At 35.3% G+C, this 144,179-nt stretch overlaps 3 protein-coding genes, 2 long non-coding RNA genes and 1 pseudogene across 7 annotated transcripts; 4 read left to right on the forward strand and 2 right to left on the reverse strand.

Moving 5' to 3' along the window:
• Positions 1-16,656: 16,656 nt before the first annotated feature.
• LOC120118263 (transcription repressor MYB6-like) lies at positions 16,657-17,792 on the reverse strand. The gene is made up of 3 exons (XM_039138352.1): positions 17,534-17,792; positions 17,329-17,458; positions 16,657-17,245 (listed from the first exon to the last, which is right to left on the reverse strand). The coding sequence occupies exons 1-3, from the start codon at positions 17,664-17,666 to the stop codon at positions 16,666-16,668; spliced, it is 843 nt and encodes a 280-aa protein (XP_038994283.1). The 5' UTR covers positions 17,667-17,792; the 3' UTR covers positions 16,657-16,665.
• A 3,141-nt stretch (positions 17,793-20,933) lies between these two features.
• On the reverse strand, positions 20,934-60,938 carry LOC120118548 (protein PSK SIMULATOR 1-like). 2 transcript variants are annotated; one of them, XM_039138577.1, is made up of 13 exons: positions 60,758-60,938; positions 59,661-60,276; positions 58,619-58,944; positions 58,402-58,494; positions 58,215-58,305; positions 40,487-40,580; positions 39,735-39,832; positions 39,469-39,538; positions 34,997-35,100; positions 22,248-22,364; positions 22,019-22,095; positions 21,813-21,857; positions 20,934-21,735 (listed from the first exon to the last, which is right to left on the reverse strand). In XM_039138577.1, the coding sequence occupies exons 2-13, from the start codon at positions 59,982-59,984 to the stop codon at positions 21,234-21,236; spliced, it is 1,941 nt and encodes a 646-aa protein (XP_038994508.1). In that variant the 5' UTR covers positions 59,985-60,276; positions 60,758-60,938; the 3' UTR covers positions 20,934-21,233. The 2 variants fall into 2 exon arrangements, with proteins under 2 accessions (XP_038994508.1, XP_038994507.1); XM_039138576.1 differs by having other exon boundaries at positions 39,729-39,832.
• An 11,392-nt stretch (positions 60,939-72,330) lies between these two features.
• LOC120118550 lies at positions 72,331-89,726 on the forward strand. Its single transcript, XR_005515761.1, has 5 exons — positions 72,331-72,408; positions 76,279-76,383; positions 76,616-76,726; positions 77,497-77,679; positions 89,665-89,726. It is a non-coding gene; the product is annotated as an uncharacterized LOC120118550 (long non-coding RNA).
• Positions 89,727-90,507: 781 nt separating this feature from the next.
• LOC120118551 lies at positions 90,508-92,201 on the forward strand. The gene is made up of 3 exons (XR_005515762.1): positions 90,508-90,574; positions 90,962-91,026; positions 92,155-92,201. It is a non-coding gene; the product is annotated as an uncharacterized LOC120118551 (long non-coding RNA).
• An 18,386-nt stretch (positions 92,202-110,587) lies between these two features.
• On the forward strand, positions 110,588-113,881 carry LOC120118549 (SCY1-like protein 2). Of its 2 annotated transcripts, XM_039138579.1 has the most exons (6): positions 110,588-110,727; positions 111,526-111,588; positions 112,372-112,533; positions 112,643-112,761; positions 112,922-113,087; positions 113,124-113,881. In XM_039138579.1, the coding sequence occupies exons 1-6, from the start codon at positions 110,635-110,637 to the stop codon at positions 113,832-113,834; spliced, it is 1,314 nt and encodes a 437-aa protein (XP_038994510.1). In that variant the 5' UTR covers positions 110,588-110,634; the 3' UTR covers positions 113,835-113,881. The 2 variants fall into 2 exon arrangements, with proteins under 2 accessions (XP_038994510.1, XP_038994509.1); XM_039138578.1 differs by having other exon boundaries at positions 112,922-113,881.
• A 2,210-nt stretch (positions 113,882-116,091) lies between these two features.
• LOC120118324 lies at positions 116,092-118,057 on the forward strand (annotated as a pseudogene).
• Positions 118,058-144,179: the final 26,122 nt, after the last annotated feature.

The following is a 144,179-nucleotide window of genomic DNA, read 5'->3' on the forward strand; positions in this document are numbered from 1 at the left end:
TTGAATGATATGGGATTAATACAAGGTAGTATCGATTCAAAGATAACTTGACAGAAGATTAATAGAGAACTATCTATGGCAAACTAGAAGGAAATAGAATCAACAGAAGGAAGAAGATATTGTTTACTAAAGTCAACTGAAGAAACGAAGTACATACAACATTCTGTAAAATGCAAAATATTCTCATGGGTCGTGAATAGTGGACAGGCCCACTATATATAACACCTTAAGCTAACAACCAGCCCAACTGCACAGACTTCAGTTATAACAAATTAACCAAAAACAGTTACAACTAATCAGATATAGACATCTGTATTTTAATACTCTAATATTCTTTGGGTTTTCTAATGATCTGAATTGCCACTTCAACATTTTCCTGGCAACTCAAATATGTTTCTCATGACTGCAACCACTGATTTTTGTCCAGGAATTTACTCCAGATGAGAGCGCATATCACTGAATATTACAGGTGACAACAACTTGGTGAGTATATCAGCCATCTGTTCTGCAGAGGGCACAAAATTGAATATCAATCTCTACATGCTTTATACGGGCATGGTGTATTGGATTTGCTGCCATAGAAATTGTAGAGGTGTTATCTAACCACACAACTCGCTTTCCAGCTAGACTAACCCCAATTTCATCAAGTAGTTGTTCAATCCAAATCAATTCTGAGACAGAATTAGCAAGGCTTCTATATTCCGCTTATTATGTAGACCTAGACACAACACTTTCTTCTTGGAGCACCATGCAATTGGATTTCCCCCAAGATATACACAGTAACCTGTTGTGGATCGCCTATCTTCCACTGAGGCTGCCTAGTCTGCATCAGTGTAGCAGACTAGACTAAAGTTTCCAGCTTGAATGAAAAACAAACCATGCTCAAGTTTGCCACTGAGATACCTCAATATGCGCTTTACTGCTCTCCAATGTGTATCACATGGGCTATTCATGTACCGACTAACCTTGTTAATAGCATAGGCTATGTCAGGTCTTGTTAAACACACATATTGCAAGCCTCCCTTAATGCTACGATAGAGATGAACATCTCCAAACAACTGTCCATCATTTGCCTTAAGCTTGGGAGTAAGGACCATAGGAGTAGGTGTAGGTGTTGACTCATCTAGGTTTGATCTTCTCAACAAATCAAAAATATACTTCTTCTGATTTAAAATCAAGCCTTCCGAAGTATGCTCAACTTGCATTCCAAGAAAAAGCTCTAGCTGACCCAAATCTTTGAGTAAGAACTCCTTATTGATTGCTTGCACTATGGCGTCCACTTCTATTTCTTGACTTCATGTAATGACTATATCATCAACATACACCATTAAGAGCACTTGAGAACATGCTGAGTTTCTAATAAATAAAGAAGAGTCAACTTTTGAAACAGTGAAACCAAGGCTTTCAACCAGGAATTTCCTCAAGGTCTCAAACCAAGACCTAGGAGCTTGCCTAAGCCCATAAAGTGTCTTCCTTAAACAGCACACCAACTCATTTCCATCTTCACTTTTCTGCTCAAATCCTGGAGACTGTCTCACGTAAATTTCCTCAGTTAATTTTCCATTGAGGAATGCATTGTTAATGTCAATCTGCCTAAGTGACCAATTTTTCATAACAACAACAACCATAACAGTCCTTTTTGTATTTGCTCGAACAACTGGACTGAATGTCTCAGAAAATTCTCATCCTAACATTTTTAAATAACCCTTGGTAACCAAACGAGCCTTTAACCTCTCAATTGACCCATCATGCTTCTTCTTCACTTTAAAAAGCCACTTGCAACCCACTGCTTTGTGTGTTGGTGGCAAAGGCTTCAGCTCCCATGTACCATTCTTCATCAGAGAAGTATACTCATCGTGAACCGCTTTACACCAGTCAGGGTGCTGCAATGCTTCATAGATACTAGCTGGCTCTTGAGGGCTTGTCTCAGCAAGCAACACTTTAGGCTTAAAGATGCCAGCCTTCCCACGGGTGACTATGGAATGAACATTCTGAACTATTCGTGATGGTGGTGGTAGTGGTAGTGATGATGATGGAGATAATGGAAGTGATGGAGTTACATCATGTGATGATGAAGTGAATGGATGAGATGTAGCAGTCGTGAAAGGGTGAGACGAAGATGAGATGGATGGTTGCAATGGAGAGGCGTCATGTGGTGATGAAGTGAATGGTTGTGGTGATGAAGTGAATAAATGTGATGATGTTGATAGTGAAAGGGATAGTAGATTTGAAGGATGAGATGATGATATTGGAGATGGTAATTCTAACCCTTGTTGTGGTAATGTGGAAGATGTTAGAATTGTATTGTGATTGTGTGTGCTAGTGGAAGAAATAAATGAATGAAAGAACAAACTGTTTTAAGAACTAATGGTTTTAACACTAGACTGTTTAGAGGGGTGGACAAGCCTTTTGTGCCATATATCCATAGACACACTAGTATTTACAATATGACAGCTTATTGAAGACAAAAAATTATGAGCAGAATCATTAATATGAAGCCCATCACCAGTAGGCAGACAAACTTATTCATTGCAACATTGAATTTGTTCAGTCCTCCATCTTCACTCCCTTTTAACAGAATTTTCTGAGTATGCAGGTCTCGAACTTGACAAAAATTAGGATAAAATTCAAGTAGAACCTGATTGTCCTGAGTGAATTTGGAAACAAATAACAGATTTTTAGTGATATTAGGAACATACAATAATTTATTTAAATGAAACCTATTGGAATTAACATAAAAGGAAAAGTGACTAGTGCTCTGTATTGGTAGAGAATTACCATTACCAACAATCACACTACCTATTCCAGGATGAGTGTCTTTAATTTGTAAGTTGTTAAGGTCTTTAGTTATATGAAGTGTTGCTCCAGAATCTGGATACCAAGCATTATCATCTACAGTTTCAGGTGTAGCTATATAAGTTTGAAATGGGACATGAGGTTGAGTAGAAGTTGTGGGCTGTGATGGATGCCCAGAACAAAATGAGGGCATACTGTAAGTAGAGGTGGGAAGACCTGATGGTGAACATTCAAAGGAAAGGCATGTGGACGAAAAACAGAACCTTGAGGGGTTGTTATCAAAGGTGAAGAACCATAATACATCGAGTTATAAGGGAAATTATAAGGAGTGAAGTTGTCATTGATTGAATTATAAGAGTTGACATTGACTTGAACATTAGAATATCCTCTATTATTGCTATTTTGTGTAGGTCGAGATGAATGATTCTTGTAACTCATGTCAAACCTATAGTAGCATCTTTCAACAAGGTGTCCCATTCTTCCACACAGTTGACACTGTGGTCTAGAGGATGAAAAATGCCCTCGACCTCTACCCCTATTACTATTGTTATTATTACTGAAATTTTGACCAACATTTTCAAGAAAATCACTCTTGTTTTGATATTCTGGCTGTGACATACTACTAGAGACCACTTGATCATTTATAGATTGAGTAGCAACATATGCACAAGATGTGACATGGTTGAAAGAATGTGATTGTATAGTGTCAGCATCCAGAAGTATAGTACTCATAGATCTTAAATCTGGAGGAGTGGGAATAGTAGTTATAACAATGATAACTGATTCAAACTCAGGTGGTAACCCATTTAAAATAGCAGTGATGTGTTCATGTTCTGATATTATCTCTCCACAGTTAGCTAGATTGTCACAAACAGACTTGATTTTCATCAAGTAATCTCTCATACTTAGCTTTCTCTTCCATGAGAATGAAGCATTCTCCTATAAGATATTAACCTAGAAGTGGTTTTAGCACTATATAACCTATGAAGTGTATTCCAGATTTCAACTGTAGTGTTAAGGCCTATGAGATGAGGCAAAACTTCCTCACTAACAATAGAAAGCAAACATGAGGCAAGAGCTCTATCTTGCTTCTCATAAAGCTCATATTCATGGTTTAAACTAACTATACCCTCTGAAGTAATATATTGTGTAGGCCAAGAAACGTTTGAATCTATATACTTCTGGAGTCTATGTGTTTTAATAGTAAGAAAAACCTACTGATGCCAAATCAAGTAATTGTGATCATCTAGAGTGACATTAATCTTCTTAGTAGAAAACAACCTATTAGAGGCAGGAGTGACAGAATTACCAGTAGCATTTAGGATACTTTCATCCATAATATTTGCCATACAGACGCAACACAAATAGAGAACTAATCGCAAGCTACCAACCAGAGACCAGTAAGGAACTGAATGCAGAAAGCTAAACCAGCAAGAAATAAAAAGAAATGATCTCACCAGAGTCAAAGATCCAACGCAGTGCACCAGAAAAACAAGAATTCAAGCAGAGATCAGAGATAACACACTAATCAACCTGAGAACACAGCACAAGCAGAAACCAAATTCATCAAGGAGTTGAAAGAAAGCAATAGGCAGATCTGCCTCAATTTGAACAATTAGGGCAAGCGAAGGCGCAAAAACAAAAAATTGATGCAGAACATAATTGAAAAATGCCGAAAGAACTTAGGCAAATCAAAATGCAGTACGCGAGTTCAATTGAGAAGAGTAAAAGAACAATCTCACCAGAATCGGAGAAATAGAACAATCGCAGTAGGGAAGAGGATGTGACGAATCACGAATCCAAATCGACGAGAAACCAGAGAGAAATCGACGAGGAACCAAGAAAAACACGTAAAATAGAAGATAAAAGGCCGCAGGAATTTAGACGAATGATACCATGACAAAAGATTAATAGAAAACTATCTATGGCAAACTAGAAGGGAAAGCGAGAATCAACAGAATGAAGATGATATTGTTTACTAAAGTCAACTGAAGAAACAGATTCTGTAAAATGCAAAATATTCTCATGGGTCGTGAATAGTGGATAGACCCACTATATATAACACCTTAAGCTAACCACTAGTCCAACTAACTAGCCCAACTGCACAAACTTCAATTATAACAAATTAACCAAAAACAGTTACAACTAATCAGCTATAGATAGCTGTATTATAATACTCTAATATAACTCTCAACTTTTCGACTTTGATTGCTCACACCCCTAACATCAATGGTGTTCGAACCCGGGTCTTCAAGGAATAAAAAAAATTCATTTACCACAGAGGCCACTTTGATTTGTGCAATTACTATATAATTTTAAATAGTGATTCAATTAAGTATTTCAAATTTTAGAAATAATTGGTTGCAGATTTTCAAACAAGAATTTGGAAAATATTTCACTTAAAAGTTTAAGTGATTATCACCTAATTTGATAGAGACCAAATTATTATATTAACATATTAATATTGATGAAATAATACTATTACTTGATTTTTTTTATCAGGGTTTTAGATTTCTTTAACAAATTCTAAATCTAATCCTACGAAAGAGGGATGGAGCTTCTAAGGAAAGGAATGAAAGTGTTTTAAATGAGTTTAGAACTTATAACTTTAAAGAATGCGAAGGGACAAAGATGAGTAACTCACCAACCACCAAACGTTATTACTCAGGATTTTAGAATTATTAAAATTTAAGAGAACACTCTTTAAAATAATTTTAAAATTTGTTTAAAAATCTTAAATAAGATCTGGAAATTAAAAAACAAACAAACATAAAAATTTATTTGTTTAACTTTGAATCATTTATAGTTTTACGTTACACAAATATATATAGTAGTGATACAAATGCGAGTTTATCCTTTTAATTATTTGAAGAAGATGGGCAGGGCGAGAGTGAGAAAAGCGCCTATCGGGGAAACAAAGTTTGGCCCTAAAGATGGAGAATAGACGCTTTCATGGATAATCTCAGAAAACGAGTCTCTGGAGGGGCGTGGTGAGAGGTCTTCAACTTTCATGGGAGGGTTACGAGAGTTTTCATTCCCTTAGTGAATAGTAAACCTAGACACAAAACATCCACCTTTGCGTTTGTTCGGTTCGTATCTTTAGAGGATTTGGAGCGAGACATCAATAAGATGAATAACTCCAAAATTGATGGGAGGGTTTGTTTCAGTTTTGAAAGCAAGATTTCCACTCAGGCAAATAAGGGATAAAGATATAAGAAAACATAGACGAGAGGAGGTACTGAAAACTCAATCCAAAGCGAAGTAGGTAAACACAGATAGATACTTAAATATACGAGATGCTAAGTCTTACAAAGAATCTCTAGTTGTCAAGAAGAACCTTATGGACAAAAGGGAGACTGAGGAAAACAATAGAGGTCTGGAAGTCTAAAAGTCAGGAATGTTTGACAAGAAGTTTGAGATACTTATATCGACTAAAGACAAGGTCTGGATTGGGTGTTCAATGGCAGGGATGGTTAAGGAGATATATATACAAAATGGAATTTGTTCAGAAAGCGTGAGGAAGCAATTAAATCTCGGTAAGAGTTGTAAAATGGGTAACACAACATACTCCTACGTTATTATCACCTTTGAAAGTATAGTCGAGAAGGAAGAAACAATAAGGAAGAAGAATGAGTTCTTGGAATTTTGGTTTGATTATATAGCTCCTCTTACAAATGGAGAATGAACTCCTCCATCGTACTTTACTTGTTCCCTCATAGGTGTTCCATTACAACTATGGCATGAGCAATTCTTCTCAGCCTTAGAAAATCGTTGGGGTCAATTCATTGGGGTTGAATCTTCAACGAGTAAAATGGAAAACTTCTCGGTGGAAAAAGTGATAGTTAGGGCAACGAATCCTTTCTATATCCTGAGTTCGTTAAAAGTCCACTCCAACGGTCGACAGTTCCTTATTAAGGTTGGGATAGAGGAGCGCACAAGGGAGAGTTACAGCACTGATTTGGAAATGGAAGATGGTGTACATGCAGACGTTTGGCCATCGAACGGGGAGAAAGAGAGGATAATTCTAAAGAAACCACGTCGCTCAAAAAGATAGTAACTTCGGAGGAGACAGTCTTGCCACTGGGAGTACCGCATAGGAATGATAGTGATTGTCATGGGAAATCTTCGGTTCCAGAGTGTACGGAGATTCTCAAGGGAATGCACTTTAGTTATGTGCATGGAAGTAGCAATATTATCATACGCCAAGATAACATTCATGGGAGTTGGAGACACATAGGGAATCAGACTAATTCTTTGGATGTGCTGGCACACACCTTTCCACCCCTCCACCCTCGACCTTTCGAAGTGTGCCCATAACAGAAGTAAATCATGCCCAATCGTAAATAGTGGGCTGAGAAGCCAGGGTGCTTTGAGTGAAGCCTTGGAAGTGACCTAAAAAGATCGAAACTCTGATCCAAGATACAGTTAAGAGGATATGATAGTAAAGGACACTTGGAAGTTGCGGACACGTCAACTGTCCTGCTAGTCAAAATAAGGGAGATAATATTCCTAAAAAAGGTGTAACACCGCCGAATGAGCTTTTGCTTCATCGAACCACTTTCTCCTGACTGGGGCAGTTGATGCCTTCAATCCGTCTCATAGATGTATTTTGAGAAGAAAACAATAGAGATTGTCTTGAAGACCCGAGTGAATGGTGCATGCAGTTTTTATGTCTCAATCCTCAAAAAATCAGTACAGAGAGGATGAAGCAGAGGCACTGTGGGAAACGAATAAATCCCAGGAAATCTCATTCAAGGGAAGGAAGAAGGCAGTCAAGGAGAGAGTGTTGAAAATCGAAAATGAGTCTCGTTGCTCCAGGTAAGAAGACACTCCCCTTAAGGTATCCGTAGTTGCTAAATATGAGAAATTTATCTGTTGTATCGTAGAACATCAAGATATTAGGAAAGAAGGAAAAGTTTAGGGCAATTAAAAGGGTAATACAACATTAAAATCTGATGATGGTTTTTATCCGGGAAACTAAGGTGATAGATATTCGTCCTTTTTTGCTTAAAAACTGAGGAGTAAGAACAAGATTCGTAGGGTCTTCTCTCCATCATGTGGATCAGCAGGTGGTTTAATTTGTACGTGGGATGAGGATGCATTCGAGTATTCGTACCAGCATATGTCACAAAGGTTTATGGTTGTTATTAGACATCTAAAACCTAGAAACTTAAAGAGCAGATTCATAAATGTATATGGACCTTCAGTGGAATCTGAAAAGAAGTTTTTTTCCGAGGAATTACAGCGTACCTTGGGTATTGGGAGGTGATTTCAACTCAGTGCTAAATAGAGAGGAAAAAAGAGGATTCTCCCTTAATGTGGCGTCGATGGACATCTTTAAGAGTTTCATTCGGGATGCACATTTGGTGGATCTTCCATTAAGGGGGGTTCCTTCACTTGGAGCCCTCTTTAAGAGGGGTTTTTAACGATGCTTCCTTTCTATCATTTTTTTTATATTGTGTATGTGAATATCATCCCATACTAAAATATATTGACATGTTAATTTTTAAATACAATTTAAAATTAAATTATAATTAATTTTTATAATTAAATAATATTCGATTTAAAAAAGTCTTATCCAATATCTTAGTTAAGCTAACTGCATTGATCATTATAGATTAACTAATTACATAATCTTTCATTTGAAAGAAACTAATTACGTTCAATTCAAAACCAATTACGTAATCCGTTGATTATAAAACTTTTGCATTGAATGTAGACCGTATATAGGCCTGTGCCTCACATGTATATAGTATTTTGTCTATATGAAAATTAATTTAAAATTATTTGCAGCTATTTTTTATTTATAATATATATATTTGATGATAAATACTTTATATATAATTATTTGTATATATTTTAAAATTTTAGAATTTCGACATAACATTTAATTTGAAATAATAATATTATAATAAGGTAATAAATCACCTTATTACTATTTATCAGATTCAACAAAAAAAAAATACAAGAACAAAAATACAAGCAAAGACATGAACATCCATAAACTATAGGAACAATAACAAAATTAACCCTAAAATAAAAAAAAAGCACAAAAATAAATTAAAGACCAAAATATTTACGAGATAAAATAATTTTTTACTATTTTCATATAATAAAAGAAAGATTTATAAAAAATAAAAATATAAAATCTATAAAATAAATATACATAATAAAGACATTCATGATCAAATATATAATAAAGCATATATCATTCTTATGACATCCCACATAATTATATATACTTTATTTTACACAAAGCGTCACCGTCATACAATTAATAGTTGGTTGTTGCCTTGTTGACAAAAAATATCATTATACTGAAATCTATATTTTAAAAATAAAATTGAAGTACATGCATTTTACATGGAAAGTACATTTTTTAAGTCATTTGTATATAAATATATAATTAAATTAAATATAAGACCAGTTAACCTTTTAGATATTAAATAATCTAAGGTTTCTAGAAATAACTTATAGCTAATAACTCAAGTACTTAACTAAACAATGGTTTTCAATTAACCCTAATTTTTGTAATGCCGGTATAACATTGCGGCTGTTAAAGCTTATAATAATACGTTCCATCTAAATATATGGTTTAATACACTTTTAAATGCTTAACCCATATTCAGAATTGATAATAGTTGTCTAAAGAAGGTGCTTGTATTATAACGGTTGTTAAATTCAAATGTTAACTGACATGTGTCGTCTTCATATTTTTTTAAATTTTTTTTAAAAAAACTAAAACAAATTTATTATTTAAAAAACCCAAATGTTTAAAAAATATATCAAAATAACCCCTATGATTTTGAAACCCAAATCATTCAACTCTTTTCTCGGTCATTGTTACAGTCGTCAACTGCAAACCCACTGGTCTTCGGACTCCACTGTTGTCAAATCCTTTGTCATCGCCCCTAAATCGATCGTCAGTCAAAAATCGATCGCAAATCACGCAAAAATTGGTAACAATCACCTCAAATCGTATGCAAATCAATCGAAGGCGGTGGGTGGGTTTCATTGGACTTTGGGTTAGGAATGGTCAGTAGTGGGTTCTGCCACCGATGAGTGGGGTTTGCAAAATTTTGGGTTAAGTATTTAGGGTTTTTTGTGATTTTTGGGGTGTTTTGTGAAAATAAGAAAAATATAGAGGTTTTTTTTATAATAATAATAATAATTTGAATTTTTTAATAAAAAATTCAAAAAAAATATGAGGGCGATAGTGTCCGTTAGCGACAAAATTTAATGGTCGTTATGTCATAGACACCTAAAATTATAACGGAAAAAACGTTAGGCACCTATTTTTAATAAAAAATTCTTTAGGCACCTGTTGTAAATTTTATGTCATAGGCACTTATTTTTGTATTAAACATGAATATATTTAAGGTAAAGTACATAAATGGTCCCCTACTATAGGGTGATTTTTTATTAAGTCCCTTAACTATTAAAAGTTACAAAATGATCCCAACTATAGGACATTATTTTGTTGAGTTACAAAATGATCACTCGACTATTCATAAGTTCCAAACTCGTCTTTATCTATCAGAAAAAATGACAGTAATTTGAGCTAGACGTTAACATGCTGACTGTGATATGATAAAATATAATATCAGAATCTCAATATTTTAGTCAATATGTTAACATCAAACTTAGATGACTATCAATTTTTTAACATAAAGGAAAAATGTTGAACATATGAATAGTCATGTGATTGTTTTGTAATTTTTAATAGTTAAGAGACTCAACAAAACAATACACTATAGTTGGAGGATATTCTATAACTTTAATAGTCGAATGACTCAACAAAATAGTGTCTTATAGTTGATGAACCATTTGTGTCTTTACCCATATTTATTGCGCAACAAATTGAAAAGGGTAATTATTATTATTATTAAAAAGTTAGCATCGAATAATTTTAATATAATACGATAATTGAATTTGATTTTTAATATAATAAAACTACTAGTAATATTCTAATCCTTTCATTTTAGTTCATATATTCTCCATATTTTTATACATTAATCAATCAATTAATTTAAAATAATATATTTGTTGGATTGTTAATTGAGTGTTTAAACCTCACAGATCATAAATTAAAATTGAAAATCATAATATTTAAGATTAGATTAATTTAAATTTAAAATATTTAATATTAATATGTTTTAAATTTGTTCGTTCAATACTTAATTATTTATTTTATGATTTTTTTTGATATAATTAATTTTAACCAACAAAAGTTTGGTTGCGTTAGGTGAGTTCCAGTAGGTAAAGATTACACATGCCAGTTTCCATATCTAAGGGCATAGAATATGGGCCTGCCCGCTGCCCTTTTAAAGCTCATAGTTATAGCTTCTAGTGTTTTTTGCTCATTAATATTCTTTAGCCAATTAATTTTTTTAGTATAAAATTATGAGTAAATTGTATCACATGTTCCTAAACTATGATCTTCATTTTAAATTGATCCTTAAATGTTTGAATATTTCAGTTTAATCCTTAAACTATGACTCTCATTTTAAACTAAACCTTAAACTTATGAATATTTCAATTTTATTCCCAAACTATGACACTCATTCTAAACTAATCCCTAACATTTTGAATATCCAAGTTTCATCCAAATATATAATATTTTAAACCATAGTTTATTCTATTTTTTTCAAACACATAATAATATAACTTGACCTAATAATTTTATTAACAATAGATGTGATTAACATATACCTATAATTTGTGATGAAATTAAAATGTTCAAAAGTTTAGAAATTAATTTAAAATGGTCATATTTTAAGAAAATATTCAAAAATTTAAGAAAAAAAAATTAAATTTAAATTTATAATTTAAGAACATGTTTGTTTCCATCACAGTCGTGTTTTCATGATGCTTGACCAAACTCCCAAATGTATTAATTTAAGGGTAAACTACTTGAATGACCACTCATGGTTTGGTGTCAATGCAACCATCTTTTTAAAAATTTTGTCAATATGACCACTTAACTAATTAATTGGGTTCAATATAGCCACATGACGTTATCATGTAACAAAAATATTTAAGTGGCAGTTAATAAAATTAATATAATTACATATTTGATCCTCGATATTTGTAAATTCTATCAATTTAGTCATAATTTTCATTTTATTCTTTTGGCTACCAACCAAATGGTGACACGTGTTATTAAATTATAAAATACGACAAAATAAGGGAGTTAAGAGGATTTGAAATCAGGATCAGGGAATACAATCATGTACATAACCACTAAGCCAATATCCACGTTTAGGTTGTGTTTTACAGCATAATGCATATATTTTATAAACTAATTAATGCTAGAAAATAAAAGAAATGAAATTGCATATGGAGGGATTGAACCTAGGCCACATGACAAACTAGAAAGCTCCAAATCACTAAACCAAACCTTACGCTCGAATAATATTTTGATAGATTTTATATATACATTTAACACTTATTTATACAATATTTACAGAAAATTAAATTTAAAATTTATATGTTTTTAAAATAAATTTAAGATTTTCTTTTTCACATTTGTAATTTAATGATTATATATAATCTTAAATTGAGTTTTTTAGTTTGATTAATAATTTTATTTTTATTAAAAAATAAAATATGTAATTTAAGTTATAAAAATTGATGACTTTAAATTACACATTTCAAACTACACAATATAATAAAAAATTAGCTAAAATATAAATGATTCATACATTTTATTTTTTTAATAAAATAAAGTCATTAATTAAATTAAAAAACTCAATTTAATATTATATATAATCATTGAATTATTAGTGTGAAAAATAAAATATTAAAATTATTTTAAAAATATATAAATTTTATATTTAATTTTCTTTTAATATTGTATAAACCAATATTAAATGAATATATAAAATATATGTCCTAGGTTCAAATCCCTCCATAGACATTTTCATTTCTTTTATTTTATAGCATTAACTAGTTTATATATATATATATATATATATACGGTAAAACACAACCCAAATGTGGAGGTTGGATCAGTGGTTATGTGCTCGAGCTTTCCTTGTTCTACCTTTCCTTGTAATTTAAATATATATATTATAGTGACAATATCTAATTGGAAGATAAATAATTAAATTAAATAAATTTAAATTATAAAAATATTATTTAATCTAATAGTAACACATGTCATCATCTGATTAGATGATTAAATATGTTGAATTAAATTAAAATTATGATCAAATTTATAGAATTTACAAGTATTAAGGATCAAATATGTAATTATATCAATTTTGTTAACTGACATGTAAGTTATTGAACTATATTTTGATATAACAATTAAGGCAAAATGTTTTTGGACTTGAATTGAATTTATTCAAAAGTTTTTCAAAGTTTTCAAAAATAATTCAAAGTCCTTAAAACTTAGAATTGAGCACAAATGATTTTTCTGGACAAGTAGTACCGATATTGTTCTTACAGTATCGATACCTAATGTACAGTACTGATACCAAAGGTAAGGAAAATATCGATACTCAATAGGTAGTATCGATACTACCAGCAATGTTCAAATTCAAAAATGCAAAAATGGTACCGATACCCAAAGGGGTATCGATACTACTCTGATAGTAGTACTGATACCATTGACATAGTATCAATACCATCAGGTCTCAACGGCTAGTTGATTTAAATATAAAAAGGTAATACCAATACTTCCTTTAGGAGTACTGATACCTCTTATTCTGGACAACTTTATTTTTCACAAAAATTGATCCCCAACAGCTCCAAACCACCTCCAACGGCTAAAAACGACCACAACAACATTCCAACATATAAATACAAGTTGAGAACACTTGAAGAAGGGTGAGAACACCTGTCCAAGCAATCAAACACAAGACAAGAGTTTTCCAATCTTATTTTCTATATCTCTTGTAAATATTTGTTCTTGTGAGCTAAATTTTGTAAACACCTTCCTTTTTAGAGGTTTTATTTGTTTACATTCTTTTTCCTTGTAAAGGGTTTTTTATTCTAGCTGAGCCTATTAAAAGCTAGGGAGTTGTGTAAAGGTTATCTCTTGATCCCTTAAAAAGAAAGAACAAATTAATGAATTTGTTAGAAAATACTTGGTGAGGAGCTAAGGTAGTGGATGTAGACTTGGTTGATAAGTCAAAACACTATAAATACTTGTGCTAAATTTTTTCTATCTTTTGTTCTCCTTACTCCCTAATCAAATTATTAGCCAATTCAACCCCTTACAATTTTTTCGGTTGTCAATTTGAGCCTCTTCAATTCCCAACATGTAAGCACTTCCGCTAAATGTTAACGACATGTACTAATATTGAGCCCAATTAACTAGTTAAGTGATCATATTGATGAAATTTTAAAAAATTATGGTCATTCCGACACCAACCCTATAATTAGGTGGTGATTCAAGTAGTTTACCCTTAATTTAGTTTACCCTTAATTTAATTAAACATATTACTGATCAAGCCAAACTCGGTTACCAACAACCAATTGGTCTAGTGGGATGAGACATTAGATCCCTTAAGCAAAGCCAGGAGTTTGAATCCTTACGATTGCGAATGGAGTAAACTGGGGTGAGATGGTTGCCCTTGCTTCTGAAGCATTGGATTTGGATTAATCAATCAATAGAACGAAGGTATGTTGTTATATAAAAAAAAGCAGGCAAACTTGGCTTAAAATTAAACCATGCCCACTTGGTGGCGGCTTAGCAAATCACTTACTTCACAATTGAATAATTACTATAATAAAACTATGATTATCATTAAAAGATATCAACCTTCACATGAACATCTCTCAAATGTCACATATCGTTACAAAGTTGTTAGAATCAAATAAAATATTATTTATTCGATTGTAATGTTGAAAATATCTCTTGATATTTGATTGAATGATATTTTGATTTTAATTTTTTAAAATATTTTAAATATTAATGTTTTATTTTAATTAACCATATCATATCAATAATAATCACTAATTAGTAATTAATTAAGTCTTTTTATAAAAAAATAACTATTAAAAGTTGAAGTACTTAATAAGAAAGTTGGTAGAATTTCAATGAAAAGGATTCGATAGTTTAACTAGAAATGTATATTTAAAGTGGATAAATTAAATAAGTAAAGAAATATTTTTTTATAAATACTTTAATTGATATAATTATTTTTTCATTCATAGACTAAATGAGTTTGACATTTTCATGTTTTTATCAACTGTGTTATTTGATTTGTAGCACTAATTAAATCAATGATTTATATATATTATAAATATAGATGAGTAAAGAATATAAGTACAAAATATATAAATCTTATAAAAAATCAGTATTTGACATAAAAACAACTTTATTAATGTTCAATTGTTTCTTAATTTCATAAGGGTAAACTACACGGGTGATCACCCAACTATTGTCAAAAATCAATTTGACCACCGAAGTTTCGATTGAATTAATTAGACCACCCAATTATTTAAATTGTTCAATCAAGTCACCCGCCGTTAGTTTTTAACAAAGATGGTGACGTGTTCGTTAATAAGAATGACATAATTATACATTTGGTCTTTAATATTTATAAGTCCTATCAATTTGGATATAAATTATTTTAATTAAAATAAATTTAATCTCCAATTAAATGGTGACACATGTCATTACCTAGTTGGAGCATATTTTCTTAATTTTTTATTTATGTAAAATATTTGTATTTCTACCAATAAGGTGGTGACACGTGTCATCATCTTATTAAAGTGAGAAAATAATGAGTGAAAGTGCGCTTGGATGGAATCAAACTTAGGTCACCCGTTTAGCCAAGGTCACGCCTAAACCACCTCACCAAGTCTCCCTTTTAGTTCCGAATCACAACATGTTTTATATATTTATTTCATTTACTGACAGAAAAAAAGAAGAAATAAAAATGCAAATTGGGATAGAGGATTAAATTTAATATACAAAATTATAATTTAATATTTTATATAGATATTAAATTATAATTAATAAATAAAATAAATAATTATTTATTCAATTAAAAAAATTTTAAATATAAAAAATTCTAAATTATAATTAATAAATAAGTCAATAATTATTTATTTGATTAAAAATTTTAAATATAAAAAACTGTAAATTATAATTATTTATTCGACTAAAAAATTCTTAATTTTATTAATTTACAATTTTTATATTTTAAATTTTTAATCGATTAAATAATTATTGATTTTATTTATTAATTATAATTTAATAGCAATATACATTATTAAATTATAATTAATAAATAAAAATTAAAGATTATTTTTTATTAATAGAAGTTATGAATTATTTCTTTCATTAATAAAAATTAAAAACAATAAAAAAATTTGTAAAATATATTCAAATATGTGATTGAACTTTAATTTAATCATTTATCCCAATTTGCATAAGTAAATTATATTCAAACACGTGTCACCACCTTATTAGTAGAAAAATAAATATATTACATAAGAATTAAGAAAATATGCTCCAACTAGGTAATGACATGTGTCACAATTTCATTGGAGATTAAATTTATTTTAATTAAAATAATTTATATCCAAATTGATATGAATTATAAATATTAAGGATCAAATGTATAATTATGTCATTTTTATTAACGAACACGTCACCATATGTGTTAAAAACTAACGACAGGTAGCTTAATTGAACTATTTAAATAGTTGGGTGATCTGATTGATTCAATCGAAACTTCGATGATCAAAATGATTTTTGACCATAGTTGAGTGGTCACCGATGTAGTTTACCCATTTCGTAAATGTTAAAGAATTTAAAGTTTTTTTTTATTATATATGGTTTTGAATTACAAAAGGTTAAGGATACGATACTAAAAGTAGAAAATAATAATAATTTAACAAAATTGACCCCTATGAACTCAAAGCTCTATAACTATAATATCTAGACAGTCCATTTGAATTCTCACAGTTCCCACAATTTTCACTTCTTTGAAAACCTAATTGCCAACACAAACAGACCGGCTCAGGCTTTGCCACCACCATAGCTTCTCCGGCGAACCGGAACTCGTTGTCGAAATCTACCTTCCGTTTTGACTCGGCCGAGCAGGCCGAGTTCTTTCCAACTGACCTAGTCCCAATCGAAAGCTCCAAATTTAACTCGTGCCGTTGTTCTTCAGCTGTACTCGCGCCACTGCGAGTACAGTTGGACTCGGACTTGACCTTCACTCGGAACTCGCCGTATTTGAAATCCAGAGGTATGGGTGTGACGGAAATGGTTTTGGCAACCGTGGGCGCGTTTCTAAAATCCAATTCGGTGGGTGCGGTGGGGTTGGCTTTGGCGGCGCCGCTTTTATTGGAGGTTTCGTTGAGAGGACGATGCGTTTGGGGATCGATTCCTTCACTCACAAGCTTTCTTTTGATGTGTGTGTTCCAGTAGTTCTTGATCTCGTTATCTGTTCTTCCCGGTAATCTCCCGGCAATCAAAGACCATCTGCGAATAGAATAATAGATTCATTAACTCCAAAAAAAAAGATGCAAATATATTTTACTAAAACAAGAAGAAAAAAAACAGACTTGTTTCCAAGTAAACTGTGAAGCTTGATGATAAGTTGATCTTCATCTTCACTGAAATTCCCTCTCTTAAGATCAGGTCTCAGGTAGTTCATCCATCTTAACCTGCAACTTTTACCACACCTAAGCAGCCCTGGAAGCATTCGACAAACCGAACTAAGGAAAAAGGGAAAAAAGATGTTAAAAAAAGGGGAAAAGGTTAACATACCGGCAGCTTTGGGTAGGGAACGCCAAGAACCTTCGCCATGGACACGGATATAATGAATGAGGCGGTCGTCTTCTTCCTTGGTCCACGCGCCTTTGTTGGTATGTGATTTCTCGCAACAGGGTAATCGTCCCATGAAAACCAGATCCTTTTGTGATCCTGCAACAACAAGTGGTAGGGTCGAATGGGAGGAGCTTGGTTAAGGGAAATGGATAAGTTTGAGTTTAAATAAACATGGATGAGGGACGGGTGTTTTGGTGAGACGATGGTTTATCTGAGACTAATGTGGAAGATATTATATTTGGGGGGTTTTGTTGATGGAACAAGGATGGCCATGGGATTTGACCGAAGTTGGTAAGAAACCCGAACTGATTTGTTAAAGATAGAGTGGGGTTTCGTAGGTAGCTCCGCTTTTACGTCAGAATTCATGTTACTTTACCCTCTTTTTTTTCTTCCTTTTTTTCTTTTTTGGATTTTATTTTACACAACTATATTAAGGGAGTAAATCTCTATTCGGTTTAAAAAATTAAAATTTTTAATTTGATTTGAAAAAACTTACTCATTTTAATTCGAATCTTAATTTTATAAATACAACTTGATTTGATTTGAAAAAAATTTAATTTTAAATCAAATTATAAAATAAAACTCAAATAAGTTAATTTTTTTTAATAATAAATAGATTGATTTTTAAATTTGAGTCTAATTTTTAACTCTACATTATATGTATATTATACATGAAAAAATATAAATATATATATATTGCTATTGAAAACGTTTAAATTAGAAATATTATCATAATATTATAAATATTTATAATTAAATTTTTAAAAAATTTAAATAATTCAACTGATAATTTTTTAAAAAAATAAAATTAATCAACTCAAATAATTTAAATTTTTTTAACCCTGCTCGATTGATCGAAAAACCATTCCTAACCCAAACCAGTCATTATCGGCAGCGTGTTACAGTTTCTGTTGGCTCTTTGTTTATTTTCTGATGCCTAATTCTTACCTGCAATCTTCTGTTGCCTTTTTAACTCCTCGTCACTGTATATCTAAAACATTTTAATATTTCAAGTTTAGAAGTCATAAATTTTCATCATCAAATTTATGATTAATTATACGATTGATCACTTATATTTTCGTTTATTCATTTTTTCTTAGTGATTTTTAAAGAACATAATATATAGTCATTTTCGTTTTTATTTAATTAAGATGTATTTATCATAAATTAATCGCCGTTAACAATTAAATATTTTGATATAATCACACAATTGATCTCTGTTATTTATATATTCTCTCAATTTAGTCATACTTTTAATAAGTTAAAATAAATTTAATCATAATTTTAAATGAAGTTAATAATAAAATTTATTTAATAAGTTAATATAATATAATACTTCTTAAAGTTGATACATATAAAATATTATGAATTTAAGCTAAGTATTTATACACTAATATACAAAATATATACATCATGTTGTCTATTGTAGACCAAGCATTGATCTTGACTTAATGAGTACATGCTTAGTTTTTCAAGAGACTTAGGTTTGAATTCCCTATGCCCCAATTTGCTTTGCTTTGTTTTCTTTTAATAAGAGGGTGACACATGATATCATTCGATTGAATGATTAAATTTATTAAAAATATGACTAAATTGAGAGAATATGTAAATAACAAGGACCAAACATGTGATTATACTAAAATATCACGTCACCTAATATGTTAATTGTTAACTACAGTTAAACTGTAGTGACCACATCATAATTAAATAAAAACGAAAGTGACCACATCTTAATTAAATAAAAACAAAAATAACCATATATTATGTTTTTTTGAAACCAATGAAGAAAAGTGAACAAAACACAAAATAAGTGATCAATCATGTATTTAACCTTAAATTTTATTATAAATTCAAAATTTTAGTAACCATTTTTTTACTAAAAAATATTAATATTTAAATATATTCAAGAGTTAATTACATCACGCATCCTCGAAATGTAACCCTCATTCTAAATTAATTTCTAAACTTTTAAGTGTTCTAATTTCATTTCCCAAACTATGACTCTTATTCTAAATTAGTCTTCAAACATTTAAATATTCAAAATTTCCCCCAAATTATGATACTCATTTGGAATTGTCCCGAACTTATAAATATTTCAATCTCATCTCAACCTATTGATATTTGCTAATCATATCTCCTATTAATAAAATCTTTAGGCTAAACTCTATTATTATATGTTTGAAAAAAAATAGATTACACTATGGTTGGAAACAATTACTCATTTGGATCAATTTGGGGACGTAATTGGAATATTCAAAAGTTTGATGACCAATTTAGAATGAAGATCATAGTTTGAGAATGAAATTAGAATATTCAAAAATTTGAATATTAATTTAAAATAAGTCATAATTTGTGGAGAAATTAAAAAAATAAAAGTTTAAAAACCAATTAAAAATCAACCTTATAGTTTGAGAACATATAATGCAATTAGCTCTATATTTCTATATTGTCAACAAAATCGATCAGATAAATTATTTTAATGTTAACTAAATGCGTCTTTGTACTTTCTTTTTAGGCAAGTTACTCAAATGGTCATAGAACTTTTAGAATACTTTTATTTTAGTCATCGAAATATTCTTGCAATTTCATTGTTAATAAAATTATTATTTTAATCACTTAAAAATTAATTCCCCTAACGATTCTAGCATAATTTTGAGCAAATACTTTGATGTGTTATCTTCAACCTCTATTCACCTTGAAATTTTGTCCTCACTTGAAACACAACCCTCTTTAAATAATTTTGAAGTATTGGTATAAATTTTGAATGAACTAAATTTAAATGTATGATTGATTTAACAAATAACGGGAGAAATATACTTTGTAGTCATCATATAGGATCTAAGTGGTAACAAAGGAGCTAAGTTAACGATCTCTCGATGTAAGCAGGTCTCTTTCTTTTAACGCAAGTGTTAATTAAATGAAATTATAATCATTCAAAGAAAAGGAAGTAAATGTAGGATAGGTATTATATATACAAATATTTGTACACTAATAATTTATAATTAAATTTAAAGATACTGATTTGAGTTAAATTATAAAGATGCTGATTTGAATTTGATTTAAAACAAACCAGATGTAATCTCAAACTCTACACAGGCCTTTTTATATCATTCAAGGAGTAAATAACATTTTTTAAAAAAATATTTTAAAACTTTGAAATTTTTGTTTTTGAATCTATAATAGAGTTTTTTATTTTTCCTCTACAATTTTTAAATATATAATATAATATGTTTTAAGGGTTCTTTTTAGTTTCAAAGAACCCTTAAAACACCAAATATAAATTACTCATAACTATTGAAAGGAAATAAATACCATCTATAAATGGGGAGACAGAGTAGCAGAAATTGTTAATTGTCATGATATAACGTTCTGTACACAGAACAAAGGAGAAAACTGGATTCAGTTTAATTCCCCCTTGATCTCGAGGCTTGAACAAGTAATGCAGCTATCATTCTTTAGCTTTTCACGTACCAAAAAAGAAGTTAACAGCTTGTGTCACTCGGCATCTGCATCAGACCATTTTAGCGTTTAGCACCCTAAAACGAAAAAAAAAAATTGCAGCAGCAGATTGACTCACTGCACAAGCAAAAAGACCTCTTAATTTGCCAAGGAATCTCAATTCAACATGTAATTACGAACTTCAGAGCGTGTCAACTCGATCGATGACATCCAATGCCTTCATCCAGTCAATATCGAAGTTAATAAAAGGAACTGAAGATAGCCTCCGAATAGGGAAGGAATCTTTCTTAGTTTCAATTGTTGGAGTATGGCTACTGCTTTTACTTAACCTATGGTTCTTGCTTAACCTAGTTTTTGCAGTGTCGAATTCCTGGCTCTTACTTATTCCAGGTGTATTTTTTCTCTTACTGACATCTCGAAGCATCTCTTGATCTTCTACAGTCAACATTGGCGATGCAGGCTTCTGCGTAGATAGTTGAACCATCTTCTGATTAGGGGACCGAATTGGAGACTTGACGGGTGACCTGATTCCACCATTGCAAGCCCTCACTTGGATAACAAGATGATGAAGCCACACTACCAGATCAAGAATATAAACTTCGGTTTTCTCCTTGTCTGCATGGTGCAGTGTTTCAATCCTGAGCAAGCCCTTTTGGCCAGCAGGTTTATGATTCACTTCAGACCTGAAAATTTTGATCATAAAAAGTGAGCAACAAAAAGCATTGGAACCAAGGAAAGAAAAAGTATACACAGAACTTACCCAGTATTTGCCCATTCTCCAACCCAGCCAAACCCATGATGAGCTCTAGTTGAAACAAATTGGTACAATAGACACAAGGATGAGTAATTGGTACATAAACTTAGAAGAAGAGTCAAATGGCTTTAATTCTGAAAACTGGAGAAAAGGAATTCCACCCATTCCTTTTGAACAGAAACCACAAAAATAAGGTACAGTAAGATGCTTACTTGGTTGTGTTAGTGGCAACGGGAACTAGCCACTGCAATGTTTTTTCCATTTCCGCTTTGATTTGTGGGACAGTTAGCTGAAAAGAAATTCGAGAATTTGCAATTCGGTGCATATTAGGAGTAAATATTTCCAACAGGCAACAGGGTAATAGCATCTTCAATATTACGAAGAGTAGATGAGCAAGTAGGTAAGCTATATTGCCAGCATCAAGATTATGCAAATTTGTACCTCTTCTTTTATCTGAAATGTCTGCAGTCTAAACCGCAAAGCAGACTTTACAGTAGGCGGTAGTCCTTGGTATAATGAATCCCTTGTATTAGGGGGCACCGAACTTGATCGAGAAACCTGTGTACATTAAACAACTAACTTATCAAACACCCCTGTTTTTACTGAATAAAAACATAAACACGCCTCAAAAGTTTCCCCAGCCTACAACATTTTATCATAAACTTTTAGACCTGTGATTATTGGCATGTCCATGAGCATAAACTACATGCTTATATAGCATATAATTTCTTTAAGTACCACAGGAAAATCGTATGAAACTGTTTTTTTATATAAAATAGGAGGCCTCGTTAAAAACCACTTCGTAACCTTCAAATTACCGGAGTAGCTTAATGGACATTGGAAGGAGGAAAAGAGTGCCTCAAAATTTTATTTATATAATACTAACTACTAAGTACAAACAAACAATAACAGTCATAATACACCTCAAACCAAAACTGAACAAAACATACAAACCCACACTTAAACAACCAGCATAACACCCAGAACCTAACATGATCACCCAGACCCGAAAACACAGGAATCACCCAATTCCTACTTTAGCCAACCCATCCGCCTCCCAATTGGCGGATCTCAAAATATGCCTATCGGTAACATCTGTTCTACCACTAAAGAAGCAATATCCTTCACCAATGGCTCGAACAACAGAGTGCAGCAACCCGGATTTTTGATCCACTCCAAAGCAGTTGAACAGTCCGATTCTAGAATAAGCCTTCCCCTTGAATCAAAACCGGACTCCACAAATAAAAGCAGACCCCTTTTAATAGCCAATAATTCAGCAAGAATAGGAGGCCCAGGATCAACATTCTCTGAGAATGAACACAGTAGCATACAGTCACTGTCCTTGAGCAAACCACCAATACTTCCTCTTGACCACCCCTTAACCATAGCACCATCCATGTTGACTTTGAAGAAGCCGAAGGAGGAGGAACCCAGCGCGCCAAGGAAAAACTGACCTTCTTAGAACTCAGCAGAATCTGCTACTTTTGGATCGCCCACTAAAGTGTCAAAAGGAATTACCAAGTCCAAAAATCTAACAACAAACCATGCTGCAATCCTATATCTTACAAGAAAAAATAACAACATTGAGTCCAACTTTCCTTTCTAAAAAATAATCTCATTCCTACACTTCCAAACCAACCACATTACCACCCCTTGAATGAAAGTCCAAATAGTCGAGCGCGGAACTAGATCTAACCAAATAGAGATCAAAGCAGTCGGACTCTCCGGAACAACAAAGGAAACGTTCCAAAAGTGCAAAAATCTAGACCATAAGCCCAAACCACATCACAATGCACAAATAAGTGAGAAACAGACTCCGAAAACCTGCCACACAACAGACAAAGTGGATCCAAGATCCCTACGACTCCACGCTTCAACTCCTCATTAACCGCTAATCTTTGATGAACGACCTGCCATACGAAAGTTTCTACTCAAGGCGGGGCTACCCCTAACCAAACGTGTCTGACCCAAATAGGATTAACAACCGACGTCTCAAAAATTTCCTAATACACGACTTCGCTGAAAAACAGCCCTCTTCATTCCTTGTCCAAACCCAGCAGTCCTCCGCCAAAGGCGACAAAAGTTACTCAGCATCGAATTAAGCACGAACCATTGGTCCAACTCCCAATCGACAAGGTTCCTTCTCATTTGTAAGTCCCAAAACTATCTCGACGAAGTATTTTTCTTGAAATCAGCAACTCTGCCCCCTTTGTTAACCGAGTGAGCGAATAACATCGGAAACCGATCTTTTAATGGAATCGAATCCAACCAAATGTCATGCCAAAACAAAACAAACTCTCCATTACCGACTCTTAATTGCATTTTTTTTATATAAAAGTAGTAGGTCTCATTAAAAACCCCCTTCATAATTTACCCATTCCAATAGGAAAAGGTCAATCAACGGAAGGAGGAAAAGAGTACCTCATTTTATTGATAATTCATGGATACAATAGAAAACCTTTACAAAACAACAGAAAAGGTTGTCCTCAAAAGAAGCAGGAACAACCTGTTAAAACAACCTACAATCAACCAATCCCTTCCTTAGCTAACTTATCAGCCTCCCAATTACAACCCCTGGGAATCAACTTCAGTAACAAACCCCTATACAATACATAAGACTCAATTTCCTTAATAAAATTACTAAAGAACACAGGGGTGAGACTAGGAGACTGGACCCATTCCACAACATTTTTGCAATCACTTTCCAGAATTAATCTGCCTTTTGTAGCCAATATAGAGGAATAAAAAATATCAGCAGCTTTTCTAATAGCCTTCAACTCTGCTAATGGGGAAAGACCAGGTCCGACTCTCTCTGAAAACGACGTTAGGACGAAGCCATTAGAATTTTTAAGGATACCCCCAATGCCACCAGCCAACCCATTGCTTCTCACAGCACCATCGACATTAAACTTATAGAAATCAATAGGGGGAGGGAGCCATTTATGAACAATCCTATTCAGAGCCTTTAAACACTTGAGACGACCTGCTAACGAAGGATCAGCAATTAGCGAATCCACTGAAATCGACACTTGATGAAACTTGGCTAATCTAAATCTGACAATAAAGAAAAGGGAAGTCCTATCCAGAACCTTATTCTCGAAAACAATAGAATTCCTATATTTCCATATCGACCAAAGTACCATACCTGGAATAAAATTCCAGATCACTGAATTCGCCACCAAATCGAACCACGAACTAATTAGGGAAGGAATATCCCGAGGCAAAGCTGCAAATACATCCCAAAGTCAGAAAAACTTGGTCCAAACCTCACCAGCCACTGGGCAAAAAATAAACAAATGCTAGACAGTTTCTTCGTTTAACATACACATCGGACAAAGTTCCCCATCTAATAAGGGGACCCCCTGTTCTTCAGCTGTGACTTAACTGCCAACTTTTGGTGAGTAGCTTGCCAAAAAAAGTTTCAATTCTAGGAGCCACCAACCCCAACCATACACAATTCTTCCAATAGGATTCACCACTTGATCTTTAACAACAGTCCTACATGATTTGACAGAAAACAACCCATCGCCTTTCCCTGTCCATGATAAAAAATCATCCACTGCCTCTGTCATCTGAATGTTGTTCAAATTTGATCATTAATTCCAGCCATTGTTCCAACTCCCAATCACATAAATTTCTTCTTGTACGAATATCCCAATTCTAGGCATTAGAATCATAACTTCCAAAATCTATTACCTTTCCCAATTTATTTTGGGACAATGTAAAGATTCTCGGAAACTGAATTTTCAAAGGTATATTATCAACCCATACGTCATTCCAAAAATGAAATTGATTTGCCATTTCCCACTTGGAATCTAGAATGTGATCTTAACCTCTCGCCAATCGAATTATTCTTCAAAAAGCTTTTAACAATTCCTTTCCAAATCCAAGAATCTTGGGTAGAGTACACCCTACTAACCGTCATAGACGTACTATCAATGTTATGTTTGCAGCAAATCAAATCCTTCCACAATGTGTCCTTCTCGTTAGCAAACTTCCAAATCCATTTCCCTAGCAAAGCCCGATTAGTAAGATTTAAATCTAATACCCCCAAACCTCCTTTTTCAATCGGACGACACACTGTTTGCCAATTCACCCAATGGATACGCTTCTTCTCTTTTTACATTTAGCCGGGTCTTACGTTTCTGTCTATATGCAGAAATTTTTACGCACAGATTTATTAGCAAAGACTACTTCTCATTACAAACGCGCATATGAAGATTGTTCAACTATATATTTATTTATTTATGCATGCATTGCATTTTATCTTTATTTTTAATTTTTCTGACTGCCGAAGGTCTTCCACGGAAGCTGCTCTCAACCTGGCGTTGGGGGCAACCTACTACCCTACCTCCCCCTTACCCCATTTCATATGGGAATAGGGTTTTGTTGTTGTTGTTGTTGTTGATACACTTCTTCTCTGAACCATCCCCCCACAAAACCAACCATCAACGAATTCAATTTCTGACTAACTTTATTCGACAATTTGAAGACGGATAGAAAAAATATCGGAAGAGATGACATAACTGATTTCAATAGCACCAATCTACCAACCAAGGATAATGTAGAAGCTTTCCAACCTGCCAATTTTTTGTTAAACCTCTGTATAACCGGTTCCCACAAAACTTCTGAATTCTTCTTCGTTCCTAACGGTAATCCTAGATATACCGTCAGGAATGAACCCACAGAGCAACCTATGGAAGAGGCCCAATCTTTTAGGATAACTTCTTCACTATTGATCCCATATAAATAACTTTTCAAAAGATTTAGATTGAGCCCAACCATAAAGCTGAAAATTCTCAAGACTCTTCACATTTCTGATTTGCCCGAGGGAAGCGCGACAAAAGATTATTAAATCGTTTGCGAATTGAAGATGCGATAACTGGAAAGAATTAACTGGCCCTCCAACAGTGAAACCATAGAAAAGGCCCATATTCACCGCTTTAGTCAACATCAAATGAAGTAACTCTCCAACCAGATTAAACAGGATTGGAGAGAGGCTGCATCCTTGTCATAAACCTTTTGACATTGGAATCTCCTCTTTGGGAGTACCATTCAGCAGAACAGAAACCGATGCAGAAAATAAACAATATGAGATCCACGAACACCATCTCTCACCAAATCCCATCTCCTTCATGATTCTAAGAAGGATTGGCCATTCAACTGTCGTAAGCTCTGCGGAAATCTGCTTTAAAAACAACACCTTTCAGCCCTTTTTTCCTCCAAAAATCTATAGCCTCATTAGCAATAAATGCGCAATCCAACAACTGTCTTCCTAGAATGAAGGCGAACTGAGACGAGCTGACAATGTCTTCAACGAACGATATGTCTCTTGGATAATACTTTAGATAAAATTTTATACATACTTTCAACAAGACTGATGGGCCTGTAGTCTTTGAAACACACTGGAATACTGGATTTATTTTCTTCGGAATTAAGGTAACGAATACGTGATTGACACCGTGCTCCCATTTCTTTTTCTGGTAAATCACTAAAGAACTTCATCACCGAATCCTTCAAACTAGGCCAGCACTTCTTAAAAAAACCCAAAGTGAGCCCATCCAGGCCAGGCGCCTTGTTACTATCCGAACACGAGATCGCTTCCCAAACTTCCTGTTCTATAAATTGCACCTCAAGTTGCTCCCTTTGTTCATTTGTTAATTTGGAAAAACCAAGATTCATATCATCCACTTCCAGCGTTGCTACACTGTTAAAAGACTTCGTAAAAAAATCTGCTACATGCTCTTTTATTTTATCAGGATCCGAAGTCTCCTTGCCTTCAATATTCAATGAGGAAATGGAATTAATTTTTTTCCTGCTCGAGGCACAAAGATGGAAGAACCTCGTATTCTTATCTCCCTCCTTAATCCATTTTGCTCTTGACTTCTGAAACCAAATCCTCTCATCTATCATGTGCATCCTCCATTGCTCATTCTTGTATTGCGACAACTGGCTCCAATCTTGGGGCGAGAGACTGCCATTTTGGAATTTTAATTCCATATCAAGAATTTTGGTTTCCAACATCGAAATAGACTCGGAAATCCCTGTATGCCTGCTGCCCGACCAGCTTTTAATCGCTTTTTTTGTACCTTGTAAAATACTTAATATGCCCCTACGTTTATTTTCCCTCTTGAGGTTAAAAATTGCAGAACTGACCACCTCTTCAAAACCTTCTTCGTTTAATAAATAATTGAATAAATTGAATAGTTTAGGACCCCAATTCAATCGATTCTCTTCTAACAAAACAGGATTGTGATTCGAGAGAGACTTGGGAAGAAGACTTTGAACTATGTTCGGGAAACAATTCAGAAAATCGCCATTAATTAGAAAGCGATCCAATCTGACCCACGTTGGTAGGTCCCTGTTATTACACCAAGTAAATCTGCCACCCGCTAATGGAAGGTCCATTAAATAAGTATGTTGAACAAAATTCCTGAACAGCTCAATTGAATGCCAATTATGAGTAGCCCCCATCTTCTCATCCGGCTCTAAGTAGGCGTTAAAATCTCCCCCAATACACACTAGAACGTTAAGGTTTACTACAAACTCCATTAGCTCCTTGAAAAAAGCCTCCTTTTCTGCCTCAATAGAAGGACCATACACATTAATTGTTGCACACTCCACACTTGACATTTTGAATGTACCAACAATTGCTATGAATCTGCTGTAAATAAATTCTTGTTTAACTTCAAACAAATCTATGTTCCACATACAAAGTAAACCTCCAGCAGCACCCACAGCTGGAGAAAAATTAAAGCCCTTTAACCGCGACCCCTCAGTCTTCTTCTTAACTCTTGCTGACACAATTCACGCTTGGTCTCCTGTAACAACAAAAAATGGGGCTGCTCTTCTTCACAAGTCTGGATACTGCTCTGACTTTTTCATATCTACATAAACCTTTAATATTCCACGATATCAAACTGACTTTTGACATTTAATTATCTGAAACAATTTCCAAAACCCAGCAGTAAAAAAAGGAAGCTTAAGACTTCTTCGAAACCCTCTTCTTCTCCGGCTTCTCGATCTCCTCCTCTAGCATTTTTTGGCCCCCTCTGAAAGAAATCCCCAGCATGTCGCTAATCTCTCTAGTTGCAATAGCTTCCTCTCTAGCATTTATTGAGACAAGGGACGAACTTGCTGACCCACTCCCTAACTCCAACGAATCACGAACCAACCTTCTCTGAACCCTTCTGTACACCTTATCATAAAAACTGATGCTCATCTCTGAAGATACACTATCGATACGACTAGGAGAGGACTTATTCTTAACGGAATGACTAACACTTTTTGACGGATTTATCATTGGCCCGGGATTCACTAGGGGAACATTGATCTTTCTGTTATTATCGATTTTTCCTTTAGCTTGAAATTTGCCACTGTGTAATTCTCCACAAGAAGGCACACAGGCCCTTGATCCAACTCTCTGGTTACTTCCTGTTACCGGCCCATTATGATTATGGGCTGGTGTAATCTGTTTTTTCTGAATGGCCTCCTTTAAACTGTGAGAAACCCTTTCCCCATCAGCATTTAAATCATCTCTTGAGGAAATCACCCTAACGTTTATTTTGTCTGCTGCATTAATCGCCTCCCCTGAAATCCTTCTCGAATCAGCAACCTCATTAATGCCCGAAGTAACTGCATCCCCTAACTGATTTACAACTGGATTTAGATCATCAGCATCACCTGACATGCTTCTCCCGAGCCACGTATTCACCTTCGTATGGACATCCTCCAGGGACGACTTTCCTTCCAAATTTCCTTCTAGACTCCGATCAACTTTCTCCCCACTCCCCGACGTGTCTTCCCAAATATCCTCCAATGAACTTGCATCATTCAGGCAACCACTTACTTCTGATTCCGAGTTGATAAACCCAACTTTAACCCTAACCAGGAACGATCTTTTATTTGCTAAGAGTGTAATCGTATTAGGCACATCATACGGACTTACAACCCTCAATAATAGTTTAGCCACCGAGAGATCAGCTTTTGATGATGTATCATTATGAATGCTTACCAGACGACCCCATCTATTCGCTAAACTTGTGAAGATAGAATTGTTCCAGCAAATGAGAGGTATTCCATAAAAATGAACCGAACAAAACGCCATGGGTATGCCATCCTCCATGATCAACTTCTCGATCCAATCAAACCAATATGACAGATCTACTTTCTTATTAAGCCAAGTTTCTTCCATCTCTACTTTTGAATTGAAGCTAAGGATGCACGCGTTCCTATCAAAGTCCCATCTCACCACACATCAACGCCATCGTTGTAGAGAGCTCTCTGCACAAACTCAAAATCAAACCCTTCTTTAACTATATCCGTCAATGAGCATTTTATCCACTCCCTTTCCTCCTCTGGAATGAAAAAGTTCACCAGGTTTTTTGGTTCATTCTTCGAAACCATTTTCTCAACCCTCACCGAAGGATTTTTGTCATTAACAAGAGCTTCCCTGTAGGATCTACCATCGTTAAACTTATCGAAGAGAGCCTCCTTCTCTACTGCTTTTCCGTGATGACTCTTCGCTTTGTTTTCCATATGAACACCGTTAACTCCTCCCTGATGACGGCGGTTTATCACCTTCGGGTACTTAGCTATACCTACCGACACCTTTCTGCTGTCTAATACAATGTTGTTCAACTTGCTAACTGCATTCAACTGCTCTCTCTGACTTGCAAAGTGAACAAAATCGAAGGTTGAATCTCTATATTTTTCTCTGTTGTTAACACGAGGAATAAAGACTCTAATCACCTTACCATGGTGATTAAACAATTCCCTTAACGTACCCCTAGCAATTCTTCTGTTGAGATTGTCGATGAACATATACCAATGATCGCCCATATTTAACAAATCTGCTCAAAGTTGAGAGTAATAAACCTGTTCGAATTCCACCTTTTAGTAATTACCGAAAAACGCAGAACACTAACTTCCTGAAATTCTAACAGTGGGCGCAGTGAAACTTCAGGCAGGGTATGGTCGGAAACACCCAGAGAAATCATCGCTTGAATAGAAATTTTTTACCACCCCTTTCCAAATCCACGAAGCAAATGAGGAAATCGAACTATCTACCACTCTTGCATTCAGATCCAATTTATTAACACAACATACAACCCTTTTCCACCACGATTCTTTTTCACATGCAAATTTCTAGTCATTTCTCTAAAAGAGCTCTATTTAATAGGTCCAGGTTAGGAATTCCTAAACCCCACAAATTCTTAGGCCTACACACCGAAACCCAATTTACCCAAATGAATATTTCTCGTCTATCAAACCCCCCCCAACCCAAAGAAAAGTTGTCATTTTGGAATTTAACTTGGTCAAAACACATACTGGTAATCGGAAGATAGAAAGGAAGTACATAGGGAGAGCACACAACACTGATTTCACCAATACACCCTTCCGGCTAAGGACAAAGACGATGCCTTCCAACCAACCAGCTTTTTATAAAATCTTTGAACAATCGACTCCCGCATAACCACCGAATTCCTCTTAGCCCCAAGAGGTAAACCAAGATACTCGGACGGAAATGAACCCACTGAGCAACTAATAACATTTGCCCAATCCTTTATAACCTCTGGATCAACGTGTATGTCCAAAATTCTGCTCTTTGTTAAATTTAACTGCAACCCAATCATCATTTCAAAGATTGATAACACCCTTCTTACATTCTTCAGTTCCCCTAATGAGGCATTGCAGAAAATTATGAGATTGTCCGCATATTGCAAATGCGACAACATAAAGGAACGCTCTTGATTACCTAACTCAAATCCTATGAACAACCCAACGTTCACTGCTTTAGCAAGCAACAAATTTAACAACTCGCCAACCAAATTAAAAAGAAAAGGAGATAAGGAACAACCCTGACGCAACCCTTTAGCGATTTGAAATTCATCCGTAGGTGACCCATTCACTAACACCGATATGGAAGTTGTAGACACATTTGAAATCCAACACCATTTCTCATCAAATCCTATACACTCCATGATTCTCAACAAAATCGACCAATCCACAGAATCGTAATCTTTTTTAAAGTCCACCTTAAAAACAACCCCCTTCAACTCTTTTTTCCTCCAAAATTCAATACCCTCATTCGTAATAAACGAACAATCCATAATTTGTCTCCCCGGAATAAAAACAAATGCGAAGGGCTAATAATATAATTAATACACAACCTCAATCTTCTTGATAACACCTTCGAAAGAATTTTATAAAGCCCTCCTAATCCTTCCCCTTGTAAAACTCTTCGAAGAAAGCCACAATCTCTTTTTTCAAGTTCGCCCAAAATTTTTTGAAGCCTAAATTCAAGCCATTGGGTCCGGGAGCTTTATTACTATCTGAGGATGCAATTGCATCCAAAATATCATCCTCCGAAAATGGCCTTTCTAAAACTGAACTTTGAACCTCCGAGAGTTTTGGAAAAACCAAGTCCATATCTTCAACTTCAGAAGTAGTCTTCTGGTTATACACTTCTTTAAAAAGATCCACCACACAAGCTTTAATCAACCTTGGATCAGAAATAAGCTTCTTATTCACTTTGAGAGATTTAATGTCATTCTACCTGCCTCTAATTCCAGCACATTGATGAAAAAATCTTGAATTACTGTCACCTTCCAATCCCCACTTCAATCTCTACTTCTGTAACCAAATCAGTTCTTTTTTATAAATATCCCATAATTCTTTTTTCGCTTCAACCACCGACTTCATAAACACTTAAGGAGAACACTGCTGAATAGCCGATTCCATTTCCTAAATTGATTTCTCAAGACTAGAAATTCTGCCTAGTAGCTCAAAATGCCTCTTTCCTGACCATCTCTTCACCACAGATTTCACCCCTTTAAGCAAAATAAAAATTGACTTCTTCGAAACTTCCCTGTTATTGCACCATGCGAGACGACCTCCAGAGAGGAAAATCTACCAGATTCGCCTTGCAAACAAAATCGCTAAATAAACCAATGGAAAATGAATTTGCAGGTCCGCCTAATTTCTCCTCCTGCAATATGACCGCATTAAAGTCTCCACCCAAGCACATAGGACAATCAAGTTGCTCGATAAAAGACAAGAGGTCCCTGAAGAGCATACACATTAATGAGACAACAAATATTTGAAAAGCCTTCCAATTTACCCGTGATTGCAACAAATCTTCTATGGATGTATTCCAACTGAACAACAAACGCATTCTTATCCCACATAGAGATTAAACCACCAGCTGAGCCTACTGCAGGAGACACCACCGAACCATGCAGAAGCTTCCCCCTAATTTTCCTTAACAAGGATGGACGCACTACTTCAACTTTAGATTCTTGAATAATAATAAAAAGTGGGCCTCTCATCTATTAACCGCCTCATCGCTCTAACTTTAACCCTCCTACCCAAATCCTTGACATTGCACGACACCAAAGACAACTCACCCATAATGAAAACTCCATTACCCAAAAATACCTAGGCCAATTATCTCTCTCCCTGCTTCTCCCTCTCCTTTGCCAAAGTTACAGCTCTGCTCATAAAAGCTTTCTTCCCTCCTCTAAAAGTTACATCCAACAACTTGCTAACATTCCAAGATTCCATCACCTCCACATCTTTCTCCAACCTCTTCGGAGATGAAATTGAAACTCCTTGACCATTACAACTCTTATCTCCCCTCTTCCTTGATCTCGAATATACTAGATCGAAGAAGCCACTCTCAACTCTACCTACAAACGCACTTCTTCCGGACAGTCGACGCCTAACCAATGAAGGAGAACCGTTTGGAGAAGTTGACCGAGGCTGAGAGACACTCGTCTCATCTAATAAGTTAACATAAACTCCTAATGGGCTATTTAATTTATCTTTATCAAGCCCACTTTCACTTCGTGCACTCCTCCTAACCTTTGATCCCCTGGTAGGCCTAGAAGTTGGCTTCTCTCCTTTAATAAAATTATTAGGGCTCCTGTTGGGCCCAATAACCTGCAAAGGAGATTCAAACCCATTAGATATTTCATCCAAAAGCCTACCACTTTCACAACCCACATTAACTTCTCCCGACATAACCTGCTGAGTGGGGTTCACTCCTTCAATTAACTCTTTCCTCAAAAAGCCTCTAGGAGAAATCTATCTTGAGCCACCTGTAGCTTTAATTCCAACAGAATTCCCTAGACTGCCACCTGTCCGATTTCCCCGTATCCAAGCATCCATCCTTTCTTGAGAAGTCGGTTCTTGTTGTTAAACTACCCAACCCACCCTTCCACCCTGATCATCACTCCGACTACAATCCAATGAGTCCTCCTCCCAGGCATCTTTAGACACATCCTCATCGTCTAAAGTAGATAATTCAGGAAACAAATCTTCAATCAACTCAACCTTAGTTTTTATCAAATACGACCTCCCGTTCACATTAATGGTTAAATGGGTTGGGACATCAAAAGGGCTCTCGACCCTCAGAAGCATTTGAGCTACTCTGCAATCCACCCTCTGAAGAGTTTCCTCTTTAATCTTCACTAACATCCCCCATCTAGACACCAAACTGGACAAAAAACGTTTCATTACAACAATTTAAAGGAACTCCAATCATGGAAACCGCGCAAAATGCTAAAGGAACACTCCCATCCACCAAAACATGCTCCAACCTATCGAACCAAAAGCTCAAATCACCTATCTTCTCTTTCTCCGATGGGAAGGTGATGATACAAGCATTCCTTACGTATCCCCACCTATCCACCTTTGTGTTGAAGCCCTCGTTACAAATAGCCTTCTGAAATATAAGGCTCACAAGTCCACAACAAGCTCTAAACAAATTTAGGATACCGCTACTAAAATAACAAGAATACTTATAAAGCTTTTATCAAGTTTGAAGAATAAATTCATCACGTCTGTTGCTGATTCTCCTCCAGTCTATCAAAGCATTTTCTCTGTTCGGGTTATTTTCTTGATGTTATCTATCCCCTGAATAATAACACATGCTCTCTCTTTTTCTTTTTGTTTGGAGCTTTCTTGTAATCTCAATCATGATAAGTAGAAAAGGATATAGCAAAAGGAAGCATGAATGCTCCTGTGGTGTATAACCAAAATTAAACTATTTAGATCCACTATCCTTAATCTCTAATAAGATATGTCCACTCAAAAGGACCTAAGACATCAATTCATTGATCTATTCTAAATCTTCAAGAAATAAAGAATAGGTAAAAAAGCCATTTGGCAGAAAATCTTGAACTTACAAGAGTATCAATTTGAGTAATGATATTTGCATAGTGCAAAGCAAGACCAACAGATCCCAACTTTTTATGACTGTTAACAGAACCTTTAACAGGTTTCTCACCACCTGCAAGGTCAGAGACAAAAACCGACACCATTCATAAATAGAACATATAGCAAATACTTTGTTTTTAAGCATAATAGAAAATGTGCATGAAAAGTAAAGTTATGTATGTCATATTAACAGATGTAATCAATAAGAGAAGATAGATATCCTTGAAAAACAAAAAGGGCATAACCTAATGTAAGGATCTAGCTTTGAATAGGAATTAAGTTCCGACATTTTATCTGTAGGAATTATAGAAATATATGATTATGTAAATATCCTTTAATTAAGGGATTCTGTAAATAGTCTACAATCCCTTATTTTAAGGGATCATATCTCCTAGGATTAGTATTTTTCCTTTCTTAGAGTTTCCTACTTTAGAGAGATGATTTGTATATAAATATGTAATATGTCCTATTGAAAAGAATAAGAAATTACAGAGAATTACTCTTATTTCTACATGGTATCAGCTTAGGTTACGGTTTCTTTCCAACCTAGACGATGTCCACAACTTCTTCTCCTACTCCGGAGATCACTTCAAATCCAGAAAATTTTTCTGGTTCTGCTACTCAATCAGAAGGTAATCTGGTCATGAAAGAACCAAAAGGTAAACCTCATGCTACAGTTTTTTTCTCCTCCTAGTCGTCCCCTAATTGAATCCTTGATTCTGGTGCTACGGATCATATGACTGGTAATAAGGATTTGTTTTGCAATTTTTTTCCAAACTTTGGTAAAGCTGTCAAAACAGCTGATGGTTCTTTGTGCAAAATAGGACATGGCACTGTTATTCTCAATGACCAGATTGTACTTAAAAATGTCCTATTCGTACCAAATCTGGCTTGCAATCTCGTTTTCGTTAGTAAACTTTCCACCGACTTGCACTGCTCTATAATTTTTAATGATATTGATTGTACTTTGCAGGCACTGAACTCGAAGAAGATGATTGGTAAGGCCAGCTTGCAGAATGGTCTCTACATTCTTCCTGCCTCTACTAAAACCAAAATCTCGAAATCTTTCACCGCTTTAGAAAAAGTTGATAATATTATGTTATGGCACAATCGTTTAGGTCATCCTAGTTTTCACTATCTTGCAAAAGTTTTTCCTGCTCTATTCATTCATAAAAGGTCAAATTCTTTTTCTTGCAAAGTTTGTTCTCTTGCCAAACATACTAAATCAACTTATTCTTCTTCTACATATAAGCCTTCTCACCTTTTTGCTTTGATCCATAGTGATATTTGGGGTCTTTCTCGGGTGAAGAATGCTGATAAATGTAAGTGGTTTATCACTTTCATTGACGATCACAGTAGGATAACTTGGACTTATTTGCTAAAAGATAAATCTAAAACTGCTGGTATTTTTATCTAATTTTATAACATGATTCTCACTCAATTTGGGTCTAAAATTCAGCTCTTTAAATCTGATAATGGCAGTGAATTTTTTGCTAAGTCTTTGGGTGCGTTTTTCAGGTAAAAAGGCATAGTTCAGATTAATTATTGTGTTGACACCCTACAACAAAACGGTATTGCCGAAAGAAAAAATAGACACCTCCTTGAAGTTACTCGTTCTTTTCTATTTACCACTAATGTTCCAAAATATTTGTGGGGGGATGCCTTATTAACTGCCACATATTTAATCAATCGAATGCCTAGTAAGGTTTTACAATTTCAAACACCTCAATCTATATTTTTGCAATACTTTCCCCATTTTAAACCTATATCCTCCATTCTTCCACTTAAAATATTTGATTGTACTGTTTTTATCCAAAACATTGCTCCTAATAAGTCCAAGTTAGATCCTAAATCATTAAAGTGTGTATTGGTTGGGTATTCTTCAATTAAGAAGGGTTATAAATGCTATCATCCTCCTTCAAAACGATTTTTTACCACTATGGATATAACATTTTATGAGCAGGATCCCTATTTCACTCGGGCTGAAATTTAGAGGGAGACATGGAAGGATTTTCAGCCACATCAGGTATCTCCTCCTACTCTTCATTCTCAACCTTCAGAATTGCCACCAATTTTGTCCTTACCTACAGATTTGTCACCTGTAACTACTCCCATTGATCCACCGGTAGTACCTATCACTACTTCACCCATACCCACTTTAAATACCCTTCCTGAAAATACACCTACTCCCATTCAAAATATTCCACAAACACCACCAATCAAACAGCTCCGTTTCTATACAAGGAAAAGAAAACATATTCTTGAGGCTGTTTTGCAATCTGATGCTTGCCGAGAATTGGATTTGGGTCCAGCTGCCGAAATAGAAGAAGAAATCAGTAAGTCCACTTCCCCTACTCTAGATGACTTCCCTATTGCTATTAGAAAAGGGGTTAGACAGTGCACCAAGCATCCTATTGAAAAATTTGCTGGTTATAATTCATTGATGCCGTCTTTTCAAGCATTTACAGCAAACTTGGATAAAGAACAGGTTCCCACAAGCATAGTTGAAGCTCTAAAGGATTCAAAATGGAGAAGGGTTGTTGAAGAGGAAATTTGTGCACTGGAGAAAAATGCTACTTGGACTGTTACGGACCTTCCTCAAGGAAAAAAGGTTGTTGGCTGTAAATGGATCTTTACTGTAAAGTATAACTCAAATGGTAGCATCGAACGATACAAAGCGAGACTAGTGGCCAGAGGCTTTACACAAACATATGGGATAGATTTCACAGAAACTTTTGCACTTGTGACGAAGCTGAATACTGTTCGAGTACTCCTAAGTTTGGCTGTAAATTGCGATTGGAAATTACACCAACTTGATGTAAAAAACGTTTTTCTTAATGGCAAGCTAGAAGAAGAAGTCTATATGAAATTGCTACCTGACTTAAAGTCTGTTGAAGGAAATAACAAGGTGTGCAAGCTCAATAAGTCTCTATACGGGTTAAAACAATCACTCAGAGCTTGGTTCGAGAGGTTCACTAAAGTCATCCTAAAAACCGGCTACAAGCCTAGCCGATCACACTCTTTTCATCAAGGTAACTTCTACAAATAAGAAAGCTATCCTTATTGTGTACGTGGACGACATAATTCTTACCGGGGATGATGAAGAAGAGATTTGCAATTTGAAGAAGTTGTTAAATAAGGAATTCGAAACCAATGACTTGGGAAAGCTAAGGTATTTTCTAGGAATGGAGGTGGCAAGGTCAAAAGGACTTGTGATCAACCAAAGAAAATATGTACTTGATTTACTCAAAGAAACTGGTTTTCTTGGTTGTAAGCCGAATGATACACCAATGGAGGCAAGCTTGAAATTTAACAAAGATGGGTACTTAGTAGACAAAGAGAAATTTCAAAGATTAGTTGGGAAACTAATTTATTTATCCTTGACAAGGCCAGATATAGTATTTCCTGTAAATGTGATAAGTCAATACATGACTAATCCTACTGAAGAGCATATGGCAGCAGCAAATAGAATTATCAAGTACTTGAAGAAAACTCCAGGACACGGTCTAATGTTTAAGAAGACACAAGACAAAACTGTTAAGATCTTTACAGATTCTAGTTGGGCCGGAGACCTTACTGAAAGGAGATCCACTAGTGGCTACTGCACCTTTGTTTGGGGAAACCTTACAACTTGGAGAAGTAAGAAACAATCTGTCGTTTCAAGTAGTGCTGAAGCTGAATTCAGAGCACTAGCATTGGGAATATGCGAAGGAATTTGGCTACTTAAACTACTGAAAGAACTTGTCACTAATCAAGAGGATCACTTTGAAGTTTTGTGTGATAATCAATCTGCTATTCAAATTGCCAAGAACCCAGTTCAACATGATCGGACAAAGCATGTTGAGATTGATAGGCATTTTATTGTTGATCAAGTTAACAAAAAGACAACCACACTTTCATACATTCCTTCAGAAGAACAAGTTGCAGACATTTTTACTAAGGCTTTGCCAAAGCCTGTTTTCAATAAATTCCTATTCAAGCTGGGATTATACAATGTATATTCTCCAGCTTGAGGGGGAGTATAGGAATTATAGAAATATATGATTATGTAAATATCTTTTAATTAAGGGATTCTGTAAATATTCTACAATCCCTTATTTTAAGGGATCATATCTCCTAGGATTAGTATTTTTCCTTTCTTAGAGTTTCCTACTTTAGAGAGATTATTTGTATATAAATATATAATATGTCCTATTGAAAAGAATAAGAAATTACAGAGAATTACTCTGATTTCTACATTATCCATTCTCAAACTCTGGGAAATTAAGAATATCGATTTACATGAGAAATCATACTTAGTTAAAGCTTTGATAATTGCTCAAGTCACAATCCTTGCTCAAGTTTTATAAGCAAGTGCAACTAAATATTTTGGCCATCACAAATTCTACAATAAAGTAATACAATTTCCAAATGTCTTCAGTTTAATGTTTTAAATGCTTACCAGTACTGACAAAGGCCTCATGAATCTCCAAGTGCAAGAAATGAACAACATCAACGAGCTTCTCCATGACCTATGAACATAAGATATAAAACTTTGTTCCTGAACAAATATATATGTATTAACTTCAAAAATAATAACATTATGTGCAAAAACTTGCATTAGTTAAGGCTCAAAGTCCATGGAAAGAAAAAAAGGATGAACAATATTAAAATTCATTTAGGAGCTCATACTGAAAAGAAAAGAGATAGAGCTTTACTAACTTGCACCTCTTCCAAAATCTTTGACCAAAGGGATTTTTTCTTCAAACTTCTTACATGCTTCTTTTGACTCTTTAGTTCTGCTCTCAATATTGACAGGTTGTCTCCTGTAGTTCAAAGTTAAAATTATAATATTAAAGGGCCATTCATAAAATTAACTATATCCCATAAAAATTACCAAGGGGGAACTTAACCGTAGAACACCTTCAGTCTTAAAAGAACCGAGACAGCAAATAATTGTGGAGTGTAACAAACCTAGAAATATCAGTTTAACTCAAACTAGGCCACAGAAAACTAAGGTATAAATGCCCAGGTTGGGCAGCCTAAAAATGGAATGTAGCATCTACCAATCTAAATATGAGAGGTGCAACAAATTCAAAGGGAAAAATTATGGGATGCACGTAGAAATTCACAGAAATTGTGCAAAATAAATGTCATAAGAAAGCATTAACATGCCCCAAAAGGCGCATGAAAAAGCTTAACAGTCAACCAAGAACTTCACAGAAATTGCACAATCTAAATGTCATTAGAAAGCACTACCATGCACAAGGCCAATGAAAAGGCTTAAAACTCTTAAAAAAAAACTTAATTTAGCATAGAGGGTTTTGAATGGAATACATAAAAAGAAATTGTCACTCTACATATCTGCACTTTTGTTGGGTTTAACACATTTTTTAATCAAGAAAACAAATTAGAAACATCTTGTTAATCCAAAAGTAAACAATGCGAAAAAAAAAATAGAGATCCAAGAAAGAGGTTACCTCTTTGAGCAGCAGTTGAATTATCCTCTTCCTGCAGCTTCCGTCGATAATCTTGCTCAAATCTGTCCAAGGCATGCAACTCATGATATAATTCCTGCAAAGAAAATAGATATCTCCATAAATGATTAGAGATAGCATCGGTTATAAATACGTAACAAATGAATAACTTCTTTCATAAGAATGCACCGGAACAGTAAATTTGGAAGTCTGAAAAATCTCAGCAATCTTAGCTAATCTAAAAAAATCTGTGCTCTCGGCCATTATAAATAGCACATGTACGGGTATACCCTCTTTTTTGTTCCTTGAACCAAAAATTCCCTAAGATATCTTTGGAAGGTAACTATTCTCTTAAAAAAAAAATACCCACATTTTGGCATGCACAATGCAGCAAATTACTCCCCATTAGCAGATTATCAATTGAACAAGATAATTGATTTTTCAAACATTCGTTCGCACAATTTAAAGAGCAACTAAGTGCAATGGAGAGAGTGAGAGAGCGAGAGTGCAAGTTTTCTGATGGAAAAGTGAGTGAGGTCTATGGAGGGGGTACTTGGTCTGCGTTTGTTGATAATCTTAGTCGGAGAGTGAGCAAAAGAACATTAGGGGAACATTTTAGTTATCATGGCAAAGTCATTAGGGTGTTTATTCCATTTATCAATAACAGACCAAAATACAAGGATTGCACGTTTGCGTTCGTTCACTTTGCAAGCAAGGAGGATCTATGCAATGCGGTGGAGAAGATGAATAATGTCAGGGTTGATGGGAAGATAATTTCTGTGTCAGTAGCTAAATATGACAAGCTATCTGAGATGAAGAGTTGTGAAGGGTTTAGAGCGGGGGGTTCCAAAAGGGTAGAAACAGGTGAGTTGAAAGGCAGAAGAATGACTTCTCTAGCACAAGTGGCAGAGAAAATGGAGAGGATGAATAGGTTCCTTGATGGAAGAACGTATAGAGACACGGTAGTTGGGGTGAAAAAAGTTTCAGAGGGTCTTCAAGTAAGCAGTCAAGGAAATAAAAAAGAGGAGAAGAAATCTTTGGAAGTCTTTATCCCGGTGGAAGAGAGATTATGGTTGAAATCTTCACTTACTGGCATTTGTAAAGATATCTTCGAAGTTGACTTTGTGCAGAAAGCCTTACGGAACGAGGGCTTCAATGCGAAAGTGATAAGGTGGGGTTTTGAGAAGAATGCGTGTTTTGTAGTTTTCCAGTCGGTCGAGCAGAGAAGAATTGCAATGGAAGAAAGATGGGAAGCTCTGTCGTTCTGGTTTCAATTATTGGAGCCGATTGTGGAAGAGGGGCATCCCATTAGCTTATTGTGCGATTTCAATGGTTGGTGTTCCATTAAATTGTTGGTCGGTCCTGTTCTTTTCTAGTTTAGCATTCAGATGGGGCAAGTTAGTTAGAATTCAAGATCAAACTGCACATAGAGTGGATTGCAGAGTGGCACAGTTGTTACTAAGGGTTGAGAGTCCATTTGATATTCCCGAACATGTCATCATCAATACATATGGGAGGAAGTTCATGATTAAAATTAAGGTTGAATGTGTGGAGGATTTTTTTCCTGAGTTAACAAACATGGAGGAAGAAGAAGTTGCAAAGGACCCATGGCAGAAAAGTTTTTCCGAATAGAGCAATGAAGAAGTGCAAAATGGACAGGAAGAGCAGGTGGGAGAGCTGTCAGAATCCCAAAATAGGGTTGATGTATGGGTTAGAAGTTCCCAACCAGAGATAAACACAAATAGCGAGGGGGGTTTGAATTTAAACATAGGTATGGAAAATACGTTTGACCTGTGCAAAGATGTGACTGAGGCAGGTGATGTCTCCATCCAGCAGAAAAAGTCAGAAGAAGATAATGAAGGGAGAGAAAATGAGAAATGTCTGGGAGATCCTCCCAGTGAGTATGAGAAAGTTGACTGTGGGAGTGGGTTTCTTAGGGGCCCGGTAGTACAGGTGAGGAGTGGGCTGGATCAAGAGAAGGAGAGATTAAGCAAGGATTATTGTATTACTTCCCTGCAGTTGTGTCTGCTCAACAAAATTCTGGGAAGACTGTACCTGGGAGTAGAGTGGGAAGGGGTAAGTGCAAACGTGTTTATTCACGATCAAGGAGGGGGGATCTAGGAGCCGTATTGGTACAAGTTCGGAGCATGCTTATAATAACGAGGAAGTGGATGGGGCAGAGGCTTTGGAGTGCTGGAACGTAAGTGAATTGTTAGGGGTCACATTTAGAGGGGGAAAGAAGCTTTTATGAACAAAATGATTCCTTTGATAAAGGAGAGAGAAGTACAGGGGGTAATTAAGGGGTGCTGGAATTCAGGGTTATAGCTGGATATTGATGACTAGTTGGAATTTAATGTCTTGGAATATTAGGGGTTTGGGTAGGAGGGTAAAGGCTAGAGCTGTTAGGAGGGTTGTGGAGGAGAGAAAGCCTTTAGTTTTATTCATTCAGGAATCGAAAATGGAAGCGTTGAATCAATCGGTAGTGAGGAAAATGGGAGGAAATTTGTTGACAGCTGCGGCAGTTTCAACAGCTGAAGGTTCTGCTGGTGGTCTGATTACTTTGTGGAATGAAAAAGAGTGTCAGGTTCAAGAGGAGATCATTCATAGGAGATTTGTAGCAGTTAAGGGTACTATTGATGAGGTACTAGGGTCTTGCTGGTTCATAAATGTGTATGGATCGAGTGTGGATTAAGAAAAGGAGGCGTTCTTTGGGGAGCTACTTTTATTTCTGGAGAATTTAGACAGTCCAGTCTGTCTCGGAGGGGACTTCAACGTGGTTATGTCATAGGAGGAGAAGATTGGAGGTGCAGTGAATTTAGCTTTAATTTTTGCTTTCAAAGAATTTGTGAGTAAAGCTAATCTAGTGGATTTGCCTATGGTTGGAGGTCGATTTACATGGTGCAACAATAGAGAAATTCCAACTTATGAGAGACTAGATCAGTTCTTAGTGGATCAAAGTTTTTTATCAGTGTTCCCCATGATAACACAAAAACTCCTAGAAAGGTCTGTTTCAGATCATAACAGCATCTTGCTGGAAAATAGGGGATGGAATTGGGGCTCGAAACCATTTAAATTATTTAACTATGTCATGGAAGAGGATGGCTTTTGTAAGATGATGGAGGGAGGGCTACACAAGCTATGTAGAGTGGAGAATAGACAACTGATTTCTACCGTATTAAAAGGGGTGCAGGAAGCAGTGAAGAACTGGTCTAGGAAGGGGTATTTAGAGTTTCCCGGGAGAATAAATAGGTTGGAGAAAGGAATTCATGAGAAGGAACTTCAGTTGCAACGTCTCCCCATGGTGTCTATGAAGAATTTAGTGGAAGCAAAGAAAGAGCTGTGGGACTTGTATAAAAAAGAGGAATCGATATGGCTACAAAAGTCAAGATTGAAGTGGAGTTTTGATGGGGATAAGAACACTAGATTTTTCCACCAATGTGCAAGAGGTAGAGGAAGGAGAAATGGTATCAAATCCATCAAAGTAGACAATGAAGACATTGCAGATCCAAAATTAATTAAAACTTCAGTGGTGCATTTTTTCAAGGGGTTGTTTAATCAGGAAAATACACTGGAAGTGGAGGAACTGGACCTGGATTTTTTACAACTCTCGGAACAGCAGAGAATGGCCCTTGAGAAGCCTTTTTCTGAAGAGGAAATTTGGGGTGTAATTGCTAACTCGGATAGTAACAAAGCACCTGACCCGGATGGACTGAATTTAGGTTTTTTAAAGAAGTTCTGGTCAAGTTTGAAGGGAGTTCTGTTGCTGTTTTTTAAGGAATTTTATGAGGGAAAGGACTGGGATAATGACACCAACCACTCTTTCCTTTCTCTTATTCCTAAGAAGGCCAATCCGGAGGGGTTAGCAGATTTTAGGCCAATTAGCCTAGTTGGGGGTTTCTATAAAATTCTTTCAAAAGTACTAGCGAGAAGGTTAAGCTTGTGTATTAGTGAAGTTATTAGTCCATTTCAATTTGCATTTATACCGGGGAGATATTTTGGATTGTTCGTATATAGCAAATGAGGGCATTGAGTGTTGGAGGAAAAAAGGATTGAAGGGAGTTGTTTTTAAGGTGGATTTCAAGAGAGCCTATGATTCGGTTGATGGGAGGATATTGGTGAAAATAATGAGCAAAATGGGGTTTGGAGATAGATGGAGTTCTTGGATGTACAAGTGTATCTCAACAGCTTCCATTTCGGTTTTGGTAAATGGCACACCTAGAGAGAGAATATACACTACTAGAGGATTAAGACAGGGTTGTTCATTATCTCCTATGCTGTTCAATTTGGGAGGCGAACTGTTACATCTAATGTTGGTGAAAGCAGTGAACAAAGGGTTGTTTTCAGGGTTTGAATTAGGCTCGATGAGTCGTTCTTTCATGTTATCACACTTGCAATTTGCGAATGACTTAATAATTTTTAGCAAGGCATCTACTCATGATTTGGTGAATATTAGAAAGGTGCTTTTAATTTATGAATTGTTGGTGGGGCTGAAGTAGAATCTGAATAAGAGCAGAATTTTTGGTATCAATGTGGGGGAGGAGGAGTTAGCTTCTTGGGCCAAGGAAATAGGTTGTGTAAGAGGAGCTTTTCCTTCGGAGTATTTAGGTCTACAATTAGGGGCTAAGAGGAATTCTTTTTCTTTGTGGGAACCGGTGGTACAAAAATTTTATAATAGTTTGGCTGGGTGGAAGGCAAAGTCTTTATCTTTGGCTGGACGGGCAGTTTTGGTTAAATCAGTGTTGTGCTCTAATCCAATTTATTACCTTTCTATTTTTAGGATCCCTATTAGTGTTCTCAACAAATTAAATTCTATCATGGCGTCTTTTCTTTGGGGGGGTCGACAGAAAAAAAAAACATCTATTGGGTCAAATGGGAATTGGTGTGTAAGCCAAAGAAGTTGGGGGCTTTTAAACAAGGTTCTTATGGGGAAGTGGGTGTGGAAATTTGCTGCAGAAAAATCCTATTGGTGGAAAACAATGGTCTGTTGTGTAAACAATATGGATCCAACTTCAATGATGATCCGGAATACTTGGACAACACGTACTTCTTGGATTTGGAGAGGAGTTGTTAAGAACTTTTCAAGTGATGCATTTGGGGATTGTTTTAGGAAAAATTTGTGTTAGAGCTGGGAATGGAGAAACAATGCAGTTTTGGCATGATGTATGGTTGGGTACGATTCCTCTGAAAGATAGGTTTCCAAGGTTATTTGCTCTGTCGAACAACAAATGGGGGAGGTTGCAGAGTTCAGGCTGTATAATGACTCGGGTGGGGTCTGGGATATTCAGACAAGAAGGAATCTGGTGGATTGGGAGGTTGAGCAGTGGCTGTAGCTTATCTTTCTCTTGAACAGTTACTCATTATCATTAGTTGAGGATGATTGTTGGATTTGGTTGGGAATTGGTGAAGGCTGTTTTACAGCAAAATCATGCATGCAATTGTATTTTGATAGAGAGGGTAATGATGAAGTAGAAGGTAATTGGGAAAGATATGTTTGGAAGGGGGTAGCTCCACCACGAGTGGAAACCTTTGTTTGGCAACTTGTTCATCACAGAGTAGCGGTGAAGGAGGAACTGCTAAAGGGAGGAGTTACTGGGGTGGAAGACACTGTGTGCTCTTTATGCAGGAAGTGTAATGAGTCGGTCTCACATTTGTTTCTGCACTGTGATGTGGTGTGGGACCTGTGGGCTAAGTTCTTAAAGTACTGGAATGTTTGCTTTGTGGTTCCGGCTAAGTTGATGGAATTCTTAATTGCGTGGGATGAGTTAGTTCCAAGATCTCTCATATGGAAGTTTATTCCTAGGGTTGTGTTGTGGTCGGTTCAGAAATGTAGGAATGAGGTGATTTTCCAGCAAGGGAAGGTTGATTCTGCGTTGTTCTTCTTCATTACAAGGTTCAGAATTGTTTCGTGGTTTGGAACTTCATTTAAGGATGTCCATATTCCTTTCGATTCCTTGATGGGGGACTTAAAATTAGCAGACTGTAATGGTAATTTGAATAAGAGGACTCCTCCTTCTAGCTGGAGTCCTCCTCCGGAAGGGTTTTTAAAAGTAAACGTAGATGGTGCAATGGTCAAAGGTTGGGATAAGAGGGGAATTGGTGGATTGATTAGGGATGGTAGTGGTTCGGTGCTTGGGTCGTTTTCAGAGAAGGTAGGGGGAGGTCCTCCTTTACTTGCATAGCTTTTGGCGATCAAAAGAGGATTGATTCTTACTAAGGAAGTTGGTTACAGTCCAAGCCAGAGAATTATTTTGGAATCAGATTCGACTAATGCTCTAAAGTGGATTAAAAATCCGGACCTTAGTACTCCTTTGTTTAAATCCTTGGTGAGAGATATAGCTACTCGTGTGGAAATGAAGGGTATTAACACAAGGCATATTTCGAGAGCTGCAAATTGGGAAGCGGATGAATTAGCAAAAGCTGGTATAGGTTGATTTTTGGGTTTCTATTGTGGTTAGAGGTGTTATATCTTGGCTGTTTTTTAAGGGAGTTATTAGGGTGCGTTATGTATCCAGAGTTGTGGCTTAAAGGTTATGTTGTTAGTAGTTAGTCATGTAGGTGTGGAGGTGTATTATGGTTCTCATTAATAAAAGTTAGAGGCACTCTTTTCCTTCTTCCTATGCCCTTCATGTTATGTTTATAATATGTAGGGTATGAAGGGGGTTTTAATGAGGCCTTTTTTATAAAAAAAATTGATTTTTCAACTTAACATGCCTGGGAGGCTAGACATCTACATCATACTTAACTGATGCACTAAAATAGAAAATAAAACATGCTACCTTATCAAGAGGATAAATACCATTGTCAAAGTAAGCTTTAAAGGGGCAAAACTGCTATAAGAGAGAGAGAAATGCATTAAAGTGCAAACATAGAGAAGCAATTGGTCCTTATAAGTGCCTAGGTCAAGCATGTAGGGTATTCATTCCTTTGTAAAAGTGTGAAAATCAGGCCTTGTTGGATTTGGATTGAACAAATAGCTTACAATCTTTGAAGAAACCACCATAATTTATAGTCTATCTCGTACACCAAGGTTTTGCGGTCAAAATTTCTCTCAACCACTATAAATTATCCATTATAGATAATAATGAGAAAAGCAGCAAAAGACGGGTGTTCAGAAATGGGTGCAAAATATGGGAGCAACATATGTAATATTATAAGGAGGGAGGATAATCTCAAGCCAATGAAAATTGTATCATTTTTTTTTATAAGAATTGAAGGCCTCATTAAAAACCCCCTTCATGATTAAGAACTCAAAATGATTTTCTTGATCAGAGGAAGGAGGAAAAGAGTGTCTTATACTTTATTAATAAAAAGATACATAAGATTTACAACATCAAGATAAAACCCTTACAAACAACCCACAGAACCCAAAATAAAATACCCCTAAAATCACGCTGAAATTAATCAATACCAGACTTAGCCAACCCATCAGCCTCTATATTAGTTGTCCTAGCAACCCATCTTATAACACCCTCCACTTCTTTAAGCTTATCCGCTATATCCCTGACAATTAAGGCATACAAATCAGGACAAATAGCTCCATTCTTAACCCATTCCACTACCATTTTACAATCTGATTCTATAATCAACCAACCATTAATACCTCCTCGCAAGGAATCAAAAAAATATATTCCCTTCTGAGCAGCCTTTAACTCCATCAAAATAGGTGGACCGGGACCAGAAGCCTCCTTAAAAGAACCTAAAAATAATCCTGCATCATCTCTTAGAATACCCGCAATTCCACTGCTCTTCCAATCACAACTGGTAGCTGTATCCACATTCAATTTGACAAAGCCCTTAGGAGGGGGGACCAAGGGATCGTAGAGAAAATTGATTTGTTGAGGGGGAAACATGAATCCCCTAGGGAGGGGTCACTGATAAGAGAGTCCATAGAAATATCAGAATCTTTAAACTTAGCTAAGAACCAAGATGCAAGCCTAACTCTTGCTAAGAAAAATAAGTTAGTCTGGTCTAACTTCCCGCCTTCGAAGACAATGACATTCCTAACTTTCCAAACAGTCCAAATAACAACACCCGTAATAAAATTCCAAATAGCAGAACTAGAATTCAATTCATCCCAAGCTAGGAGGAAGCTCATAGCATTGTCTTGAAAAACCGAACTAATACTCCAATACTGCAAGAATTTGTTCCGAAGTGACCAAACGACAGAACAAGAGAAAAATAAATGAGAAGAAGATTCATCCACCAAATTACATAGAGGACAAGAAAGATCTACAATACCCATAACCCCTCTTTTAACCAATTCAGTCTTCACTGACAGCTTTTGAAGGACCACTTGCCACATAAAATACTCAACTCTTGGTGGCACCAATCCTTTCCACAAAATGTTCTTCCAAAAAGAATTCTCCTGGGAAGCCGAGGAACAAACCTTCACACGTGAATTAACAGAGTAAACACCAGCCCCGTTCCCTTCCCAGATCAGATCATCGTAGGCCTCTTTAGACAGGCAGAAATTAGAAATGGTAGACATCATATTAGCCCACTGTTCAAATTCTCAATCTGCCAAACTCCTCAACTGAATATTCTAAATCCATCCCAAAGAATTAAACTCGCCGAATTCAATTAATTTGCCACTCTGATTAAAAGAAATAGAAAACAGCCTCTGGAAATAAACCTTAAGTGGGCAGTCCATCGCCCAGTGGTCTTGCCAAAACCGAATAAACTGACCACTACCAACTTGAATTCTGCACAAATTACGAAACTTTGAGCCAAATAAGTCTTCTTGAAAATGATTATTAACCACTAAACTCCAAATCCAAGAAGCTTGAGCTGGAACCTTGCTATTGAACAATAATAAATAAGGATCAAGGTTGTATTTAGAGCATATCAACCTCCTCCAAACAGCATTCCTATCATTAGCAAACCTCCAAGACCATTTCCCCAGAAGAGCTCTGTTCATATTTATAAGTTTCAACACTCCCAAACCTCCCTCATCCTTAGATTTGCACACAGTGGGCTAATTAACCCAATGAATCTTGTTTCTCTCCATTCCACCTCCCCATAAGAACTTAGACATAATGGAATTAAGTTTAGAATTGACCGAGGAGGGAATTTTAAATAGAGACAAGTAGTAAGTTGGAAGTGAACAAAGAACCGATTTAACCAAGACTAACCTCCCTGCCAATGAAAGAGTGGCATCTTTCCAACCTGCAAGTTTCTTGTAAAATTTTAGAACAACCGGATCCCAAAGAGAGGAAGAATTCCTTCTTGCACCAAGAGGAATGCCTAGATAATCAGAAGGAAAATTCCCAATTGCACAACCAATAGTTGACGCCCACTCCTCAACCTCCTCATGAGTCGTATTAACACCAAATAACATGCTTTTCTTTAGGTTCAGTTGATTAACACCAAATAACCTGCTTTTCTTTAGGTTCAGTTGAAGACCATACATGACTTCAAACAATCTTAGAACCCTCTTAACATTTAAAATCTGTTTCTTCGAAGCCCACAGAAAATAATCAGATCATCTGCAAATTGCAAATGAGATAAATCAACAGCAGTCTCATTCCTACCAATCTGCAGTCCACAAAACAACCCTTCAGAGACTGCATTTAGAAGCAGTAGATTTAGAAGTTCCCCAACTAAGTTGAAAAGCAATGGAGACAGAGAACAACCCTGACGGAGACCCTTTGCCATGGGAAATTCATGAGAAGGGACCCCATTGATCAAAACTGAAATAGAATAGATCAATCCACAGTATCATAGGCCTTCCTAAAGTAAAATTTAAACACGCAACCTTTAAGTCTTTTTTTTTCTCCAAAAGTCAACCCCCTTATTAGCTAGAAGAGAGCAATCCAATATTTGACGACCTGGAATGAAGGCAAACTGCGTAGGGCTAATTAAATCAATAATACAATTCCTTAATCTCCTCGAAAGACATTTTGAAAGGATCTTGTCAACCCTCCTACAAGGCTTATAGGTCTATAATCATCTAATCCACCAATATTAGACACCTTGGGAATAAGAGTAATGAAAGTATGAGTTATTTCATGTTCCCAATCTTTCCCCATACAAAAGTTATGAAAGAATTTCAGAATATCAACCTTGAGAACAGACCAAAATCTTTTGAAAAATCCCATATTTAAACCATCCGGCCCGGGAGCTTTGTTGCTATCACTTGATTTTAAAGTCTCCCAAATTTCTTCCTCCATAAATTCTTTTTCCAAAATAAAACTTTGCTCCAATAAAATTCTGGAAAAATTCAGCTTCATATCTTCAACTTCCAAGGTAGACCTTGTGTTAAAAATTTCAAAAAAATGGTCCCTGACATAGCTTTGATGATAGTCGGATCTTGAGTAATCTCACCATTAATATTCAAAGCACTCATGAAATTCCTCTTCCTCCTAACTGAAGCACATGTGTGAAAAAATCTTGTATTACGATCCCCTTCTTCCACACATTTTGATCTCGATTTTTGAAACCATATATGTTCTTCAATTATATAGCCTCCATAATTCTGTTCTCATAGCAGTCAATTCTGCTCCTTTTTCTCTACCATTTAAATCTTCCACTCATGAAAATTGTATCATTGGATTGGCAAATCACTTACAAAGTTATGTAACAAAGCCATGAATCAACAAATAATTGGAGAGGCGAGCAAGTTTTATGAAACTTGTGACGAGAATAAAATTAAAACTGCAGTCGGATTCTCCCACAACTTATATCTAGGGCCTTTTTTTTTATAGGAATAGGAGGCCTCATTAAAAACCTCCCTCTTAGTTGGCTCTTGTGAAAGAGGCAACTAGCGGAAAGAGGAAAAGAGTGCCTCATTTTATTAATCACCCATAATTACATAAGATACAGCTTACATAATAAACTTCCCTAGATAAAATACATAACACTACAACAATAGAACACAACACCTCAACCAATCCCCTCTTTTGCAAGCTTGTCTGCTTCCCAATTACAACTCCTTGGAATCCAATTAATAATAAAACCTCTAGCAGATACATAGGCCCCAATTTCCTCAACCAAAGAACTAAAAAACGTTTGGGCAGAAATAGGTATCAAGATCTAATCCACTGCTTTCCTGCAATCACTCTCAAGGATAAGTCTTCCCTTCGTTGCCCACTCCGATGAAAGAAATACATCAATTCCCTGCTTAATAGCTTTTAACTCAGCAAACATAGGAGGACCAGGTCCCACAGCCATAGAGAAAGAGGTTAAAATAGAGCAGTTGGAATCTTTCAAAACTCTTCGAATTCCTCCCTGCAGCCCATCCCCTCTCACCGCCCCCATCAACATTGAATTTAAAGAAATCATGAGAGGGAGGAGACCAACAAATAACCTTCTTCTTCTTAGATAGCTTAGTATGAATTTTGTCCGCAAGCGATGGATCCCCTATTAATAAATCAGCCTGAATATTAACAAGAGGGAATTTAGCTAAAAACCATTTAGCCAGCCTAAATCTGGTTATAAAGAACAGAGATGAGCTATCAAAATTCCAGTTTTCAAATACCACCGAATTCCTCGCTTTCCATAGTGACCATAAAACTACTCCAGGGATAAACTTCCAGATGGTAGAGTACTCCCTAATATAAGACCAAGAACACAGTAGTAAAGCAGGATCTTGGGGCAAAACTGTAGAAATATCCCAAAACTTTATGAATCTATTCCACAGCTCCATTGCAACCGAACAAGATACAAAAAGATGTTGAATTGATTCCTCAAAATTATGACATAATGGGCACTGGACATTTTCCAGATTAACTCCTCTCTTCTTAAGTTCCACTCTAACAGCCACTTTCCTATGAGAAATCTACCATAGGAAAGTTTCCACTCTAGGAGGTACCAAACCAGACCAAACCCACTTCTTCCACTGAAAAGTATCTCCATTTCTGCTTGAAAGGGCCATTCTGCATGACTTAACCGAGAACAAACCATCACCATTCCCCGACCACCCAAGGAAATCATCTACTGATTCAGTCAGGCGAATATTATCAATCAAAAGCATTAATGACATCCACTGATCCAATTCCCAGTCGCATAAGTTCCTCCTTAACTGAATATTCCAAACCCAACCATTATTTTCAAAGCACCCAAAATCTGCCACTTTTCCTTTTTTATTGTTCGATAGAGCGAATATCCTATGGAACTGACTTTTTAAGGAAGAGCCATTGACCCAAACATCATTCCAAAATTCAATTGATCTACCATTCCCCACTTGAATCTTCGAATTGGACCTCAAACACTCCCCTATCTGATCCTTTTTCTCATAATTATTCAAAATACCTCTCCAAATCCAAGAGTCTATAGGAGAAACGGCATTGCATATTGATAAGGATAAATTACTGACATTAAGCTTGCAACACAATAATTTTTTCCACTGAGCTTCTTTCTCGTTTGCATACTTCCAGACCCATTTCCCTAGCAATACTCTGTTAACCAATCTCAGATCCAAGATTCCCAAGCCACCCTCGTCATAAGGTTGACACACCATATTCTAATTTATCCAATGGATTCGTTTCTTGGCTTGTCCTTCACCCTAAAGAAATCTAGCCATTATAAAGTTTAGTTTCTAATTTACCTTCAACGGTAATTTAAAGATAGAAAGGTAAAAAAATAGGTAAAGAAGACAGCACCGATTTCACCAACACCACCCTCCCAGCCATCGATAAAGAGGAAACTTTCCAACCTGCTAGCCTGTTGTAGATTTTCTGCAGAACTGACTCCCACAATACTTCTGAATTTTTTATTGCACCTATTGGTAAACCAAGATAAGTCATAGGAAAATAACCCATCCCACAACCTGCTTCAGATGCCCAATCTTTCACAATGTCCTCTTCCAAATTAACTCCAAACAGTTTACTCTTAGACAAATTAAGGTGAACCCCTGAAATTAGACTAAACACCCTCAAAACTCTCTTTATATTGAGAATTTGAGTTGAAGAATCTCTGCAGAATAAAATAAGATCGTCTGCAAACTGTAAATGAGTCAAATTAAATGGATTATCCTCCTTACCGATTCTAAACCCTTCAAAAAGACCTAGATTCGCAGCCTTACACAGCATTAAATTCAAGAGTTCCCCAACTATGTTAAACAACAAAAGGGACAAACTACAACCTTGCCTCAACCCCTTGCCCATCTGAAATTCTGCTGTTGGAGAACCATTAATGAGAACTGAAATTGAAGCAGAAGAAATACAATACCGAATCCAAGAAATCCATTTCTCCCCAAACCCCATGATCTTCAATAATCTCAAAATAATTGGCCATTCGACTGAGTCATAAGCTCTACGAAAAGCAATCTTGAAGACAACTCCTTACCTTCCTTTTTTCCTCCAAAAGTCTATGGATTCATTGGCCATAAAAGCACAATCAAACAGCTGCCTACCAGGGATAAATGCAAACTGAGAGGGGCTAATAAGATCTTTAATAACTGAAACCAGCCTTTTCGATAAGATTATGGAAATAATTTTGTATAAGGTACCAACTAGGCTAATTGGTCTATAATCTTCAATACCTTCTGGATTAAGTCTCTTGGGAATCAATGTAATAAAAGCATGATTGACCCCATGCTCCCAACTCCTCCCTCTATGAAAATCATTCACAAACTTCATAAGATGATCCTTCAAGAAATGCCAGAATTTCTTAAAAAAGCCCATCGTGAAACCATCTGGACTCGGGGCTTTGGCACTGTCCGAGTGAAAAACTGCTTCCCACACTTCTTGTTCTGAAAATTTGACCTCCATACAATTCTTTTGCTCCTATGTTAATTTCATGAAATTGAAATTGATTTCTTCCACCTCTAATGTATCTTTAGAATTGTAATTCTTCTTAAAATAATCATAAACAAAGGCCTTCAGCTGATCCGGGTCTGAACACTCTTCATCAGCAACTTTCAATGACGAAATAGAATTTATTCTGTTTCTATTCAATGTTGTTAAGTGAAAAAACCTCGTGTTCCTATCCCCATCCTTGCTCCATTTCAATCTTGATCTCTGTAGCCAAATACTCTCTTCTCTTCTGTGCAGCTTCCACAATTCGTGTCTAGACATTATCAGCATGTCCCTTTCTTGCATTGAAATTCCACCGTTTTGTAGCTTCAGTTCCAAACCATTAATCTTACCTTCTAATTCTGATATCCCTTCAGATATCCCACTTAAATTCCTATTAGGCCACTTCTTGATCTGCTGTTTTGTTCCTCGAAGTAAAGAAAACAGACCCCTTCTACCATTGTCCATCATAGGGTTAGACAAAGACTTTTCAACCAATCCAGCAAACCCGTCTTCCTCTAACAGGTAATTGTAAAATCTAAAAGGCTTCGGTCCCCAATTGTTGCATTCTTCTGCTAACACTACCGGATTGTAATCCGAGAGGGATTTGGGTAGCATTTTCTGTATCACTTTTGGAAATTTGTTAAGGAAATAACTGCTAATTATAAACCTGACAAGCCTTACCCAAGTGGGATAATCTCTATTGTTGCACCAAGTAAATCTTCCACCAACTAACTGAAGATCCATAAGATTAGTGTGTTGTACAAAGTATCTAAACAAATCCATGCAATGCCAATTTTGAGATACTCCACATTTCTCCTCGGTATCTAAATATGCATTAAAATCTCCCCCTATATAAACTGGCTGATTTAGACCTTGAACAAAGCACAACAATTCCCTGAAAAACTCCACTTTATCCGCCTCTACTGATGGACCATATACATTTATGATAACACACTCAAAGTTAAGCAACTTGAACTTCCCTGACAACGCCATGAATCTGTTCTGGATATGTTCTGCTGTGACCTCAAAAATGTTTTCATCCCACATAAATAACTGTCCACCAGCCGAGCCCTCGGCAGGATTAAAGCTACCACCTTTCAAAAGATTACCCCCTAACTTCCTCCATAGACCTGAATGGCAAACATTCAGCTTTGTCTCCTGTAGTAAAAGAATAATCGGCTTCTCTCTATTAACAAGTCTGGGCACTGCTTTGGTTTTCTCTTCTTCCTAGACCCCTAACGTTCCATGTTATTATTTTAATCTTTGACATTAGAAATAACTGTCATACATACCAACACAAGCCAAAAACAATCATACTCCCCGGGAAGACCCCTTCATCTCCATCTTAAATATCTCTCCTCTAATAGATGCTGACCCCCTTTAAAAGTAATTCCCAACAAATTGCAGATCTCTCTAGTTGCAGCAGCCTCATTCCTAGCTTTAACTAAAAGTTGAGAAGACTGAGATGACTCCCTATCTTGATCCACCGAATCCTTGACCATCCTTCTAACAACCCTTCTATAGACTCTGTTATAAAAACTGATAGCCACTTCACTATCTGAGCACACACTCCTTGAGCGATGAGGAACTATTCTCAATATCCTCTGATTCATCTTCTTTTTGGTAAGGAGTATCCTCTGATTCTTAAGACTTTTAGATCGAGAACTACACTTCACATGATTGATAACTGGAACTGGGTGATCCTCCTTTGCTAAAATTTGACCCACCCTCATCAGTTTTGAAGTACTTCCCTCGTGATTCTCATAATTCATGATCCTTACACTTGGAATTGATACACTTCCCTCATTTTGACTGCATTGCTTATCCTCCATAACCTTCTTCTTCTTCTTTAGTCCATCCACTTGATCATCTGACCTTATATCCCTTTCTGCATACTTATGAGTCTGAAAGCTACATACATGATCTCCATTCAAACTCCTCTGGCCAGCAGACTGAACTATCTCCAATTCGACACCCTATTCACTTGGAACCACTTCCATCTCCCCCTGCATATTCTCCTTAATCACCCCAGCCTCTCCCTCATCAACATTCAAGGAATTTTCAGAATAGGGATTGGGTTGTAGAATAAACCTATTCCCAACCCATTTTATATTGTAAGCATGCCTATTAGGAATCAGTTTCTTAATTGGAGAACCAACTACCTCATTATCCTCTGACTGACCAAAGTCAACTTGATCATTTGAACCCCTCAATCCCAGGCCCACATGACTTCCCATCTGGTTAGTCCTATTTTCCAAGAAACTTGATAGCCCACAATTTGAATTTTCTGCTGTTGACTTACCCGATGGGACTTGTCCCCTACAAACTCCATTCACACCACTGTTCTGCCCATTATTCAGCCAAGATATGACTTTGAATGTACTATCGTCTGAGAACTCATCCCCATCTACTTCCAAAGAAGGACATCTCCCAACCCTTTCCCTAGACAAGACATAACCACTGTTACATTATTTTGAAATTTTCTCCACCATCTTCCTCCCCACTTCTTCTGGTTTTTTCAGAACAGAACCCATCGAAATCTTAACTTTGAAGGATCTGCCATAAGAACCAATTGTAACTATCTCAGGTACATCATAAGGACTTTCCACCCTTAGCAAAACTTTCGCCACCGATAGGTCCGATCTGGTCACTGATTCCTCCTTAAAACAAATAAAAACACCCCACTTCCCAGAAAGTTTCTTCACGAATGACTCATTCCAACATAACAAAGGCAATCCATACAACTCTATTTGACAAAGAGTCATCGGAACTCCATCCTTGTTCAATACTGGTGCCAACCAGTCTAAGCACAAGAGCAGCTCTTTCTTCTTATTCATCCATACGTGAGAGAACTCCTCAACTGAATTGAATGTAATGATGCACTCATTCCATACGTACCCCCATCTAGCAATCTGAACTTCCACCCCCTCCATCTCCAAAGCTTCCTTTAACGAAACGAGATTAAAAGAAGGTTTCATTATCCCTGTTAATGATCTCTTCACCCATTCTGAGTTGTCTGATGGAATATGCATCTCCCAAATGTTCCTCACAGCAGGAGCATTCTTCTTAACACCCTCCAAGTTACATTCAGAAATTACTACATCCTTATATGATCTGGTGTCTCTCATACCTCTACCCGACTCAAACTTCCTTCCAGTATTTGAAATATCCCTTCCCCCTGACTTGATCTCCACCATTCTCTTCCCCTTATCCTCTTCCCTCCTCTTATCCTTCTGATACATAGCAACCCCAACAGAAATTCTCTTCCCATCAAACCACTTCCCATTCACAAACTGGATTGCTTTCTTCCTACTTTCCTCCTCAGCAAATTGGACAAAAGCAAACGTCGAGGACTTATAATTAGATTTATCTAAAAATCTTGGAATGAAAATTCTCAGAATCTGACCTTCAGGACTAAAAAAATCCCTTAACACACGTCTAGAGACCCTTTTACTAAGATTATCAATGAACACAGTCCATTCCTCCACAGAAGAAATGGATTTGTTCGAATTTTCTCTAATTCTCTCTCTTCCTAGCGCACTCATTCTCTCTCTTTCCCGTTGCAAGTTAATATTATTATATCTAGGGCCTCAATGAAGACAACTTTTCCTAAGCCAAAACTGAACATGTTATAGGGTCAAGATATTAAATTTTAATCTATAATTAACAACAAAGATCTCACTCTGCAAGATGGATTCACATGGTAAAATGCAAGAGAGCAAATTAGCATCCTCATTTCGTAACATAATCCAATAGATAATTTAAAAAAGAAAAAAATCTGAAGTCTTACAAAAGAAAGAACCAAAAAGGGGGGTTCTGTCACACAGACATATAGTTAACACAATGTCTACAAAAATGGGGATGGGGGTAGAAATCTTCTCACCACAAGTTTGAAAAAGATGGAATGAAAGTCTTGGAATTAGAGAATTTAATCTTACACTGCAACTTCTAAGATCAGCTTTCACATAATAATAGTAGTAAGAAATGATACTTACAGCTGTGTACTGAACCAAAGACATCAATTGTTTCATTATTGTCTCTGCTTCATCCTTCAATTGCTTTTCGAGTGTAAGCTCAAAACCCAACCTAAAAATTGTAAAAGACGATGAATTAAATATTTTAGAAGCTTGCACTAATTTAGTAAATAACACTTAAAAAGAGTGCAATAATCTGCAAAATTACTTTTCAAAATAACGATCTAAATTGTGCCACTGAGGATCTTTACAACGATTGCCAAAACGTACCACCTCTCCAGAAAAAACTTTTAACTCTTCCCTGTCGAAAATGGATAAAAAATTGTTCAACAGTTTCATATGCTTTGATAACCTAACAACCATTTGAGGATAATAACGAATTGTATAAAAACAAAATCATTTTCAAAGCATCATGTCATTTTCACCTCTTATCAGCAGCTGCAATTCTCAGGAGTTCATCCATATCTCTTAATATCAAATTTTGCACACCTTCTGATGGAAGGACCACCTCTTTTAAATGTCTGATGTTCTCCTCAGAAAGTGATTGCACCAGATTGCCACCTTTAACAATTGTATTTGCCACTTCAAAAGCTAGAATTGATATTTTAGTCCCTTTTGTTGTTACCCCAAAGGTAAAGCCACTACTGAGGTTCAAATTCGTCATGCTACTACCAAGGGTGTCCAAAACTTCCACTGCCTTTCCAAGCCCAACAGTACCAGCTCTACCTAAAAGAGAGCTTACCTCAGAAACCTGCAAAAAGTAAGCAACAAGTGGATCTTTTCAATACTCATGAAGTGTGTTTGGTGGACGGTATCAAATAAACTTCGCAACAACCCAGTAAACGAAACAAACTAATAATAGTAAAACAAGTAACCTTCTCTGCTCTAACAGTAGGCAGAATATAACCAGTAACTATCATGCTAGGAATCACATTATTATAATATTATAACAATAATTTTGACCTGACTTCTCTCTACAAACATGAAATTCAGAACAGCAGAAAAACATTATGTATAAAACAAAATCTCAATCACGGTAAGACCCATGGTTCAGGGCAGACCTATATTTCTAACAGTCTTGCATATTTCCCTTTTGTTCCCAACAAAGAATAAAATTCTCAATCTCAATCCCAGCAAATGAAAAATATCTTAGCTATATTCACTACTCCACCCATTCTTAAAATATTTCCAGAGAAAAAGAGCAGTTGATGATGAAAAGATAAACTTCCAAACACTCATGAATATAAATCTTAAACACATTCTACATCAGTATCCTTCCAAGTAAGGAAATCTGACTCTAAATGGATAACAACAACGATAGCCAGACCTAGTTCAGCATCTATAAACTATCGCATTAAGTATAAACCAATCAAAGAATGGAGTCTAAGCCAATACAATAATGCACACGAAGCACACAGAAAATTGGTACTAAAATTTTTTTAAGGACACCGTAGAATTTGAGCTTACCTTTGCAACAGTAGCCTGCTTAGATTTTGTTGATCTAGATTTATCTGATAGTGCCCCTGACAAACGAGGAGTTCCATCATTGATATCATCTGCACTTGTACCATATGGAGCTGCATTGACCTCTGGAAAGGAAAATGGTTCTCCTGACTCCTTGTCTACACTATCTTCAATGGCAGGGGGAGTTGATTTGACATTAATCTTAGCAGGCAGTTCACGGGTCTGAAAATCTAATCCAGACCCACGACCAAAATGGCCATTAACATGTGGGAAGCCTCCACTGGGGACATCATCTACAGTGGATCTCCTCGAGCAAAGCCCACCCATTTGTGCTTATTACCGCAAATTTTATACTTCAGTGTATAACGAAATTTGCCATGAAAGACCAAGAAGCTCGAGGATGTACAAGATGAAAGACTGTTCCCTTATTTTAACAAAACAGTCATAAAATTTAAATAGAAAATTGCTACTTCTCACAAAACCAATAGGGCCTCTAGCTACTTATTGAATCAAAGCAGTCTAAACCTAAAGATATAAATCCATGTCCGAGCAATGCATTCAGAGTACCAATTTTTATTCAAACTGAAGCACCAGTCCGTTAACACCAAGACGCACCAAACTGTAAAACAACAATAACAGGGGGAAAACCATTAAAACAGATGCCAAATAATGCAGTAATGAATGAACAAAACCCAACTCAAAGAATCTCTAGAGGCATGCAAAAGACAAATTAGGAACATAAAAGGTAAAAGGATTTGGAATATACCGACTAAAACAAAGAATCCCCAGAAAGGATCCAAACACCCAATTAGAAGAAAAAATAAAGAACTTTGAGATAAAAAAAAATTAACCAAAATAACCCAAAAAAAACATGAGCTTAATTAGATACAGGGTTGGATCTGCGAAGAGAGAAAAATCAAAAGAGATGAAGGGTTCTGTTGTTCACCAACTGACAGGCAAACTTTACATTGGAAAATAGAGTAAATAAAAAGAAAAAAAATAAATGATGCGATTTTAAAAATGAGGAGATCAGTAACTGCGTAGCAAAAACAAGAGAAGACTCTAAATTAGAAAGGGAAATAGAAGGATGAGAAAGTTACAGAGAGAGAAGGAAAAAAACTTGAGTTCCATACGGAGGCTGTCAGAGTTGGAGCCAGGAGCAGCTGCCTTCCTTCTGAAGTTGCTTCTAACGCCAAACAAACAGTCTACCCTTTTTCCTTCTCTCAATCATAGAAAGGGAAGAGAAATATGTAAGCAGCGTAATTTAGGAAATGGTCAAAGCAAAATCTCTCTCCTCTCAAAAACAAAATAAAATATAAAAGCATATTTTTCTTAGGTTTCTTTTCAATGCTTACCTTTTTTTTCATATTATTATTCGTTTAAGTTATAATTTTAGAGGTAAATTACACGGGAGACCATTAAATTATGGTCATAAATTGATCTTATTATCAAATTATTTTTTGTTTCAATTCGACCACCAAACTTTTTAATTAAATCAATCAGACCACTATGTGTTATTAAAAATAGCATAATTATATATTTGATCCTTAATATTTACATATTCTATCAATTTAGTCATTATTTTAATTCAATTAAATAAATTTAACTATCCAATTAGAACATAACATGTGCCAATACATGATTGGAAGGTATTCATAATGACACGTGTCACCACCCGATTGAAATGGAAAATTGAACAACCAATTTGCACCCCAAGGGATTAGAACCTGCATCTTTGGGGGAGAGTAGCCAAATGACCAAACCGTTGGGCCAAAGCTTTCCAATGGTTCTAACTTACAACAATTTGTATTTGGCTTGTACTGTTAAATTATTTGGTTAAATAAATTTCAGTTTGATTAATGGTTAAGGAAAAAAATTTGCTTAATTCGATTCGGTTAATAATTTTCAAATAAATTTTGGTTCGATTAACGGTTAAGAAAAAATTATTTTATTTGAAAATTATTATCCGAATCGAATTAACTGAATTTTTTTCTGTAACCATTAATCAAACTGAAATTATTTGACCGTTAATTGAACTAAAATTTATTTGAAAATTATTAATCGAACCAAATTAACTGAATTTTTTTTCTTTAACATTAATCAAACCGAAATTATTTGACTGTTAATCGAACCAAAATTATTTGACCGTTAATCGAACCAAAATTTATTTAAAATTTATTAACCGAATTTTTTTTCTTTAACCATTAATCGAACCGAAATTATTTGACCGTTAATCGAACTGGAATTTATTTGAAAATTATTAACCAAAATTTTTTATTTAACCATTAATCGAACCAAAATTATTTGACCATTAATCGAACCCAAATTTATTTTATTCGGCTAATAATTTTCAAATAAATTTCGATTCGATTAACGGTCAAATAATTTTGGTTCGATTAATGGTTAAAGAAAAAAAATCGATTGATTTGGTTTGGTTCGATTAACGGTTAAATAATTTTGGTTCGATTAATGGTTAAAGAAAAAAAATTGGTTAATAATTTTCAAATAAATTTCGGTTCGATTAACGGTCAAATAATTTCGGTTCGATTAATGTTAAAGAAAAAAAATCTGTTATTTTTCAAATAAATTTCAGTTCGATTAACGGTCAAATAATTTCGGTTTCTATTAATGTTAAAGAAAAAAAATTCGGTTAATTTGGTTCGGTTAATAATTTTCAAATAAATTTCGGTTCGGTTAACGGTTAAAGAAAAAATAATTTATTTAAGCAGATAATTTTTTTAATTTTTTATAATTAACAAACTTTTACAAGTCAAATACAAATTGTTGTAAATTAAAACCATTAGAGAGTTTTGGCCCAGCGATTTGGGCATCTAGCTACTCTCCCCCAAAGGCACAGGTTCGAATCCCTTTGGGCGCAAATTGGTTTGTTCAATTTTCCATTTCAATCGGGTGGTAACACGTGTCACCACCTGATTGGTTAAAAAAATTAATTAAATAATTTAAAATTCATAAATAAAACCTTCCAATCATGTATTGACACGTGTCATGTTCTAATTGGATAGTTAAATTTATTTAATTGAATTAAAATAGTGACTAAATTGATAGAATATGTAAATATTAAGGACCAAATATAAAATTATGTTATTTTTATTAACGGACACGTCAACAAGTCCGTCTTTTTTAACGGAGAGTGGTCTGATTGATTCAATTAAAAAGTTTGGTGGTCGAATTGAGACAAAAAATAATTCGGTGGCAAGATCGATTTATGACCATAGTTTGGTGGTCTCCCGTGTAGTTTACCTTAATTTTAGTCTCTTTCTTTAATATCTATATCATAATTTGATAGAAAAAATAATATAATTATTAATATTCAATTTATTTATTAATTAGTTTATAAATAATACAAAGTTTATTACTGAAAAATCTATAAATCTAAAAGACTAATATAATTAAAATACTATATGAATAAAATTAATCAAAGTGTATAAAAAAAATCAATCAAAATCATTTAAAAAAAAGAAAATTATCATCAAATGAGTATGATCATTTAAATGTGTTGAGACTAAGAAAGTTATTGTTATCTTTTAAGATCTTAAATTCGAGTAACGCGTATGTATAGATATTATCTTTCGATAGATATTATCTTTCAACTTTCTTCTTAAATTCTAAGAGAACAAGTTCTCTGATTCTTCTCTCTATTTTCAAAAGAACAGGGAAGAGAATGAAGCTTGTAGATGGAAAATTATTCTTTCTATTTATCTTTGCATAAAAATAAACCTAGGCGTCATGTTTTCAAGAGCTCAATGTGTGATGGTCAAATCCCACATTGTTTTTTCCCTTTTACATTTGTCTTTAAAAATAATGTACTTTGTACACTTATTATTGCACCTACCTATCCCATAAAAATTGTCCATTTTTTGTCAATTTTTTAAATTTTAACTAATTATTATTTAAAATTTATAATTGATAAAAAATATGTAAATATATATATTTTAAAAACAATTAATCAAGTAGTTTCCAAATATATATTTTATAAAATTTAATTATTTAAAATAATCAATGTCAAAGTTTAAAAAATTGACTTTTTAAAAGTTAATAAGAGACAATTTTTATGGGATGGAGGGATAAATTCAGTATAGGTTTTAATCATCACTATTAAATATAGAGGCCTTTCTAAATAATAATTATATTATTAAATTATTTAAAAAATAAAATTTATTGGATCTATTGAGTAGTTTTAATGATAAAAAGAGTATTATTCTTTCTAAAAATTTGAATTTAAACAAATGTGTTTGCAGAGTTTTTGTATGTTATCAATATATTAAGAAAATATTTAAAAATATATTATATTATATCAATAGATCGGATATCAGTGATTAATTCAAAAAATATATATTATCTTATAATCAATCCCAAACTAATAAAAAACTATCAATCTTGACAAGTGGTTGACCAAATTCAAGTAGGGATGGGCACAGTTTTTTGGCATGTCAATTTTTTGGCCACCCGACTTTGACTAAAAAAATGTATATCTAAAATTCGACCCCGCCCAGAAAATTTTAGTTTTTTTCCATCCTAATCTGCCCTGATTTTTAGATTGGAACCCCAACTTCGACCTGATTTGAATATATTAATATTTTAAAATAATTAAAATAATATATTTTATAATAATATATTTATAATTATTTATTATATTATAAACGTTTAAATTAATATATTTATAATAATTTTAATATTTTAATAATTAAATAATATATTTAATAATGTAATAATAAAAATTCTTAAAATATTAAATATAATATATATACACAAATAAAAATTAATCGGGTAAGATCGAGCAAGTGATTTTTCACCTTAAACCCAATCTTAGCCCACCCCAAAGTTACATACTCTACAAGCTACCCCGCCCCAAACCTTGAAATCTAAAAAAAGCCCTTATAAGATAGGGTCGAGTCGAGACCCGTTAAATTCATGTATTTTGATCATCCTAAATTCAAGCATAAAGTAGTTATAAACATTACATATACTTTTGATATTTATCCCAATAAAAAAACTACTAGCAACTTGAAATGAATTAAAATAATAAAACTATGAAGAAACTAACGAGGTATTGGATCTTTAGTGTCTAAATTTGGAGTTGTATCATGTATAAATTTAGGGTAAATTATACACTTACTCGTCAAACTTTATTCTCTCTCCTATTTCAATCAATGAACTTTAAACATTAAACTTTTTTAGTCACTCGACCGTTAAATTTCCAACGGTGTTATGACATGGATTAAATAAATCTTTTTAGTCATTAAAAATATATAAAAAATAAAATAATTAAAAAATAAGATAATAATTATTACCCTTTCCCTATTAGAAAACTTCCCAACCCACAAACAAAGGTCATCAGCACACCCTATCAACTTTTCGATGAAGGCTAGCCACACCGGTAACTACCACTACTCAGTAAATATAACTATTTTGGCAACAATCAAACAACCACAGTTACTCATAATCTAACTTATGTTAGTTCAATAGTCTTTAATATATAAATCCCAACCTCAAACCTAAATCATAATCCTTGATCTAAATCCTAACCCCCAACAATCACCATTTGCATCCCAATCCCAAAATCTCATTGATTACCCCAAATCCCAAACCCCAAACTCTATTAACCTTGAATAATAATGGTTTTAACAAGGAGAAACGAGAGGCTGAAGAGAATAAAAGGAAAGACTATGACAAAATCAAAGAGTGGGCACCATACTAGGCTTGGAGTAACCATTGAATCTTCAAATAGAATGCAATCAAAGAAGCTCAAAAGCTTGAAGAAATTGGTGTATGTTTGCTGCTTATTTCATAGAGAGGAATAAGATTCGACTCTCAAGTATTCACTCCTAACAATTAGTAAGACCGAAGATAAGAATAATGGTTGAATGAATTTTGTGTTTATGTTTTCAATTGATCTTACAGATAAAGTGTTTTTGTTTGATGAATATGAATATGTAGGATGTGATATTTTGGGTTTAGGGGTGGTCAGTGACGATGGTGGTTCTAAAAAGGGCGATGAAGATAATAGTTAGAGAATGAGGATATGGGGTGGTGTACCCTAAATCTCGGGTTAGTAGTTAAGGTTGACCCGAGATCCATAAATATAGCCCAAAGGATTTATTAGAATAGTGTAGATCTATTTAAGTTGGAATTGGGCTTGGGTTAGGCGCAAGTGATAAGTTCTGGGATGCTCTTATAAAGTAATAAAAGGAATAAGACCTAAAGTGTAATTTACCCATTTTTTAAATCAAGAGCTAAAACACACTTATTTTCTATTATATCAACGTGAATTACTCCATATTTTCCTCATCAATTACTATTCCTCTTATCTTCATTTTCTCTCTTCATTCTTCCTCAATTTCAAGTGAAGCAAAGATTAAAGCTTTAAGGATTTCAACACTTAGAGTCTTTTCTGTTTCATTGAAAATATATTTCGTAAAATGAATTATATTTTCTGGAAAACATTTTCTAAAAAACGTTTTATGGTGTTTGGTGAATTTTTAAAATATAATTTATTACAAATATTAGATATAATAAATAATAATATTTATCATAAAACTTAATATTATTATTTTTAAAATATTAGAATAATTTATTTATTTATCATTAAAATATTATTTCTATAATTTTATTAATAAAAAATATTAAGATTAGTACATTTTATTGAAATAAAAATATTATAAATTATATTAATTATTTATTAAAGTAATAATCTTATATTATATTTTAAAAAGTATTAATTAATTATTTTAAATATATTTATTAAAATATTATTAGATTATTAGATTAATATTAAATACATAAATAATATTGTTCATTATTAATAATTTAATAATATTATTTCTATAAATTAATAAATAATATAAATTTTATTAATAATTTATTATATATTATTATTAAAATAAAAATATAATATCTTATATTATTATAATATAATTGAGTATTTTATTATAATATTAAAAATATAATATTATATTATTATAAATATTAATAAACATATTTTAAATATTTTAATAAATAATATTTTGATTAAAATGATATTAAAATACTTTATTAATATTAAATTCATAAAATAAAATTATTTGGAGTATTTATTATTTGAAGCGAAAAGTTCAGAAAATGACTTACGAAAAATCAGACCGTAAGTCATTTTCCATAAAACATAAAGGAAATTCTATTGACCAGGAAAATGTTTTACGTTGACCAACCAATTTTTTTCCAACCAAACACTGGAAAATGAGGGAAACGTTTTCCGAAAATTGTTTTACGTGAAACAAACAGACCCGTAGTAAGGTTTATCTAAGTGAAAGAGGTTGGAGAAGGTTTCAAAGTAAAGGGTAATGAGAAGTTAACTCTTAGGTGATTGGGACGTTTTATAGCTACCGAAACCCTAAGGTAATACCCTTCTAACTTTTTTAAATCATTTGTAAGCATTTTATGCATTGGTGTGGCTTGCATTAGTTTTTGGAGGTTATAAGCATATTTATGGTAAATCATGGATTTATGTGTTTCTAAGTGTTATAATGATTCTTATGATTGAAATAAACTTAAACAAGATACTAATAACATTTGAGACCTCCATAGAGCCTTTAGGATTGTAACACCCCAACCCGTACCCGACCCGGATACCAGTCCGAGATGTCACATTGACTTTTTGAAACAATATTCTTATAAAATAACAAAACATTTGGACTTGTATTAAGAAAATAAGATAATATACCGTTGAATTATGTTCGTTATAACAAATTTAAAGAAAGAAACGTTTTTATGAATAGTACTATACGGTATGAACAATATTATGAACAGTAATGAACATAACCATGAACAGTACCGAATGCTAAAATTTTCCAGAATGTTACAGGTGTATCAATACCCTGCTACAGTATACCGATACCTTGCTACAGTAATTTTGGTAAAACATATATAAACTCATAAAAACCTTAAACTTCCATCACTATAACGTTACCATTTACATAAATACGTTTAAAACATTACAAAATCGATCAGAGCATATATACTTAATTTAACGACTTTGTTTACATGCCAACCTCTATAAATATTACAAAATACATACTATTAAATTCTTTTCTGATCTGATCTTTGGAAAGGAGAAACTAATCTGTCTTGCATAACTTTTATCATTTTTCATATTCTCGGAACCTACGTATGAAACACTCACATGCTAAGTCGTTGACTTAGTGAGGCATATAAAAAATGTAATAGAAACCGTAAAACATTTCATATATCAAAATGCATACATGCACATATACCATCATTATCATAATCTTTATTTATCATATGATCTTGTACTTATCATTTTTGTATATCATATAACACATATCATTTCACAAAGAAACACACATAACATCATATAATCCATGTGAAACATTTCATATCACCAAAAACATATACATAACATATATTGTATTTGTTATTATCTCTTTATTAGCCCATGTACATTACTAAGAACTCAAGGTATTCGAGTACATTGAGGTTGTGCATTATTGTTGTCACCACAGCTCGTATGGGGTCCCACTAGGGGCATGTGAAATTTGTCCCGAATGACCTCTGTATACTGTATATGTCCAGAAGGACCGCGTAGACCCTCGACTCTTGGCATACCAACTATACCTATAGCTCTCGTATCATATAACATGGGCATTTTTTCTTATGCTTCATATATTCATGTACTCATATCATTTCTTCTATCACATATCACATGTGCATATGATCATCCATTTCATATCATATAACATATGTCCTTTGAATATGTTACCATATCATCTATCATATAACTTATAGAATAACATATAAACGTATACATGTATTCATGTACATACTTTCATATATTCATGTAATTCAGTATCACATATGTCTTTTCTTCTATTACATATCATATGAATCATATATCATGTATCGAATCATGTAAACACATATAACTTATGCATGCATTGTAAATCAAATAACATTTTCGGAGTTACTTCTTACCATAGTAGCTTCGTCACTGGCTCATCTCAAGCCAATACTTGTTCAATAATATAAGTACAATTAAATTGCACTCACCTTAACACTGTATATATTCAAATCCACTTCTATGATTTATTTCTTTGGATTGATCTTATCTTTGCAGTCGTTTCAGAACTTGCTTGTGCTTGATATCTACACAATTGTACATTTTTAAGGTAATTATCAGATATCTACACCTTGTAATTTGATAATAATAACTTAAAAGAAATTAATACACCCGTATTCATTTTTTTCCTTTAGGGGTATTGATACCCTCCCTAAGGTATCGACACCCTTATTATATTCTGTGATTTTTCGTTCAAGAGGGTATCGGTACACATATATAGGGTACCAATACACTCTGCTCAAAACATGTTTTTCACCCAAAAATTCATCATTTTTAGCTTAAATTCTTCATGTTTCATTCCCTTTTATATTCTTAACTCAAGTACATATACTTAAACTAATTTCTACTCATTCAATACATCCTTAACCTCAAAATTTTATCTTTCATATGGAAATCAATAATCATACCAAAATTTCAAGATGCTCTAAATCCAATTCTATCACTTCATATCTATTAATTAAGTTGATGACAAGTCAAATTTAGTTTCAAATTCAACTTATCCACTCTTTTCCAAAAATTCACTTAAAACCCCATTCTCTTTAATCTTTCATAATTTCTTCATCTTTTGATTTCAAGACAACTTAAGCTTTCCTTAAGCTTAAGTATCACCTAAGGATCAAAACCCATTTAAAATCAACAAATAACCAAGAAATCAGAAAACTCACCTTTGCTTGGCTCTCTCTCTCTCTCTCGTATGATGAAGAAGAAGAAGATGATGAAAGAATTATGTGGAATCAAAATGGATTCCACGTGTTTCCCTTATCTTATAAGGGAAATAAAAATCTTTCATGTTAAATGACCATTTTACCCTTTAATTCCTTTAATAATTACTAACAACCCTTTCAGAAATATTTTCAAATAAGTCATTGAACTATTCAACTTTTCTACTTTAATCACCAAATTATGAAGTTTTACAATTTAGTCACTAACCCGTAGTTTGGGATGTTACAAGGATGGTTTAGAAAGGATTTAATATGCCCAAACAGGGCATTTTTTAGCATCAATATCGATATTGGAGGAATAATATCGATATTGTTCTTATGTAAGGGAAAAATTCAAGGAATTTTAGGCAACAATATCGATACGCATGCATAGAGTATCAATACTACGAGATTGGTCTCCATACCTGAAGAAGGGTTTCAAAACCAATTTACCAGAGGCCAATTTTGGTACCAATACTCATGGGAGTATCAATACTCCCATAGTTAAATTAAGTTGTCTGGTATCGATACTCAGATAGGGGTATCGATACCCCTGAGTCAGTATCGATACTGATGTGTTTAATATCAATACCACATTTATCTTTCAAATAAGAATTTGGGAAAATTTATAGACAACATTGAGGGACTAAAAAAACATCCTTAAACTCTCCAATAAGACACTAAGTGATAGCCACATTAATAATGTGAAATTTCACTTAGAAACCCTATAACTTAGATAATCATAAGTTTTGTATTATGTGATGTTCAGGAAATAAGATGAACACCCAAATCACTCTATAACAGGGAATGATTGTATGTTAAGTTATAACCAACCCTAAGATAGTATACTAGACACTAGACACTTCTTTACTAATTGGGCGTAGATGCCTCAAGGCTCGATGGAGCAAGTTAGTCGGGTGTGCATTTTCGATGTAGAATTTTATATTTCCACCCTAGGTAGAATAGAGGGGTGCGTGAGCTCCGAGATGTAACCCCCCAACCACACCATGATGCCTACATCTGTATGTATGATTTAGTTAGCATACGCGTATGCTAACATTTATGTTATAAGTATGTGAAATAGAAGATACATATAGTATAGTTTGGTTATTAGTGTAGCACTGAGTTTGTGAGCTAATTATTCAGAATTTGTTTCCGTACACAGGTTAGTAGCAGGAGCTTCTGGAGGAGCCATCGCCCTAGACCATTTTAGAAGCTATCCGCCAGCTTTTGAGTACGTTGAGTCAAAACGATACGTGGAATGTTTTGTAAATTTAAATTCAAGTTACTTTAGGGGCTCATGTATTTGTAAAACAAGTATTGTGTATTTATTTTGATATTATTATGATGGATAAATTTCTAAATGAATAAATATGTCTTTTTAAAAAGAAATTTTTTTGGGCTAGCCACTCTGGTGGTCCGTGTGACGTCATGGTCCGTCGATCTTCGGGTCGTGCTGGATTAGGGCGTTACATGTGGGGTAGGGGTAGAACAGGGAGAGGGAGAGGGAGGATGTGGGGTGGGGGTAGGGTGGGGGTAGAAGAGGGATAGTGAGAAGGGGAAGGAGGGTGAGAGTGTTTTAGATTTTTTTATTTTATTTAAATATTACATGTCGTGTTCCAATATTAATAAAAATATATAATAATTATACATTAACAAAAAAAAGTCACATCATCAGGTTGTATTGAGTAAATGATCGAGTAACTAAAAAATTTCAATGTCTAAAGTTTAGTGAGCAAATTGAAAAAATTGAAAGTACGATGCATAAAATATGAGAGAAAATAAAATTCAGTGAGTAAGCCTGTAATTTACCCATAAATTTATGTATATGTGACTTATCATTTTATCATTTTGTGTGTGTTTTTATCGAGATTATTTTGATTCAATTTAAGAATTATGTTAGTATGATTTTATTCTGATTATATTATAATAGTTATTTCTAATTTTGGTTAGATTTTGTTTTTCTCATATTGAGATTATTTTGGTTATGTTCTATCGTGGTTATATTTCTCATATATTTTAATCAGATCATAATTTATATTAATTCGATTTGATTTCAATTGTATTATAATAAATTACTTTTGGTTATGAATCTTATTTTCATTGAACTAAAATAAATTTATAGATAATGATTGTTGTGTTCGTAGTTACACATGTATCCACCACTCTGAAAATTAAGGAAATTTCAGTGCCAAATTGGCATATAAGCATGAGATTAAATTATATATCGAGATAATTAAAAGAGCGGGTTTCTGTAAATTCAAAAGAGATGCATGGATTTATATAATAATTTCGCTAATTCATTTGTTTATTCTGGCAAGCAGTCTCTAATCCAAAGTTTCCTTCATCCTCTTTTCTTCTTCTGTACGTTATTAACTGTTTCATTCATATCTATTCCTTCTGCTACAATTAACCCAATCAAGCAAGAATGTCGATCAAGAAAACCCTAACCCAGGCCCTCGCGAAAACCGCTACGGTCATCGAGAAAACTGTTCAAACTACCGTTCAGGAGGTTTCCGGACCCAAAGCTCTCCTTGACTATGAGCTCATTCACCATATTGGTTCCGCTGGCCCAGGCCTTGCCTGAAAGTTGTACTCCGCCAAGGCGCGTGATATAACGCGTCCCTACCAGTATCCCACCGTTTCCGTGTGGGTCCTTGATAAGAAGGTACTGGCAGAGGCACGTGTCCGCGCTGGGCTTTCCAAGATCGTTGAGGATTCATTCTTCGATCTGATACGTGCCGATGCAGCAAGGCTGGTGAGACTACGGCATCCTGGTGTGGTCCACGTGGTGCAGGATTTAGATGAGAATAAGAACGCCATGGCAATGGTTACGGAGCCGTTGTTTACGTATGTGGCTAATTCGATTGGGAATGTGGATAATGTTGCCAAGGTTACTAATGATCTCAAAGGGATAGTGTAGGAATTATAGAAATGAGTTGAATAGGAATTGATTTAAAGAGAAGCAGAAATCGGATTGATCGCTCTAACCTGATACCATGTCTTATTCTTTTGCAATGCTTTTATCTCTTCTTCCACAGCCTTTTTCCACTCAGGAGATTGAAATGCTTCTGTCACATTTCTTGGGATTTTCACAATGTTAATGCTGGTAGTGAAGTCCCTGAAATTAGACTGTAATTTCCCATATGCAACATACTTATTTATGGGATGAGCAGTGCATTTTCTTACCCATTCCTAATAGCAATAGGAAAGTCATCAAGATCAACAGTAGTAGCCTCTTGGTAACCATCATTACCTTCTGTTTCAGCTGCAACAGGATCCGAATCTGGTTCTTGGCAAATGCTAGGCTGACTGATTTCTTCAGCAACATATTTCATTCTTCTTGAGTAAACACTGAGTTGTTTCGGTTGGGGAGTTATGGTTTCAGGGTCATTGTTAGGTGCATTTTTGGTAGTGGTGGAAGGTGTTTTGTAAGGACTAGAGTGCTGAGATAAGGAGGAAGGTAATTCATCAGAGTTATTTAGGTTATTCCCATCACCCTCCCTAGGAACTGGGACAGTGCTAGCCGGCTTTGGAGAGACAGTAATAGGTAAGGAAATGATAGGCTGTAAAGAAATATTGGTTTGAACAGGTTGAAATTCCTTGTAACTAATAGGCTGTAAAGAAATATCGGTTTGAACAGGCTGTAATTCTTTGTAACTCTCCCCCTGAATTTCAGTTCCTGAAAAATAAGGTTGGTTTTCAAAAAATGTAACATCAAAGGAGACATAGGTCTTTTTTATGGAAGGTGAGTAATACTTGTAACCCTTCTGACTCAAAGAATAGCCCAAGAACACACACTTTATGGACCAAGGATCTAATTTCCCTCTGTTGTGGATATGAACAAATGCTGTACACCCAAACATCCGATGAGAAAGACTTGAGTTTAAATGTTTAAAATGGGGATACAGCTAAAACAGAACCTTAGTAGGAATTTTGAAATCTAAGGTATTACTTGGCATTCTATTGATGAGGTAAGTGGCTGTAAGAAGAGCTTCCCCCCAAAGATACTTAGGAGCATTAGCAGCAAACATAAGAGACCTAGTAACCTCTAGAAGATGTCTATTTTTCCTTTCTGCTACCCCATTTTGTTGAGGTGTGTTGACACAAGAAGTAAGGTGAACAATGTCTTTTTCCTTAAAGAAATACCCAAGGGTTTTATTCAAATACTCACTCCCATTGTTACTCCTTAGAATTTTGATTTTTGTGTCAAATTGGGTTTCAACTTTTTGATAAAAACTTTTAAAGAGAGACTCAACCTCAAATTTTTCTCTCATTAAGAAAACCCATGTTGTCCTAGAGTAATCATCTATAAAAGACACAAACCACTTATACCCAGAAATACTTTTGACAGGAGAAGGGCCCCAAATATCACTATGAATGATGGAAAAAGGTGTTGTTGGTTCAAATTTGGCTGGAATATATGGTTTTCTGGTGTGTTTGGCCATTTGACAAATTTCACAGGAAAGCAAAAATGGATCTTTATTAATGAATAAGTTCGGTAACATTTTGAAAAGATAGAAAAAATTAGGATGACCTAATCTAGAGTGCCATAACATAATTTTATTGGTATTGAGATCAGAAGATAAAATTGGTTTCCTAAGAGCACTGGATAAGGCATGATTATGAGATGCTTTACCTCAAAGGGTGTACAATCCTTTGCCCAGCCTAGCACTGCCAATCACCCTCTTCGAGCCCTATGCCTGAAAATGCAACCACCACTACCAAACACAACATTACAACCAAAATCTTTAATTAATTTGCTGACTGAAAACAAATTGCATGCAAGTCTAGGAACATAGAGGAAATTATGAAGTAGTAGATTTTTGTTTAATGTAACAGAACCACTCCCTTTGACTGTAGTGAGAGAGCCATCTGCTATTTTGATAGAAGCTGGTAAGCTGCTTTCACTATATTCCTCCAAGAGATCAATATTTCATGTCATATGATCTGATGCACCCGAGTCTATTATCCATTGTACCGAGGAAGCATATGGATTATTTCCATCAGTAGTAGTATAAGTCACATTTGTAGGCTTGGTTGTCATACTGCTCAAAATCTGCTGCAGTTCCTCTATCTGTTTCTTGCTAAAACTGCTTGAGGAATCATCTTGAGAGGCAATATGAGGCTCCTTTTGAAACCTGGACCGTGTGGGTTGCCAATCAGTTGGTTTTCCGTGCAGCTTCCAACATTGATCTATCATATGGCGTGGCTTCTTACAATGTTCACACCAAAGGCGATTTTTCCTCTGTTGCTTTGAAAATTTGAAATTTGAAATCTGAAAATCAGATTGAGAGGGTCTGGTCTGGGAAGTGATTTCGGATGCTGAGGGATCCGGATTAGCCATAAAAAACAAGCCTCTCTGTGATCTACTAAGTGATACCGTGGATGTGTATTCAACGATGTAGTTCTCTAGGATCAAATTTCTGCATGATGGTGGAACCGTGGTGGGTTTATCCATTTCAGTGGATTTAAGTAGAATTGTAATTTATGTAAAATTGACTACACAAGTATTTTGAAGTTTAGTCAATGTACCAGTATTAATATGTTTTAGGTCATTTAGTTGTATGTTTATTTTGTTGTGTCAATAGAGCTGCGGAAGTATATGAACTTTAAGAAGAATAATTACTAAAGTAAAGGAACAAGGATCTTGGACTAGGAATGTAAAATATGGTAAGTTACACTTACTGAAAGTAGGTTTGCTTGTTGGTCTATCAGTGTTTGATCTAAATGTATTACTTTGTTTGGAGGTAAAAGGTGTGCCGCAAGGAAAAAGGTTAGTGAAATTTTATGCCTTGTAAAATAGTAGGGCTTAATTGAAATTGGGGAGTTTGTTAACAAGAATTGATTAGAAGATATGTATGGTGTTTAGAGGGCCTGAAGGATATAAGAAAAGTTGATTGCATATAAATTTCAAATGAGGGGAAACCATGCCGAGAGATGCATTTGCTGCCCTTACTCATAGGAGATTTTCAAAACCATATATTTAAGTTGTCGAACAACTTGTCCATTGTCTATGTCATGAAAATCAACTAACTATGAAAATTTTAAGAAAATTATTAAATCAACTAACTTTAATCAATTCGCCATATCCAAAAACTCTGAACTCTGGAATGTAGTTTTAGGAAAATTAAGAACATAAGCGATAGTTTTTAGGAGTTGTTACCTAGATAAACACTGTTTTGCAGGCTTTCTGCAATAATGCTTAATTGCTTAGTTCATGATAGAATTTATGTAAAAGAAGTTTAGTTATTTATTCATAGATACACCTAGATGGACAATGCCTTTTGTAACTAAGATGGAATATGGTCACTTGCAAAGTAGGTGCAACGGTTCAACCTTGCATAAAGGTATAGATAGGTCCAATTAAACAATGCTTAATTGGAGTTTGGCATCCGTATAGTTGACACATTTAACACTATGTTGGAGAGTTTAGAGGTGGAAGAGATTAGAGTGAATGGATGGAAAGATTACTAGAGCAGAATTGAGTAGTAAAAATGTTTTAGATTTTCTCAGAGTGGGCAAAGAGAAGGTTAAAGTTTTAAGTTTTTATTACTGTAATCCGTTTGGGGCATTGCTAGTTTTAGAATGATGGCCCTTTTATTTCTTTTAAACATCGGATATGCATGTTTCTTATATTTGGCATGTCTTTATATAAGATTAAAAAGTTTTTTTTTGAATATTTCAGCGGGGATGTTGAATGTTTGAATCACCCCCTTGTTATGTATATTGTGTTGACATCATATCTTTATGATTTTAGCAAACTTAAAGTGTTCTTGCTTCACAGGAAATGAGTTTGTTGGAGGTGAAGCATGGTTTGCTTCAGATCGCGGAATCCTTGGATTTTCTTCATAATAATGCACATCTTATTCATCGAGCTATATCACCTGAGGTTGTTTCTTTATATTTTTTATTTTTCCGGATAAACATATTTTCCTTATTTATACTAATATAATCCTCAAAATGCTTTGAAATTTCCTTTTTCGTTGAGTTTTTTTTGAGTTTTTTTTCACGTGTTGCATTAAAGAACTAGTGACAGTTTTGAGATTACATGGCGGGTAATAGTGGGTGGGGAATATAACTGGTTTGCAGATATGTCTGATGAGTGAGTTTGTACTTTGCAGAATGTCTTAATTACATCAAGTGGAGCTTAGAAGCTTGGTGGGTTTGGTTTTGCTATCTCAATGGATGAGGTCTCTAGTGATTCAACCACTGTGAAGGCCTTCCATTATTCTGTAAGTTGGACTTTTGATATATTAACAATTTTGCTCAAAATTGTAAGGGTGGGTGGCGGTTGAGAAGAAATGTCAGGTTTGAGCCACGATACTTTTTTATTGCACTTGAAAGAAAAAGATTAATTCAATTCATTTTCCATTTGAATCAACACATTTGCTCTAGCTATATTTCTCTGAGTTCATTTTATATGAAGCAACTATGTTCAACACATTTTTGACTGATATGGGCATAGCGGTATGACTGTCCATTTATACGAAAAAGCATGAAAAATTGGGATGTCAGGCAAATATGCATATATGATACTCACTTCGAGTATAAGTAGCATACTTTAGTTCACTATTGGTAATGTACTTAATTGTCATGTCATCTTTCATTAAGTTAGCCCCCTTAGGAATGTGGATATGCATGTTGTGTATACTTTTAGGTTCCAATATGATACATGATAGATGTTGTACATTGTCGTACATAATAATCTTATTTATTGTCTTTGTGCATTTTACGATGTCATTCTAACTTCATTCTCTCATTACTTATTGGTTTTGACATAAATACTTCCGTTCTTAGTAGTCGTCTTTCTACATTTTTGGCTTTGCTTTCTTTTGACTTTTTAGCCATGTGGTGTTTGGTGACTTTGGTCTTTGCAAATACATATGATTGTTCTCTTATGATATTTTTTTCATTTCAGTCACCATGATGGATGGGTTTTACATGTGCAATGATGATCTAAATTTATCTTTCATCATATTCTAATTTGATATGGTCTGTGCAGGAATATGATAGTGAAGATTCTGTCATGCCTCTTCAGCCATCATTGAATTATACTGCACCTAAATTGGTTCGAAGTAAAGCATCTTCAGTTGGATGGTCTTCTGACATTTTCAGTTTTGGATGCCTGGCCTACCATTTAGTTGCTCGAAAGCCTTTGTTTAACTGCAACAACAATGTCAAGATGGTACTTACAAATTAGAATTTTATCCTTTTTCGATTGCCTATTTTGTTCTCTGAATAAGAAAAACTACTTTCCTATCATGTTTATATCATGGCTAGTGGCTTTGATATTATTTTTGGCTGCCAGTTATAGAATAAAAAAAACAAAATTCATTTGATCAACTTAAGTCAGGATTACAATTTACGGAAGGAGGTAGGGAGATATCTGTACTATAAATTTTATTCCCCTACCACATTTAACTTTTGCTAAAATATAAGCAAAGAGATTAGCCCTACTCCTAACATGACGGAGAGAACTGATAATTTCTAAGTTCCTAAGATAAAATGTAAAATGTCAAAAACTATATCACCATGTTCTCAGAAGTTGAACTGTCTGGAAATTCCTTTATAGCCAGCAATGTATCACTTTCAAAACATAAATATATAAATCCATGTTTTCTTGCAATGTATTTTAGTAAACAGAACAAAACAACATAACACCCTCTGAATCTCATGTGACAGATACCAAATTTGCGTTTGTCTTTAGAGAATTATCAACTGCATTAACATTGACAGCTGCCAACATGTAAAAAAAATTAACTTTAGGCATTACATGTGCTAGCTAAATCACTTCCATTTAGGCATTGCGTGTGCCACTTGCTATATTTGAACGTTGATTGTGATAGTTCAAGTATTAGGTTCTCATGTCCTTTATCGTCAAGAATCATACATTTGGAAATAGGAACCAATATGATACGTAAGTTGCACTATGAAATAATATGAGGTTGTGTTTGGGAACTTGAATTTCAAAAGATGGGTTTAGATTTCAAAAGCAATATGCATTGTGTAATAAAACACATCTAAATGCAATATTCATTATTATTTTTCAAATTTATGGATTTGTTATTTGTTAGGCGTCTGTTTAGTCAAAGGTGAACTTAGTGTACCTATAGATATCTGTGAATTTGGCAATCATGTTTTTATACCTTTCAAATATATAATTATTTTGAATCTTAACTAATTTGAACATGACATATGCATTTCTTTTTTTTTTATAGGAATAGAAGGTCTCATTAAAAACCTCCCTCATAGTTGCCTCTTGTAAAGAGACAACTAGCAGAAGGAGGAAAAGAGTGCCTAAATTTATTAATAACCCATAATTACGTAAGATTCCAAACAATACATAAAATTACCTAACATAGAACCATAACCAAAATAATACACCATAACCACTACTCATAAGAACAACCTCCTCACTCACTAATCAATTCCAGACTTAGCTAGACAATCAGCTTCCACATTAGTACATTTGCTGATATGCTTAATTATAACATTAGACTGCACAACTGTCTTCTGAATTTCTATAATCAGATCAACAAGGTGAACCAGGCAAAGTTCCGGGCTGTTGATCCACTTCACAGCAAGAAACGAGTCACTTTCCAAAATCAGAAATCCTTTGTCCCTCCAAACTGACTCAAAAACCACTTCTAACCCCACTTTGATAGCAAATATCTCAACAAGAATAGGAGAACAAGGTCCTAGTGCTCTAGAAAAAGAAACCAACTTGTTCTTATCGGCATCTTTAAGAACTCCACCAATACCACTTCTTCTCCAATCAAAATTAACAGCCCCATCAACATTCTTCTTAAAATAACCTGTAGGAGGAGGGCGCCATTTTACTCTTGAGGATCTAAAGTAAGAGGGGGACTTATGCAAATTCTACAAAGTAAGATCTCCCACAAGGCTGTCCACTTGGATAGACACATCCTTGTTTTTAGCTAAAAACCATGAAGCCACCCTATACCTCACCAAAAAGAACAGAGTAGCACTATCCAACTTGCCATTCTTAAATACAATCTGGTTCCTACACAGCCAGACAGACCACAAAACAGCTATGGGAATAAATCTCCAAATACACGAGTTTGGTCTTAATTGCGGCCATGAAAGCAAGAAGCCTTTCAGATTATTAGGGAGAACTGAATTAACTTTCCACATACGGAGGAGTTTGACCCAAATCTGCCAAACTTGGACACAAGAAAAAAATAAATGCCTAACCAATTCTAGTTCCACTCCACATAACACACATAAAGGGGATTCAATATTTCTGACTTCTCTTCTCATTAAGACAGTTTTAACAGCCAACTTCTGATGAATAATTTGCCAAATGAAAATCTCCACTTTTGGTGGGACAAAACCCTTCTACACTATCTCCAACCATGAATTATCTGATTCTAACAAACTTGAAACTAATCTAGAGCAAGATTGAACCGAGTACACACCATCCCCACTACTTTTCCACGCCAAGCAATCTTCACCCTTCAACAGAGGCTTAAAATTATCCAACAGAACCATCATTTCCATCCACTGATCAAACTCACTGTCCATTAAGTTCCTCCTATGTTGTAAATCCCACACCCACTCCTCATTAGACATACACCCGAAATTAGCCACAACCTCTTCCTTATTAACTGACATTGCAAAAATCCTTGGAAACATAGACTTCAAGGAATAGTTAGAAATCCATGAATCATGCCAAAATCTAATTGAATCTCCTTTTCCCACCTGAAGCACAACATTATTTCGAAAGCATTACCCAAATGAGTCATTAGTCCGATATTTATTTACAACTCCTTTCCAAATCTAAGACACATTAGATGGCAAATTATCATCTAAAACAATAGAACTCGTTCCTACATTATACTTGGAACATATCATTGTATTCCACCAAGAGTCCTTCTCCAAACCAAACTTCCAAACCCATTTGCCCATTAAAGCTCTATTCCAAAGCTTAAGATATGAAATTCCCAAACCCCTAACTCTTTATTTTTACAAACAACATTCCAGTTAACCCAATGAAACCTTTTCTTCTCAGCCGAAGAACCCCACAAGAAGTTGGCCATAATTGATTCCAGTTTCTTCCTCACAACCACTGGAATTTTGAACATTGACATATAATAATTAGGAAGTGAATTCAGGACTGATTTTATCAAAACTGTCCTCCCTATTATGGATAGAGAAGATACTTTCTAGCCTGCCAATTTCTGGTAGAACTTCTTCACAATCGAATCCCATAGTTGAATAGAATTTCTCTTTTCTCCCAATGGTAATCCCAAATATTCTGTCAGAAAAGAGTCTCTTAAGCAACCAATAGATTCTGCCCACTCCCCAACAATCTGATCTTGTAAGTTAATACCAAAAATTCTGCTCTTCACCAAATTCAGTTGTAGCCCTGTACACAACTCAAATACAACCAGGACCCTCTTCAGATCTTTGAAGCTTTACAAAATATGATCAAGTTATCCGCAAATTGTAAATGAGTCAGCATCGAAGAAGAATTATCAGAACCTATTTGAAAACCCTCAAACAGCCCCAAAACTGCTGCTTTAGATAACAACAAATTCAAAAACTCACCCACTAGATAAAATAGTAGCGGGGATAAAGAACACCCTTGTCTCAGCCCCCTAGATATTTTAAAGCTTTCAGTAGGAGATCTATTAACGAGAACTGAAATAGAAGTTGAACTTAAGCAATTGTATACCCACGACCTCCACCTTCTACTAAACCCCATACACTCCATAATTTGAATTAAAAAATCCCAGTCAACAGTGTCATATGCCCTCTTGAAATCCACTTTAAAGACGAGACCTTCCCTTCCTTTCCTCCTCCAGAAATCGATGGCCTCATTAGTAATTAAGGAACAGTCACAAATCTGTCTTTCCGGAATGAAAGCAAATTGAGATTGACCAATCAACCCTCCCATGCACAGCCTTAACCTTCTTGACAGAACTTTAGACAAGATTTTATATAAACCTCATACCAAACTAATTGGTTTGTAATCCTCAATGGAAACCAGATTTTGCTTTTTCAGAATTAGTGTAATGAAAGAATGATTGACACATTTCCCAAACTTCTTCCCTTCATAAAAATCCTCGAAAAACTTATGAATATCTCCTTTCAAAACCGGCCAAAATTTCTTAAAAAATCCCATATTCAACCCATCTGGACCCAAAGCTTTGTTGCTATCCGAAGACTATTGCCTCCCAAATTTCCCCCTCTGAAAAATTCATATCCAATTGTGCAACTTGATCCTCTAAAAGCCTATTAGAATTCAATTCCAGCTTTTCAACTTCAGTCGTCGGAATGGCATTGTAAGCGTTCTTGAAAAAATCAAAAACATAAGCTTTTATCATCATCGGCTCCTCAAGCACATTACCACTGACATCAAAGCATTAAGAGCATTAATCCTCCATCTAATTGTAGCACATTGATGAAAATACCTTGAATTTCGATCCCCATCCATAATCCACTGCGCCCTTGAATTTTGGAACCAAACTAATTCTTCTTTTTTATACAATAACCATAGTTCACTTTTTGCTTTTGCAACATCCACCATAAAAACGAGAGAATTCCTTTGTTGTAGTTGAACTTCTTAATTTGAGATTAGCCTCTCTTTGCTGTCAATCAAACTGTGTAATTGCATTCTGCTTTTATTAGACCAATTCCTGATTTCCACCTTTGTTTCTCTAAGAACCTCCTCAATGCTTAGCCTCTTCCTACTCTTCACTTCTGAAATTTTCTCTTCCACTGCTTCCTTAAAACCCTCCTCCTCCATGATATAATTCAACAATCTAAAGGGTTTCAGATCCCAATTTATCTTGTTGGATTCCAAAGTGTTGGGATTTTCGAAAGCTCAAATCGATAATCAGAATTGCTTGCAAAGAGGGTCGGGATCGGTTTTTGTGTTTAGGGAGTAAGGAGATTAAAAGATAGAGAATTGCACAGCGATTTAGAGTGGTTCGATTTCTCAACCAAGTCTACATCCACTACCTTAGCTCCTCACCAAGGATTTTCCAACAAATTCACTAATTTGTTTTCTTTTGAGGACAAAGAGTAACCTTACAAACTCCCTAGTTTTTTCGGTCTAAACTAGAACCTTTCCCTAGCTTTTACACGGGATAAGCTAGAACATTTCCCCTTTACAAAAGGATAAAATAAGTAAACAAGAAAACCTCTCTAAGGTACGTGTTTACAAGATTGAGCTCACAAGAATAAAATATTTACAAGAGAAAGATGAAATAAGATTGAAAAACTCTTCTCTTGTGTTTGATTGCTTGGATAGTTGTTCTCTTACTTCTTCAAGTGTCCTTAGCTTGTATTTATAGCTTGAAATGTGTTTGATGTTGTATATAGTCGTTGGGGATGTTTTGGAGCCATTTGGAGATGATTTTTCTACTCAAAAAGGTTGCCCATAACATGGTGCATCGGTGCACTATCAAGGTGCATCGATATCCCTTCATTAAATTTAAATAAACTAGTCGTTGCAACCTTCGTGCATGGATGCAGAGCAGGATGCATCCATGCACACCCTTGATGCATCAATGCACAGAAGGATGCATCAATGTACTAATTGCATTCGGTGTTTGAGTGTATGGATGCACTGCATGGTGCATCGATGCACTAGTGCAAGTGCATGGATGCACTGCAGGGATACATGGATGCACTACAGGGGTGCATCGATGCACTTTGACATCCTTTAGCATTTTGGCTCAAATCCGAATTTATTGGACTTTGAATTATTTTGAAACCTTTTAAAACTTTGAATATATTCAATTAAGTCCAAAAACATTTTGTAAATTCAATTCAAGTCCAAAAACCATTTTGTCTTAAATTGTTATAACAAAACATAGTTCAACAATCTCTCCCTTTTTGATATAACAAAACATTTAAAAAATTATTTTTGGCAAAACTCCCCTTAAATAAATTGTTTAATGAAAAAGATATCAATTGTTAACAATTGTTGGAAAATATATGAAAATGTTAAGCTCCCCCTTTTTCATTAAGAAATTGAATTTTTCAAACCAAACTTATCCCCCTTTTTGTTATATCAAAAATAATTTAATCTTTGAAGTTCAAAATAACTTTGGAGAGTAAGTGGTAAATTTGACATTTAAAAATCATTTGAAAAATCAAAGCTCCCCCTCAATAATAGAATTCCAAACAAAATTTAGCTTTTAAAATCATGACACTTAAACAAAATTGAATTTCAAAAAAGAATAACAAACATGTTAGTAGCACATGAAATTCAATGCATCCAAGTCTAAAATATTTTACAAAATATTTTACAAGTCTAAAATATTTTATGCAATATCAATTATTGAAATTAAATTCATATGCATAAAGTTTTCCAAAAATGTTATGCATTTGAAAATTTTGATATTAATTGTTAGAGAGATATCTTTTGCATTTTAAATCACATGCATAAACATTTAAATTTAGGTCAAAATTTAAAATTTATAAAATCAAAGTATTTGAAAAGTTGATATCAATTGTTAGAGAGATATCATTTGCATTTAAAACTAATTTTGACCAAAATTTTATTATGATGAAATAAAAATTCTGAAAAATCATTTAAAACTTTAAAATGTTCATCATAAAACATCTTTTCAACATACATGAGATTAAAACAATGCATAATCATTCAAAATCAAAACTCAAGCATGCATAAATCCAAATGAGCAATCAAATAACCAAAATCAAAAGCATTAAGTTTAGAGGTTACCCATTCCTTTTTCATGTGTGGCTAGAGCATCTTGAATATCATCACTTTTATCACCATTGCTCCCACACACCTATAAGAGACATTTAAGTAAATTTTGGTATCCAAATTGCTTTGGATCCTTGAACATTAGTTTCTATGCCCCTTGTTCCTTTTGGAACCCATACTTGTCTAATTTTAAAACATTTTCTTTTCTTCAAAGGACAAGTATGTTCCATAAGACAATGATAATGGAAATGTGAGCACTTTGCCATATTTAAACATAATAGGTTGTTTTTAGAAATTAATTTTTTTTCTTTTATTAAGCTTTCAAGCTTAACTCCTAACTCAAAATTTTCTTTTTCTAAATCATTTATTTTGATTTTTGAAAGCTCTAAATTATTTTTCAAAAATTCATTTTGATTTTCAAAATCAACTTTTGCTTTCAAAATAAAATTATCTTTAATTTTGAGTTTTGAAATTAATTTCATATATTTGGAATTCATGGTCTCAAATCTCAAATACAAAGTATTATAAGCATCTTGTAACTCATCAAAAGAATAAGAATTTAATTCATTTGAGCTAGAAGATACCTCGGGCTCTTCAAGGGCCATTAAAGACACTACCTTTGTTGGTTCTTCTTTCTTGTTTCCATGGATTTCCTCGAGCTTATTCCAAAGCTCCTTTGCATTCGAACAAGAAGAAACTCCTTCATAGATATCTATACCAAATGCACAAAACAACATGTGCATGGCCTTGGCATTTTGTTGAGCTTTCTTTCGTTCTTGGTCAATCCACTTCTTATCCTTCTTTGGAGAAGAGTATCCTCTCTCGATCATCTCCCATGCATCAAGATCATTGGCTTGGATAAATAACTTCATTAATTTCTTCCAATGATGATAGTTCGCTCTATTGAAGTATGGGGGCTTGTCGGTTGGTATGGAGTCTTCCATATGGAACGAACCGGAGGTAGAAGCCATCTTCTCGGTTGTATCGGGAATTGGTAGAGCTTCTTTGAGGATCATCTCAAGGTGGTTAAACCTTCTTAACGAGTTAAGCTCTGATGCCAATTGTTGGGATTTTCGGAAGCTCGAATCGACAACCAGAATTGCTTGCAAAGAGGGTCAGGATCGGTTTTTCTGTTTAGGGAGTAAGGAGATTAAAAGATAGAGAATGGCACAGCGATTTAGAGTGGTTCGACTTCTCAACCAAGTCTACATCCACTACCTTAGCTCCTCACCAAGGATTTTCCAACAAATTCACTAATTTGTTCTTTCTTTTGAGGACAAAGAGTAACCTTACAAACTCCCTAGTTTTTTCGGGCTAAACTAGAACCTTTCCCTAGCTTTTACATGGGATAAGCTAGAACCTTTCTCCTTTATAAAAGGATAAAATAAGTAAACAAGAAAACCTCTCTAAGGTAGGTGTTTACAAGATTGAGCTCACAAGAACAAAATATTTACAAGAGAAAGATGAAATAAGATTGAAAAACTCTTCTCTTGTGTTTGATTGCTTGGATAGTTGTTCTCTTACTTATTCAAGTGTCGTTAGCTTGTATTTATAGCTTGAAATGTGTTTGATGTTGTATATAGCTGTTGAGGATGTTTTGGAGCCGTTTGGGGATGATTTTTCTACTAAAAAAGGCTGCCCATAACATGGTGCATCGGTGCACTATCAAAGTGCATCGATACCCCTTCATTAAATTCAAATAAACTAGTCGTTACTAGCTGTTGCAGCCTTTGTGCATGGATGCACAGCAGGATGCATCGATGCACAACCTTGATGCATCGATGCACTAATTGCATTCGGTGTTTGAGTGCATGGATGCACTTCATGGTGCATCGATGCACTAGTGCATGTGCATGGATGCACTAGTGCAGGGGCATGGATGCACTGCAGGGATGCATTGCAGGGGTGCATGGATGCACTTTGACACCCTTTAGTATTTTGGCTCAAATCCGAATTTAATGGACTTTGAATTATTTTTGAAACCTTTTAAAATTTTGAATAAATTCAATTAAGTCCAAAAACATTTTGTAAATTCAATTCAAGTCCAAAAACCATTTTGCCTTAAATTGTTATATCAAAACATAATTCAACACAAAGCCACAACATTATGGTCTGAAATTGATTTTGGTAATAACCTCTGAACAACATCCGGGAATAATCCTAAAAAATCGTCTGAAACAAGAAACCTATCCAACCTCACAAACGTAGGAACTTCCCTATTATTACCCCAAGTGAAACTCCCTCCCACCAAAGGCATATCCATTAAATTTGCTTGAAACAAAAATTCCCTGAACCATGCAATTGAGTTCTCATTCAGTGATTTCCCCAACTTCTCTTCTTGAGACAAATGAGTGTTAAAGTCTCCAACTACACATAATGGGCATCCCAATGAGGAAATAAAACAGGTTAACTCCTCAAAAAATGCTTCTTTATCAGCTTCAACTGAGGGCCCGTAAACATTAATAAAACAACATACCTCTTGGTTCACCTTAATTGTACCCTTCAAAGCTATAAACCTTGGAGAAATCTTCACCAACTGTGGTACAAACCAGTCCTCATCCCACAGAGTAACCAAACCCCCTGATGTTCCCACCGCCGGAGACTCCACCAACCCACCTAAGTATTTACCCCCCAACTTCCTTCTTATACCTATATTAATCACCTCCAATTTCGATTCTTGCAGAAAAAGAAAAGATGGTTTCTTATCTACAACCACCTTCCTCACCATCCTAGCCTTTTCCTTCCTACCTAAACCCCTAATATTCCAAGTGACACAAGATACACGAACCATAACAAATAATTAGAAACCTTCAACCAAAAAAGGGTTAATACCCACCATTCTCCCTCCTAGCCGAATTAGACTCCGAATATTTCTCAGCAAAATCCTTCTTTCCCCCCTTAAAGTTAACACCTAATATTTGGCTAACCTGCCAAGTTAATTCCATTTCATCTTTATCAATCGAAAATTCAACTTCTGAAAAATCCTTCTCCGATTCACCTCTTCTACTCTTCTTAGTAGACCTGCTGTAAACTCTGTCAGAGAAAATGGTAGCAGTACTATTAGGCCGAATTCGATTTGTTAGAGGGGAAGAAGAACATCTCCTTTTAGGAACTTTATTAACTTACACCCCATTCGATCCAAACTGAATTGCTGCATAATCTAACACTGATCCCTCCAAAACAGGTTGCTGCAGATCTCTACCTTTCCCTCTAATATCAACTAACTCATCAGGCTTGTAACCACCTCTATATGAACTTGGACTTCCCTGAATGGGCCCATTTACTTCTACCCTACCCATGGTATCATTAAGCCCATTCACTTGGTCAACAATATCAAGCCCCAAGGAGACCTCACCCCTATTAACCACCCATTCTCTCTCTTCTGTACCAACCCCCAGCCTTCTCTACTCTCCCTGGACATCACCCAGAACTGTTTCCTTAGTAATTCATCAACTGCCACTAAATTTTGAAAAACCCCTTTTCCTACCAACCGCCTATCGAAATTTGTGCGCTCCCCTTGTGAAGAGTCCAAAACCTATGCTTGTACACTATTTTGAATATCTGACACCGAATGGATACCCAACCTCCCTTCCTGCTCTTCAAAGTCATCCCCACTGCTCTCTTCCGACAAGTTATCCTCCTCATTATTTATTATTCCGTCATCTTCAACTATATCCTCTAACTCCGGAAAAAAATCATCACTTCCTTCCACCTTAATCTTAATCATGAACGATCTCCCATACGTATTTATAATGACATGGCGAAGAATATCAAAGGGACTTTCAACCCTCAATAACATATGAGCTACTCTACAATCCACTCTGTTAGCAGTTTGTTCATGTATCTTAACTAGTTTGCCCCATTTCGACACCAAACTTGTGAAGAAATGAACTGACCAACAATTTAGAGGAACACCAATCATAGAAACTGCACAGTAAGGTAATGGCACACCCTCTTCTTCCATAACATGCTCCAACCTCTCGAACCAAAGGACAAAGCCTCCCACTTGTTTTCCATCGTTGCAACTTTCTCCTCAACAGTCTGGAAAACTACCAGACATGCTTTTTTTGCTTAACCCCATTAAACCACTTTGACATTGATTCCCTCAGTTCTTAACGCCCTCTGCACAAACTCAACTTCGAATAATGGCTTACAAATACCAGTTAACGACGATCTCAGCCATGATCTATCCTCCATTGGAATAAAAACTTCCAACTGCTTCTTCACCTCCTTCTTAGCTCCAAAAATCCCCACTTTCTGGCCCTTAACTTCTTTTGCACCCACAACCGTCTCCTTGTATGAGCTTCTATTGTAAAACTTATTCATCATCTCCTTCTTTCCAGTACCTGCAGCTTGAGATGATGGTAGTTTCCTGAGCAACCCATCTACACCAACATCTGAATACCTCACCACACTAGTACGTTTGAAATCCTCGAAATACTTTTCTTCTGATACTTGGCAATTGACACCGATATTCTCCTCCCATCGACCGAGAAGTTATTCATCTTTTCAATTGCTAGATGCATATCATCTTTGCTAGCAAAATGCACCATGGCAAACGTATTATCCTTATAATAAGGTCTCCTATTAACAAATGGAATGAACACCTTAATCACCTTACCATAATGACTAAAACGATCCCATAATGCACTTCTCTGCACTCGCCTACTAAGATTATCCACTAATGCAACCCACGATACTCCTCTAGACAAAGAACTACTTCTGACCGGACGATCAAAACCCTTCATACTCTCCCTCACTCTCTCTCTACCTTTCTCACTCATCTTAACTATAGAAATTGTATATTTGAGCATAGCTTGACATATGCATTTCATTCTCACAATTTATATAAATAATAAAATCGAAATCCAGAGTTTCAAACTTAAGTTTCTAAACATAGCATGAACGTTCTATTCCTTTAGCGGATATCAATATTTTACATTTCATTATTGAGTTATTAGTCTGGAGTAACCGGTTAAGCAGTTAAGCTTTTCTACATTTCCTTTGGATCCTTTGTTTTTTGGAATTGACTGGACTAAGAAACTTAGCACAAAACTTTGTCAATTTGGCTTAAGGTTGCACTTATTATGAATCCTCTTTTAGGATATCTTGAGAACCCAGTGGGTTATAAATAGCCTCTTAGAAATACGGACAACATGGCTACTGATCATATAGCATTAATTCTATGAAATGGTACCTTTCCTCGTGTTTGTGCTAAAAGTTTTCCTCCTATCAAACCTATGGGGGTAATCAAGGTTTTCCCTCTATTCCTGCATTTTTATGTTTTATTTAGCAAGGTTTTCATTTTTAACTATATGAATCCGGAGGACAAGAGATTGTTTTTGGACACTTAGGTCCAGTCAATGTGTTACACTTTGCACTTTTTCCCCTCCCTTTTTTACACTAATTAATTGTATTTATGATACTTTCTCCTATTTTATTTAAAAATTTTCAGCAACTCGCAAGGCATATGTATGGCTTTGTATTGATGTTGGCAATGTTTCAAACATGCATATGGAAAAATGAAAAGCATTTTCTGAAAACTCCCTGCTGGTATCCATTTGTTGTTCCCTCGTGCAAATTAGAAAGGTACGTGTGTCAAATACTATTTTAGACCGACTTAGGAAGTCAACAAGTTCAAATAGACATTCACATACTTATCCAGTGAAGCATTCTCTTCTATCCCACCAGAACTAATCCATGACTTACAAAGGATGCACTCTGCAAATGAGTCTACCAGGTCATCAGCAGTGGATTTTACTGGTTTAAACCTTTTCATTTTTCTTTTATGTCCTCAAAAGCAGAAAAAAGGGAAATTATTTTAGAATAGTAGTCTGTTTCCCATATGCAAGTTTATTTCAATTTAAGCAATTTGTGGAGGATGTTTTGGGTTGAAAGCATATCTATACTATCAGTGGTACTGCATTCCAGTGATCATGGTGTTGCAGTGAAAAGTAATTAATCATTCATTAAGTCTCTGTTTATTGTAAAATTTGAATTTCCTATTAAAAAACATTAAATTTGTTTGATTTGGATGATGATGTTTGTCTTGCTAATTGGATTAATTCATTGATTTTGAATTTTGTGTTATACTTTAGGTTTTTCATTTTTCCGGGATGACACTAGGTTGCGTGCTCTTCATTTCCTCGACCACATGCTTGTATGTATTTTGAATTTTGCTTGTCTATGACATTGCTCACTAACTGCAGTTATCTAGAAGTAACTTTCTTGAAATAAAGTGCTATAGAAATGCTAAAAAATAATCCTGGACGACAATTCTGTTTTGTAGGAAAAAGATAACATACAAAAGTCTGAGTTTCTAAAAGCTTTATCTGACATGTGGAAAGATTTTGATTCCCGTGTGTTGCAATATAAGGTTTGAGATTTTATTTTTCCTCCAGCAGTGCTGCCAACCCAATTTTGCTTACTATGCATCTTAAGTACCTCACTATAGTTATTTAGGACACGTCTTTAAGGATATATCTGGGAAAATGAATGAAGATATATTGGAAAACAAACTTGTTCTTGATTTCTTGAAGTGATTATCATGTGTAGTATTCCTACTCCCAGCCTTTTTCTCTCTCACGGGGTGATGCATCAAGATCTTCAAGTTTCATTGTATCGCTTTCTTATTTCTTACTATTTCTGGTTCACCGCGATCAACAAGGAGATATTAGTAGTTCCTGATATTATATATTGACTTAAAAAAGCAAGTTGAGTGAATAAGATTTCTAAATGCGGGTACTTCTGCCTCTTTGTGCAGAACTAAGGAATCTAGTTATGCAGCCAATGATTGTGCCAATGGTTCTCAAGATTGCAGAGTCGCAGGTGCTTGTTTTGCTCATAATAATTAACTAGGGTTTGGAGTATTAACAGATTGCATTTTTCTTATTTGTAATTGGATTATTAGAACTAAAAAAAGATTGGTGATTGTCTTGGCCTTTGAAGTATTTCCATGCTAACCTTTCTTAAAACAGGCAATGTCTTTTGATATTTTCAACACGCTAGATAATTTCTCTTTTGATAGTAGATTAACCTTTTTCTGTCTATCAAGATCTATTTCTGCACTTTTACATAAACTGGCCACAATTAGTTTTCTGTAATAATGTGTAGTCTGAGTTTCTCTTACCAGCTGCATCTTCTTTGACAACTTTTTTATTTTTCTTATTTTTTGCGCCTTCTACTAAATACTATTATAAGAAACAAAATTATGTTACTAAATAAGATACTTCAATATTTACTAAATTGTCTAATCATGATAATTAGAATGAATTAGAATATCAAATAAGATACTTCAATGTGTTATGAATGCTTATAATGAATGTTGTAATTTACATTTAAACCAGCATATCAAGATTTTGGTGCCTGATCTATGATGTACTGAAAATATATGTTCTCAATTTAGGACCATATCCTTTGTTATGGGTAGAAGGAAGATCTCTAAGAATAGTGTCTTACTGTGAACATATATCTCTCTACCAAGAAAACACAGAAAATTCTGTGTAATAATATGCCTATGGCCTGCTTAGAGCTTTAGTTGGATTCTAAATGAAACGATAAAACTGTGATTTCTTGTATTGTTGCTAAAAATTCAAAATGACTTCTACATTCATTTGGATTATACATTGAGCTGCTTGTAATAAATTCAAAGTTCCATTCATCAATTACTGAAGGTAATCTAACGTGAATATATAATGTTAAAAACCATGTTAAATTTCTCTCTGAAAGTTGTTGCATTTGCTTGGCTTTTTGTCACACATTTTTCCTTCATCTATTTGATGTGTGTTTCACTTTATCTTTTGGTATAAGAAGTGTTTTTCCCTTAATTCATCTCTTCTTTATGTTAACATGATGTGAATAGTGATGAAATCACATGTAAAAAACTGATATGGTTACTATAATCATGCTTTTTAATCTCGTTTGACCAATGAACTGATGGCTTGAAATGTATTGTAGGATAAAACTGATTTTGAGTCAGTTACATTCCCGACTCTTGTGCTTGTTCTGGGCACTGCTGCGGGAGAGACCTTGTTGTTGTTGGTGAAGCTTGCGGATCTTATTATTAACAAGGTAACTGGAGTAGTTTGATTCTTTAAAGAATGCTCCCAAGGGTCATGTGTTCAATTTTTCTTTTCCTGTATCTTTTAGTATAATCAGAAAAAAGGGTGGTCTAATGTTGTTTGTGAATATGGACAAGTTGCTATCCAGTAAAATATTTCATGATATGGATGGAAGTGATGAAGAAATAGATCTACGTGGTTTGGAACAATGTTAATATTTTACTTTTATGATTATTTTTCAGTGTACATTTCTTTTTGGATTCATGAAAGTCATTTAAATGGGTGATATAGGCTTCTGGCTTTCATTTTGTTTTGTTGTTTTATTCTTTCTTTCTCTAAGCTTAAGAAATAGGGTTCCTTACACCTAAGTTTGATTACATCACACAATTATGATAGAGTACTACCAGAAGTTTTCATAAAATTATTTTATATATAGACTTCAAATATACATAATCCTAAAAGGAGCAAAACTACTTTAATTATGACTTAACAACTTCTTAGTCAACAATGCAGAAAATAGATTCCTAAATTAGAAAGATTATGTGTAGTTAGATAGGATTCTATGAATATCTTTTAGTAGTTATAATCCCTAACTAAGGGATTATATCTTTTTTTTTTATAGAAGTAGGAGGTCTCGTTAAAAACCCCATTCGTAATTGACCCTTTCGAAAAGGAAAGGGTCAACCAGCGGAAGGAGGAAAAGAGTACCTCATTTTATTAATAGCACAAGGATACATTAGAGAACCTTTACATAACACTATACAAAGATGACTTCGTAAGACGCAGGAACAACCTGATAAAACAACCTATACTCAGCTAATCTCTGCCTTAGCTAACTTATCAGCTTCCCAATTACAACCCATATACCCGATGTACATAAAACTTAACAAATGCACCAAACATATTACATAAGACTTAACTACTCCACGAACATCAAAAAACCCACTAACTCGAAAAGAAAAAACATGCAGATGTAACCTTACTGTTAACCAATCTCCTTCTTTGCTAAACTATCTGCCTCCCCATTACAAGCCCTTGGAATCAACCTAACTAATAACACCTTTTCAGAAATGAGAGACACAAACTCTTTAACTAGAGGCGAAAGAAAGCAGGAGCAAAAAACGGGGACTGTATCCACTCCACTGTAGACTTACAGTCACTTTCAACAATCAACCTACCAACTGAAAACCATCGTGAAGACAAAAAGATTTCAATGCCTCTTTTAATAGCTTTTAGCTCAGCAACTGGTGGGGGACCTTGTCCAATATTCTCTGAAAACGTCAGAAGAGTGCAACTATTCCAGTCTCTTAAAATGCCTCCAATACCTCCAACCGAGCCATCTAATCTAACAGCTCCGTCAACATTCATCTTCAAAAAGTCAACATGAGGGGGTAGCCAGCAAAGCACTGAGCAAACCTTAGTTTTAGGAATTGAAATATCATCTACAAGAGATGGATCACCAATCAACACATCCTCCTAAATAGGGAACTTGGCTAGAAACCATTTAGATAACCTAAATCTAACAATGAAAAAAAGAGACAGACTGTCAAGAGATTATCCTTCAAACACGATTGCATTCCTAGCTTTCCAAATAGACCAAAATACGACTCCCAGAATAAACTTCCAAATCAACGAATTCACCCTCAAATCACCCCAAGAGCTAAGTAGAGATGGAGGGTCCTGGGGTAAAACTACTGATAAATCCCAAAAGCTTACTAATTTATTCTATAGTTCCCAAACAACAAAACACGAAATAAACAAATGTTGCACTGTTTCCTCATATTTCTTACAAAAAAGACATAGGATATCTTCACCTAGGAGCATACCTCTAATAACCAACTCTACTTTGACTGCCACTTTATGATGAGCTAGTTGCCAAAGGAAAGATTCCACACGCGGTGGAGACAGTCCCAACCACACCCCTTTTAACCACAGATCGGTACACACGGACACCTTACCCAGTGCACTTCTGCAAGATTTAACCGAGAATAGCCCATCTCCACTTGCAGACCAAGAAAGAAAACCTTCCACTGAATTTGACAATTTTATATCATTCAGTTTTAACATCAAATCCAACCATTGATCCAATTCCCAATTGCATAAATTCCTCCTGGTTTGAATATTCCACACCCAACAGTTCAATTCAAAATTGCCGAACTCAGCAACCTTGCCCCATTTGTTAGCAGAAAGCGCATAAACTCTAGGGAAAAGATTTTTTAAAGGAACCATCCACCCACGGATCAATCCAAAAGGATATGGACTTTCCATTACCCACTTGCAACTTAGAATAAGTTCTAAGACATTCTCCCTCCAAATTATTCTTCAAGAAATTATTGGCAATACATCTCAAAATCCAAGAAGATTAAGGAGAAATGACCTTACTAATAGACATGGTGTTGCAACTAATTTTCTGCTTTCTACATAACACTCTTTTCCATAAGGAATTCTTTCATTGGCAAACTTCTACACCCATTTACACAAAAGAGCCCGATTGGTAAGATTCAAGTCAAGAACACCGAGGCCACCACTATTCAAAGGCCTACAAACTGTGTTCCAATTCACCCAATGAATCCTCCTCTTTTCCGCATTATCACCCCATAAAAATTTGGCCATTAAAGAATTTAACTTCTGACCAATTTTGCAAGGCATTTTAAACAATGATAAGAAAAAGATAGGCAAGGAAGATAACACCGACCTCAATAGGACAGTCCGACCAGCCAAAGAAAGACAAGAAGCTTTCCACCCGGCAAGTTTGGAATTGAAGTTCTTAAAGACTATATCCCATAAGGCCTCTGAATTCATCTTAGCACCAAGAAAAAGTCCCAAATAATCCATGGGAAAAGAACCCACTGAACAACCCACTGCCAACGCCCAATCAGACAAAATTTCGTCATCGACATTAATACCAAACAATTTACTCTTCGCTAGATTTAAATGCAACCCCACCATTATACTGAAAATCCTCAAAACTCTTTTACATTTTTAATCTGAGAAAGAGAAGCTTGGCAAAAAATGATGAGATCGTCGACAAACTGAAGATGAGACAACCGGAAGGAGTCTTCAGATTTCCCAATAACAAAACCTTGGAACAGACCCATGTCAACTGCTTTAGACAACATCAAATGGTGCAGCTCTCCTATTATATTAAACAGAAGCGGAGATAGACTGCATCCTTGTCTAAGTCCCTTCGCCATAGGAAACTCTTCCGAAGGGGACCCATTTACAAGAACCGAGATTGAAGCTGAAGAAAGACACTGTGAAATCCACGAGCACCATATACTACCAAAGCCCATCTCTGACATAACCCTGATTAATATTGGCCATTTAATGGAGTCATAAGCTCTGCGAAAGTCAACTTTTAGAACAACCCCTTATAGTCCTTATTTTCTCCAATAATCGATCCCTTCATTAGCAATAAAAGCATAGTCCAACAACTGTCTCCCCTGTATACAAGCGAACTGGGAAGGACTAATGATATCACTAACACAACAACTTAGTCTCTTAGATAAGACTTTTGAGAGAATCCTATATAAACTGCCTACAAGGCTAATAGGTCTAAAGTCTTCCACATTCTCCGGATTTAACTTCTTCGAAATTAAAGTAATAAAGCGTGGTTTACCCATGCTCCCATTTCCTTCCATAGTAAAACTCTTTAAAAATTTTCAGAACATGCTTCTTTAAACTGGGTCGAAATTTCTTGAAGAAACCCATGGTGAACCTATCCGAACCTGGAGTTTTAGAGCTGTCCGATGAAGCTATAACTTGCCAAGCATCCTATTCTGAGAAGAACTCCTCCAGCTTTGTAGACTGATCCCCTGACAGCTTTGCAAAATCCAGAATTAAGTCCTCCACTACCATTGTTGATTTGGTATTAAATGTTGTTTTGAAAAAATCATAAATATGTGTCTTAATAGAGTGAGGATCTGAAACAACAGTCCTATTAATCTTCATGCTAGAAATTGCATTTCTTTTGCTTCTGTTCAGAGCACACAGATGAAAAAAACTTGTATTTCTGTCCCCATCTTTAATCCATCTAGTTCGAGATTTCTAAAACCAAATACTTTCTTTAATCCTATATAGACTCCAAAGATCCTTTCTGAACTGCATCACTTGATCCCATTCCTGAGGAGAAAGATCACCACCTTGTGCCTTAAATTCCAACTCATTAATTTTCCCTTCCAATTGGATAATAGACTCAGAAATCCCATGAAATTTTCTGCTTGACCAGTTTCTGATAGATTTTTTAGTTTCTTGTAAAATGCTGAAGATACCCATTCTTTTATTCCTCACCCTTAAGTTAACCATGGAAGATTTAACCGAGTCCTCAAAGCCTTGTTCTTAACAGATGATTCCACGAGTGAGACTGGATTATGATCTGAAAGAGACCTATATAATAGATTTTTTACTATATTCAGAAAATAAGTCAAACAATTCCCAGAAATAAAGAACCTATCAAGTCTGACCCAAGTAGAAACTTCTCTATTATTACACCAAGTAGGAACCTGTCAATAAGATTAGATTGCTGCAGGAAATTTCTAAAAATATCAACAGAATGCTAATTTTGGGACTTGCCCAACTTCTTTACCGGGTCCAGATGCGCACTAAAATCCCCCCAATGCAAACTGAAAAAGTTTGAGCAACAACAAACTCTAACAACTCCCTGAAGAATTCTTCCTTTTCAGATTTAACGAACGGGCCATAAACATTAATAATCACACTCTCTTCAACCGAATTCTTAAACTTCCCAAAAATTTCTATGAATCTGCCACTTAAGTGGTTGCTGGAAACTTCAAATTCATTATCATTCCACATAACCAGCAAACCTCCTGCAGACCCGACAGCTAGGGAAAAATTCCTCCCTTAAGAAATCCCCCTTATCCTTCTCCTAAGAACCAACGAACAATTTTCTAGCTTAGTTTCTTGAATAATAAGGGTGCATGGCTTGTACGTTTTGACCATATTAGCTGTACGTTTTGACCATATTAGCTACAACTCTGGATTTTTCCTTTCTCCCAAACCCCCTTATGTTCCATGAAATTATATTAATATTTGTCATGCAGATAAAATTGATACCAAAAGCCTCAGAGCAAAAGAACAAAAGAATCCTAAGCCACTAATTTCTACAAATCCTTACTAACACCCAAACCTTCCTCAAGATTTATAACTTTTTCCAAAAAAGCCTTCTTTCCCTCTTTGAATGAGATCCCCAACAACCTAGTGACTTCCCAAGTAGCCAAAGCCTCCTCCAAAAACACGGAGAAAGATGAGGAGTAGACTGTAGAAAAACTAACCACATCCAAAGCTTCCCTAGTCAGAATCCTTCTCTTTCTCCTTCTCTCTTTCCCTGCCACTGGTCCAGACTGACAACCTGTTCTAAATTCTTCTACACTCCCAGAATGCTGTAATTGATCCACTGCTGAATTCTGAAAACCACCACCTTCCTTGTCAACAAAAATGGGACCTCCCTCAATAATAATTGACTTGAATGCATTTCTATTATTGTCTATCAACTCCGCTGATTGCAATAACCCTTCTTCAGTACTTAGATTATACCAGAACTTTCTTTCTCTAGATCTTCTATACACTCTAGAGAAAGATCCTCTATTCTACCTTTCAAACTGTGCACTTGCAATAGATAACATTTTAGACAGATGATCCAAATGACTCCAGCTCCTTAGACCATTTGATAACAATGCCTTATTGGTTTCCAACACATGATTACCTACTGACTGAACTGGTCTGTCTTCACTTTCCACCTCTGTCATCCTCGTCCAAGTCCACTCCTGCATGTAACAGAATCTGCAGTTCTGATTTGGACTCCAAACTAACATCCTATTGTGCTTGAAAATTTAGGCCCTTATTCGCTTCAACATCCGATTCACCTTGAATTACTTCATACTTCCCCCTGTAATATAATTCGAACAACAAGCATCTCCCTCTTCAGCAGCTTCCAATGGAATGGCTGAAATATTATTAGGCTGGGCTAAAAATCTACCATTATTATTATCCTCCTCAACCCACTTTAGATTATATACAGGCCCACTAGGAATGAATTTGTTAATTGGTGAAAAGGCAGCTCCAGTATCAACTGAATGTGTTATGTCATCTGTGTAGTTTGATTCTCTCAATCCCAGGCCCATGTGAATCCCACTCTGATTTGTCTTATTTTCAAAAAAGACTGACAACCCACACTTAGATGTTTTTGTAGTTGAATTGTTCGATGGAGCTTGTCCCCCACAAACTCCAATAACACCAATATTCTGGCCCTTATTCAACTAGGACGAATCTTTAAACCTGGACTCCTCTGAAAATTTATGATATACCGCTGTTGCCGGAAAAGGACGCCGTCTATTCTCCATGAACAGTCCCACTGATTCTTCTGGTTTTTTTAGTACTGACCCCAACAAAAGTTTTACTTTGAACGATCTGCCATAGGAACCTATTTTAACTACTTCAGGGACATCAAAAGGACTCTCCACCCTGAGCAAAACTTTTGTCGACGAAAGGTCCGATTTGCTTTTTGATTCCTTATTGAAACAAATAAATTTTCCCCACCTCCCCGTAAGTTTCATAATGAAAGCCTCGTTCCAGCACAAAAGAGGCAAACCATACATCTCAACTTGGCAAAAGGCCACAGGAACTCCATCATTCAGTACAGGAGCCAACCGATCAAAGCTTAATAATAACTCTTCTATTTTATTCCTCCATACACACGAGAACTCCTCCACCATATTGAATGTAATGATGCAGGTATTCAAGCATAACCCTATCTAGATATCTGAACGCCCACACCCTCAATCTCCAAAGCTTCCCTTACCGAATCATTCTCAAAGGAAGGCTTCAATATCCCTGTTAGCGAACTCTTGACCCACTCGGAATTATCCAACGGTATATGTATCTCCCATATATTTCTCACACCAGTTGCATTATGCTTAAAACCCTCCAAGTTTTCCTTTGAAACTGATTCATTCCTGGTAGTAAACTCAGTATTCACAACATCCTTATATGATCTGTCATCACTCAGGCTTCTCACCAACCCCACCTTCCTCCCGCTTTGTGTAATATCCTGTTTTCCTGACTTATTCTCCACCATCCTCTTTCCTTCAGCAGCTTCCCTCATCTTTGCTTTATGATACTTTGCAATCCCTACTGAAACTCTTCTCCCATCAATTAACTTTCCATTAACATACTGAATTGCCCTCTGTCTACTTTCTTCACCATCAAATTGGATAAATGCAAAAGTTGAGGACTTGTAATTTGGTTTCTCTAAAAAACGTGGAATGTAAATTCTCAGAATCTAACCAAAAGGACGAAAATAATCTCTCAACACACCTCTTAACACCCTCTTACTCATATTATCAATGAATATCGTCCATTCCTCATCGAAACTATTGGACTTTTTCAAATTTTCTCTAGCTCCCTCTCTACCTATCGCACTCATTCTCTCTCTTACTCTGAATTTAGTAGTTATTAAACTCGGGGCTTTAGTATTATAACTAAGGGATTATATCTTTCCCTAATTTTCTATCAAAATGACATGATTCGATTGATTTTCACAAAAGGATTTTTACACTTGATATATAGACATAGTAAGCCTAAGTTAGGAAACTCTTAAACCAGGAAAGAGACTGATTCTAGGAATGTTTGACCAAAAGTAATCCCTTAAAGTTAGGGATTACAATCACTACATATTTACATAATCTTGGCTAATACAACTAGAGTTCCCTATTTAGGAAACAAGAATCTGACACTCCCCCTCAAGCTTGGAAGTGGATATCATCCATTCTTAACTTGCTTACTAACTTCTGAAAACACTTCCCAGACAATCCTTTGGCAAGTACATTTGCCAGTTGGCCATCAGTGGACACATAACGAGTGCAAATTAGGCCATTGTCAAGTTTTTTTATGAAATGTCTGTCAACTTCATTATGCTTTGTACGGTAATGTTGCACTGGATTGTGTACAATATTGATAGCAGACTTATTATCACAATACAACTTCATTGGACCTCCCCATTTGATTTTTAGGTCTTCCAAAATAATTTTTAGCCATAGCAATTCAAAAATCCCAAGTGCCATTGCCCTAAATTCAGCCTCTTCACTGGATCTAGCCACGACATTATGTTTTTTACTCCTCCAAGTCACAAGTTGCCTCCTAGGAAAGTGCAATAGCTTGAGGTTGATCTTCTATCAATAATAGATCTTATGTAATCTGCATCAGTATAGGCTTCAAGAGTTAGTTTCTCCCCTTTCTTAAATAAGATTCCTTTGCCTGACATGCCCTTTAAGTACTGTAGGGCCTGGTACACAGCCCTAAGATGTGACTCTTTGGGGTTGTACATGAATTGACTTACCACACCAACTACGTAAGTAATATCTGGCCTAGTATGTGACAAGTATATGAGCTTTCCCACTAGCCTCTGATAGGAACTTTTATCAACGACTGCTTCTCCTGATGCATCTCCAAGTCTGAGGTTGACCTTTATAGGAGTCTCTGCTGGTTTTCATCCCAGCTTGCCCGTTTCTGGCAATAGGTCAACAATGTATTTTTGCTGAGATATAAAGATTCCTTCCCGAGAATGTGCTACTTCGATGCCTAGGAAGTATTTCAACTTACAGAGTTCTTTGACTTCAAAGTCCTTTACTAGACATTTCTTCAAATCTTCCATTCCTTCCAAATCATCTCATGTTACTATAATATCATCTACATAGACTATCAGTGTTGTTACTCCCCTTGAAGACGAGTGTTTTACAAATAGAGTATGATTACCTTGACTTTGTTTATACCCTGACTTAAGCATTGCCTTGGTAAACCTTCCAAACCAAGTCCTCGAGGATATTTTCAATCTATATTAAACCTTCTTTAGCCTGCATACCATCTGTCCAATATTTGGACTAAATCCTAATGGGACATCTATGTAGACTTCCTCCTCAAGCTCACCATGTAAAAAGGCATTCTTGATGTCAAATTGCTGTAATTTCCATCCTCGATTAGCAACTAGTGATGGAAACTCTCTCATGGTATTCATCTTTGCAACATGAGCAAATGTTTTGAGCTAGTCTATTCCATACATTTAAGTATATCCTTTAGCAACTAGCCTTGCTTTGTACATCTCCAAAAAACCATTAGACTTGTACTTCATTGTGAACACCCATCGACATCCCATTGATTTCTTCCCTTTAGCAACTCCACCAAGTCCCATGTCTTATTCTTCTCATGTGCTTCCATTTCAACTTTCATGGCATTTTTTCAATTCTCATTAAAAGTCAGTTCCCGATGAGTGTTGGTCGGCGTTTATCGACAACCTGAGTAGGAGTGTTTCTCGTCATACGCTTAGGGAAATATTCTTAGTCCATGGTCCTGTTATGAGAGTTTTTATTCCCTATCAAATAAGAAATCCAAAGTACAGATTTTCCGCCTTTTCTATTGTTCATTTTAAGAGGGAGGAAGATTTGAGGAGGGCTATTGACGAGTTAAACGAGGTTGTGATTGATGGAAGGAAGATCTCAGTTAGTCCTACCAGATTTAAGGATGAACTTTCAAGGTCAAGGGTGGTGCATACTTCTTCAAACAAGGCTTCTGGTCAGATTAATGCAGATTTTTCAAAATCAAGAGAAAGAGAAAATATTATTAGAAGTAGAAGGGATGAGAGAATTTATAGGGATGCTCTGATGTCAAATAGGAATACAAGGGGGAACAAAGAACTATTGTCTGAGGATATCCAAAGGAGGAATGTCAAGAAAGATATTTTGGAGATGCATATTCCATCAGAAAGTTCCAACTGGGTGAAGAGGTCGTTAACAGAGATTATCAAATACTCTTTTCAAGTTGAGTTCATTCGGAATGCCGTATTAAAGGAAGGCTATGATGTTCAAATTGCTAGATGAGGTTATGTATGGAATTCTTGAGTTTTAGTTCTTAAATCTCATGAGGAGATGTTGGATTTATGGAGCAAAAAGGAAGAGGTTTTAAAATAGTGGTTTGAACGAGTGGAACCTTTACTGAATGAGGCCGGAGTTCCAATGGCCTTCTGTATGACAGAATTAATAAGGGTTCCTTTGTTATGCTGGAATGAATCTTTCTTCGAGAAGTTAGCTAGTAGATGGGGCAATGTGGTAGGTATTCGTGAGAGTACAAGGAAAAGAGAAGACCTCACAATGGCAAGAATTTTATTGAGGGTGGAAAGTCCCTTTGATGTTCCAGAGGTGATCACTCTTGGATCTTATGGAAGATCATTCAAAGTAAGTATCAAGATTTGATCAGCAAGTGAGTATTCAAGTTCATTTTTCAGTAATTTTCCGGTGGAGGATTCCGGTGAGGCATTTTTTTGAAGAAATTATATATGAGGAGGATGAAGACAGATTGTTTTCAGATCATAGGGAAGGTGAGGCATGTGCAGCAAGAAAAAATCGTCTGCCAGTGGATAATTGGATTGACCAGGGTGTGTTTCGCGGTTCTGGAGGAGTTAGTGAGAACAGACAGCTAGCAAGGCTTTCCTTATATAGGAAAGGTATTAATTGTAGTCTGCCAGAAAGTCAGAATGTTGGGAGTTTAAAAGTTGGTAAGTTTGCAGGTTTGAGGATTAGAAGTCAACATTATTCGACTGATGGATCTCAGGCCCATTCTAAAGACTCTGGGCAGTTTGGGTCAAAAGACTTTTTGGGTTTCATTTCTGGGCCACCATTTACAATTAATAAGTTTGAGGCATTGGTTGAGAACCTTAATTTAGCAGGAAAAAATAGGAAAACGTTTAAAGTATTGGAGACAAGCCCAATTACAGAGAAGTTGGTTAATGCAGAAATAGAGGCTGAAGAAGAAAGCTTAAGTCTGGTTGAACTGGTTTCAACTAATTTAGGAAATATCTCAAGGGGGAGACAGTTACACCGTTCTAGAAGAAAGTTCACAACAGAGAGTGATGTGCTGGAAACTAGAAGTTTGAGCAGTTGCAAAAGGGTCTATAGTAGGTCGACGGAAAGAAGATATTGGTATGGGGATTTGTTGAATTTTTCTGAAGGTGGATGCTTAAGATCCAAATCTGGTTTATTAATTACAAGGAAAAGGAGAACTAGAAGGATCCTGTTTTGAGAAGCCCTTGACCAGGTGAGCATTGATATAGCATCCTCCTCAGTTTTCTCGAGTTTATTGAAAGAAACTATAGAAACTTGGGAGGTTAATAAGCTTTTGGGAGTGTCTTTTAAGGAAAGGAAAGAAGCCTTTTTGGAAAGAATCATAGCTTTAGAGAAAGGCTTGAATGGGGTTAATCAAGGTTTAGTTGATTGAGGATTTTGTTTGTACCTTTTTCCTTTTATAAAGATGACAAAGTTAGTAATATGTTCATGGAACGTTAGGGGTTTGGGGAAAAATGAAAAAAAAGGGTTGTTCAGAATTTAGTCACTAGCTGGAATCCTACTTTCCTTTGGCTACAAGAAACCAAGACTGAAAAATTTAAGAGGTCTTTTTTTAGGAGAAGTGGGATTAATAAGCTTAAAGGAGTTTTGGAATCTCCTTCAATTGGATCAGCGGGGGGCCTGTTGTGTTGTTGGGATGACAATATCTTTGAGTTGGATAGCCAGTTTATTAGTAGGAGATATATAGCTACTTTTGGTAAATTTCGGAATAAAAACTTCAGCTGTGGTTTCATCAATGTATACGGTCCAGCAGTGGAGTAGGAGAAAGCTGGTTTTTTTGAAGAATTAAGCAGTTTTCTTAGTGGACAGAATTTTCCCGTTTGTGTGGGAGGGGACTTCAATGTCTATTTCAAGAAGATGAGAAGATGGGCAGAGGTCAAAGTAGGAGCTCAATGGAGATCTTTAATGAGTTCATTCTTCATACGAGCTTAATTGATCTTCCTATGAATGGGGATAGGTTCACTTGGTGTAATAACCAAGAGAATCCCACATTTGTAAGATTGGATCATTTTTTGGTTGACAGTCAATTTCTAGCGTTGTTTCCGGACATTTTGCAGTCTCTTCTACCAAGATCATTGTCAGATCACAATGCTATAGTTCTTGTGAATAAAGGAGTGAACTGGGGTCAAAAACCGTTTAGACTATTCAAATATTTGATGGATGAGAAGGGTTTTGAGGATATGGTTATTTCTTCTATTCAGAGTTGTAAGAAAAATCAGAAGAAGGCAGGTGCTTTTAGTCTTTTAAGGAATGCCAAACATGCAATAAAGAAGTGGACTGGAAATAGAGATAAGTATACATGAGACTTGATTTCTGAGTTACAGAAGAAAACTTCGATGATAGAGACTGATATTCAACAAAAGCAGGGTGTTGTCGACAGTGAGGTATTAACAGAGTTGAGAAATTATAGAGCAGAATTGTGGAAGCTTCACAAGATCCAGGAGCAGATTTGGTTTCAGTACTCGAGATCTAAATGGATTGAAGATGGGGATCGTAATACTAAATACTTCCATACTTGTGCTACGGTTAGGAATAAGAGGAATGCTCTGATTGCACTAAATTTTAGAGGAGAAACAGTTGAAGACCCAACTGCAATTAAGGCCATTGTAAAGGATTATTTTTTTAAGATCTACAATGACCGATCTGCTTTAGAAATTGATGACTTAAAACTGGATTTTTCTAGAATTTATTTGGAGCAGATTCAGTTCTTAGAGCAGGAATTTTCAGAGGAGGAAGTTTGGGATATTGTGAAGTCTTGTGGTAGTAACAAAGCTCCGGGTCCTAATGGCTTTAATCTGGGTTTTTTCAAGAGGTTTTGGCAGGTCCTTAAGGAAGATATTATGAAATTCTTTAAGAATTTTTACTTGGGGAAGGAATGGGAACATGGAATAAATCACACATTCACCACTCTTATTCTAAAGATTTCAAACATTGGTGGTTTGGACGATTTTAGACCTATAAGTTTAGTTGGTGGTTTGTTCAGGATCCTCTTTAAATGTCTGTCAAGGAGACTTAGGAGCTGCATTTCAGATTTGATTAGTCCATGTCAATTCGCTTTTATCCCCGGTCGACAAATCTTGGACTGTTCCCTTATAGCCAATGAAGGAATTGACTTTTGGAAGAAGAATGGTTTAAAAGGATGTGTTTTTAAAGCTGATTTCAAGAAGGCATATGATACTCTTGACTGGCCTATTTTGTTTAGAATTATGAAGGAAATGGGCTTTGGTTCTAGATGGATAGGGTGGATTTCGAAGTGTATCACTTCAGCAACTGTTTCAGTCTTGGTGAATGGGGTTCCAACCGAGGAAATTCCAATGGCTAAGGGTCTTCATCAAGGCTATTCCTTGTCTCCATTTTTATTTAATATAGTTGGGGAACTCTTGAATTTATTGATACTTAAGGCTGTTTCAGGGGGCTTTTTTCAGGTTTGGTCATTAAAAATGAGGAGATGAATTTTAATTTAACACATCTTCAATTCGCTGACGACCTTATAATTTTCTGTGGTGCGTCGAAAAAACAGATCTTGAATGTGAAGAGGGTGCTTCGAGTGTTTGAGATTATATCTGGACTTCAGTTGAACTTGAAGAAGTGTAAATTGTTTGGGGTAAACTTAAAGGAAGAGGAAATTAAGGATTGGGCAGCTACGATTGGATGTCCATTAGGTTCTTTTCCCTCAGAATATTTGGGACTCCCTCTTGGTCCACACAGAAACTCCAACATTCTGTGGGATCCAGTGGTTCAAAGCTTCAATAAGAGGTAAGCGGGCTGGAAAGGCTCCTCTTTGTCACTGGCAGGCAGGCTGGTTCTGATTAAACCAGTCCTATGTTCACTTCCTATATACTATTTGTCATTGTTTAGGTTCCAGCTTCAGTATACAAGAGGTAAGCGGGCTGGACCGACGTTTGTAAACCAAAAATTGAAGGAGGCTTGGGAGTTTCTAATTTAAATACGATGAATAGGGATCTATTGGAAAAGTGGGCTTGGAGGTTTACTATTGAGAGGAAGGCGATTTGGAGGGAAATGCTTTGCATTAAATATAAAATGGATTGATGCAGTTTGACAGTAAGGTTTCTCCTAAATTTTCTTGGATATAAAGATCTATGGTGAGTAATCATTTAAAAGTTGATTCGATGGGCTGTAGTATCAAAAGCAATTATAGCTATAAAATTGGCAATGGGACGAATATTCGGTTTTGGCAAGACACTTGGGCATTGGATCATCCTTTGATGGTCATGTTCCCTAGACTATTCTCTATTGCAGTGAACAAAACTGGAAGATTATTTCAGTTTGGGGAATACAGCTCTGGGGGCTGGTTTTGGAACGTTCAGTTGAGAAGGGAGTTGAATGACTGGGAATTTGAATAATGGTCAAACTTGATGGTTGTTATTTCAGATTTTTCTATTTCTACTGATGCTGTTGATGGACTGTTTTAGAAGGGGACTGGAGAAGGGGTTTTCACTGTTAAATCATGTGCCAATCTATCTTATTCAGGTACTTTCGATTCGGAGGAAGCTAAATTTTGGAAGTCTATTGTTTGGAGGGGCCTGCTGCCTCCATGAGTGGAGACTTTTCTTTGGCAAGTTATCTTAAAGAAGCTGGCAATGAAGACAGCTCTGGTTAAGAGAGGTGTTCAGAGCATAAATGATACTTTGTGTCCTTTTTGTAATTTAGAAGAAGAGTCTTCATCTCATCTATTTTTTTCCTATTCAGTTGTTTGGCCAATATGGACTAAATTCATGGGTTATTGGAATTTTCAATCTGTTTTTCATGAAGACGCTAAAAGATTCCTAGTAGCATGGAATGACTTGAAGACTAACTCTCTTATGTGGTCATTTATCCCTGGAGTGGTATTATGGACAATATGGAAAACTAGGAATTATACAGTGTTCGAAGGAGGGAAGCTTGATCGAGCAGAAATATTCTTTCTAGCAAGGTGCAGGCTTGCTTCATGGTTTCTAGCTAGGGAAACTCATATTTCTATTTCCAAGGATGCTCTTATTTCCGACCCATCCTTAGTGGATTCTTGCTCGTCTCATTCTAATCGGATTTCAACTAAGTTTTCTTGGTCCCCTCGTCCAAAGGGTTTTATTAAACTTAATGTGAATGCGGCTACTTCTAGTGATTGGAAGAGGAGTGGTTTAGGTGATGTTCTGAAAGACATTTCTGGTTCGATTCTTGGCTCTTTCAAAGAGCCTGCTGGTCCGGGACCTCCAACTTTGATGGAATTGAAAGCTATCCTAAAGGGTTTAGATTATTATGAATCTATTCGCCATAGGTTTAAAGATAGATTTATTATCGAGAGTGATAGTAAGGTGGAAATTGGTTGGGTCAAGGATGTTGTTTCATGTCATGTCGTTTATGTTCAAGTTGTTAAGGACATTATTCAAAAGCTAAGTGTTTATGAAGGTCTTATTAGATGGGTTAGTAGGACAACCAATATAGAGGCGGATGTCCTAGCTAAGGCTGGTATTGGTTGATAATTATGTTTTGTTAAGGGCTGTTTCTTTTTGGTTTTTTATCTCTTGATGGAGATTAGACTTTGTATTACTTTGTATTACTTTGTATTACTTTGTAATTATTTGAGGTTAATGAAATCCTATGGCACTCTTTTCCTCCTTCCGCTGATTAAGGAACTATTTTCAAGTTCCGTTAATCATGAAGGGGGTTTTTAATGAGGCCTACTATTCCTATAAAAAAAAAGCTTCGGATATAATTTTTGGAATGGAAATAGAGTTTAAACTAGCAAGAGAGGCTTTATGGTTGGAGGATAAGTTTTTGTATGACATGTATAAATATAAAGGGTGTTTTGTGCAAGCTCTGGTTCCTTTTCTAATAGCAATGGGAAAATCATTTAAATCAGGATTTTCAGTGACAATGGTATTATCATTATTGGGATTAGGTTCATCTAAATGTATCTTTGTTGGTTACTCTTCTACTCAAAAGGGTACAAGTGCTATCATCCACCTACAAGGAAGATAACAGAGATTGTTTCCTACTTCAGTCACTTCTTGACCTTCTTACACCAACCCAACAATTAACTCATGTCTACTAGCCAATGTCCGTTGAGACACCTCCCGGTATTTCGAAGGTTAAGAAGGTTTTTTTTTAATTAGACCTCCCTTTCTTATAAAAAAAAACTCCTATCTACCAGACTATTCAACATCAACAGCCTCATTCAGACCAATCTACCTTCTTATAATCTGATTCTAATATACCTCAGCCAAAGACTCAAGACATTACTCATCCTCTGCTGGTCTATTCATGGAGGAAGGGACCAATGTAGGTTCAATCATCCTCTTCCTTTCCTATAAAACTCGAGGTAACTATTGAACCTATTTCTGATTAAAATGCCATAGAGAATTCTGATCCTATTTCTGATCACAGGGATTTTGACTGTCCTATTGCAAATAGAAAAGGAAAAAGATCTTGCACCACAAAACATCCTCTTTATTTATTTATGTCCTACAGGAACTTGTCTAACAACCACAAGGCCTTCCTTACTAGCCTAAACACTATTGCCATTCCTAAAACTATATTCGAGGCATTAGAAAATGAGTATTGGAAGAATGCCACGCATGTTGAGATGGAAGCAATTGAGAAGAACATGGCATGCAACATGGTAGAACTGCCAAAAGGGGAGAAAACAGTGGGGTGCAGATGGGTGTTTACAATAAATTACCGGTCAGATGGTTCTTTAGAGAGGTACAAAGCAAGGTTGGTGGCCAAGGGTACTCTCAAACTTATTGTATAGACTACCTTGAGACATTTGCTCCTGTTGCAAAGATGAACACTGTGAGAATCCTATTGTCATTATCTATCAATCAAGGGTGGAAATTACAACAGTTTGACATTAAGAATGTCTTCTTGCATGGGGATCTTGAGGAGGAAGTGTACATGGACATCCCACCAAGATTTGGTTCAAGTACTGGGCAGACAGTGTGCAAGTTAAAAAAAGGCTCTATATGGGCTAAAGCTGTCCCCAAGAGTCTGGTTTGGGAGATTTACCAAAGTGATGCTAAAGCTGGGCTATAGACAAAGTCAAGGTGATCATACCTTGTTTGTGAAACATCCGTCTTCAAGGGAAGTAACTGCTTTATTGATCTATGTAGATGATATCATAGTTATAGGGGGTGATTTGAAAGGAATTAATGATCTAAAGAAGTGTTTGGTGAAGGAGTTTGAAGTCGAAGAACTTGGATGACTAAATACTTCCTTGGTATTGAAGTGACACATTCACAGCAAGGAATTTTCATATCTCAACAAAAATACACTATAGACTTGTTGATAGAAACTGGAAAACTGGGGTGCATACCCGCAGAAACACCAATAGAAGTTAATCACAAGCGTGGAGATTCAACAGAAGATGTAACAGTTGACATAGGCTCGTATCAAAGGCTTGTGAGAAGACTTATTTACTTGTCACATACCAGACCAGACATTGCCTATGCAGTTGGAGTTGTGAGTCAATTCATGCACAATCCTAAAGAATCACACCTAAGGGTAGTGACTCAAATTTTACAATATTTGAAGGGCACACAAAACAGAGGAATTTTGTTTAAAAAAGGAGGAAGTTTGACTTTGGAAGCATATACAGATGCAGACTATGCAGGGTCCATAGTTGATAGAGATCAACCTTGTGGTACTGTACCTTTTTGGGTGGAAACGTAGTGACTTGGAGGAGCAAAAAGCATAATGGTATGGCCAAATCCAGTGCAGAAGTTGAGTTTCGGGCGATGCCACTTGGGGTTTGTGAATTATTGTGGCTAAAGATTATTTTGGAAGATTTGAAAATCAAATGGAACGGTCCAATGAAGTTGTACTGTGATAATAAATCAGCAATCAACATTGTTCATAATCTAGTTCAACATGACATAACAAAACATGTTGAAGTGAATAGACATTTCATAAAGGAGAAACTTGACAATGGCCTAATTTGTACTTCCTATGCGTCCACTGGAGCTCAAGTTGCAGATATACTTACGAAGGGCTACCTGGGAAGCTAGCAAGCAAGCTGAGGATGGAGGATATCCATTCCCCAGCTTGAGGGGAAGTGTCAGAAAATAGATTCCTAAATTAGAAAGATTATGTGCAGTTAGATAGGATTATGTGAATATCTTTTAGTAGTTATAATCCCTAACTTTAAGGGATTATATCTTCCCTTCCTAAAGTTAAGATAACAACTTGTATATATAATTGTAACCCTTCTACAGCAGAAATAAATAGAATTACTCTAATTTTAACACAGAACATGATAGGATAACAAATTGAGAAACTACATATATAAATGTCTATTATACTTTTCCTGGGTTGCACCATATAGTATTTGCTGAAAAACATCCCTTGTGAAATGGCATTGTCATATTTCCCACCATATTTTGAGGCTTGTTTTCATCATGGGTCATACCCAATCATTTAATCTCTAATTACTGTAGACAACTCCAGAGCAACGATCGTCCCATGTATTGCCCATGCTTGTTCGAGCTTATGATGACTGTGATCCTCGTATACAAGAAGAAGCTTTGAGAAAATCTCTACTCCTAGCCAAACAACTTGATACACAGGTGATTGTCATGCTTTGTTTTCTTAAAATGGATTATTATTTTCAGAAGTCTACTTTATCATGCTTTTGTTGCATGCAATAATAATTATCATCAATCTGGTAGAAGAGGAATATTGCTGGATTTTTTTTTACTTGGATGTTACTGATGCTTGCTATTGGATATTAGAAAATGGGGCAACATTACAATCATTAGTACCTGTTGATTGTTGGATGATTTAAATTATCCTTACTCTAGATACTAAGAGGAATATGCGGACCTCACACTCAGATCTCACCTTTGCCTTAGTTTTTAAAGAAGCTAAAGTAATTATTGTCGTAGAAGGATCACACCCTTTTTTCATTAGTTGCATTTTATATGGATTTGAAATGAATCAATTGTGAAGTTGAAAAAATGAATCATTTTCTTTGAATAGTTGTGCCCCCCTTTATATCAATTGCTCGAATGCTTGACCAACTTGCACTATCTAGCCATTTTTTGTGGTTTTTATGTTTAATAGAAGCTATTTATTCTTCCAGGCCCCTCTTATCTTCTCGAGTAAAAAAATAGAAATATTGTTGGCACTTGTGTCACAAAAATAGAGAAAATTAAAAAAAAAACCATTCATAGGGCGTCCGACCATTTTTGTAGGGAACTTTTGTTCGTACTCTTATAGTGCTGGGTCTTATGTTTACTTTTGACGATTCTCTTTGTTTAAAAAGCATGGACACTGATCTAGTGGGCAAATAACTTTATTCCTCCATCATCCATTGTAGGGTTCCATTTCCATTTTATAGTAATAATATTCTTTATGTTGTTCAGCTTGTGAAAGATGCCATTCTGCCTCGTGTTCATGGCTTAGCTCTTAAAACAACAGCTGCTGCGGTATGTATGCATGTTTTTGGTAGTTATCTTTATATTAAATTATATAATCATAATTTATTTGATGTAATTATATGAATAAACACTTCCATGTGATGTACGACAAATTCTCCAGAATGTTGATCTGTTATCCAAATCTGACTTCCAAACATACCTGGATTTAAGAGAAAAAAGCTCAACTTGTATAAGCTGCATACCTGGTTTTAAGAGAAAAAAGCCCAACTAATCCAAATAAAGAGGGTAATAAAATAAACGAAGCAAACAAGTCCTCTATGAGATTAAGTTCCATTTCCTTTATGGCTAGGATAGACGTTCTTCCCAAACTTGGAAGGTTGCACTTCACTTTCTCATTAAGATATTAAAAAATTAGGCTATCTGTGATTATTTGGTCTGCTTCAAATGTGTATTTTAGAGCTTCTTTAGGTTAACTTTATGCATTATCCCTGCTACTTTCCCTGAAAGAGACTCGTGCCTCTCGAAGAATATGAATTTAGGTCATAAGCATATTGGAAAAAAGAAGAGCATGCTTATTGAAATGTGTCTTCATTGTTGCATTTAGGAAGACATCTAAATTCTAACTTATTTACTGTGATTCAATAGTAATCAAAATGCTCATTATAATTGAATGAAGCAGATACATCTGTTTCTCAAAGTGTGTGGAGTTGGGGGATTTTTCTAATTCCTTTTCCTTTTAGATTCTAAAGCAGTTTTAAAAATGCCTTTTAAAGGAACATAGCTACTTCGTTTCTAGTAATCTCTCATGAATCTCTTGGCTTCTTTGAGCAGGTCAGAGTCAATGCTTTGCTATGCTTAGCGGATTTTGTTCACATACTTAATAAACATGCTGTGCTGGATGTACTACAAACCATCCAGGATTGTACAGCTGTTGATCGTTCAGCTTCCACGCTTATGTGTACCCTAGCAGTTTCAAATGCAATTCTCAAGCAGGTAAATGATGAACTCTATTTTTTGTTGCACAAGTTGTTTTTCATTTGTATTTCGGGAAGTCCTGGTGCCTTACAGCTCAGTATCTGCCTTTTCCATTCATCTTGTGCAGTATGGAGTTGAATTCACTGCAGAGCATGTCCTCCCTCTAGTCACTCCTCTTCTCACTGCACAACAGTTGAATATTCAGCAGTTTGCCAAATATATGCAGTTTGTTAAGGATATTCTCAGGTATTATTGTTATTGTTGTGATTGTTGAATTCACTCGGATCCTATTTCTGCACAGAAAAAAATCGACCATTATCTCCATTGCAAGAAGTATTAGTTAGTAGTACCATCTTTTTACCATTTTGAATGAAGATGTTATAATTCTGATTTTGTTTTAACTCATAAAGATAGAAGACAAACGAGGGGTTACTTTAAATGATTTGGGAATCCCAGAGGTAAAACATTCTACTACTGCCAATGGGCTTCAGTCGGAAGCCTTGAGCAAAACAAGTGGAACTGTGGCTTCAGCAAAACCCACCCCAGCTTGGCATGAAGACTGGGGTCCTACAGCCAGAGGAGCTACCAGTGCCAGGGCCACTGCTCAGCAGCCTTCAAAAAACAACTCAACCACAGATTCCATCTCGAGTGATAAATCAATTCAATCAACATCCAAACAATCAGAGCCTTCTATGATATCTACTGTATCCAGCCAGCAATTTCCTGTTTCTTGCCCTGCAGTTGACATCGAGTGGCCTTCTCGTGCAACTTCAGGTATTATTGCAGAGTCAGGCAATGGTGAGATGCAATTAAATAATGGAACATCATTGGCATCAAGTTTTGATGATTTAGATCCTTTCGCATACTGGCCTCCTCGGCCTAGTGCCTCAAATGGTTTGGGGAGATTGAAGGATGGCACCATGGGAGGACCAGCCACAACCAATTATGGATCCAGTTCTTTTACAAGTATGCAATTAAACAAAAGCAACAGTCGGGCCTTCAGCAACCAAAACTCTGGGGAGCTGCTAAGACCTAATCTTGGAGGATCAAGTTCCAATGCAAACGTTTTGGACAGTGGGGGTCTGCAGAACTCTATTGGGTTCATGAAACAGAATCAGGGGAATTCAGCTTCGATGAACTCTTCGTACAATAATAAAAAATCGTTAGATCTGGGGTCTATATTTAGTAGTAGCAAAAACGAGCAGGCTGCTCCAAAACTTGCACCGCCACCCTCGACTACGGTGGGTAGAGGAAGAGGGATGGGGAGGGCCCATGCCAAATCAACATCTGAACAGCCACATCTCCTGGATTTACTTTGATAATTGGGGTTTGCTTCTACTAGAGAGAGTTGTTTTTTTCTTCTTTTCATCTTTCTCTTCCCTTTTTTTCAGAAAGTGATTTGATAGAGCTGTGGTCCACCGTTGTATAGAGCATTAGCAGATCCCTGAGTAAATTTATACATCTGTGGATGGCCATTATGGATGATGAGCCACTTCCATTGTTCGCCACATCATAGCATTGATATGAGCTTTGCTTGTAAGCTGTAGCTTTATTATTGTAATTGGGATTACATGTAAGAGGCTTTTTACCTCAATTTTGTAAGGAGAAATAAAAATAAATTGCAAAACGTAATTATGATTATGACTACGTCGATAAATAATTGGGGTAAATACAATATTAATTCTGTTTGGTAGTTGAAGAAAAAATAGCCGTTAATTTTGATTCTTCAATTTTCCTTGTCTGATAAAATGCTTCTGTATTCTTTACTGTTAATAATTTTACCGCAAATTTTACACCATTTCAACCCTTGGCTCTTTCGGATATGCAGTCGGTGCCATTTTTCATTCATATCTGTTATCATGTTTGCTGTTTTATATAATCAGAATTGATCCTCACAAACAGGAAAAATAGGAGGGAAAAAACTGCCCTTTTGTGATTAAACATTATTATCCAATAAAGCACTATTCTGCCACGATTTAATATGCAAATTTATTACCGCAAATTAAAAAAAAAAATCCCTGTTGATAAAAACATTATCACTCTTCGTCCATGAGTTAATATGTTTTTGATTTATCGAGGAGACGATATAAATGATGAAGCTTTGATGGTATAAATTTGTTCTCAGAATGCCGGACGTTATTCAACAAGATCAATTTGTCATGCACCCTTTCCTGTCGAATTGCTCATATTTTCTCTCTAAATGTTGATCAATGAACATGCTAGTTTCGGCAATTCAAAGAAACGAAGGAAAATTCCCGAAATGAATGAAAGAATCTTGCACGAAAGATGAAAGACCAGATAAAGTAAGGGAGCTTTGGTTAAAAGGAAAAATCTTCAGATAATCCTATGACTTGTAAAAGTTGGGGTCTTATTTGGAATCGTAGTTAGCAAGATTTAGCAATCATCTATTACCTATCTTAATTTATAAATCATGCATGAGTTAAATTCTGGTATATACAAGGTTATACAGGCACCCGCCTGCCCCGGTATCGGTCAAGCAACTGCACCAAGAAGAAAGAAGACAAAAGTTAGTTCAATAGTTTCCTTAAATAACCACCTTAAAGTGTTGGTTGACATATTAAATCATATAAAAAATTATTAAAGGCATATGACCTGGAGCTTTAGCAAATCAAGCAATAGATGTAAATGAAAGATAAACTTTTATGATCTTAGTAAGATTTGCACATGAAAGATATAAAAGATCCATTGATCACTTCAGCAACTAAGTCGGGTAAAAATTAAGCCTACTTAACAGGAGGAAAGAGATAGAGAGTCACTGTCTTAAAGAAAATGTACTCTTGCAGGGACAGAGCCATGATTCTAACTTAAGGGGGATAAAATGTAATTAATAATAGAAAATGAGGGGGGAAGTATAATTTACCATAGAAAATGAGGGGTGGGGAAATCAAAATAAACTAAAATTTGGAGCCCTAATTTCATATTTTCCCTTATATTTTTTTAATAATAAAAATGTTTGGTTTTTTGGTTTTTTTTTTTTTTTTGGGGGGGAGTTCCGTCCCTGCTCTAATGTGAAAGACTGATAATCGTTTTCTATGTGCTACGTGCTCCCATATTGAGAGCAAATGAAATGGTCACAGATCTATCTTCCTTCTGTTAGTAACATATATTATTATGAACTTAGGTTTAGATTATTTCTGGGCTTTCTTCATACTCTCAGATTACCATAGAGGCTAGAGCATTGCTGGTCTTTCAAGTTTTAGGGCTGATCTAGAATGCTTTTAGAAGTTTAAACCTTTAATATAGTAAACAACCAACCAAAAGCTAACATAATAGATAACAAGCTTGCATGACCAGCACAAATTTACAAGTTAAAAAAATTTATTGTTGAGATAAAACTAAAAGTTTGAATGAAATACTATAAATGCATAAAATACAACACGATAGAATTTCAACAAAGTTTATACATAACTAGAGACGGCATAGCCGCTTGATAACGAATAGAATAAGACAAAATGAGGTAAGCCAAGACATTATATTTGATGCCTACGAGACACTAGTTTTCTGCATCGGATCTGCATCTCACCAAATTCATAGCTGCAGCGGCAAGGAAGAAGATTGATGGAGAACCACCCTTCTTATCAGATGAAAAATGGCGATGAAGAGAAGCATGGCACCAAGAAACTGGGTGGCCTTAGGACCATGCCTTTTGTTATATGCAAGTGTTGAAATGATTTGTTTCTTCTCATGAAGGTATTGCTTTTTGCCCCCCCCCCCAACACACAACATTATAGTAATTGAAGTGTTCTGTTTGTGCAGCAAACGAGACTTTTGAGAAAGTTGCAAGCTTTGGTCTTCTACCAAATATGATTTTGTACTTGAAAAGAGAATATCACATGCCCAACGCCACAGGAACCAACGTTCTCTTCCTCTGGTCCGCAATTTCCAATTTCATGCCGATCCTAGGGGCCTTTATCTCCCATTCTTTCCTTGCCCGCTTTCATGTCATTGCGATGGGGACGGTCATCAGTCTTATTGTAAGTGAAATGTTGTCTTCGATGGTTATAATCCTTGAGGAAAAACAGACATTAATGTATTGTTTATTGTGGCAGGGAATTAGCATGTTATGGTTAACTGCAGTCCTTCCGCAAGCAAGGCCTCCGCATTGCCCCAATCGTTGATAGAACCTTGTGCCTCGCCGAAAGCAGCACAGTTGGCGCTTCTGTTCTCATTTTTTGCTCTCATGTCGATTGGAGCCGGTGGCATCAGGCCATGTTCCCTGGCCTTTGGTGCAGATCAGTTCTACAACCCTAGCGACCCCAATAACAATAGGGTCTTGCAAAGCTTCTTCAACTGGTATTATGCTTCAGTCGGACTCGCAATCATGATAGCAATAACTATTATTGTCTATATTCAAGATAAGGCAGGGTGGATCATAGGCTTCAGAGTTCCGGCGGGGCTCATGTTCCTCTCCACAGTCATGTTCTTAGTGGGTTCACCACTTTACATCAAATTGAAGCCGAATAAGAGCTTGTTTATAAGCTTTGCCCAAGTCATGGAGGCAGCTTGGAACAATAGCGACTTGGCTTTGCCCCCAATTGAATCTTGTGGAGCCATATAGTACTTTCACAAAGGCTCCAAGCTTATTGCACCCACAGAAAAACTGAGGTAGCACATAATCATACATATATTATGAATACTGTGACAGATAGTTGATTGTGGCATTTATTGTCAGGTTTCTTAACCAAGCTTGTATGATAAGAAGCTCCGAGGACATAGGCATGGATGGCAGGGCCGTGAATCCATTGAATCTATGCACCGTTAAACAAGTAGAAGAGTTTAAAGCATTGATCAAAGTGCTCCCAATTTGGTCTAGTAGGATCATAATCGCTGTAACCCTAAGCAACACACATTCCCGGTGCTCCAGGCGACATCCATGGACAGACACTTGGTTCCTGGAGGGTTCGAAATCCCTGCAGGTTCCTTTGGCTTGTTCGCAATGATCTCGTTGACGATTTGGTTAGCCGCCTATGATCAAATCATAGTTCCCTTGCTATCCAAGTTCACGAAACGATCTCGAGGATTCAGCCTCAAAGAAAGAATGGGGATTGGCCTAGTGGTATCTTGCGTGGCAACAGCGGCGGCGGCAATGGTGGAGCACAAACGACGAACCACCGCAATAAGACAAGGACTGGCCAATAGTCCCTAGACGAAGGTGCACATGAGTCCCATGTGGTTAGTGCCACAATACAGCCTGATTGGACTAGCCGAGGGTCTGAATGCAATAGGGCAAATAGAGTTCTACTATGCCCAGTTCCCTAAGAGCATGGCTAGCATTGGTGTAGCACTTTTTGGACTTGGCATGGCGGTGGGGAACTTGATTGGGAGCCTAATAGTTAGTATAATAAACAGTGAGACCAAAAAACATGGGAAAGTGAGTTGGGTGTCAAACAGCCTTAATAAGGGTCATTATGACTATTATTATTGAGTTCTTACAATTCTAAGCGTGATTAATGTCTTCTATTACTTGTTGTGTTGTTGGGCTTTTTGGTCTCTTGAGGAGGAAAACAAGAGAGTGGGATAAAGGGGAAGACACGCAGGATGAATTAGAACCAGACGACATTGCTAAGGGAATGAGATCCCCCCGTTTGATCTGTCAACGCTATTCTATGCCATTTTTTACCCAGAATTTGCACCAAAATACTCTTTTTTATTAAATAAATAAACATTGATAAGTATATGTACCTTTATTCATTAATGTATGAATATGAGAAGAAACCGTATCCTCTGTTGGTGCGTACCTTTCCTTGTTTCATTAAATGCTAATGTCGTGAATCTATTCAACGATTTCAATAGTAAAAGAAACCGTGTCTCCTGGAAGCTGCCACCAATCCATAGTCTACAAGTTTGAGATTATGCCAAACCTTGTTAATATATCGGATAGGCTAGCCCTTTGGTTTGGCTGTGCTATGGCTCCGGTTCATCAAAGAATTAGGCGCAAATTGCCGAACCCTGAAGCTGAAGCTGGGGCATTGGGAAGGGTTCATAACAGCTCAACATATGCCAAATCTTTTTAACACCTTTAATTTATATATATAATTTTACTTTTATTACATGTTTATTTCAAAAAAATATAAATGATAACATCAAATATGTATAGTTCTATATTTTCTAGCCTGGTTAAGAAAATCCTTCAATTCTTGCTCAGTAATTTTATAAGGTGAATTAGGTTCTGAACCTATATGCATCTTAAAATAACAACTTTTTCCATTTACTTTCTTCCAATTTAAAAACTCATTCATAATGAAAATCTTGTGTGATGGATGACCATCTAGTTTGTTAAAAAGAAAGCAAATAATATAGAATGCAACATCATTTTCAGGATAATATTTTAATCATGAACGAAAGTTTTTGTATCAGGAAGCTTGAAATTAGCGAGGGTGAGAAACATGTCCAGATTTTTTGAATTCAAAGAGTTCTGGTTGATATGGACCCTCAACAATATAAACTCTTTGAATTGCATTTCTTTTTGTTCAGAAGGATATTCCCATATTTGCTTCGCTTACCAGGATCTCACTCCAAGTAATTAGAGTTGGTACTTGGTTTTTGATTTCTAGCTATCTTTAAAGGTCTATCTTCCGAAGGTGAAACGTCAATAGGTGTACCAGTTGAATTTCAGTTGTTGTATTTGTATTTTTCGAAGTTTCCCCACTTTTCTCTTAAAAAGCCCAATAATTGGAATTTTTTTCCATGGCAAGCTGCTTTTATATAAAATTAATTCACGAACATAAAAAAATCAAATTTAGTAATCACCATTCACCTTAATAATTATTAGATTAATTAAAGGAATACTAAAATTAAATATAAGATCAAATAATTCTAATTAAAAATAATAAATATAATATTATTTAATTAATTCTTTAAAAATTGAGTGTCGAACAATGGATAATCATATTAAAGCAATATTTGAGGAGTTTTAGTCGATGAGATGGTGATTAACTCAAGTTTTTTCTATGAAAGATTTTAATATTTTATTCTATTTATAAGTCTTTTGTCGGCTCCTACAATTATATTAATACTAAGATAAAAAAATATAAAATTAGAGCAGGGCCGATGCCCTTTGGACCCTAAGGGCCCTCCGTCTTTGGTTCATAGGTTGCGGGGTGAGAAAAAGCTTAAATCATTATTATTACTCATGTATTTATTATACAAATCTTGTACTTCCCCTATAAATACGTACACACTTGCACGAACCAACTTATTTAAGTAGTTAAAGGAATCATTGTTATTCTTATAGATTACGGGTTCGAGCACCAGCGACAACAGTAAAGTGATTGAATGTTTATTATCAAATAGTTAATAATATTTAAAACATATATTATTATTTCACATTAACTTAATAAAAAAAAATACACGCACTATAACACCCCAACCCGTATCCGACCCGGATACGAATCCGATGTGTCACATTGACCTTTCAAAACATGTACTTGTATAAAATAGTGAGTAATTTAAATACTTTTATAACATATAAATGACTAATTTATATAAAAGAAAACATTTTCATTATTAGAAAATCAATCAGAGCGTGTATATTTCACTTATTTATTTACATATAACTATTCAAAACATTTATAAAACTGTTCATAGCTTAAACAATGTATTCTGTTGAAAACATGCCAACTAGAACTTTATATACTAAAATACATATTATTCACCTCTTTTCTGATCTGACCTTTAGTAAGGAGAACTGACATGTCTTGCTCTACATTGCTCTTTACTCTTCTCGAAACCTACGTGTAGAATCACTTACACGCTAAGTCAAAGACTTAGTGTGGCATATAAAACATATAATGTAAACGGTAACTAATAATCATACATAAACAATTACTATTATCATTTCATACAACTCATACTTTTATATGTAACAAATATATATATATACATACATATATGTCCTTATCATTCATATCTCTTATCTCATGTTCCTATGATCTCTTATGTCCATATCATATATCTCATAGACTTATTATTATATCATCATTTCAATCAATTATACTCATTCACATATACCTTAACCTGTACTCATGTATATCATATAACATATACCATATATACTAGCATGAAACACGTACACCCAAGCAACTATATTATCATCTTCATTTTTATTAATATTATCTATTTAATAGCCTATGATACACATGTGAGAACTAAAGATATGCGAGTACATAGAGGTTGTGCACTAATGCTGTCACCACAGCTCGTATAAATACACTGAAGTGCCACGTAGAATTGCACCGAAGTGCCACGTAGAATTGCACCGTAGTGCCGCGTAGAATTGCACCGTAGTGCCATATAATAATGTCCATAAGGACCACATATCATTCCTTAAGAATCATACACATAGACTAGGGATCAAGTATGTGTCTCACAAGACTTCACACATGTTCCAAAGAATATATATATATCCCGAAGGACCACGTAGACCCTCTACCCTTGGCATGCCAACTATACCCCTAGCTCTCATGACACATAACATGGGCATTATCTTTTATATCCTTTTACATATTCATGTAACCATATTATATATTCATATAAGCTCATGGTTTCATTCACATATACATGTAATCACGTAGTTCATGTCAATTCTCATATGAGTTCATATTCATATAAACATAGTATTCACCCTCATGTATCACATATACTTTCTCTTTCATATAGCTCATAACATTTCTCATGTGTTCATATGACATGTAAATCATTGTCATCTTATCATGTTATCACATAAACATATAATCTTACAATACATACAAAAACACATCAATACATATATTCACATATATCTATCATTTCATTATCCTTATTATTATTATTCTTATCCTCACCATTTATCCCTTTTACTTACCATATTCATATCGATAACACATATACTCATGCACACATATAAATCATAACAAACACATACTTCTATGAATTCATGCTTTTCACTATTGGAAATAGACTTATCGCAAGTCTTATTTTCCATTGAACCTCATATACTAAATAATGTGCACTCACCTTAGCCTTGTTTGCTTTGAATCAATCTTAATCCTTAGATTGTTCTGGAACAAGCTTCATTCTATATCTATATCATAATAATACATTGATACATATCAGTATACTAATTGATATCTTCTAAATTGTCACTTCTTAGGCTAAAAGAAAGCTATTTTCATCTTTAATGAAGGTATGCATCGATGCACTATACAGTGTATCGATGCATTCCCTATCGGTGCATCGATGCACTACCTGTGTATCGGTGCATAAATGACATTCGATGTTTATTTAATTGAGAGTGCATTGATGCACATTGAAGATGCATCGATGCACACAACCCAGAAATTCCATTGCAAGCACGAAATTCACTCTCTTTTCATCTCAACTCTTCATCTTTCACCTTCTTTAATATATCTAACTCTCATACACATGTTTAGACTCATTTATATTCATTTATCTCATCTTTAACCTTAATATCTTCTCCTCTTTAGGAACTTCAAGAATCATACCCTATTTTCCACATGTTTCAAATCCAATTCTAACACTTAATACTTCTTAATTAAGCTGATGACAAGTCAAATTTAACTTCAAGTTCAACTTATCAACTCCATTTCAAGATTTCACTCAAGAACTCCAAATCTTTAATCTTCCCTAACTCATTTATCTTTTGATTTTAAGATAACTTAAGCTTTCCTTAAGCTTAAGTATCACCTAAGAATCATAACCCAATTTTTAATTCAACAAATAACCAACTAATTAAGAAACTCAGCTTTGAGCTAGAGCTTCACGCACAAAGAAGAAAGGAGGAAAAGAGAATTCTGGAAACATTGCTTTTGGTTTCCTACACTTCCACATGTAAATATATATCCTCCACTATCACATTTTTAATTCCTTAAATGATCAAATGACCATTTTACCCTTTAGTTCCTTTAATAATTACTAACAACTTTTAGGAAATACTTTCAAATAAATTACTGAACTAATCCATTCTTCTACTTTAGTCACCAAATTCTGAAACTTTATAATTTGGTCACTAACTCATAGTTTGGGATGTTACACGCACGCTTATTACCAAGTTTTATACGTGAAAGTTGAAGTAATGAGTGAACCTACCTACTTTGTATTGCCTTTGCTAATATTCTTTTGGGTAAATTGTACTGGTAGCCATTGAACTTTTAAGATATTTTCATTTTAGTCAACTTCTAAATATAATATTACAATCTATAAATTATTAATTCACTTATATAACGATCACGGGTATTAATTGTGAAAATTATTGATGTATCATGTTAAAAGTTTTCTTTCTAAAAAAATCATAATTTTTCAAATTAATTGTGGTTGCTAAAGTTAATTTTTCAATAAATATAATGGTTAGGGTTCAATCTCAATATTAGGAATGTTTTGTTTAGCTAGAAGAATAATGTAGCTCTATTTAAAGCTAATCTAATAATCGATAATGATAAATAAAATTTATTTAATTTTTAGTGTTGATTGAGATTTGACTATCCATTAAATGACGGTTGAAATAATGTTAAAAGGTGATGATGATATAATAATATCATGGACGGAGTTAAGATTTAATCTTAACAAAAGCCGGATTTCTAGCTATTTTTGAAGGTCTATCTTCCGAAGGTGAAGCATCAATAGGTGTATCAATTGAAATTCAGTTGTTGGATTTTTCAAAGTTTCATCGCTTTTTATCTTAAAAATCTTAATAATTGTTGGATTTTTTCCCATGACAATATGAATTTGTAATACCCTAATTTTGTCCGGGTCATTTAAATCCATTTGAAGATTAACGAGATTTAATTTGAATGAATTTGTGACCGATGAGGAACTAATTTAAGTGATGGATCGTGGAAGCTTGAGGTGTTTAATTGAATTGGAATTGTACACGTTGGAATTCAAGATATAACTCGAAGCCTAAGTATAATCCAAAATCCAAATGTAAGTGTCTAAGGTCCATTTACAAAACAAGCCCAAACCGGGCTTAATTACAAACAACCCAACCCGAAACCCATTAGACCCATATCTGACCCGGTTATAACCCGACCCGGGTTATCTGTGCCCCACACGAGATGCCCGAGCATACAGGGATCTCTCCCACATGATGCATCACTGCCACGGTCCCTCACGTCTCCCACATGAACCGCACAACCAGCATCCACGTGAAGTGTCTAGGTTCCCGAGCAAGACCCATACCCTGCTGACCAGGACTGTCTCCCACGCCATGTGCACACCAGAATCGAGCAACACGCCCGTGCCCATGCCCTGCAACATCACAAACAAGGCAGAGAAAACCGAGGCACCTTGGAAAGAAAAAACACAGGCATCAATAAAAAAAACACGAGTAAACACATCAGGGAGGTTCACGAGGAGGATGGAAGCAAAAAAACAACAGTGAGAGGTTCGGCTTTTCTACATAATAGGAGAGAAATAAAAAGGAGGAGGAGGGGAATCAATAGAGAAAACAGTAAAAAAATTTCCTCATCAGTGTAAATCCTCTCCCAATTCTAAAGTTCGAAGAACATTTGTAAGAGGAGACCCAACCCTCATTGTGCCGAGAAGAAATAAAAGGAAAATAACTATTTTTGGTATATTCTAGATTTATTTTGATTTCCAGTTTAATCTATGTTTGTTTTGATTTTGAAACAGTTAGACATTTCAGCAACATACACTAATAAAACGCAAGTATAATGTAAATAAAATAGGAAGAGAGGAAGTTGTTTACCTTAACAGTCCATTATCTTCGTCGGCCATTGTTGGAAGATTTAGAGTCTGTGGAGTTTGCGTCTTGGTTTAGGGTAGTTGGTTGAGAGTTTAATAGATGGGGTTTTATATGGTTTAGTTTGAATGGTGTTCTAGTTTCGGTTTTGGTGAGGTTTAGCTCCCAATCGGAGCATGAGGTGGTGGAGATGAGGATTTGTGGTTCTCGGTTGAACCCGGAAAGAAGGGGAGTGTGATGGAGAGAAGAGAGCATTGCGGCTGGGAGATGACACAAATGAATTAGGGTTATTTTTGCCTTGGAAATTAAATATATGGTATTGTTAAAACGGTGTCGTATAGATTCTGTGTCTGAGAGGCTTAATCATGTAAGACTCCCTTTTATTTCCGAGTTCTTATGTTTTGGTCCTGGTTTCGTGGTTCTGCAAGTTTTTAATATGGTTCTTAGGTTTTGTGCGCATTTCATTTTGGTCCTTAAATTGGTGTTTTTGCATTTCTGATTTTGTCTCCATGTTTTATCCTTATTTTAATTTCATCCTAACTGGTAATGTATTTAGTTTCTGTTTGTTTATGCTTTCGACTTGTAATTTTCACATGTTTCATTTTAGTCCTTATTTTGAATGTTTCTGTGTTTTTAATTTAGTTGTTTTATTTTAAAGTGCGTTTACTTTTAGTCTTGATTTGTTGTTATGTTTTATTTTCTAATGTAGCTTGTAATTTTGGTTATTTCGCAATTTAGTCACGTTGTATGCTTGTTAATTTAAGGAGTAATTTCCTTTTTGTATGTCTATTTTCATCTTTCTATAATTTTGGCCCCTTCATGTCATCTTATGTTGAGTTTAAATTATTAATGGTAGATTTAGTCTTGTACTATTTCATCTTAATGTATAAATATTTTATTTGTAGGCATGTATGTATAGTGTTAGTTTAGGTGGCATTTGTAACTAGAAAAATATTATCTTAAAATGCTAATTAATTTAGGATGAGAGCGTTTGTTGCATGTAAATGAATATGGTAGACTTAATAAATGTTGGAAAAATTATTAATTTCCCGAAAAATTTGTAATCCTAGGCCCTTTTTGCATTTAGTCATATTGAATAATTAATTTCATAGTGTGATAGGTTTTTTGGTGTTTACCATTGTTTATTGGTATGCTCGTTTAGACATAGGTTTTTTTTTCCCTTTAATATCATTTTTGTATGATTTGCATGATAGCCTCACGTGTATAACTTGACATTATTACATAATTTGATTAAGGATAATATTCTTTTAATTTAAAATTGTTTTAAGTGGGTTGTCTTAACTGATTAGATATCCGCTTTAAACGATTTTAAAATAAAAGCATATCCCATCAGTGACACCTAAGAAATTGATTTATCATTTTAAAATTTGGGAATGAAAGAAAAAGAAATATTCGGCTATTTAAATTATTTGAGAAAAGATCGTTAGAACTTACCTAAAGATCTGGTCTCGATATTTTTAAATAATCGAATATCCTTCATCTTTCTAATGACTTGGTAATTTTAATTAAATCTGTTTTTTTGCTTTTCAATGTTTCAAATTTGCATTTTTGTTGTTTTAAGGGATCATAAATCAAATTAAATTCGAACTTGTGAAATTCGTTGCAAAGACAATAATTAATCGACTAGGTACCGATTTAGGGCGTTGTGGGGGTGCTAATCCTTCCCCACACGTAATCGACTCCCGAACTCAGATTTTGATAACGCAGACCTCTACTTGTCGTTTTAATTAAAATTAATTTTTATTTAAAATGACAAAATGTTTTTGTGTGCCCAATCACACCCTAATCAAAGATTGGTGGCGACTCCTCGAACCTTATATTTTTACCGTAACGGAATTTCCAATTTTTCGAAACGAGAGGTTTTCTAAAATTGCATCGTTTTTAATTAAAAATTCAATTGAAAAGATAATAATTAAAAATGATGCGGTTTCCAAAATCTCTCCCCCACCCCGGTTATAAAAATCATTTCGACAGCTTGGCGACTCCGCTGGGGACTTTTTTAGAGAGTCAGGCCGATCGTCGATTAATTAATTGTCCTTGCAACGAAATTTATAAGTTTGCTTTAATTTGGTCTTTGATCCCTTGTTTGTTTGAATTGTTTTATTTACATCTTAATTTGTAATTTGGGTTAATGAATAAATAGTTGTACTAATGTGTGATCTACATGTTTTTCAGTTTTCTGACTTTCACTTTAGTCTATTGTTTCTCTTGGATCGAGGCAAAGGATTATGAGTTTCCCCACTGTTGCTGTAAACCTTTAATATTTAGAGCACTCTAACTGTGCTCTGTCCCGTTAGGTAGGGGTGAAAGCTACGCTTACGTGAGAAGAATTACTTTTCTCCGCATGGGCTTTAGCTAGTAACCTCTGGGGTACATGCCTTATGTTTACGAATGAAACATTGAGTTTCCTCGTATGGACATAGGGAAATGTATCCTCTCGAATTGAACTTGATCCGTTTTAAGCCTATAATGGGCGAGGATCGAGGGTCTGGCAAGCCCAAGGGGGCACCAGCAAAGGACAATTCGAGGACCCTTTTAGAAATACTGAAACTCTGCCCATCTTATGTTGAATCTCTGTCTGCAGACACGAAGGGGAAACTCATTCTAACCTTTTCCTCGAATTTATTTTTGCAATAAGTATGAGAACTAGAAAAGCATGCGGTTAGGTTTTATATTTTCGCACAAAACATGTGAATTAGATACCATGCGGTTAGGATCTTTTATTAATGACAAAACATGTGGGTAGATATCATGTCGGGTAGGATCTACTAAAGCATGATTGGGTAGCCAGCATGTGAGGGTAGGTTTTATGTGATGTTTACGGTATCCACTATCTTGTTGTTTATCTTATGTGTACTAACCCATTTTTGTTCTATGTCTATTTTATTGTGATTTTATTGCATTTGCATCCTCATGTCATAGAGGGGTGTTAATTCACAAGTGATTGACTAACAAGAAGGCTGACCATATTGAGGCAAGAAATTCTCCACTATGTAGTCAAAACCAGGAGATCCAGAGATGTTCAAACGATCCATGAAGGACAGCCGATGAATGAAGAGATCTGAACCTGATTGAAGAAACTGTAAAGGCCAAGATGTTGAGTCAAAGGATAGATACAATCGTACCAAGGACGAGAGGAGCATTTATAAAGACGAGAATGTCATTCATCAAGACGAGAATGCCATTCATCAAGACAAGAAGACCCTTCATAAAGACGAGAAGACCTTCGTAAAGACGAGAAGTCCACATCGCATGGAAGATAAGAATGAAGATTTTAAGATTCAAGACATCCGACGTCATCAAATGTGATGAAATACGCCGACGATTTTGAAGGTGCAATACCAGATCCCATGAAGAGTACGACTCAAGGAAATGAAGAGATGAAGACTCACAGTTGTATTTTGAATACATGGTGTACTTATTGAATTCTTGTTGTCTAAGTGAACGGTTGTTCTATAAGTGGTCACTTTCGGGATTAGCACCTCGTGCATTTGCATTTGCATTGCATGTATTTGTTTAAGTATTTTACATGCATTAATTATGAAAACACGGAAATAACTTATGAAAGATTTTTGTTCAGTAATAACAAGATCATTCATTCATATTGTTCCTCATCATCGTGAGCAAACAAATGGAAGCAAGGGAGCATTCTAATGAGAAATCACAAGATCAGTTACTCGGGTTACAACAAGATAAGAGGAATCAAGCATCAGGTTATCTGCAAAGCGCATCGAATCAAATGATCCAGGTGCTGGCAACCAAGGCTGTTGGCAGAGAGAAATTGGAGGATAAAGGAAATCAATCTCATCAGACTAATGCACCAAGAGTAATAATTCACCCCGGAGCATCTAACTCAAACCAAGGGAAGAGCCTCGTCAATTATGGGCAGTATGAGAACGAATTCAAGCGGTTGAATGAAGCCGTTAAAAATATGAAGGTTGTTAATGCCACTCACAAGGAGTTAGAAGCCAGAGAACTCAGTTTGGTCCCTGACTTGGTCATCCCACATGAATTTAGGGTGCCTAATTTTGAGAAATATGATGGCACCAGTTGCCCCCTAATTCATTTGAGGATGTTTTGTAGAAATATGGAAGGGTACTTAGATGATGCTAATCTGTTGATTCATTACTTCCATGATAGTCTTGCTGGGCCAGCTGTGGTATGGTACAATCATATGAATAAAGAGAAGATCAAGACATGGGCCAACCTAACTGATGCTTTTCTAGGGCAATATCAATATGTTATAGGCTTGGCCCCAAAATGTAATCACCTTCAAAAGATAAGGATGAAAGCTATCGAGAGCTTCAAAGAATATGCCCTAAAATGGAGAGGAGTGGCGACACAAGTTCAGCCTCCTTTGTTAGAGGAAGAAATATCATGTATGTTTCATGATTCTCTCCCAACTCCTTTCTTTGAGTTAATGCTGGTAAACTCGACGAATGGCTTTAAGGATCTTATGTTGGCTGGAGAATCAATTGAAGATGCAATCAACAAAAGAAACTTGAAGGTCACTTCCAAGCGTCCAACTGACCAAAAGGAAAAGGCTGGTGAGGTGAAGAATGTCACATCCAGAGCTCCCACAGTCGTAAGAGAAAAGGGGCAGCTGGTTACTCGAGTCGTCCAAAGAAGGTCCCACGATCGAAAAGAACTTTGAAGGTGTTTCAAATTCCTATCTCAGAGTTGTACCCACATTTGATTAAATTTCAACATCTCAAACCGAAACCAATGAAATTACCACCAAACCCTTCTGGCCACAATTACGATCCAGATAGTGTCTGTAATTTCCACTTAGGGGCATTGGGGCATGCTACAGAGAATTGTAGGATGTTGTTCAAGGAGATAGAGAGGCTCGTTGAAAATGGGACATTGACACCAGAATTTGTGGAACAATTGATGACGAGCTCGAGTGAGGCACCACAACACAATATGTAGCACCTGATCGAATCAAACACCACTGCATCAGAAGAATAATGGGGGCATCCTGACTGCACAGAAATCATTTTGTTCATCGTAAAACTTTTTGTCATTTGCAACATCTTGTTTGAACATGTCTTTGTCATTTTTCTCAATTTTTTTAAAAAGGATTTTTAAATGAACTTACGTCATTTTCCAAAGGTCATGGGCAATGAATCAAGTTTTAATCTTGTAATTCTTTGAATATCAAATGAGTTAAAGGTTGTTTTGCTACTTCATTAATTATATGCTTTTGAACAGAGGCAAGATTAGACCTTTCATGTCTCATCCAAAGCCGAAAGAACCATTGGTGGACTCCTTACCCGAAATAACACAGAGACTAATCATTGACATCAATTCCCCAACCTCAATAAATCCTAGGGGCATAACGAGGACCTTTCCTACAATAAAGACAAGATGGAGTGTAACAAATCAAGGGCATGCGAGGACTACGTATAAGGAGAAGAAATAGATGGAATCATTGAAATAATTCTATCATGCATTAATTATATTGTTTCCATGTAGATAAGGTTAATCCTGAAAATTCGTCCCCCTGGGATACTTCTTTTACGAAGACTTCCATGTATGAGATGATGAACGGCTTTGTTTCATTTATCCTTATATATATATATCCCTTGTGGTCCCCTTTTGAGCCTATAGTTTTTTTATGATTCAACCCAAACCAAGGATCACCCTCCATACTGGAGGGCAAAGGTAAAGAACATCTGCTCGCACGAGTGAAGATTATCAATCCGGATTTCGTTACAGAAGCAAGTCATGACACTATGAGGCAGACCAAATACAATGTGCTCTAAGGTCAAATTGAGTTGTCATTATGAAGAGAAAGAAGAGAAATGTAGAAAGAGAAAAGGAAAATGAAAGAAGAAAGAAAAGAAAAAATTGAAAATGAGGAAAATGAAAAGAAAATGAAAGAAAATCGATCAAACACCTCAAGACGAGTGGTTCAAACATTTCAATTTTATTCACCCAAAGATCGTGAAACATTGAAGGAAAAAAGAAGAAGGGAAGAGGCACGAGCAGTTTCAAATAAGGCAGAGCAAGGTTGAGGACAGCAGAACAAATTGATCCTTGGTTCGATAACCCTTAAACACTTGTTTGGGCCTATTCATCCTTTTCTTTCATAACCATGAGCCCTGGCCTAAATTACGTGCCTGAAAATTCCCTTCTAATCATACATGGATTTCTAAGTGGAGAGGCTATCTTCAGACTTTATTCCGCCCCTCAGGGTTAATTTTATTTGTAATTAATTTTTTAAAAATAAAATCTTTAATGCATGATGAGAAGAAGAATAAAAGGAGGGTTTAAGACATAAAATTTTAGATAACGTCTTGAAACCAAAGGAGAGTTCGAGTTGAAAACCTGAAAAGGCTGCTCGAACACAAAGATCGTCAACCACTGTACAGAAGGGTGATATTATACATCTCTTGACAAAGCATTGCACAGTCCAAAGGCGCTCACGAAGGCTGAGAACCAGTGAACATTTCCAGAAGAGAAGCAAAATGGTTGCCTCATCACATCAATAAAACATCAGGATCAAGGATGCAGGAAGCTAACCAAAAACACATTACCTTCCCAAGTCAGCCTAAGCCTTTTGTCGGCATTAATCTTTACTCTTTTCAAATGTAGATAACTTTTGAAGGATTAAAAGAGAATTTGACTTATTTGATATTCATTGAACTCTTATTTATAATTTGTTTTGATTGTGAGTCTGAAGAAAATGACAACATTTTTTAAATTTATTCATAATTTTTTTCACATTCCCTAAAAATAAGAGAATGGATAAAAACATTTTCAAACAGGACAAGTTTCAAACGTGAAAAGTCCTTGCAGCTGGAGAGGCTCATTATGCCTCCATTGGAAGAAAGAGAATAAGCGGTGCCATAACATGAAGTATTTCGCGACCTTGAAGTAGAAGGTCCAAGAGATCAGAATAGATAAAAGACAGAACTGGCAACATTTCTTTGTGACATTGTCAGTAACCCAGTAAGAAGAAGATTATCTCATCATTCAGAAGGGGCACATATCTCAGCCCGAATGAAAATGCAAGACATTGTGTTAGAAGGGTTGATCACTTCTTAAGTAGAATGAAGAAAAACCCTCAAACTATTTGACAACACTACTGTGTAGTGATACCAGAATGAGAACATTTAAGTTGGGGCGAATGAACCCACATCATGTTGAGATGACAAGATTCAGAATGAGGCATGAAGAATGAGCCTTACAATTTGAGGTAATGGGGCATTTTGAAGGCCCGTACTAGTATAAGATTATTGGGGCACTAGTGAAGTCCTGTTTCAGCTAGAGGTATTAATGTGGGGCATCTTTGGAAGCCTATGACGACCTGTGGAAAGATCATTGAATTGAACAAATAGTTCTGATGAGACATGAACGTATGAAGAGCGAAAATAATGAAAGAGTGACATTAGGGTTTACTGTATATGATCATCTTGTCCATCATCGATTGCATTATTCTGGTGATTTCAAATGCATTAATGTTGGTGAACCAGTATCTCACTTTAATTTCAACTGAGTTTTGATATTCTTGCAATACCACGCGAAAACTCTGAGTGCAACGCAAAGAGCTCCCCTGGTTGAAAGGTTTGGGTAGAAGTCGTGTGAAAAGATGAATGTGTGGTCAAATGCTTGACGAACCAGTGAGTATTGTGATGAATCAGTGTTGTGATCATGGGTTGTTTCCATTACCCAAGAGGAAGTTTGCCTTCTACAACGCCAAGGTTAAAAATGAGAAATGATGAAGATTTCTTTCCACGGAGGAGGCGATGGAATTTTAACAACAAGAAACTAATAGAACCAACTAAGGTTGAATGATGGGCTGTTGTTAAACCTCTCGACCTGATATGGTATAAAGGAGCCTGGTTTGATATTTGATTAAATGGGGTGACATGAAAAATTGGGATAAATCCTCTTTGTGATGTGTTTCAAGAGGAAAATCAGAATAGATGCAGACCTCCATGTGATATTTACGGAGTTTGGCATAGTCATATACACAGTCTCCGAAAATGGGGCAACACAGTCATATTTTTACCATAGTAAGAAGTTGAGAGAGAAAATGTTTCTTCCGAAATGAAGAAAGAAAACAAAGACGACAAAAAGATGGAAGAAGATCAGAGGGCTCGTAAAAAAAAGTTGGAAATTACGAGTTGCTACATGGATATTTAGAGCAAACCATGGGAAGGAATGATCAAATGGAAGAAGATCGAGCTCACTACTCTGGAGCCAAGTGAAGATTGATTCAACATTTATGCATTCATGAAGATATCATTTGCATAAAAGAAAATGCATTACACTGATATATTGAATTGCATTTGTGTTTCATGCATAAATACATGATTTTGACAAATCTTCCAGTGAAAAGAGAATATGCAGAATGTTAGAATCCCGGTGATTGAAAGGAAGATTTCAAACCTCAAACGTAAGGAGTTACGTTTAAAGAGATATACCCTGAAGAACAGAGAGATCTAGTCTACAGAAGAAGCATTGCTTTGAAGTGAAGACCATCAGATGTAGAGGAAAAACAAGGATTTTCGTGTATGAAGAAAGGAATCAATCGATTAAAGTGACTTGTACATAGTATATTGGGGCAAGTCAATCTTAAGCCTTCACTGAAGAGTAGCGAAGCAAACCATGTTGAGCCTTCATGAAAAAATAGTGAAGCAGAATTACACCAGAATATGTCCGAGTTCCATCGAGGTCAAAGGAGGTGGTGTCCCTTCGAAGAAGAAAATATTTCCCAATGATAATTAAAGATTGAAGATATTGAAGCATCAAGATGAGTTCGAGCTTTGAAGCAAATCAAACTAAGGCCTTCGCAAAAAAATAGTGAAGCAAAAGAAGATTTTCGAGTTCTATACTCCCTGAAGAAAGATGGAGTGAACCTGTAAGAAGAAGATTATCGAGTTCTATACTTCCTGAAGAAAGAGGGAGCAAACCCGTTTTCAGAAGATTGTTCGAGTTCTATACTTCCTGGAGAAAGAGCGAAGCGAACCCGTAAGAAGAAGATCTTCGAGTTCTATACTTCCTGAAGAAAGAGAGAGCGAGCCCGTTTTCAGAAGATCATTCAAGTTCTATACTTCCTGAAAGAAAGAGGGAGTGAGCCCATTTGTAAAAGATTATTCGAGTTCTATACTCCCTAAAGAAAGAGAGAGCGAACCCGTTTTTAGAAGATTTTCGAGTTCTATACTCCCTGAAGAAAGAGGGAGCGAGCCCGTTTTCAGAAGATCATTCGAGTTCTATACTTCCTGAAAGAAAGAGGGAGCAAACCCGTTTCCAAAAGATTATTCGAGTTCTATACTCCTTAAAGAAAAAGGGAATTCGCTTACAGAAGATTATTCGAGTTCTATACTCCCTAGAGAAAGAGGGAGCGAACCTGTAAGAAGAAGATGTTCGAGTTCCATAATCCCTAGAGAAATAGGGAGTAGACCCGATTGTTGAAGTTTGTTCGAGTCTTATACTCTCTGAAAGAATAGGGAGTAGACACGATTGTTGAAGATTGTTCGAGTCTCATACTCTCTGAAGGAATAGGGAGTAGACACGATTATTGAAGATTGTTCGAGTCTCATACTCTCTGAAGGAATAGGGAGCATACACGTTTTCAAAAGATTTTCGAGTTCTATACTCCCTGGAGAAAGAGGGAACGAACTCGATTGTTGAAGATTGTGGGTCTTATACTCTCTGAAGAAATAGGGGGCAGACGCAATAGTTGAAGATTGTTCGGGTCTTATACTCTCTGAAGAAATAGGGGGCAGACGCAATCGTTGAAGATTGTTCGAGTCTTATACTCTCTGAAGAAATAGGGGGCAGACGCAATTGATGAAGATTGTGGGTCTTATACTCTCTGAAGAAACAGGGGGCAGACACAATCGTTGAAGATTGTTCGAGTCTTATACTCTCTGAAGAAATAGGGGGCAGACGCGATTGATGAAGATTGTGGGTCTTATACTCTCTGAAGAAAAAGGGGGCAGACGCAATCATTGAAGATTGTTCGGATCTTATACTCTCTGAAGAAATAGGGGGCAGATGCGATTGATAAAGATTATGGGTCTTATACTCTCTGAAGAAATAGGGGGCAGACGCAATCGTTGAAGATTGTTCGAGTCTTATACTCTCTGAAGAAATAGGGGGCAGACAAGTTTGTTGAAGATGATTCAAGTCTTATACCCTCTGAAGAAATAGGGAGCGAACCCATTTTTCTGAAGATTTATTGAATTCTATACTCCCTGAAAAGAATAAGGAGCAAGTACGCTGATTGAAGATTAATCGAGTCCTATACTCTCTGAAAGAATAGGGAGCAAACGTTTTTTCCAAAGATTTTCAAGTCTCACTTACCCCGAAGGAGGAGTGAAGGAGATCTCTTATCAAATTTTGAAGCAAGAAGATGGAATTGGACAAAAATGCCCAAGTACAATATGAGTCGTCCGAGCCATTTTAAGCTTTCAGAAGAAAGTGGAGAAAACCATCAGATCATCAGATGTAGACGGAAACTAAAGATTCTCGGGTACGAAGAAGCGGAACAATCAATTAAAAGGGTTTGTGCTCATGAGATGAAGACAAAAGTCAAGAAGAAGACTGGAGAAGGGAAATGACGTTGCAATCAGACAAAATTAGGTCATTATTTTTGTCTTTGCCACGTTCTTGTGTTCACACCAACGAGCAAAGAGGGGCAGCTGTAATACCCTAATTTTGTCCGGGTCATTTAAATCCATTTGAAGATTAACGAGATTTAATTTGAATGAATTTGTGACCGATGAGGAACTAATTTAAGTGATGGATCGTGGAAGCTTGAGGTGTTTAATTGAATTGGAATTGTACACGTTGGAATTCAAGATATAACTCGAAGCCTAAGTATAATCCAAAATCCAAATGTAAGTGTCTAAGGTCCATTTACAAAACAAGCCCAAACCGGGCTTAATTACAAACAACCCAACCCGAAACCCATTAGACCCATATCTGACCCGGTTATAACCCGACCCGGGTTATCTGTGCCCCACACGAGATGCCCGAGCATACAGGGATCTCTCCCACATGATGCATCACTGCCACGGTCCCTCACGTCTCCCACATGAACCGCACAACCAGCATCCACGTGAAGTGTCTAGGTTCCCGAGCAAGACCCATACCCTGCTGACCAGGACTGTCTCCCACGCCATGTGCACACCAGAATCGAGCAACACGCCCGTGCCCATGCCCTGCAACATCACAAACAAGGCAGAGAAAATCGAGGCACCTTGGAAAGAAAAAACACAGGCATCAATAAAAAAACACGAGTAAACACATCAGGGAGGTTCACGAGGAGGATGGAAGCAAAAAAACAACAGTGAGAGGTTCGGCTTTTCTACAGAACATGAGGGAAATAAAAAGGAGGAGGAGGGGAATCAATAGAGAAAACAGTAAAAAAATTTCCTCATCAGTGTAAATCCTCTCCCAATTCGAAAGTTCGAAGAACATTTGTAAGAGGAGACCCAACCCTCATTGTGCCGAGAAGAAATAAAAGGAAAATAACTATTTTTGGTATATTCTAGATTTATTTTGATTTCCAGTTTAATCTATGTTTGTTTTGATTTTGAAACAGTTAGACATTTCAGCAACATACACTAATAAAACGCAAGTATAATGTAAATAAAATAGGAAGAGAGGAAGTTGTTTACCTTAACAGTCCATTATCTTCGTCGGCCATTGTTGGAAGATTTAGAGTCTGTGGAGTTTGCGTCTTGGTTTAGGGTAGTTGGTTGAGAGTTTAATAGATGGGGTTTTATATGGTTTAGTTTGAATGGTGTTCTAGTTTCGGTTTTGGTGAGGTTTAGCTCCCAATCGGAGCATGAGGTGGTGGAGATGAGGATTTGTGGTTCTCGGTTGAACCCGGAAAGAAGGGGAGTGTGATGGAGAGAAGAGAGCATTGCGGCTGGGAGATGACACAAATGAATTAGGGTTATTTTTGCCTTGGAAATTAAATATATGGTATTGTTAAAACGGTGTCGTATAGATTCTGTGTCTGAGAGGCTTAATCATGTAAGACTCCCTTTTATTTCCGAGTTCTTATGTTTTGGTCCTGGTTTCGTGGTTCTGCAAGTTTTTAATATGGTTCTTAGGTTTTGTGCGCATTTCATTTTGGTCCTTAAATTGGTGTTTTTGCATTTCTGATTTTGTCTCCATGTTTTATCCTTATTTTAATTTCATCCTAACTGGTAATGTATTTAGTTTCTGTTTGTTTATGCTTTCGACTTGTAATTTTCACATGTTTCATTTTAGTCCTTATTTTGAATGTTTCTGTGTTTTTAATTTAGTTGTTTTATTTTAAAGTGCGTTTACTTTTAGTCTTGATTTGTTGTTATGTTTTATTTTCGAATGTAGCTTGTAATTTTGGTTATTTCGCAATTTAGTCACGTTGTATGCTTGTTAATTTAAGGAGTAATTTCCTTTTTGTATGTCTATTTTCATCTTTCTATAATTTTGGCCCCTTCATGTCATCTTATGTTGAGTTTAAATTATTAATGGTAGATTTAGTCTTGTACTATTTCATCTTAATGTATAAATATTTTATTTGTAGGCATGTATGTATAGTGTTAGTTTAGGTGGCATTTGTAACTAGAAAAATATTATCTTAAAATGCTAATTAATTTAGGATGAGAGCGTTTGTTGCATGTAAATGAATATGGTAGACTTAATAAATGTTGGAAAAATTATTAATTTCCCGAAAAATTTGTAATCCTAGGCCCTTTTTGCATTTAGTCATATTGAATAATTAATTTCATAGTGTGATAGGTTTTTTGGTGTTTACCATTGTTTATTGGTATGCTCGTTTAGACATAGGTTTTTTTTTTCCTTTAATATCATTTTTGTATGATTTGCATGATAGCCTCACGTGTATAACTTGACATTATTACATAATTTGATTAATGATAATATTCTTTTAATTTAAAATTGTTTTAAGTGGGTTGTCTTAACTGATTAGATATCCGCTTTAAACGATTTTAAAATAAAAGCATATCCCATCAGTGACACCTAAGAAATTGATTTATCATTTTAAAATTTGGGAATGAAAGAAAAAGAAATATTCGGCTATTTAAATTATTTGAGAAAAGATCGTTAGAACTTACCTAAAGATCTGGTCTCGATATTTTTAAATAATCGAATATCCTTCATCTTTCTAATGACTTGGTAATTTTAATTAAATCTGTTTTTTTGCTTTTCAATGTTTCAAATTTGCATTTTTGTTGTTTTAAGGGATCATAAATCAAATTAAATTCGAACTTGTGAAATTCGTTGCAAAGACAATAATTAATCGACTAGGTACCGATTTAGGGCGTTGTGGGGGTGCTAATCCTTCCCCACACGTAATCGACTCCCGAACTCAGATTTTGATAACGCAGACCTCTACTTGTCGTTTTAATTAAAATTAATTTTTATTTAAAATGACAAAATGTTTTTGGGTGCCCAATCACACCCTAATCAAAGATTGGTGGCGACTCCTCGAACCTTATATTTTTACCGTAACGGAATTTCCAATTTTTCGAAACGAGAGGTTTTCTAAAATTGCATCGTTTTTAATTAAAAATTCAATTGAAAAGATAATAATTAAAAATGATGCGGTTTCCAAAATCTCTCCCCCACCCCGGTTATAAAAATCGTTTCGACAGCATTTATATAAATTTAGTTCACGAAAATAAAAAAATAAAATTTAGAAATCACCATTCAACTTAACAATTATTAGATTACCCAAACAAATACTAAAATTAAATATAAGATCAAATAATTCTAATTAAAAATAATAAATATTATATTGCTTAATTGCTTACCTTTAAAAATTAACACTCAATTGAATTTAGGGGCTGTTTGTTTGCCTCTTAATGGAATCATTCAGCGCTGAATGCTGAACCGTTCAACATTCAAACTGTTTGTTTCTCACCTCTGAATGATTCAGTGCTGACTGATTCAGCAAAACAATGTTGAATGATTCAGCAAAATAATGTTGAATGATTTAGCATATAAGTACATTCTGAATGATTCAGAGTCATTATCAAACAACATGTCACATTCAGAGCTAATTCATACAGAGCCTCTGAATCATTCAACGCTTAATTATTCTGAAGTAAACAAACAACTTTTAGATTAATTCAGTAAATTTCGAACAATTGTAGTAAAAGAGACTTAATTTTATTATGGAGCTGATGGTTTTTTCCATAATATCGTATGTTGGAAATACAAAGACTTTATCCCATTTATGTTGGTTTTGAAAAAATAAAATCCCTATACAATTGCACTACAAAATTTTGACGACTCCTAGTAGGGTAAGAAAAAAATAAAAATTGAAGTAAAGGTTGGACCCCTTGGCCGCCAAGAGCCCTCTGTCTCCGAATAATATCTAAAATTAATTTTTTTTTATTTATCATTATTAATCGTTAGATCAATTTGAAATCAAATTATGTTCATCTTATAATCAATCAGATTTTTTTCAACGATGATATAAAAAATGTTCCGTTTATCAAAAATATTAACTTTTTATGTCAGTTGTCACTTTAAAAATTATTCTTTTAAAGGAAATTTTAACATGCAACATCAACATTTCTTAACATCTGTAGATACTCATTTTCATTCAGAGTTGTTTTTTATTCGATTTTTTTTATATTTTTATGTTAATTTTATTTTAATCAATAATAATATTAGAATTTTTTTACTAAATATATATGTACGTATATACTCATGTATTTTGGGTTGGGTAATGGTTGTTACTAACTTATTATCTTTTATGCTTTTATATATATATATATATATATATATATATATATATTATTATCTTTTATGCTTTTATATATATATATATATATATATATATGCCGTTTGCATGTAAATATATATGTTAGAAATACATGTGTGTAAATATATAGTACGTACACAAATAGATATTAAATATATGTACATACATATTAATTAATATAATTAATTAACTTTCATTAATTTGGTTTGTAGATACATGTGCTAAAGATGAAAAACCCTAGGGTGGCGTTTGGTTGGCATGAATCCCTTAGAATTATGGGGAATTGGAATCCAATTCCACTATTTTCCCATGTTTGGTTCAAGTTTTCCAAGGGAATTGGAATCCCTCATGGCTTCAACTTTTCATCAAATGAGGGAAAGTGAATTTCATCCCTTCTATGATGGAATTCAATTCCCTTGTTGGATGGAATTGAAATTTGACCATACTACCCTCATCAATCTTTTGGTAACTTATTCATATATTGAATAAAAATATTTTTTTTATTATTTCGGGTCGGGTCGGGTTTCTAATTCATATATTCGGGTCGGGTGAAACTTTATTTTGGTCGGGTCGGGTCGGTTTTTTTAAGTGTTATATTCGGGTCGGGTTGAGTTCGGGTATAGGGTGAAAAATACCCGACCCGAAAATATATATAATTTTACCTTATATATTTAGGAATAATTACAATAATACACCTCTATATATAATTTTTTTTCAATTAAGTCACTGTTTTTATTGAATAAAAATAATTTTTTTATTATTTCTGGTCGGATTTCTAATTCATATATTTTGAGTCGGGTCGCATGCAAGGGCAAAACGAAGCAAAAGTTAAAAGAGGGATTTTTATTTCTGTTTGGGGAGAAGGATTATAAAAGGGGAGATAACTCACAAAAAAGGAGGAAAATACGGAAAAAAGGAGGAAAATACGAAAAAAAGGAGAAAAAAAATGAAGCTTAGAGAGAACCTTACCTCATGGGAATAACTAGTGGTCTTCTTCACCAAAACAGAAAAGCCTTCGGTCTTCGAAGGTAGCGTTAAAATCCCTCTTGCATCCTTTCGTTTTTGGTGTTTAGAAGGTTATGTTAATGGGGGTTGTGTCTCAGAAGGAGAAAAGGGGTAGTCAGGGAGTGTTACCCTTCTTCACTGTCAACTAACAGAGGTCGGAGCAGGGATGGGGAGGCCTCATTTGCTCTGGTTTCTTAAAAAAAGAGAGTTGAAAATGGTTGTGGAGGAGGGTTAGTGTTAGGGTTGTTCATTCGGTTAATTCAACGGCCGAACCGACCGAACTACCATTAATCGAATTTCTTTTTCTTTAACCATTAACCGAACCAATTTTTTTTTCGAAAATATCAACCGAACCGAATAGCTTTCGGTTAATTCAGTTAATTTTCGAATTAATCGAAATTTTTTAGAATTTTAGAATTTAATATTTTTTAATTAAAAACCCAGTTTAAAATATCTAATTAATTTGATTCAAACATTATATTAAAATAAGATATTTATATCTATTAATTTAGTTAAAAAAACTCAACAATACTGCACTTTTACAAAATAAATCAAAACAAAGTGCAGAACTAGAAGCATAATTTAGTATACAAACAGTTTACACTTTAAGTGTTGGTGCATGAAGGTTGAGCTAACTGCTAAGTTCTTGGGTGCTGCTGTCATACCAACGCACAACATATTAAATATCAACCAAAATTCAGTGCACAACATATTACTTGCATATTATCTGCGGAACCAAAATTCATAACATATTAAGCTTCATTCGTTGAATTTGTAGAATTTGATAAAGGGGGTGAAACGCTTCCCTTAGCAGATGCTGCCATATTGAATATCTACAACAAAATATGAGAAGCAAATAAAAGTAATAAATAATCACATTAAGATAACATAACTCAAAATAAATCAGAAAGCATAACTCAATACCATTTGATTACTAAAGCTCATTCTCATAGGACTAAGATTAAAAAAACAAGAAAGATATATCCCTTACACATAACATAATAACTCAAAGCCAGAGATATGTTTCCAATAGATACAAACTGCTTCATTAACTGCTGAAGTAGGCTGTTACAAAAACCAAATCGAAGGTAAAATTGAATTGAACTGCTATATCCTTTTCTCTTTTTTCCACAAATGGTAAATTGTAAAATCTGGCCCAGGATCTTTTCAGATTGCTGAATAGCTCTTGTATAGATAAACATTGTTTTTCTTTTATATCTATTTTCCGGAAATCTTAATTTAGGATAGACATATCTACTTTGTATTTGTTGTTCCTCATCATCATTATTTTGGATTGTGAAAGATATTGAGTGGGGTATGTTTTACAGCATATGGCGTTGATATGTTGAATACAATTGGCTACATCTATGTAAGACAAGCAGCAAAAGAACTTGGGAAGAAAGCGATATACTTGGGTGTTCCATTCGTTGCTGAGTGGTTTAGAAACAAAGGTCATTTTATTAAATCCCAAGTAACTGCTGCAACATGTTAGTAAATCCCAAGAAAGCGATATACTTGGGTGTTCCATTCGTTTGGTTTCTACTGCTAACTTAAAGGGTGGATCATTCGTTCAGTACTGCTAACTTAAATGGAACCTAATCCAAAAGGCATACATCAAATAAATTTTTGTCCATACCATAGTCAAGGAAGCAATAAACCAGAATTTTATAAATGTAGTTTAACAGTATATTAATCTTTTATTTGTCTCAGCATAAACAAAACAAGAACCCAACTTTCATTCGGAAGTTTGTTGCTTTCAAGGTTTCAAAACAATCCATTATATCATTTCCAGAAGTATTTATTTCGAATAAGAGGGGGAAACACAGGAGAAACGACAAACAAAAATATGTCAAAAGCAATTCGATTTCATTCAACGAAATAGTAATATTGATTCGAGTGATAACTAATAGATAGGAAAAAATCATGCAAATTCCAGAAACATTAAACAAATGAAAGAAAATAGCAAAAATCCCAAACACAGAAATGATATCAAATCACAAACCCTAAATCAAACAAGTAATTAAAATTTTTAGGGGAAGTAAACTAATCAAAGAGAAAATCTAGAATTTTTAAGTTAGAAAACTAACCTGAATCAAGATTCGAGAGAGCAGAACTGAGATTAGAGAGAGAGAGATAGAGAGAGGGAATGAGGGTTTGATGAAAGCTCGGGTGGTGAGATGAGATTGAAAGGTAAACGTAAAAGGTTTACATTTAGTTTTTAGGTTATTATATTTAATTAAAATTGATTTGGCCATTTGGGTTTTAAATGGGTAATGGATTGGGGCATTGGGCTGGCTGACAGGCTTATATATATATAAATATATATATATATATATTAAATTTAATTTCAGTTAATTCGGTTAATTAATCGATTTCGAACCAAATTAACTGTTAACTAAATTCTATAAATTTTCTTAACCGTTAATCGATCGAACTAATTCGGTGGCCGACCGAATTAACCAAACTCATTCGATTCGGTCGGTTAACCGAATTAGTTCGAAAATTTGAACACTTCTAGTTAGTGTGATAGGATTTTAGGGTTTCATTAAACCTAAGTAAATCTTAACCAATGCTGCCGTTACAAACATTGTGGGCTAACGGTTACAACCTTTTTTCTCTTTGGGTTTATTATGTAAGGACTCGTTTTAGTTTGATGATTAATGCGATTTGGACGCTGGATATTCATGACTGCAAGACTCTAAGTTTTGAAATAAGAGCAGTTTAGTCCTTTGACTGTCTTTGATGCCTTTAAACTTCATTTGTGTTTCTTTTTAATTAATTTCATATTACTTTAAATATCCTCTTAATATGTGTTTGTTTTAATCATTTTATTTCCGTTCTAAATGCTTAGGTTGGTTAACTTTATGGTAGTTCATATTAACTTTGGTTTCTGTTCCTGTTTTTATATATGTTTATATTGTAGTTCAAGGTGTATACTCTCATGAAATGTATTGTGTTAAATACGTATGTATTATTTGTAACATGTTGCACACATTTACATAATAATAATTTTCTATTACATTCCATGCTTTGCGCATTATGCTTACAATTTTTTTTTGAGTTTCTAGTTTATATATATAATAAGGTATAATTCTGAACGTCATTTAGCTTATTTCTTAAGATAATAAAGCAAGGATGCTAATAAAATGTTGATAGTAATTAAATATTATTTTGTGCGAATAATTTATGGAGATGTGTGTTGAGTTAATCGATTGACGGAATTGGTCAAGAGGGTGTGAATTGGCAATTAAAAATTTGGTGGAAGCTTTTGCAGAAAATTGAAAAGATTTGCACAACGATTTAGAGTAGTTCGACTTTCTCAATCAAAGTCTACGTCCACTACCTTAGCTATCCACACTAAGGATTTTCCAACAAATTCACTAATTTGTTCTTTCTTTTGAGGCCAAAGAGATAACCTTACAACACCCTCAAGAATATACCCCAATTCTTGAGAACACTCTTTCCCAAAGAGAAGATTATAAATTTGCAAACTTACAAGGAAAACCTCACAAGGTAAGATGTTTGCACAATTCTAGAACAAGAAAAGAACACTCAAAGATAATTACAAATGAGCACAAATGGTGTTCTTGAAAGCAAAATGAATATTGAAAGGAAAATTGGCTTGATTTGCACAAACTTGGTGTTTGATGCTTTCTCTCTTGTTTCTCTATGATTTTTTTGATCAAGGGCTTCAGAATTTGTTTAAATACACCTTAAATCACTTCTGAACGTTGGGGATAATTAATGAAGATAATATAGCCGTTTAAGTGTGAAAACATTTAATAAAAATGCTTGGAGCGTGGGGGGAATCGGTTCCGCCTCATAGGGAATCGGTTCCCTAAGTGTAAAATTCAAATATTTCGACCGTTGAATAGGGGGGAATCGGTACCCCCTATGAGGGAATCGGTTTCCTCCGAGCATTCTGGAAATCTCGGAGCCAAACCATTCAGGGGGAATCGGTACCCCCTTGGAGGGGGATCGGTTCCCTCTGAGCAATCTGGAATTTTTGACTTTGAAATGGTTCGAAATACTTTGAAAAATTATTTTGAAATTGTTTTAAGATTAAAACTTAATTTTACACTTAAGTAAGGATTAAAAATGATTTTTGAAATATTTGGAGTAATGTTTTGATATTCGAATAATTTTATCGAATATACTTAGAAAATCATTTTG

This window comes from Hibiscus syriacus, unplaced genomic scaffold, assembly GCF_006381635.1.
Source record: "Hibiscus syriacus cultivar Baekdansim isolate YM2019G1 unplaced genomic scaffold, ASM638163v2 tig00110328_pilon, whole genome shotgun sequence".
NCBI lineage: Eukaryota > Viridiplantae > Streptophyta > Magnoliopsida > Malvales > Malvaceae > Hibiscus > Hibiscus syriacus.

Excerpts from the sequence above, each read along its gene's own strand:
- LOC120118263 (XM_039138352.1), bottom strand. The coding sequence starts at position 17,666 with ATGGGACGATTACCCTGTTGCGAGAAATCACATACCAACAAAGGCGCG. Across the intron at positions 17,459-17,533 it reads TTCCCTACCCAAAGCTGCCG|GGCTGCTTAGGTGTGGTAAA; the intron begins GTATGTTAACCT and ends GAATGCTTCCAG. Across the intron at positions 17,246-17,328 it reads CACAGTTTACTTGGAAACAA|ATGGTCTTTGATTGCCGGGA; the intron begins GTCTGTTTTTTT and ends TTCTATTCGCAG.
- LOC120118548 (XM_039138576.1), bottom strand. The coding sequence starts at position 59,984 with ATGGGTGGGCTTTGCTCGAGGAGATCCACTGTAGATGATGTCCCCAGT. Across the intron at positions 40,581-58,214 it reads CTTTGGTTCAGTACACAGCT|GAATTATATCATGAGTTGCA; the intron begins GTAAGTATCATT and ends TTTTCTTTGCAG. Across the intron at positions 39,539-39,728 it reads AGATTTTGGAAGAGGTGCAA|GTCATGGAGAAGCTCGTTGA; the intron begins GTTAGTAAAGCT and ends TTATGTTCATAG.
- LOC120118549 (XM_039138578.1), top strand. The coding sequence starts at position 110,635 with ATGCTTGTTCGAGCTTATGATGACTGTGATCCTCGTATACAAGAAGAA. Across the intron at positions 110,728-111,525 it reads CCAAACAACTTGATACACAG|CTTGTGAAAGATGCCATTCT; the intron begins GTGATTGTCATG and ends TATGTTGTTCAG. Across the intron at positions 112,534-112,642 it reads CAAATGCAATTCTCAAGCAG|TATGGAGTTGAATTCACTGC; the intron begins GTAAATGATGAA and ends CATCTTGTGCAG.